The sequence below is a fragment of the Hyperoodon ampullatus genome, assembly GCF_949752795.1.
Source record: "Hyperoodon ampullatus genome assembly, chromosome: X".
NCBI lineage: Eukaryota > Metazoa > Chordata > Mammalia > Artiodactyla > Ziphiidae > Hyperoodon > Hyperoodon ampullatus.
In genome coordinates this window covers 129,056,797-129,200,975 of record NC_136913.1, presented here as the reverse complement: position 1 = coordinate 129,200,975, position 144,179 = coordinate 129,056,797, and the positions used below count along the sequence as shown (strand labels likewise).

The following is a 144,179-nucleotide window of genomic DNA, read 5'->3' as shown; positions in this document are numbered from 1 at the left end:
TCTGCATCTATAAAACTGGATGTTCATAATAGCACTAGGATCATTATGAGGCCTGAACGCAACGATTCCTATAAAGTGTCTGGCACAGAAGTGGGCCTTGACAAGTGGTAGTCCTGGGGCTGCTGGAGGGCAGGGGCTGGATCTTCTTTGCTCACCACTCCATCGAGCTCCGAAGCCTCTCAGACAGCCTGGTGCGAGTAGGCATTCCCGGGAAAGGCGCTGAGTGAGCTGGGCAGGGCTGGGCTTGCAGGCTGCTGCTGGGGAAGGGAGGGAGGCTGACCAGTGTGGGGTAGTAGTTCAAAAGTCCCCACCACCGAGACCAGTTGGGTCTCTTTTAGAGCTGGGTGTGGACAACTGCCTTCCTGGGAGCTGAACTCACAGACAGGAATCAGCGTGCTTGGCTGTCCCCCTAGTTCAGTGGCATCCACAAGATGGCTGCTTCTGGAGGGCTGGGCAGCTGGGGCTGGAGCTCAGGCAGCCTTGAAACCCCACTGCAATTTGCCTAGTGACCCAGATTTGTGGCCAGGAGCCGGTCTAACTCCCAGCTGGTTTGGCTGGAGCCAGGGTTTCCAGTTTTAGCAAATAAAAATACAGGATGCTCAGTTAAATTGAAGTGTCAGATAAACAATGCATAATTTTGTAGTATAAGTATGTTCCATACCATCTTTGGGACATACTTACACTGCAACACTATTTATTGTTTCTCTGAAGATCCCATGTAACTGGACTCCCTGCGTTTTCCCTGGCAAACCTAGCTGGAGCTTGTCCAGCCGCTGGGGATTGGAAGGGACTCAACCTTGGGGGAGTGGAGAGGGAGGGGACTGCTCCCACCCAAGGCACTTTGAATTGATGTCAGAACAATGGCATGGGTTGTTCTGTTTTTCTTTGCATAGAAAAAGAGCATTCCATGTCACTCAAAAGAAAACAGAGCGGTGGATTGCAGCTCTGCCTTGCTCGACTGATGTTGACCCGGAACATGCCTAGATTCTGAAAGGGATATTGACTCTTAGACAAGTGGCTCTTTCATCTTTCTCTGCACCACGCCTTCTCATGGTTGGTGCCCACCACCCCGTGGCCTGTTTGAAATACACTCGGGATGGGATGCGCAGTGGCCATTTGCCTCTCCAGAGGTCCCTGTTCTGCTGGGTTATTTGGATGCTCCAAGTACAAAGGCCAGTTAGTCAAGTGGCTTGAGTGGTGGACTACGGAACAGACATTGAAAAACAAAGAAGGGTAGTTCCATTTCCCGAGTACCTCTGAAGCATCGGGCCTTTTATGTCACATAACTTCTTCACAGCAACTCTGAGAGGTCATGCCATTATTCCCATTTTACAGATGGGGAAACTGAGACCCAGACAGGGAAAAGCCTTGTGTGGTGTCATACAGCAAGCACGTGGTGAGGCTGTGGTTCAGACTCCATTCTCTCCGAATCCAGTGCCTAAACTTTTCCCCCTCCAGCCCCCTGCCCTGTGACCCTTCTGCCTGCCAGCTTGCTCAATCCCTGCTCCAGGCCTCAGTTTCCCCATTTGGTAAATGAGGGGGGATAGATGAGGTGATCCCTGAGGTCTGTGCAGAGATTGTCTTTTCACTCACCATTCTCATGCATTCGCTAGTGGCAGGAAAGAGACTTCTCAGGATATTGTCCTTTGTCTCAGAGCAAAAAGACTGACCAATATTCATATTGCAAAACTTGGCCAGTAACACCCCGTCCCCCATAGCATGGGCCTGGTGGCTGTATAAAGACACTGAAGGTCAAGGGCTCACAGCACTTCGTATGCAGGCTGCAGGCCACTGCAGAAAACCCTTGGTCTTCAGGCCTGAGTAGGAATGGGGCAGTAGGATTAGCTATGTGCCCAAAATATTGTGCACATAACCCACATGTAACTCATGAAGCATGGGCCCGGCCTCTTCACCTGGACTCCACTCCCCCAAACATCATGAGGACACAGGAAAAAGCAGGTCTGAGAAGACTTGCTCTGCCCTCCCCTCCCAGACCCGCTCTGACCCAGCAAGTGGCCAGGATGCCTCATAGATGCTGCCAAAGCACCTGCCAGTTGGCGGCTGTGCAGCAGTGTGACTGGAGTTGGCTGGGGCCGGGGACAAGGAAGCGACGCTCTTTCTCAGTAGGGGCAGCGCTGTGTTCTTAGGAGTTCAAGGCTTTCCCTTCTAATAAGGAAGAGCAAGTCTGACTCCATATGAGATCTGTTCCTTTTACTTTAACCCCTTGTGCTTTGTTGCCTGTGCTTAGTCATGCTGGCTCTGCACCTTTTGTAAAAGAATGCTGCCCATAGCCTGAAATATACAGGATAGACCATTCTCAGGACTCTGACCTTTAAGAGTCCATTCATATAGAGATAAAAAGTTGCAGAACAGAGAATAACATTTGTTCTCTTGGAGGTTTACAGGAACATCGTGACCTGACCTATGTGGACAACGGTGGGAAGGAAGGATTCCAGTACCAAGAAGTCTGCTGCAACCAACCTTTCCCCTCCCTCACCTTGCCTTTAAAAATGCTTTGCCGAACCCCTTTGAGAATTGGCGGTTTGGGGAGCAGGAGCCAACTGTCTTCTTGCGTGACCCTGTAATAAACCTTTCTCTGCTCCAAACTCTGGCATTTCGGTTTGCTTGGCCTCACTGTGCATCCGGCACACGAACTTGCGTTCCGTTAACACCCCTTCTTCTTGCCCTGGCTGACTCTTGCCCCATTCTTCAAGGGCCAGCTCAGGAATCGTCTCCTTCCCTGCCCTCACCTGCTCACCCAGACAGAGTCGGCACCCTCCTGTGTGTCCCCCCAGTACTCCGTGCCTGTTGCTCTCGGAGTGATTTCACTGTCGCTTAGCACGTCTCCCCCACTGGGCTGCGAAGGTGGAGTCCACGTCTTTCTCATCTTGTTGTCCTGGAGTGGCCTTCTCCCAGCTCTTAGTGTGGCGGGCTTATTACTTTCAAGTCTTAGCTTAAATGTCATTTCCTCTGAGAGGCCTTCATTGACCTCCCTGGCTAAAACCCACCCCACCCTGGTTGTTCTTTTTTCAATGTCTACACAGCACTAATTGCTACTGAAATCAAGTCATGTATTTGGTTTTCATGGAGGTGAAATTCAAACAACCATCTTAACCTGTACAGTTCAGTGGCAGTTAGTATATTCACAGTGCTGTGCAACCATCACCTCTACCTAGTTCCAAAATATTCTCATCACCCCAAAAGGAAACCCAATCCCCATTAGCAGTCACTCTCCATTACTGCCTCCCCCAGCCCCTGGCAACCACTATCTGCTATCTGTCTCTATGGATTTGCCTCTTCTGGACATTACACATAAATGGCATCATACAATACGTGGCCTTCTGTGTCTGGCTACTTTCACTCAGCATAACGTTTCCAGGGTTCCTCCATGTTGTAGCAGGTGTTAGTACTTCATTCCTTTTCATGGCTGAATTATACTCCATTGTATGTATCTAACACATTTTGCTTTCCCAGTCACCAGTGGATGGACTTTTGGGTTGTTTTCACCTTTTGGCTATTGTGAAATATGCTGCTATGAACATTGGTGCACAGGTTTTGGTGTGAACATCTGTTTTCAATTATTTTAGGTCTATAGCTAGGAGTAGAATTGCTGGCTCAAATGATGACTCAATGTTTAACTTTTTGAACAACTGCCAAACTGTTTTCCAAAGTGGCTGCACCTTTTCACCTTCCCACCAGAAATGCACAAGGTCTGCAATTTCTCCACATCCTTGCCAACAATTGTTATTATTTGTCATTTTGATTAGAGTCATCCTGTGGGTGTGAAGTAGTATCTCATTGTGGTATTTTTTAAATATAAATTTATTTATTTTATCTATTTATTTTTGGCTGTGTTGGGTCTTCATTGCTGCGCACGGGCTTTCTCTAGTTGCGACGAGCACTGGCTACTCTTTGTTGTGGTGCGCGGGCTTCTCATTGCGGTGGCTTCTCTTTGCTGTGGAGCACTGGCTCTAGGCATGCAGGCTTCAGTAGTTGTGGCTTGAGGGCTCCGTGGCATGTGGAATCTTCCCAGACCAGGGCTCGAACCCGTGTCCCCTGCATTGGCAGGTGGATTCTTAACCACTGCGCCACCAGGGAAGCCCATTGTGGTATTTTTGAATTTCTTCTTGTCCTTTCCTCCCGAATGTGGGATTCATGAGGTCAGGGGTCATGCCTGGCCTGGCCTTTCCTATATCCAGCTCCTATCCCTGGCATGTGGAAGGTTCTCAACACATGGAGGTCAAGTCAATGCATGAGTGAAATCGTTCTTGCTGAATCCTCAGCTCACAGCCCAGGGCCTGGCACAGAGAAGGCCAGTAGTGGCTGTGTGTTTTATGTCCTGACCCAGTGGCCCCAGGATGTGGTCTGGCCCCCAGGGGAAGGGGTTCTCAAGGACCACCCAAAGGGAAGGACCCCAGCCATGTGGGTTGTGGCTCAGAGAAGTGGTCCTGCCTCCATGGGACCTGGAGTAACAAGTCAGGGACTGGAGCTGGGGCTCAGCCCATGACAAGGATCCCTGTTCCAAGTGAGGGTTTGCAAGGAGGTGAGTAAGCAAGGCCACGGCACCCCAGGAACACTGGCTCACAAGCTGACGGCTCCTTGGCAGTCCCCCTTCATAACTCCTCCTGTAGCAGCCCCTTGGGAAGTTCCTTCTAGCCTGGCCTCCCCATCTCATGTTGCCCTTTGGGATTTGGAGACCAGGCTCTGGGCTCTCAGCCTGCGGGGACTGAACCTCTTCAGATGCAACTCCTGGTAATTATCTCTCAGCTGCAACCACAGGGATGGGGGGCTCCTCTCACTGGCTGGTGGGAGAAGTGTAATAGGGAAGAACAAATCTGACTCCATATTCAATTGGTTTCCATACTTTAACCTTCTTCTTCTATTGCTTTTGCTACAAGTTAAGAATGTTGCCTCTAGCCTGAAATATACAGCACAGACCATTCTCAAGGCTCTGACCTTTTCCATTCATATAGAGATAAAAAGTTGCAGAACAGAGAATACCATTTGTCTTGTTGGAGGTTTGCAGGAACATCATGTCCTGACCTGCTTGGACAGCTGCAAGAACAAAGGGTTCCAACACCAAGAAGTTTGCAGCAACCAACCGTGCCCCCTCTCCTTTTAATATAGAAGAGGCCTGAATTCTAACTTGGGGAAGATGGTTCTTTGGGACACGAGTCCACCATCTTCTCAGTCTGCTGGCTTTTGGAATAAAGTCAATATTCTTTGCCCCAGCAACTCGTCTCTTGATTTATTGGCCTGTCATGTGGTGAGTAGTTCAAGCTTGGACTCGGTAACAGTTTCTCCAAAAGTTAAGCACATAGAGTTACCCTGTGACTCAGCAATTCTATTCCTAGGTTTATACCCAAAAGAACTGTAGATGTTCAAGCAAAAACTTGTGCACAAATGTTCATAACACCATTATTCACAATAGCCAAAAGGCAGAAACAACCCCAATGTCCATCAATGTATGAATGTATAAAATGTGGTATTTTATTAAACTATTAAAACATGAAGTATCAAATCAGTATGTTGTACACCTGAAACTAATATAATATGTCAATTATATCTAAATTTTAAAAGAAGTAATAAAGTATTGATCCATGCTACACCATGGATCAACCTTGAAAGCATTATGCTAAGTAAAAGAAATCAGATATAAAAGACCACTTAATGTATGATTCCATTTAAATGAAATGTCCAAAATAGGCAAATACACAGAGACAGAAAGTAGATTACTGGCTGCCAAGGCCTGGGGGTAGGATGGGGACTAATGGCTTAATGGGCACAGGGTTTCCTTTTGGGGTGATGGAAATGTTTTAAAAATAGGTAGAGATGTTAGTTGAACAACACTGTGAATATACTAAATGCCACTGATTTTTTTTTTTCTTTTTTGGCTGTGCCATACTGCATATACTGATAGGATCTTAGTTCCCCGACCAGGGATCGAACCAATGACCCCTGCAGTGGAAGCGCGGAGTCTTAACCGCTGGACTGCCAGGGAAGTCCCATTGATTTATTTTTATTTATTTATTTATTTGTTTGTTTGTTTGTTTATTTATTTATTTTGCAGTATGCAGGTCTCTCACTGTTGTGGCCTCTCCCATTGCGGAACGCTGGCTCCGGACGCGCAGGCTCAGCGGCCATGGCTCATGGGCCTAGCCGCTCTGCGGCATGTGGGATCTTCCCGGACCGGGGCAGGAACACATGGCCCCTGCATGGGCAGGTGGACTCTCAACCACTGCGCCACCAGGGGAGCCCCATTGATTTATTTTAAATGGTTAATTTTATGTCATATGAATTTCAGCTCTATTTATTAAAAAAAAAAAAAAAGCAGTCTTCTCTACCCAATGCCCCTTTAGCCTCAGGCTTGCAAGTCCTCATCAGGGCTCTGTTTCAGGTGAAGGCAAGAACATGGTTGGCAGCTTCATGCCAGGAATCACCGGACTTTGGCATAAGAGCCCGCTCAGGCCCTGTCACCCTGCTAACAGCTCAGGCCCATGGAGCCTCCCCGACCACGGCTTTCTGGCCTTTGTCCATCACCTCAACTTGCAACATCACTATGCCCACTTTTAAAAATTTAAACAAGAAGGAAAGTTATTAACTTATAACAGGAAGTCCAAAGGTAGGGCAGGCCCCACAATATCATCAAGCACTCAGATTTTTCTGCTCCTCTTCGCTGTCAGCCATAGCACTCATCCAAAGGGCGACTCCCCTGGGGTCCCTAATATGACAGCAGATAGCAATTCTGGCTCTGTGACTTCCTGTTCACATCCATGGATGAAAGAGCCAGTAAAGGTTTCGATGGGCCCGCTTAGTTCACAGGCTCACCCGTGGATCAGTGACTGTCATGGAAGGAAATGCCATGTGCCTTTGGCTTAAACCTAGGTTCCCACTTTTCACCCTGAACTTCGGAACTGCGTGTGTGGCCAGGCCCCACCCAGTCCCCGCCCCCTCATCCCAGGCTGAGTCAGGCCTTCCCTTCTCGGGGCTCCCCCAGCCCCTGAGCCTCCTTATCACAGCAGCGCTGCCACTGTGTGTTCATGGAGGGTTTTTTTTTTCACTATGATATCTGGGAAGATGGGGGTGGTGGGGCGGCTGTCTTGGATGCTCTGTGGCCCTAGGGACTGTCCCAGAAGAGCTGCTTTGCGTTACTTGTTGAATGAAGGAGAGGATGAGTGATCGAGTAGTTGGGGGGGTGGAATGCCAGGGATAGGAAGGCGTGGGTGTGAGGGCAGGCCATTGCTACGGGCAGGTCCTGGTGTGTAGAGGCCAGAGTTGAAGCAGGATGTGCCTGCGTGTGAGCACTTGGAGCAGCTTGAAGTCCCCAGAACTCTCCTCCCATCTGGAAGTCCTGAGCTGCAGCCACAGGGAGCCCTGGGCGACCAGAGGCCAGCCTGGTGTGGCTCCTTTAAGCAGCTGGGCCCACACCAGGTCTGACCCACCCTCCCTCCCTCATACTGGCCTTTCCTGGCCACTGACCTCACTCCTTTGCCTGCCTGTCCTGTCTCACCCTCTGGATTTGACACACACTGGTGCCCTCTGGTTATTAATAATACTCCAGGGTCATGCTAACACTGCCTGTTCCCGGAGAACGTTCTCAACGCCAGGCCCTGTGCTAGGGGCTGCACCAGGCACTGGATCTCCTTCCAGACACACAGTGACGTGGGAGTCATCACCCTGATCCCCAGAGGGCACTGGGTTGGGGGCGCAGGAAAAGGGGTGCTGCCTGGAGGGTGGAGACTCTGCGGCTGTGCCTGGAGAGAACAAAGCTCAGCTGAGGCCGAAGTCAGGGTGCAGCGCAGTGCAAAAGCTGCAGAGCCCTCTTTCCAGGGAAAACATAGGTGTGTCGCTGTAGAAAGATGGATGACAATGGACCTGCTGGGGCTGGGAGTTGGGGACAGGAGCCCTGCCTCTTCAACTCCCCATTTCGTGCTCAGTAGACCCTGAGGCTCAGCCTGTGCTCGAATCTCATCTCTGCCACTTAGTAGCTTGGTGCCCTGAGCAAGTGGCCTTAGCTCCCTAAGCCTCCAATGGGCCATCTGTAATGAGGGAGGGAGGGGGAGAGCCGGGAGAGTCTTTGCCTCTGAGGATCTTTGTGAGCATTGCTTGGTGTGCTCGGTGGGCTGCCCAGCACACCTCCCTGCATTCCGAGGACCCCTTCAGAGTGCAAGCCCGCTTTTCCTGTAGCTCTCCCCATCCTCTCCCAGCCTTCCCTGTATCGCCTGTGTTCCCTCCCCATCCCTGCATCCGCCCATCCACTTATTCACGTGACAAGTCTCTGTCGGGCATCTACTATGTGCCAGGCATCGAGCTGGGCATGGAGACCCCGCCAGGTCTCTGCCCTCACGGCACACTTGTGATCATTCAGTGTCGGGAGAGTTGGACTAGGAAGGCATCCCTCTCCAGCCTCCAGCCGTTGCCACAGGACCAATCCATTCACATCTCCCCATGGCCCCTGCGCTTGCTGCTGGGGAGGCTCTGGTGTGCGTCCTGATGGCGCTGGGAGAAGGCAAATGATGCTAGGCTAGCCTCCCGCCCCCCTCCCTTGGCCAGGCTTTCCCCAGGGTTCTGCTGGTGCCCTCAGTCATGCACATGTGCTGGACAGTCCTGAGCCCAGGAGACCCCCTCGGGGCCACTCTGGGTAAACCCTTTGGGGCTTGACTCAGGCAGCTGGAGAACCCCTCCCTCTGCTGTGAACCTAAAATCCCTTGAAATCACAGTCACTACGGAGGGGAAGTCAGCATTTGATTTACAAAAATCCTGTGCATATATGTCCAGCAGCCTTGAGTGACTTTTCTGGGCACTCTGTGGTTTGCCACTCTCCTAGTCCATTTGGGCTGCCATAACAAAGTAGCACAGACTGGGTGGCTTATAAACAACAGAAACTTATTTCTCACTGTTTCGGAGCCTGGAAGCTGAGATCAGGGTGCCAGCATGGTCGAGTTCTGGTGACAGCCTTCCTCCAGGTTGCAGACAGCTGACTTTTTGTTGTGTCCTCACAGGGACGAGAGAAGAGAGGAAGCAAGCTGTCTCGCGTGATCCTTATAAGGGCACTAATCCCATTCACGAGGCTCCACCCTCATGACCTCATCTAATCCTAATTACTTCCCAAAGGCTTCACCTCCAAATACCATCACATTGGAGGGAAGGGCTTTAATGTGTGAATTTCGGGAAGACACATTGAGTCCATAGCAGCCCCCTTCCCCTGCCATAGGCATGGGTGTGGGGAGTTAAGGGGATGCCCCTCCAATGAGACAGCCACACCCTCCCTTCCCCCCAGATCCCTGAACTGGGCCAATGGGGCCCTACTTTGGCAAGCTGGGTTGCCAGGTGGGCGCACGAGCCGCTCATGTGCTCACGGGTGCTAATCTGGTCTGCCAGCCTGGTTCTCATAGCACACACGTAGAGGCACTTGGAGATCCTTAGCTGAAAAGGGTGGTCGGTTCTCTGATTATTGAAAGGTCAGCACACCAGCAGGAGCACATGCTGTTGGCTTCACCTGGAACGCTTTTCCTTCCCTAGACTCTTAGGGGTCCTTCTTGCCTCATTGTACACATCACTTCCTCCAGGCGTGACCCCTCCCCTGGCACCCCCAGCCCTGGCCAGACCTGGCCTCCTCCCTTGCGGTTTCACAGCCCCCGGAGCTTGGCCAAGACACCTACCAACCCACCATCCTGTACTATCATGTCTTTTTCCACCATGACCCTGTGATCACTTCCTTACACCCCAGCTCCTGGCATAGAGTAAATGATCCAGAGCATGAATGAGTGAGCATTCCACTGTCGAGGATGTCTTCAAGGGCAGGAGAGATGAGCCATACGGAGCCCACCAAATGCCTCTGATCGCCCAAGCACAGCCCTGGCATCTCAAGTGATGGGATGCAGGGCCCATTGCCAGGCCTGGGGGCATGTAGGGGCCCTGGGTCGCTGCCTGGCTGAGGTATACAAGACCCTGAGCACTCACAGGGGCCAGGAGCACAGACGGCCAGCCAGGGACGGCCTGGGGCCACCAGGAGGAACGGGTGCCAGTGCTGGGAGGGTAGTGAGCAAGGTCAGGAAGACCTCTGCCCCATGGGGAAGGGGGAAGTGGTGAACACTTGTTAGTACTGAAAGGCAGCCAGGAGCAACGCCAGCTTTCTCCAACTGGGATCCCTACAGCCTGTGCCCTGTCTTCCTGGAGGGTAAATTTTGCTCCAGAACTGGGGTGAAATAGTTACTTTAACTGGTCAGTAATGTAAAGATTAGGTTTTTCTGTTTAAACAGACATGGATGTAGTATGCCTTCGAATGCAAACTCCATATGGATTTTTGAGCTATAACATAAGGTATCAAAATGGCAACTTTGGGCTATGACCCAGCCCATCCTCGGGGGCTGCATCTTACTCTGTTCAGTTGTTAGGGAGATGCAGCTGAAAAACATGAGGGGCACTGGCATGGTGGGGGGGGCCTGGGGAAGGTGGCCTTTAGCGTCAGATGGGCTTGAATTTCCATCCCCCTTCCCTCCATAGCTTGACCTCCTTCCCCAGGGATGAGACCTCTGGGAGCTTGAGCAAGCAATTCTTTTTTTTTAATTTAATTTTTATTTTATATTGGATTATAGTTGATTTACAACGTTGTGCTAGTTTCAGGTGTACAGCAAAGTGATTCAGTTATACAAATACATATGACATATGTATATGTATCATTGAGCAGGCAATTCTAATACTTGGGAATGGCGCCTACCTTTGAGATGGGCGCACGATGAGAGACTAAGGAAGGATGGCAGTCCTGAAATGCACCTACCACCAACGGGATTGCAGAGAAATGCTGACCAACCTCAAACCTGCAGCTGCTGTGCAGGAGGGGCAGCCTCCCTTCGTAAATCCTTTGAGAAGGATCCAATCAAAATCGATTTCATTTTTCACAGTGGCAGGACCTGGGGACTGGGGAGCCCACCACGCACAGCTCTCCTGAGGTCTGGGGGAGGAACCCAACCACCTCCCCCCATGGGCATCCCCATCGGAAGTGCCTGCTCTTGTTGTCTGGTGGAGGTGTGTGTGTGTTCCTGCGCTTATGGGGCGTCTGCTGTGCCAGGCACTGGGCTGAGCTTTTACCCCCATGATTCCCTGCCATCTTCCTCGCAACTATGCGTGAAGTTCGGGGGCCTCTGGGGCTTTGGGGGAGAAGGGAGAGGGGGGCCTGAGGGCCCAGGAAGGCTCTAGTTTGGACACTGAGTGTTGATTGGCTGCTCCCACCCTTGGAGAAGTGCCCTCCCTCCCTCCTCTCTGGCCACCCCAGCTTCTAGGTCAGCCTTCCCCGGTCTGGACTCTACCTGACTCCAAGCAGTAGACTGACTCAGCCTGACAGCCTATTCTGCTCGCTTGGCCATGGTGACACCTGGGCCTCCATGTGGGGCAGTGGTCTGGTTCCCGGGCCCAGGCAGGACTCTGGCAGGGGCCGCTGTCCTTCCTTAGTCTCTCGTCCTCACACCAGTCTTTGAGCAGGTGTCATCATCCCCGAGTATTAACATCACCTGCTCAAGGGCCCAACGATCTTCTCAAGGGTGAAGTCAAATTGCAGAGGGAGTTTGTATTAGTTTTCTGGGGCTATGATAACAAAGTCCCACGCACTGTAAACAATAGAAATGCATTGTCTCCCAGTTCTGGAGGCTGGAAGTCTGAGATCGAGGGGTGGGCAGGGTTGGTTTTTTCTAAGGGCTGTGAGGGAGAGTCTGTTCCAGGCCTCTCTCCCAGCATCTAGTATTTTGCTGGCCATCTTTGCTGTTCCTTGGCTTATAGAAGCATCCCCCCAATCTCTGCCTTCATCTTCACTTGGCTGTCTTCTCCCTGTGTGCTTGTGTGTGTCCAAATTTCCCCTTCTTTTAAGGGCGCCAGTTGTATTGGGTGAGGGGCCCACCCTACTCCTCTAGGACCTCATCTTACCTAATCACATCTGCAACAACCCTATTTCCAAAGAAGTTTACATTCTGAGGTCCTGGGGATTAGGATTGTAACATATGGATTTTGGGGCAGAGGGGGGTACACAATTCAACCCGTAACAGAAGTAAAGTGGAAATTTAAATTCATCTGATACCAAAGGCCGCCTTTGACCCCAATATGCTAGTGCTTCTCAAATTTTGCCACCGAGTCTCCCTAACAACTGAAGAGAAGGAACTGCGTTCCCTGGGCCTCCACTGGAGGACTTGGAGTGACCGACCCCAGTACCACCCTCCCAGGGTGCCTTTGCTCAGGGCCACCTCCTGCTGCTTCACATGCCTTGGTCTCCCATTCCCCATCCCACCCCCAGCCCAGGCCAAGTCTAGGGTAGGTTTCAGCTCCCCAGTTTGTTCTAGAGTCCTAATTTTGATATTCCAGCCTTTCTTCTACTACCCAGAGCCCCAGAGCACCCCTAGTGGCACCTGGGTCCTGTTTCTATGGGCACCCTTCCTGCATTTCATCGTCCCACCCATCTCTGGCTTTCCCTAGACTGGGAGAGACATCATTCTGGCCCAGGCTTCTATGTTTGTTGGAAGCCTTCAGACTGCGCCTTGAAGAGCAACTGCTGGAGGGGCCACGTGGAGCCCTTCCCTGGAAACATGCCTCCTCGTTTGTGCGGTCTGTGTCAGTCAGAGCCTAAGGTTTCTATGATTGCCTTTGCTGCATGCCAACCGCTCATTTATTTGAGACTCCTCTCGGGAAAGCACCTGCAATTTCATTCCTTCCAGCCACACTGTTACACTGCTCTACCCTATTTCTATTTAACAGTTTGAGCACTGAAGTGCCTTGATTAGAATAATCAATTCTGTACCAAGAAACAGCCTCCCCAGGAATGCAGAATCCAGCCAAGTGCCCAGATGCTGAGTAAACAAACCTCTCCTCCCAGCCACCTACCCCAGATTTCAGGAGAGCTGTGTGTGGTGGGCTCCCCAGTCCCCAGGTCCTGCCACTGTGAAAAATGAAATCGATTTTGATTGGATCCTTCTCAAAGGATTTACGAAGGGAGGCTGCCCCTCCTGCACAGCAGCTGCAGGTTTGAGGTTGGTCAGCATTTTTCTGCAATCCCGTTGGTGGTAGGTGCATTTCAGGACAATCAGGAGTGTGTGATAAGAAGATGCGAATCGCTCACCCTCCTGGAGCACTCCTGGGACAGCTGCTTTCCCTGCGTGAGGAATCTCACTTGATCCTTGCAAGCATTCTTCAGGGCAGGTTTCATTATGACGCCCATTTTACTGATGAGTAGACTGGGGTTTAGAGGAGGTAAGTAGCTTTGGGATAATGTAGTTAGGAAGTGGCAGCAGCCAGATTCAAACCCAGATTGTCTGGCTCCAGGGCCCCAGAATAGAATCGCCCTGTGGAGCTGAGTGTTGGTGCTAGAAAGAAGTTGAGGATTTGATCAAACCCCTTCGACTCTAGGTGAGGAAACTGATGCCCAGGGAGGGAGGGGAACCTGCCCAAGTTCATAGAGCAAGTGTGATGTCACACATCCCCACGGTGGGTGGGGGGCTGAGTCGAAGGGCACTGGTGGCGGGTTTAGTGGGAGACTCTAGTCCTTTGGTGAGGTCCACTCGCTGCTGCCCCTTCAGGGACACCTTGCAGTGGCACGGCTGCCAGAGGCGGTGGGCAGTGGCAGCAGCAGAGCAGAGGAGGAATGTGGCCTACGGCAGAGGTCAGCTTCTGGCCTGCCCTGGCAGGTGGTGACTTCCCAACAGCAGCAGGGGACCATCTGTCCCCTTCCTGCCATGGGCAAACCTTGGCTTTCCCCAAGTCCTCTTGGGTATCATTTGCAACCGGATCCTGAGCTCCTGATGCCCACAGGAAGAGTTCTTAACCATCCGGGAGGTCTGTCTGAAGGACAACAGACACTGGACCCTCTCCTCAAACTTTGTGAAGCCTGAACTAGACACCTGAGGAAGCCCCCTGAAGTCTTCATGCCAGGAGCCTTGCAGGGACCACTCAGGACCTGCTGAGCTTCTCATCTGCAGAACCTTGACTGGTGACTTTCATAAGAACTGACGTGGTGAACTGATGGCACGGGGAACCTGACTGGAGTGGACTGGGGAGACAGTGGGAATGAAGAAATGAAAGCAGGCTGTATAGATGACTGTTCTAAGAATTTATGCTGTGAAAGGAAGCGGGGAAGCGAGGCAGTTAGCTCAAGGGAGATAAGGAGTTGGGGGAGAGAGATACTGGAGAACCATGCAGAGAAGGGAGAAATTGACAGTGCAGCAGTGAAAGAGCATAACTGTAGGAGCAAAGTTCTTTCGAAGATGATGTGACTGGGATCCAGGATCCTGGGGAGGGGCACGGGGCCAGGTCTCCTGTGGTAACAGCAGGGAAGGCAGGTGAGTGGTTACAGTTATGAGTCCTTGGTAGGTATGGCGACCAGAAGATGAGACAATTCTGGTCTGATTGTTTCTACTTGTGGGTGGGAGGGAGGTGAAAATGTGAAATAGTTGTTTAGGGAAGTGGAAAAACACATGTACTTAGGGGGTGTAGTTGGATAATGGACAGTGTGGAGGGCTCAGATGGTGTGGATTGTTATTATTCTAATTAGGAAGACAGATAACACTATTTCCTGGCATCATTCCTAGGCAATGTGGTATCACGGTTAAGAGCACTGGCTTTGGGCGTCTGCATCTTGGATTGGCCCTTCCTGGCTGGGGAACCTTGACTGAGGCACTTGAGTTGCCCAGGATCACACCGCCAGAAAGGGACTGAGCTGTGACTCAAACCCAGAGCCTGCATGCAGCCTTCCCCCCCTGGGCCACGTGGCCTCTATTCACCAGAGAAAATGTCAAATACCAAGAAATAGCCAACGTGCTTCTACGGTTAAGATATTGTTTGGGAAAACATGACTTTGGGGGCCCTGCACTTTGCCTTATGTTCATTTCTGGTTCTTCCAGCCTGGGTTTGAGAGACTCAGGAATGCTCCCTGGGCTGCCCCTGCCAGGTTCCCAGGCTCTGCTTCTTTCCTCTTCCCAACCCTTGGGCAGCTTGTCCCTGGCACCTCTGAGCCCCTCTCTTGGGGCCTGGAGCCCAGCCCAGCCCGGCTCAGCTCTGTGCATCGAGAGTTTTGAAGAGAGACAGCCTTTGTCAGGCTCTGTGGGATCCTTCCCTCATTTTCCCAGAACTATGAGGGGTGAGGCCTGGGACTCTCTGATGATCAAAAAAAAAAAAAAAAACAAACCCCAAAACAAACAAACAGAAAGCTTCTCCAAGGATCTCAAAGAGACTGGCAGAGGGGCAAGCTTCCACCTCACCAGGCACCCATTAAAAACGCTCAGCCCTGTGCCGGGCGTTCACAGAGAAAACACAGCAAGCACTATGATCGGTATTGAAAAGAACTTTAGAGGCAAAGATATTTTAAGCCAAAGACAAACTCTCTTATCAGAATTTTTTGGGGAAATCTTCCATTTTTAAAAACGTTGGCAATGAACTCAAATCAGAACATGACATTGAGTACCCCGCACTCCTGTCCTTGTCATAGCTGCATCCAGCAGAACATGAGTCTCTTTGGTGGATGGGAGAATATGGCCACCATGTCTTTAAGGCATCCATGGAACCCAAAAGAATCACAGAGGTGTCCAGTTGACTTTATGGGTGAATTGAAGCTCTGCTTCATCAAGGAACATTTTTGGAGACTGCCTGGAGTCTTTTTTATTTATTTATTTATTTGTTTGTTTATTTATCTATTTATTTATTTAGGGCTGTGTTGGGTCTTCGTTTCTGTGTGAAGGCTTTCTCTAGTTGGGGCAAGCAGGGGCCACTCTTCATCACGGTGCGCGGGCCTCTCACTATCGCGGCCTCTTGTTGCGTAGCACAGGCTCTAGACACGCTGGCTCAGTAGTTGTGGCACACAGCTTAGCTGCTCCATGGCATGTGGGATCTTCCCAGACCAGGGCTCGAACCCGTGTCCCCTGCATTGGCAGGCAGACTCTCAACCACTGCGCCACCAGAGAAGCCCCCCTGGAGTCTTTTTGATGTTCTAGTGCTGCCTGCCTTTTTCGGGTTTGTAGCAGGCCATTTTGATGACAGACTTGTGTTCTGCTGATTTTTATGAGCACTTGACCCACACCGTACTGTGACTGTGTGGGTGCCTGCCAGGCACTGTCATATTTGCCTGCTAGAGTTAGAACAGGAATCCAAGAACCGTTGACACTGGCCATGCATATGGGCTTTGTTTCTGTCCAACTGGGACACCCTTCAGCAAGGGCATTTAACAAAATGCTCTCAGATGGGGAGTGGGGAGTTTTCTTAGCTTTCAGTTTCCCTGGACCACCTTCCAGTGTGGCCCCAGCCCACACATAGCCTGCACGGGACTCTAGCCCCAAGTGGGGAGGTGAAACTTGCTTGTCTACTTCTCGCTCTTTCTTCCTTTTCCCACCATCCCTTTGGCCTGAAGTAGAGTCGGGGTGGGGGGTGGGGGACGGGAGCCCTTACCGCCTCTTTTTCACTTATCTGGAGTTTCTGCACCTGTAGCACGTAAGAAAATGGGCTTGGTTCTTGATCTGATGAGGATGCGCACTGCATCAGTCAGGGTTCTACCAGAGAAACAACCAGCAGGAGGGAGAGAGAGATGGAGACACAGAAAGAGGGAGAGAGAGTGTGCATGTATTAAAAGGAATTGTGATGCTGCGGGCTGGCTAGGCCAGCCCACATTTGCCGGGCAAGTCTGCAGACTGGAAACTCAGCAGGAATTGATGCTGCGGCCTCGAGGCAAAATTTCCTTTCTCAGGGAAATCTTAGTCTTTGCTCTTAAAGCTTTTCAAGTGATTTTCAACTGGATGAAGCCCACCCAGATGATGGAGGATAATCTCCTTTACTTAAAGTCAACTGATTATAGATGTTAACCACATCTACCAAATACCTTCACAGCAACAACTGGATTAGTGTTTGATTAAATAAGTGGGGACTACAGCCTAGCCTAGGTGACATGTAAAGCTGACCATCACAGTGAGGCAGGAGATAGATGGGCCCCAGGCTGAACAGTTTCTCCTCTGTGGACAGAAACTCCATAATAGCAGAAACTCCATAAAAGCAGGATGATGGAGGAGGCTGGCCCTGCCCAGATAAGAGATAAAAGACCACATAGTCCTCATTCTCGAAGTCAAGGAGACCTCCCCGACTACACATGCTCAGAAAGGCTCCTTGGAGGTAAAAAAGGGAGGGGGCGCCACCTCAAAGTAAGTGACGTCAACTACCCATAGGCCTCTTCGCTAGAATCCATCTTGGCTAAGAGATGCACACGCACACATAGGAGGACCCTGAGTTACACCAAATACGGACTCAGAACCAGGCAAAGCAAGACGACTGGCCAAAGGAAACCCGGAAGAAATGCCCCATAAAAGTGATTCAAACTACCACGCGGGTGCGACGCTCTCTCTGAGCCTGCCCGTGTGTCTATCCACACGTACTGTATTCTTTTTCCTCCTAATAAACACTTTACTTGCTTCACTACTTTCCTTCTCTATGTGGAAATTCATTCCTACACAGCTGACGGGCCAGGGCCTTGTCACTGGCCACTGGCCCCTGGTGGTCTGGTGGTTAGGGTTCAGCTCTCTCACTACCGCTGCCTGACCTCAATCTCTGAAACCCTGCTTCAAGCCGCTGCAGGCCGAGGCCACCGGAGATCACCAGTTAAAGTCTGGTTTTCCAGGCCATTGTCTGGTCATGGACACAAAAATCCTACTTGAGGTATCAAAAGTTGTCTTTATCTTTCTTGTTATCTTTTTCCCATGATTGGAATACTGTGGGTGGAATATCTCCCACAAGGAAATATGATTGAGAAAAACATATTAATACATTTTTAGTGTGACATTTTGCCCAAGGAAGGACATTTTGTCTCTACGATTACAAATCATCTCCTTGAAGAATAAAAAGAAGCAACTAATGAAACCAGCAAGCTCCCGTTTGAAAGGAGCACATACAAAGTAGGTGGCAGAGTTTGTGCCCTGGCTGGTGTGGGGTTGTCCCGGGCACGATGGGCACAGACTGCTGGAAAAGTGCCAGGAGAGCCAAAGCTGAGGAAGAGATGAGGGCTCGGAAGATGCCAAGGGTGGAGCAAGGGGCGTGTTTTGAGCTCTGCTTGGCACTTGCTGACCCCAGAGGAGATGGGTCCCTTGCTTAGGGAGGCAGATTTAATATGAGCAGCTGCTAGAGGTAGAAGACCAACTCAATCCATTATTTATTGCTCATTCAAGAGACAATCTCACCCTGCAAAGGGTCCAGCTAACATTACCATGTGGGAACAGCCACGTGAGACAGGGCAAGGTGGCAGCCTCCAGCTCCCCTCAGGGACTTCTGTCTCCAGGGTCAGGTTGACCCCGGCTCATGATCGTGTGCTCCCAGAAGACTTGAGGTGGACGTGGGAGGGAAAGAGGTCAAGGTGGCCATCTGTGTCTGGTAAATTTCCCTACAGGTTGCTTGGTTGAGGCTCCCTGACCCACCCTACCCTTTCCTCTCGCAAGGGCCTCTGCCCTCCCCTGAACCGGAGGTCCCCTCCCGGGCAAGGCTCCGGTCTAATGCCTTGATCGTCACAGCCCAGTCAGTGCCAGGCTGGGCCCAGAGGTGGGGAATCCGGTGCTTGGGCTCTGCGTTCAAATTCCCTGCGGCGGTGAGGCTCACAGGAGAGGGAAGTGGCTGGTGTCCAGCAGTATTCTCCAGGCCTCACGTGTGTTGCTTCTTCTTTTTTTTAGAATTTAATTCAATGGGAAAGGAAAGGACAGGTTTTTGGACTGACGGTTTATTTTCAGTAACATAACATTTTTGGGTTTGTTTTTAAACCAGTTTTGTTGAGATATACTTCACATAGCATACAGTTTACCCATTTAAAGGGTACGAGTCAATGGCTTTGAGTCGATTCGCAGATCTGTGTGGCTATCACCACAGTCAATTTTAGAAGGTTTTCATCACCACCAAAAGAAACCTTATACCCTTCAGCTGTCACTCTCCTACCCCTCCGTAACCCCCAGCCCTTGGCATCCACTAATTCACTTTCTGTCTCCTTGGATTTGCCTATTCTGGACTTTCAAATGAATTAAATTATATAATATGTGAGATTTTGTGACTGTCTTCTGTCACTTACCATATTGTTAAGGTTCATCCAAGTTGTAGCATGAATCAGAATTTAATTCCTTTTAAAGGCTGAATAATATTCCACTGTATGGAGAGACCACATTTTGCTTACTGATCCATCGATGAACATTTGGGTTGTTTCCACTTTTTGGCTACTATGAGTAATGTTGCTATGAACTTTGGTGTACAACTTTTTGCATGGACATTTGTTTTCATTTCTCTTGGCTATTGCCCTAGACTCTCAAGTGGTGGAACTCTATGTTTAATTGTTTGGGGAAGGTATTGGCTCTTTTCCTCCTCATAACAGGCCTCTGGGGTGGAGATACTATTATTTTTTTAATTTATTTTAATTTTTTAAATTAAAAAAAGTTTAACAAATTTTTTGGCTGTGTTGGGTCTTTGTCGCTGCTCATGGGATTTCTCTAGTTGTGGTGAGTGGGGGCTACTCTTCACTGCAGTGTGCAGGCTTCTTGTTGCGGTGGCTTCTCTTGCTGTGGAGCATGGGCTGTAGACGCACAGGCTTCAGTAGTTGCAGCACATGGGCTCAGCAGTTGTGGCTCGCGGGCTCTAGAGCGCAGGCTCAGTAGTTGTGGCGCACGGGCTTAGTTGTTCCGCGGCACGTGGGATCTTCCCGGACCAGGGCTCGAACCCATGTTGCCTGCATTGGCAGGCGGATTCTTAACCACTGCACCACCAGGGAAGTCCGGAGATACTGTTGTTATCTTCAGATGGGGAAACTGAGGCACAGGAAGCTGAAGTGGTTTGCTGACCTGACCTGCCCCAGGCCCCACAGGTATCAGGAGGTGGAGCCTTGATTTGAACACAGGGCCTTTGGCGCCAAAGTTCCCCGGTTTCACGGCTGCCCTGTGCTGCCCCTTGGTTCACAGACTCTGTCCAAGTCTCACGAGGCCCTGGGCCAGCCAGGCGCTTGCCTTTGGCTGGAGTCCACACTTGCCAAGCCCTCCCACTTCTGCTTGCAGGCCCTAGTGGTCAGCTTGCCAAGCCTGTCCCCTTGGTCCCCAGAGGAGCTTTGTAGCCATGGCCACTTGGAAGGAGGCAGGGCTGTGGGTGGGCAGGCAGGCAGGGCAGCCGGGGCTCTGTGTGATGTCTCCTCATTTGTTGCTAACTGTGGGCCACGTTGTTGAATGCAAGCAGATCGATTTATCAAATCCAAAGGCAAAGGACTTCCTTGGTGGCGCAGTGGTTAAGAGTCCGCCTGCCAATGCAGGGGACACGGCTTCGATCCCTGGTCCAGGAAGATCCCACATGTTGTGAAGCACCTAAGCCCGTGCACCACAACTACTGAGCCTGTGTGCCACAATTACTGAAGCCCGCGTGCCTAGAGCCCGTGCTCCGCAACAAGAGAAGCCACCACAGCGACTGGGCCCGTGAGCCATGGCTGCTGAGCCTGCGCGTCCTGAGCCTATGCTCTGCAGCGGGAGAGGCCACAGCAGTGAGAGGCCCACGTACAGCAAAAAAAAAAAAAAAGAAGAGAGAAGCCACCACAATAAGCCCGTGCACCGCAATGAAGAGTAGCCCCTGCTGGCCGAAACTAGAGATGACATGTGCACAACAATGAAGATCGAACACAGCCAAAAATAAATATAAATTAATTAATTAATTTAGAAATATCCAAAGACAAAGTGACGCAAGGAGGCTGCACCTCCATGAATGCTCTGTGCCCTGGGCCTTGCTTCTCCAATGACCAGAAGATTCAATTTACAAAGGACCAGCGTTCACTGCTGCGGCGGTGGTGGGGCTCTAGATCTTCCAACAGTGAAGCCTCCAGTCAGGGGGAGGCACTACAGACATGGGGAGGGGGCTGGAAAGAGAAGGAGGAACATCCATGTCAGAAGAAAAGAGTTGGAGCTGGCCTGGGCCATGGAGGTGACCTGGGGGCTGGAGCTGAGGCCAGGCAGATGGGCCAGAGTGAGAGCCTTTTGCAGTGGGATCTGGAAAGCCCTGGGCTGAAATCAACAGCCCCAGTGCCATGTCAGCTTCGTGAAGGCCTAGCCCGAAGCCCTTTCAAAAGTGGGCCGGCTGACTCTGGGACAAATGAAATCTGCTGGAATGCAGGGCTCCATGTTTCAGAAACCACAACAGCAAAAGCAGGAGCCCCCCTTGCTCCTGCCCCAGGGATAACCTCTGGGAACAGCTCTGAGGACCTTCCTCCTGATGAGCAGACCAGGTTACTGCAGGTGGCAAGAACTCTTATGAAAATATCACTCGTGTGTGTGTGTGTGTGTTCTCTCCTTACAGGTCCCCTATGTCAATGTCAAGTGGCGAGCCTGGCCTGGCTTCTTCAGGCATCCCTGTCTCAGGGGAGGTTAGAGAAGATGGAGTAGTGCCTTGAAGCCCACTTCCTTTCCTACCATTTGAAAAGCAGATTGAAGTGATGATGCAGAGTAGTGGGTGGGCAGGGCATGGAGGGCAGGGAGAAGCAGGGCTTGCACTGCGGTGGGTCTCAGGTATGTGCATGGGGCGGGGGCGGAGGGGGGCTCCTGCCACGCCCTTTGTTTTTTAAGGCAAACTGAGTTTTTAATGGTAGCTTCCTTTAAACACATGTATTTGGTACTGAGAATGGAAAGACAATTGGTATGGAGCAGAAAACACTTATGTTGATGCGATCATGTTTACTTAAACTATACAATGTCAAATCACCAATGTCTATTTCCACATCTCTTTGCCCCAACGGTATTTTGCTTTATACTGTACCCTTGATACTGGGTCTACTCTTATCATCCCCTTTAGAATCTGAAGACACACATGTGATGTGACAAAGAAAGGCGAATCAGTACAAAGGGACTAAGCACACTAAAATCTGAAACACATTCCAACTATGTAGATAACTGCATTTATTTATTTATTTATTTGGCTGCTCCATGTGGCATGTGGGATCTCAGTTCCCCGACCAGGGATTGGACCCGCGTCCCCTGCATTGGAAGCACAGAGTCTTAACTGTTGGACCAACAGGGAAGCCCATATGAAGATAACTGTAGACTGTAGATAACATGGACGGGAGAAAGACAGACCTGGGAAGGAAAAAAGACAACTGCCATCGCAGAAACCTACCAGCTTGCCCCATCGTGATCCTAACATTACTAGTGGAAAGTTTGGGTACTGGCCCTGAAATTGAATCAAACCTGCTGCTAATAAGATTCTTTGAAACACAAGAGAAGGAAAAGACCTACAATAACAAACCCAAAACAATTAAAAAATGGTAATAGGAACATACATACCGATAACTACCTTAAATGTAAATAGATTAAATGCTTCCACCAAAAGACATAGACTGGCTGAATGGATACAAAAACAAGATGCGTATATATGCTGTATACAAGAGACCCACTTCAGACCGAGGGACACATACAGACTGAAAGTGAGGGGATGGAAAAAGATATTCCATGCAAATGGAAATCAAAAGAAAGCTGGAGTAGCAATTCTCATATCAGACAAAATAGACTTTAAAACAAAGATTATTACAGGGACAAAGAAGGATACTACATAATGATCAAGGGATCAATCCAAGAAGAAGATATAACACTTGTAAATATTTATGTACCCAACATAGGAGCACCGCAATGCATAAGGCAAATACTAACAGCCATAAAAGGGGAAACCGACAGTAAAACAATCATAGTAGGGGACTTTAACACCCCACTTTCACCAAAGGACACATCATCCAAAATGAAAATAAATAAGGAAACACAAGCTTTAATGATACATTAAACAAGATGGACTTAATTGATATTTATAGGACATTCCATCCAAAAACAACAGAACACACATTCTTCTCAAGTGCTCATGGAACATTCTTCAGGATAGATCATATCTTGGGTCACAAATCAAGCCTTGGTAAATTTAAGAAAACTGAAATCGTATCAAGTATCTTTTCCGACCACAATGCTATGGGACTAGATATCAATTACAGAAAAAAAAAACTGTAAAAAGTACAAACACATGGAGGCTAAACAATACACTACTTAGTAACCAAGAGATCACTGAAGAAATCAAAGAGGAAATCAAAAAATACCTAGAAACAAATGACAATGAAAACACGATGACCCAAAACCTATGGGATGCATAAAAGGCAGTTCTAAGAGGGAAGTTTATAGCAATACAATCCAACCTTAAGAAACAAGAAACATCTCAAACAACCTAACCTTACACCTAAAACAATTAGAGAAGGAAGAACAAAAAAAAAATCCCAAAGTTAGCAGAAGGAAAGAAATCATAAAGATCAGATCAGAAATAAATGAAAAAGAAATGAAGGAAACGGTAGGAAAGATCAATAAAACTAAAGCTGGTTCTTTGAGAAACAAAATTGATAAAACATTAGCCAGACTCATCAAGAAAAAAAAGGGAGAAAACACAAATCAATAGAATTAGAAGTGAAAAAGGAGAAGTAACAACTGACACTGCAGAATACAAAGGATCGTGAGAGATTACTACAAGCAACTATATGCCAAAAAGGACAACCTGGAAGAAATGGACAAATTCTTAGAAAAGCACAGCCTTCCGAGACTGAACCAGGAAGAAATAGAAAATATAAACAGACCAATCAGAAGCACTGAAATTGAAACTGTGATTAAAAATATTCCAACAAACAAAAGCCCAGGACCAGAGGGCTTCACAGGTGAATTCTATCAAACATTGAAAGAGCTAACACCTATCCTTCTCAAACTCTTCCAAAATATAGCAGAGGGAGGAACACTCCCAAACTCATTCTATGAGGCCACCATCACCCTGATACCAAAACCAGACAAGAAAGTCACAAAGAAAGAAAACCACAGGCCAATATCACTGATGAACATAGATGCAAAAATCCTCAACAAAATACTAGCAAACAGAATCCAACAGCACATTAAAAGGATCATACAACATGATCAAGTGGGGTTTATCCCAGGAATGCAAGGATTCTTCAATATACGCAAATCAATCAATGTGATACACCATATTAACAAATTGAAGGAGAAAAACCATATGATCGTCTCAATAGATGCAGAGAAAGCTTTTGACAAAATTCAACACCATTTATGATAAGAACCCCTCAGAAAGTAGGCACAGAGGGAACTTTCCTCAACATAATAAAGGCCATATATGACAAACCCACAGCCAACATCATCCTCAGTGGTGAAAAACTGAAACCATTTCCACTAAGATCAGGAACAAGACAAGGTTGCCCACTCTCAGCACTATTATTCAACATAGTTTTGGAAGTTTTAGCCACAGCAATCAGAGAAGAGAAAGACATAAAAGGAATCCAAATCAGAGAAGAAAAAGTAAAGCTGTCACTGTTTGCAGATGACACGATAATATACATAGAGAATCCTAAAGATGCTACTAGAAAACTACTAGAGCTAATCAATGAATTTGGTAAAGTAGCAGGATACAAAATTAATGCACAGAAATCTCTTGCATTCCCATACACTAATGATGAAAAATCTGAAAGTGAAATTAAGAAAACACTCTCATTTACCATTGCAACAAAAAGAATAAAATATCTAAGAATAAACCTACCTAAGGAGAAAAAAGGCCTGTATGCAGAAAATTATAAGACACTGATGAAAGAAATTAAAGATGATACAAATAGATGGAGAGATATACCATGTTCTTGTATTGGAAAAATCAACATTGTGAAAATGACTCTACTACCCAAAGCAATCTACAGATTCAATGCAATCCCTATCAAACTACCACTGGCAGTTTTCACAGAACTAGAACAAAAAATTTCACAATTTGTACGGAAACACAAAAGACCCCGAATAGCCAAAGCAATCTTGAGAAAGAAAAACGAAGCTGGAGGAATTAGGCTCCCTGACTTCAGACTATACTACAAAGCTACAGTAATCAAGAGAATATGGTACTGGCACAAAAACCAAAATATAGATCAGTGGATCAGGATAGAAAGTCCAGAGATAAACCCACGCACGTCTGGTCAACTTATCTTTGATAAAGGAGGCAAGAATATACAGTGCAGAAAAGACAGCCTCTTCAATAAATGGTGCTGGGAAAACTGGACAGGTACATGTAAAAGTATGAGATTAGAACACTCCTTAACACCATACACAAAAATAAGCTCAAAATGGATTAAAGACCTAAATGTAAGGCCAGACACTGTAAAACTCTTAGAGGAAAACGTAGGCAGAACACTCTATGACATAAATCACAGCAAGATCCTTTTTGACCCACCTCCTAGAGAAATGGAAATAAAAACAAGAATAAAAAATGGGACCTAATGAAACTTAAAAAAGCTTTTGCACAGCAAAGGAATCCATAAACAAGACCAAAAGACAACCCTCAGAATGGGAGAAAATATTTGCAAATGAAGCAACTGACAAAGGATTAATCTCCTTAAGTTACAAGCAGCTCATGCAGGTCAATATCAAAACAAACAAACAAATAAACAAACAACCCCATCCAAAAATGGGCAGAAGACCTAAATAGACGTTTCTCCAAAGAAGATATAGATTTCCAACAAACACATGAAAGAATGCTCAACATCATTAATCATTAGAGAAATGCAAATCAAAACTAAAATGAGATATCATCTTACACCTGTCAGAATTGCCATCATCAAAAAATGTACAAACAATAAATGCTGGAGAGGGTGTGGAGCAAAGGGAGCCCTCTTGCATGGTTGGTAGGAATGTAAATTGATACAGCCACTATGGAGAACAGTATAGAGGTTCCTTAAAAAACTAAAAATAGAACTATCATATGACCCAGCAATCCCACTACTGGGCATATACCCTGAGAAAACCATAATTCAAAAAGAGTCATGTACCAAAATGTTCTTTGCAGCTCTATTTACAATAGCCAGGAGATGGAAGCAACTTAAGTGTCCATCATCAGATGAATGGATAAAGAAGATGTGCCACATATATACAATGGAATATTACTCAGCCATAAAAAGAAACGAAATTGAGTTATTTCTAGTGAGGCGGATGGACCTAGAGTCTGTCCTACAGAGTGAGGTAAGTCAGAAAGAGAAAAACAAATACTGTATGCTAACACATATATATGGAATCTAAAAAAAAGAAAAAAAATGGTCGTGAAGAACCTAGGGGCAAGATGGGAATAAAGGCACAGACCTACTAGAGAATGGACTTTAGGATATGGGTAGGGGGAAGGGTAAGCTGTGACAAAGTGAGAGAGTGGCATGGACATATATACACTACCAAACGTAAAATAGATAGCTAGTGGGAAGCAGCCGCATAGCTCAGGGAGATCAGCTTGGTGCTTTGTGGCCACCTAGAGGGGTGGGATAGGGAGGGTGGGAGGGAGGGAGATGCAAGAGGGAAGAGATATGGGGACATATGTATATGTATAACTGATTCACTTTATTATAAAGCAGAAACTAACACACCATTGTAAAGCAATTAGACTCCAATAAAGATGTTAAAAAAAAAGATTCTTTGGCAAAATCCTGCATGTTGTTGCTACTTGTTCATTCCTCATTGCTTTCAATTCCTAGAAAGCATCTTTGCAAGGCAACATGGTCATTCACACCTGTTTCCAGTCTGATCTCTATCCTATATCCTATTCTCTATCCCAATAATTGCCAAACTGTGCCCACAAAAGTTGCATGAGTTTGTCCTCCACTCAGGAGTGGAGGAGAGAGAACACCTATGTGCCCAGGCCCCAGCTTCACCGACTATTATTTGTTGTTACGTTTGAGGCGAATCTGATAGAAAGGGCTTGACAGAGCACCATTGGTGCTATTGGCCTTCCTTTCATTACAGCGGAGGTTTAGCATCCTCTCTGTATTCACTGGCAATTTCCGTCTCTTCTGTTAACTGACTACTCGTGTCCTTTGCTCATTTCCTCCTCCTTGGGCAGTTAGTCTTTCTCTTGGTGATTTGAAAGAGCTCTATTTTAATTTTTTATGTAGTACATGCAAAAGAATAAATGCTTATCAAGGTAAATACTTTAAGGAGATGAAGATAGAAACATTTAAAAAGAACAGTGAAAAAATATTGACAGACATAGAAAACAAACTTATGGTTACCAAAGGGGAAAGGTGGGGGGCAGAATACATTAGGAAATTGGAATTGACATATACACACTACTATATATAAAATAGATAACCAGCGAGGACCTACTGTATAGCACAGGGAACTCTACTCAATATCTTGTAATAACCTATGAGGGAAAAAGAATCTGAAAAAGGATACATATATAGCATAACTGAATCACTTTGCTGTACACCTGAAACTAACACATTGTAAATCAACTATATTTCAATAAAAATAAAAAAAAATAAAACTACAGGCACCACTTGAGGTGCCTGTAGTTTTGTGCTAAGCTATGCTGGCTTCTGGAAAAGAGGCTGAAGGAAAATCAATCATTCTTCTTCCTTCTCCCAAATACAAACTTGGTCTCTATGGCCTTTTTCTTCCACCTCAAGTTGCTAGATTTGTATTTTAAAAGCACCCTTGGGCTTCGCTGGTGGTGCAGTGGTTGAGAGTGCACCTGCCGATGCAGGGGACACGGGTTCGCGCCCCGGTCCGGGAGGATCCCACATGCCGTGGAGCAGCTGGGCCCGTGAGCCATGGCCGCTGAGCCTGCGCGTCTGGAGCCTGTGCTCTGCAACGGAAGAGGCCACAGTGGTGAGAGGCCCGCGTACCGCAAAAAAAAAACCTAAAAAATACAAAACAAAACAAACAAAAAAAGCACCCTTGTACTTTTTTTTTTTTTTTTTTTTTTTTGCGGTGAGCGGGCCTCTCACTGTTGTGGCCTCTCCCGTTGCGGAGCACAGGCTCCGAATGCGCAGGCTCAGCGGCCATGGCTCACGGGCCCAGCCGCTCCGCAGCATGTGGGATCTTCCCGGACCAGGGCACGAACCTGTGTCCCCTGCATCGGCAGGAGGACTCTTAACCACTGTGCCACCAGGGAAGCCCCCCTTGTACTTTTAAAAATTATTTTCCCCCAATATTTGATTATGAAATTTTTAAGTCATCAGAAAAGTTCGAAGAAATGTATATTGATCCTTATATACCTACCTCCTAGATTCTAAGATTAACACATTTTTCTACTTGCTTGATTACTCTGTCTCTCCACCCATCCCTCTATCCATCCATCAAGCATCTTTTTTAATGTTTTTCGAAGTCAGTTGCAGACATGAGTATACTTCACCCCTAAGCACTCCAGCAGATCATTAACTAGAGTTCAATATTTAAGATTTTTCTATTTTAGGCAAAATGTACTTAACAACAAGATGTCCTGATCTTTAGTGAACCATTCTCTGAGTTTTGGCAATGCATACACACGTGTAACCCACATCCTTAGCAAGACAGAGAATTGACCATCACTCCAGAAAGTTCCCTTGTGCCCCTTTTCAGTCAACCCCCATACTTGTTCTGATTTTTTTTCACCACAGGTGACTTTTGTTTATTTTACCACTTTATATAAATGGAATCATACAGTACGCGTGTTTTTGTGTCTGGCTTCTTTCTGGCAGCATAACGCATTTGACACGTGACCGAGGAGTGTCCGTCTGTGTTGATGCTGGTATTACATTGCATGGATACACTGGAGTTGGTTTATCCCTTCTCCTATTGATAGACACCAGGGCTGTTTGCAGGTTTTGGTTACTGTGAATGAAAGTGTCATGAATTCTTGTACTTGTCTTTTTGGAGACAAGCTACTACTTTTATTTGTAAGTATTGAGTAAATCACCCTTTGTCTGTCATGTGTTCCAAATCTTTGTTTTCTAAATTTGTCATTTATCTTCTGACTTTCATGGTGTGTTTTTCTGTATGCAAGTTTCAAAATTCTATGTGGGCAATTTTATCAGTTTTTTCCTTTATGGCTTCTGGATTTCATGTCATGATAGAAGAAGGTTGATCGACCCTGATATTATAAAAATACCCACCCTTGTTTCCTTATAGTGCTTTTCTGGGTTCTTTTTTCTATTTTAATCTTTGAATCATCTGAATTTATCTTGATGTCATGAGTGAGGTAGAAGATCCAGATTTATTGTGCAGATGGCTAGTCAGTTTTCCCAGCACTGTGTATTTGAAATGCCACCTTGCTCATTGTCTTAATTCCCATATATGCTTTTTATCTATTTCCTTTCCACTGACTCATCTGTCTTTTCCTGTGTCAGGGCCACATTGTTTTAAATACAGTAGCTTCACGATACATTTTAATATCTGGTAGTGCTAGAACTCTTTCTTGATTCTTCTTTTTTAGAAGTTTCCTGGCTATTTTTGTCTTGTTGACCCACCGGATGAGTCACCTTGAATCATTTTGTCATGTTCCAGAAAGTAATCCTGCTGGGATTTTTATTGTGATCACAGAGATTTTGCAGATGGATGTGGGGGAGAAATCCCATCTTCCCAGGATACAGAGGGGTGAGAGAAAGACAAACATCAAGGATGACTCCCAGGTATGGATATGGAGACCAAGTGGATTTGGGTCCCTTAGCAGGGTATGATGACCGCTTTCCACTGAGCAGGAGGATGCCCAGGCTTGCAGGCATGATGAGTAGTTCAGCTTAGACCTCCAGCACTGGAGATGTCCAGGGGAAGTCCTCATGGAGAAGGAGGCCTTCCACACTGGCCGCCCTCATTCTTTCTGGAGTCCATCCTCCACATGGGTACAGGAGGGACCCAAGGCTTCCTTTGAGGAATCGAGACAGCCTCCAGGGCCCTGCCCTCCTCCACCCCCCTCTCCTGCCTCCCCCCCATCTTCCTCACTGGCCCCACCCACCGACTTCTTTTCCCTTCCTCCCTGCATTTGTACGTGCTTTTTCCTCTTCCCGGAATATGCCTGCCACGGCTCTTTGTGTGGCTTGCTCCCTCCCATCCTTTAATCTCAGCTCAAATTTCACTCCCTGAGAGTAGTCTTTCCCAAGTGTCCCCACCAGCGCCACCACACTGGGGTCTCTCACTCTCTGCCCCTTTTCTGTTTCCTTTGTAGACCTTAATGCAACTTGTTACTATTTTCTTTGTTAATGTGTCAATCATCTGTCCCCCGTCAACTCGGCTTGGCCATAAGGGCCAGTTATTTAATCAAATACTGATCTGCTGCTGTGAAGGTATTCTGTAGATGGGGTTAACAGCTATAGTCATGTAAGGTGAAGGAGACTACCCTGAATAATCTGGGTGGGCCTCAGCCCATCAGCTGAAAGGCCTTAAGGGCAAACCTAAGGTTTCCTCGAGGAAGAGAAAATTCTGTCTGTGGACTGCAGTGTCAACTCCTGCCTGAGTTTCCAGCCTGCTCTTCCTGATAGCTTGTCCTGTGCATTTCAGACCTCAGACTGGGATTTACACCACCGGCGCCCCTGGTTCTCCGGCCTTAGGAATGACACTCCCGGCTTTCCTGGGGCGCTGGCTTGCAGAGGGCAGATCATGTGGCTGTGGAGAACACACACCCACACACAAACCCCTCCCCCGCCCCCCATCTCCCCCTGGTTCTGTTTCTGTGCATGACATTGACAGACGCACCCCCTGGTGTACTCCACGAGGCTGGGACCATGTCTGTGTACATCCCAGTGCCTGGCACAAGCATGCTTGTTGAATCACGGAATGGCCACACACTGGAGAAGCCAACAGCATGTACTTTTTCTGAACCTTGTGTCCACTGCCAGATCCCCTGACTTTCTAGGCTGAAGGGGGACAGATGATAAACAGACCTCTAGGGGCCTGAGCCTGCTCCAAGGGAGGGTGGAGGCTCCGGGGATCTCACACACCTCCCTGGGAACTTCTGGCATTTACCCCGGGGCTGGCCTCAGAGTTGGGGAGCGGGGTGATGGGACAGGGTGCGTAGTCACCAGCCTCCCAGCTGGTGACTGCGGGTCTTTGTGGGGAGGCCTCAGGCCCCACCTGCAAGCCCCTCCCAGCCCTCCCAGTGAAGGAGCTGTGCAGGCCGGGGCCTGGGAGGGGCTCCCATCAAGGCTGCTGTCTGATGCAGGCTGAGGGTGAACCCTCTTGGTGGGGCACATCCAGCAGCCTCCAAACTCTTTCACTTTTTCTTCAAGGGGCCTAGAAGGCTTCAGCCCAACGTGCAGACTGGTCCAGCAGCGATCCCCTGGGGACTGAAACTTAGGGCCCTGCCCAGACATACGATGCTCTTTGTGGCTGGACTGTCAAGATGCTGAGATGCTGGGATGCTGGATGCGGGCAGGGACCTGCTCGTCTCCCAGGGGAAGGAACTGGAAAATAGGGAGAGAGGGAGAAGCCCTAGTTGGGTGAGAGGAAGCTGCGGAAGGAGCAACGTCTCCTTGCAGAGCGACAGGAGAGAAAGGACCTCAGAGGGGAAGAAGCGTCCCAGGGGACTGTGGCTCCCAGGAGCCCGGGGGCAGTGCTGTTCTGGAAGGAGGGAGAGTCCTATGCTGCTAAAGGGGCAAGTCCACTGAGAACTGAGAAGCTTCCATTGGGTTTAGGCCTGGAGGGAGTTGGTCCTTTGGCCAGTGTCCTCGGGGTGGAGCAGGGACAGGAGCCAGTTGGCTCTGGGCTGCGGAGTGAGTGCAGGGAGCGGTGGCAGGGCGTTAGAGCTGGAGCTGGCTGGCCTGAGGTGGTGAGGACCTTTCTCACGTAGCCCGGGTCAAAGCCCCCGGGAAGAATCCAGGAGAGGAGAGGCTGACGGTGCAGGGGATGCAGGAGAGAGGGGAACTGAACGAGGGCAGAACGGTGGGAGCTGGCATCTCTGGGCAGGAGCAGCCTGGGACGATGACCACCGGGAGGAACAGGGAGGGCAAGGCCTGCTGGGGGTAGTGGGGCCAGGCTGGGCTCAGGTAGCAGGAAGTGCTGGGCGTGGGTGCTGCCCACACTGGCTCAGCCTTGAGGTCACCACGTGATTGAGGTGGGAAGTGAACCCTCTGGGAATGGAAGGCGGGACAGCTCAGCAGGCCAAGCTCAGCTTTTATTTCGGGACTCTGAGGGCTGGCAGAGCTGAGCGGGGACAGCTGTGGCTCCTGAAGCCCTGTGGCAGGCTGAGGAGGCCCCGCTTCACGGGCTGGCTTTCAACACCCCAACTGGCTGGCTGTGAACAACAGTCTCTGGGCAGGTGGGTCCAAACCTTCCTGCCCCTGGGCCCGCTGAGAAGGGACAAGAGAAGTGGGCCCAAATGCCCCGGTGTGGCCCTGAGGGGCAGCCGGGGCCTGCCTGGGGCCTGGTACCACTGGGGCGCATCAGTCAACACTGGGGGAACGGAGGTCAAGCCGGAGACACAGAGTCGTGATTGGTGCCGAGGGACGCCCGCGGGACATATCCCTTCCCCAGACCTAAGAGGAACGCTCTGCGGGAAGCAGGAGGGGCCTTGGGAGCAGGTGGGCCAATTGCCCAGGCTTTGGGGCCATGACTGTTGCCACCACCCCTCTGGCCCACGGACTACGGAGGCCTGCTTCCCCCTGTGGAGCTTTGCCCTCAGTCACAGCCATTGAGAGTGGCGCATGGCGGCATCTTCTTAGAGCATTTCAGGCTCTGCTGGACAGGACAGGATAGGCCTGCCTCAGTGTACCTGGCTTCCTCAGCCCCCAAAGTTCCAAAATGTGTTGGAACATTTTGTACCTTGAGGATGAGGATATAAACCCTCCCTGCCAGTTAGGGGGTTAAATGTGTGTATTCAATCTGGCCCACACCTGATCCCAGCTGGTGCTTCAGCTGCACTCTTACAGCACACGGTGTGTGTGTGTGGGGGGGCAGTTCCCGACTAGCTTCCTCACTACCTTTGCGGAGATGTGGTTCCATCTGCAACGCCCCTGCCACCTACGCGCCAGATCCCGGCCACCTCGTGGGAAAGGCACAGGTCCCACCCATCTTTTTAGGGTCCCCTTCAGAATGAGGCCACATTTCGATGAAGCTCTGTTGGAAGCCACTTTCTTGCTGTGAGGGAGGGGCCCGAGTGTGAGGTGACGGTAGTCCCTGTTGTTTTCGTGCAGTTTAAATTGGAAACAGCCTGCAGCCAAGATGCTGCCTGCAACTGCTGGCGGGGAGGGAGGGGAGAGGAGGAGGCCGAGCGGGGATTGGGTAGCAGGTCGGGGCGGGGCTCCATGGGCGGGGCTCCATGGGCGGGGCTCCTGGAGATTGACGGGGTTGGGACGCCGGCACAGCCCCTGCGTCCGGTCCGCTCAGCACCCCAGGCTGCTGAGCTCTACCGGCTCCAGTGCTAAGGACGAACAGGGCTGGCCTTAGCGTAGACTTTGGGGCAGGGGCAGGGGACGAGGAGGCCGGAAGACCCTTCTCTCCGGGGACCACACCTTCACCAGGCTCTTCCTGACTCTGTGAAGTGATGGACAACTTCCAGCCGCCCTATGTGGGTCCCCCTTACGTGGGAGGAGCTGGATCTTTAGTTGGGTCTGTCACCCTCTCAGTGGAAAGAGGATGGTGGTGGGAGAGTCTAGATTCTCAGCGCAAGCCTCCCCCTGCCCTCTACCCCCAGCGCAGTCACCTTAGTGGCTCCCCTGTTTCGTCCTCTGTAGAAGGAGGCGTTCGAGTCAGAAATGATGTGCTTCTATGCTGTGATGTGAAAGGATCGCGGCACACGGTACACAAACTTCTCACCCCTCTCCCCTCGGTACCCAAGCATCCCAAGACAGGGAGTGGCCTCAGAAAGGCCCGAAGACACTAGCAGGCTTAGCTGACAGGGGTTTGTAGATACTGAATGCTCCCTGGAGAAATGAAAACATAGAGGCACTTTTCTCCTGGCTGTTTATTACAGTACGAAGAAAAAACGCACTGGTTTGAAACAGACGCCAGATTTCAAATGTAGAGGCGAAATACGAGGTGGCAATTAAAATGTGATTACACAGAGTCTGGACACTGAGAAAAGTTTACAGGACAGTGGGTGTGGGTTTTCTATAACAGACACTTAAATATACATGACGATAATTGCAGATAGAAACCATCAAAGACAAAGCCCGAATCAACAATTAATGTTTACAGACTCATTTTCCCCCAGACCACAGAGCCTTATATCAAAACAAATAGCGAAAGGCTTTAAACCAGGAACATCTCACCTCCACCCTGCAAGGTACTGCTGGAGTAGGTGCCAACCGTCTGAGGGATAAAGGGAGGATCCTCAAGATCCTCAGACACTGCCCAGATCACACATTCTCTCTTTGCTTCTCCCAAATCTACAGAGCTCTCCGGCCTCCTGGCAAATAATTCCTCTGAGGGGCACTAAACGATAAAACGGCTTGTGCTGTAATGCTCATCAGGAAAGAGGCAGCAGAGACTGAAAGGTTTGCGAAAGAGGTTAAGGACCACACAGGGCGACAGAAGTTTTAGTGGAAATGGAAATAAATGGCCAAGTGAGTTTCTATTTGGTATTTGTCAGTTTGCACAACACCTCTTGATCACATCCACCACTGCATCTAAAGCGTACATGACTCCACCACCTTGGTGATAGGGCTGGAGTGAGCAACACAGTCTGCGTATTTGCAACAATGTAGAATAAACACAGACAATGCATAACGAACACAACTCTACTGAAAGAAAAGCCGTCACTTTATTTACAAAGTCACAAAACGAAGTATAAATACTTCTGTCGTGAATGTTTAGGAAAACCATTTACAAAATTTTCAGATATGTACAGGTAGCTTGAAAAATCACCAGCTTTCCATTTTGTCACAGGTAGAGAGAGGGGTGGGCGTGGGCTGACGCCCCTCAAATTGTAATGAGGCAACAAGCGTGTGGCTACGTGGGACCAGCTGCGAATTTGCTGTGGACTCACACCACTCCCCGGAGTGATGGCCACGTGGAGGTTTCTCTGGGCGTTTAAAGCTCGCCAACATTCTGGGGGATGTGGCCAGCCTGCTCAGGGACGTGGCCGGCACTCTGGGCTGCGGCAGTCTGGGCAGCAGCGTGCTGTTCTAGAATGTCATCGATCAGCCTCAGGTTGCACACCCAGTCTTCATCTGGGCTCACGCCGGGGCCTTTCAAGAGAGCTTCGATGAAATCCACCTCAGTGCAGTCAGGGGGTGAAATGAGATCGTTCAGTGAGGCCTGGGGCAACAAGGCATAGGGTGGCAACTCAGGGGGGCTCCCCATGCTGTTGAAGGGACCAGGGGACGGGCTGGCAGCGATGGTGGAGGCGGCGGCGGCGGCGGCAGCGGTGGCAGCCACATAGCTTGGTGGCTCGATGCCCTGGATGGGACTCATGGGCCTGAAGCTGGCCATGCCTTGCTGGAGGGACTTGGTGGCGTGCAGCACAGGCACGGGACCCCGCAGCGGGCTCTGTCTGAGGCTCTGGTGGCCCAGCAGACTGAAGCTGGGGTTGGCGGGGGCAGCACCCACCTTCTGGCCGGGTCTGCCTCCCGGGGCCACCTGACTGGGGGACACAACTGCCTGTTGTGATGGAAACGCTGGGGCTCCCGGGGGGACTCTCACGGGGGCCTTGGCAAAGAGGGAGTTGCTATGGAAATGCTGCTGGATGCCATGGGCTGCTTGCCTCGGGGGTGGCCCCCTCAACACCGCGGTGCTCACAGCTGCTGCTGCTGCCACCCAGGCAGCGTTGTGGAGCACGGTGGGCACTCTTGGCACGCAGGGCTGTCTGAGCTGGTGGGGACTCAGGGGCTGGCTGCCCAGGGGGCTGGGACAGAAGCCGGGCAGGGGCACTCCCGTGGGGGCGGCCTTGGGAATCCGCGTGCGCCGGCAGGTGGACCCGAGGCTGCCCGCGGGGTTGTGGCTCAAGCGCAAGGGTGTGGGAAACTGGGGGCTGGAGCTGAAAATCCCTTGCTGCTTGCCTGGAGTTGGTGAGATCAGGCCCACGCCCTCCCGGCTCTGGTGCCTGGCGGGTGGGACCATTCCTGGACTCAGACTGCTCTGGAGGAGCGCAGCTCCGGGTGGCATCATGGGTTGGCTGGGTGGGGAGCTTGCCTTGGTCCGGCTACACTTGGAGGTGACTTGATCTTGGACGGCTACAGAAAGAGAGAAGTGGGGGTCGGTTCCAAAGGCATCTTCAACTTGGGCCGCAGCTGCTGGCAGGGAGCCTCTGGCCCAGCACTGACCTCTCACCTTCCGCCCTGGGCTTTTCCCGAGCATCCCTGGTTCCTCCACCCTCAGCCTGGACTGCAGTTCTTGGGGAAAGCCCTCCTAGACCCCCTGGGTCTGTGCTCACGGCTCCCCCTCCACCCAAGAGCAGATCATGTTGGACTGAAAATGCCAGTAGGTTGTAAGCTCCGTGAAGCCAGGGTCTGGGTCTACTTTTCTACTCAGTATCCGTACACAGGCCTGGCACCGCCCACCCCCTGAAGGATGTCCACTCCTTGACACTGGCCTTTCTGGAACTTGTCCGTCCTGTCCCTGCGGCTGAAGTGTGCCTGACATGCCACTCCAGCCTGGACAGGTGGGACATTCAGCTGGTATCAGGCCCAAAGGAACAGGGGTTTTTGCAAGAGAATGCAGGAGCAATGGGCCTTTGCTGGCCACTGGGCTACAGTGAAGCTGCTGAACACCTGTTGGAGGGCAAGCAGCTTCCCCCAAACCCCAGGCAAGAATACCCTTGGCCTGGTCCAACGTCACTACTGGCTGGGGAGGACTGCTTAACGCATGTCTCCCCTGCTAGTCTGGCAGAGACCATGTCTGGTTTTTGGCTAACAGCTGTATCTGCGGCCAATCAATGTTGATTACAGTCATAGATGCCACGGTTGAATCAATCTCTTGAATCAAACAGTGATTTCAGAGTCATTAAGACTGAGCGTTTAATTGGGACTCTACTTAAGCTTTCCATGTGACAGATCCAACCAGGCTGCTCTGGAAGTGCCTTGCAGACCTCCTCTCTTTCCCTCAATGCTTTTCAGAAACATCTCAGTAACTGTTTATGCTGGAATGAATTCTCCCGCAACCTCACACACACTGCCCCTGGCCCACCGTTTCAAGAACATTGACTTTAAGTGCTTACCTTGAAATTGACTCATCTGTTGGGCGAGATATGCACTCCGCTGTTCAGGGGTCATTGCCATAAGACCTGATTTCTGCTTCTCTTGCTAAATAGAAGATGAAAAAGAAGTATTAGATTAGGGCTACCAAGAAATACTAGCCTTGGGATCTCTGTGTGGGGACTCAGGACTTGGCTTTGGTGTAGCAGAAAGCATGAGTGAACACACCAACACACACTCGCATGCATGCCCCACCCTCCCAAGCAAAACTCCGCAGGTATAAATAAAAGTAGGATTCTGCACCTGGGTTAAAAAACCAACTGCAACAGCGTAGGATAGGGCGGGAGACACAGAGCTTAACAGCAAGAGCACTGAGAAAAAAGATTTAGGCATTCTGGACATCCTTCTGCTCAGGATGGGGCAGCAGTGAGATGTGGTCACCAAAAGAGCAAATGTGACATTAGGCTGCATTAATAGAAGCAGAGTATGTAGAGGAGGGAGGTGACAGTCCTACACTACTCTGCCTTGGCCAGACCATGTCTACGGTGCTGACAAGAGTTTGGGCATGCCAGCCTCGGGGAGACCCAGACAAACTGGCCGCACTCGGGGGACACTAAGTGATGGACGTAGGGCTTGGACTCCCAACCACGAGGGCAAAGAATGGCTGAGCGAACCGGGGATGTCAGGGCTGGCATGGGGAAGGGTCAAGGCTTGTTCCGGGTGGTCCTGGCACGGAGGGCGGGATGATCACACGATCACATGGACGCACTGTCCGACACCCGGAGTAGCCACTCAGTCCCAGCTTCCCTTCGCTTGCCTGACTGGCCGCACATGGGCGATGGGAACAGGCTCCCGGTCTCCCATCTGCAAGCTGGGTGGGCAGGGGCAGGAGCCACGCTTGAGGGCTGCAGTCCCAGCCCTGAGGCTGGGAGCCGCTCAAGGGGACAGCCGCGAGAGAGCCAGCTGAGGGCCGCGAGAAGGCACAACTGGCCCCAAGCCCCTCAGCCATTCGGTGCCAGGTTGTGACTGGGCCCCAGGTCTGCTTCCCAGTCCAGTGCTCACCCGCTGCCGCCTCTGTCCCCTTCTCAAGAAGTCTGCTTCCTCTTGCGCCACCAACCAAGGCAGCTCTGTCGGGGAGCACACCTCCCTGAGTTTACTTTCGGAACTGCGTCCCCCGCCCCCCAGATGCCAGAAGACTTGACCCGACAACACAGGCTGCCCGGGGCCTGCTTCTCTGCACTTGGAGGGCCGGCGCTTGCGAGAGTGCCCGGCGCCCAGGCCTGTCGGGCAGTTCTTGGCCTCGGTTCCTGCCAAGGCAGAGAGGACAAACACGTGGCAGTGGGCGGACCACAGCGCAAGCGATTTCAGCATCCCGCCCTCAGCCTGCTTCCTGTCCGCGCTCTTGTCTCCCTTCCCCTGGGGCTGCTGGGAGGTGGGTGTCAGGGATGCTGTTCTTCTGCCCTGGAGCTGCCATCTTCCTGCTAAAGCGTGGGGTGGGGAGACAGGACTTCAGGAGCACAGGGGTCACGTGACCACCCAGGGCCACCCCATCGGGAACTGGGGGAGCTGTGGGAGCCCTGGGCTCTGCCTGAGCTGCTCAGGCGTTTCTGAAGGCGGCCCTCTCACCTCTGTTCTTCCCAGCGAACCTCCCACCAGCCCTAGGAGGTCTGAGCAGAAGACCTATGGCCCCAGCTTACTGACATGACAACTGAGGCTCACAGAGGGTAAATGACTTGCTCAAGGCGACACAGCTGGGGAAGTGCACTGTCTCCTAACTGCAGATCCAGTGCTTCTGCCTCCTCAGCCCGCTGCTCCCAGGAACTGGCTCCTGTGCCCTGCTGTCTACACCAGCCCTAACTCCATCCCCACCAGCTGCTCCATTAGGTTCTTCAAATAACAGAAAGTTGTACAGAGTGGGGGAAGGGCAGGTGGAGGCTACAGAGTGCGACCAAAGACAAAGCAGGGGACAGGCAGAAGAGTCCAAAGGGAAGGAGGTAGAGAGGAAAGACACCCCCAGGGCCTGGGAAACCAAAGTGAAGGCGAGGCTGGGGCAGAGGTCAGAGTGGAGGAAGTGGGCAGTGTCTGCCAGATGAAAGGGAGTGCTTCTCGAACGGCCCACAGTTACAGGGACAACGGGATGTTGGCCAGTGTTCATCCAAGGAAGCACAAAAATCCAGAGCATCCAGAGTTTAAGCGAAAGTCTGGTGAGTGGCACGGCTACAGAAACTCCCAAGTCCAAAGGGCACGGCCGATGCCGGCCTGGGGGACGGGACTCTGCCATCCTGGGGTGCCGCCATCAAGCGGGGGTCTCTTCACGCTGCTGGGGCATCCGGGGGGCACCGCCAGCCCTCTGCTCCCGGCCTGTCCTGTTGTCCCTGGCAGAGCAACCAGAGCATTCTCTCCAGGCCTCCCGAGGAGGCTGCTTCCTTTGTTTTGCAGACGGAGGCCCCCATCCTTTGTTCTGAATCAATGTGCTCCACAGATAAGCCCCAAGAAAACAGTTGTTGCCTTTTGACACTGACAATTAGAATCGTTGGAAAATGGAGAAAACAGGAAATGACAAATGTTTTCAGTGACCAGGAGGAAGCAGTGGCTGAAAGTGGCTGCTTAGTGATGGACACTCTGAAGGATGGCCCAGGCAACCTGTGGCTTTTCACCAGCATGGTTATGGAGGGGCTCATCCAAGGACTGCTTTTCCTAGGGCTGCGGTCGGTTGTCATGGAGCTGGGTGCTGCTGTACCAGGTGACGCCGGCGGGGCAGCGTCAGGTGGGCCCTGTGTGAGCCTAGGTGTGCTTCCCCACGCGGTCCCTGGAAGGAAGTCTCCCCAGGAACGAGGGCCCTGGCTCCTCCTCCCACCTGCCCAAGGGGCCACCTTCACAGACAGGCCTCGGCCAGGATGGTGATCCAGGAAGTCCTGGGGCTGCCTTTCTAGGAGCTTCATGCTGATGCCCAGGAAGCTCTGGGGGCTCGCTTGAGGGCTAGTGTTCACCTGCGGGTGCTATAGGCACAGGCAGGGGAGACAGGCAAAGGGCCGGCCCGAACCCCAACACAGCAGAGCCCAACACTGGGCCCCCCGGGAGGCCAGGCCACCCTATGGGCCTCACCCTTTGGCCACTACAGGAGGATGTCTCCTGTGATCCCCAGAGCACACACCTGATGCGTCCTCTCCCCACTGCAGGCCAAGAACGGTCTCACGACTGATTCAACCACTTCATAAGACCCAGGGACGCTCTAACTGGATGGGGGATGAGGCAGAGGCAGAATATCAGCAAGCCTTCCACACGGATGCGCACACAGGGTTCCTGCGTTTCGGGCAGATTCGGCCTGAAGTTACTTGCCCCACGATCCCCAAGAGGAGAGCATTCTGACTGGGAAGGGGACTCCAAGGGAATAGCTCTGGGGGAATGCAGGGACGGATCTGAAGCCTTATTTTGTGCAGCACAGTTAAGAGAGGGAAGGGGGGGGGAGGGAGAGAGACAGGAGGACAGAGGAGGGAGAGAGGGAGGGGAGGGGGGAGAGGGAGATAGAGAGGAGGAAGAGGAGGAGAAAGGGGGAAGAGGGGGAGGGGGAGGAGGGGGAGGGGGAAAGGGGCAGAGGGAGGGGCTTTCTTTTTCCAGCACCAGGCAGCTCCTTCTCCTTTCCCAGTAGACAAGGCCCTGGGTGCCCCACGCAGAGCCAGCCTGCCACAGCAGAAGCCACTCGCCTCTGTGTTAAAGGTTCAACGGTTAGCGAGCTCTAGTGTGTGGGTTGGTTGGTTTGTTTCTTCCTCCAATAGGAAAAGCACCTTCTTTTGTGGTTTTGGGAAGCCAAATTTGGAAACAACTCACCCACTCTTGTGACTTTTCCTTTGAAATGACGGGAAGACAGCGTTCTGCATGGAGATCTGAACTCTAGGGACTCCCACACGCCCGTGGATGGGGCCTCCTCAGACCCAAAGCCCTGTTTGAGGGGGTGTGGATGCTCTTAGGCTAAAACTCTCCTCAGGTGTCCTTCAGAAACGGGCTGCCCACAGCGAATGGCAGGCCAGCTTCAGTGCTTCCTAACCCCCGCTCCTAACTCTCTGAGCCCGTGACTCAGTTTCTCCAGAGTGCCTCCACACAGGAGTGCTGAGTGGGCCATCAGGCCACCACTCTTCCCTGCGGACCTCAGAGGCCAAGGCCAGGGTGGGGAGAGGGGCGGCCGCACACCTGCCCTTTCCCCGGGCCTCTGCTCAATGCCTTTCCCTGCCCGGAGGGCAGCCTCCCTGACTCCGGGTGGGAAGATATAGGGTTTACCTGGCAGCCTGGTGAGCCCCTCTGTCAGTCAGCTGATGGACATTTCTCACGGGTCTACCATGGGCCAGGCTCTGTCCCAGGCATGGGGGTGGCACTGTGTGTCTCTGCTCTCATGAAGCTTACAATGGAGGGGGCGACTGACAAGACGCAAGCAAATCAATCAAAGAAAATCATTGCCAATGGTGGCACATCTACTAAAGAGAATACAGAGTGAAGGGATGGGGAGTGGGCGGGCACGGCAGAAACCCAGGCTCAGGCCATGGGGCCCTCAGGGTACATGGGAACCTGCCTCTCCCGGAGGCCGGGGCACCAGTGGCCTGCTGGGGTCTTTCTTTGACCCTTGGGGCCTCTGGAGCAGGAGACACGGACCACCCCCACGGTCATGATGCTGCCCTTGGGTTTGAACCGATCTGAAGCTGCCACTGGGGACTTCACAAAATCAACGCCATCGAAAATGACCAGAGCTGTAGTTCAGCTTTTTTCTTTTCCATTTTCTGCCTTTGCAGTTGACCTCCAACTATACGAACTCTCTCCTGACTCCACCTCCATCTCGGTGGTTTCAGGGCTGCCCGGTCCCGGAAGGGCTGGGTCTACATGCTGGGATTGATCTGGCCGCAAAGGAAACAAATGTCTTTGCAGCTCGCCTTTCTTCTTCCCCTGGGGTGCCTGCATCCTCCGTCTCACACTGTGTCTGGTCTTCCTGAGTCATGGCTGAGCTGGAGGTCCTGTCCCTCAAAGCCCCCCGAGGTGGGCCCAACTTCCAAAGCTTCGTAGGGAAGATCTGAGGGCCAAGCCTCCGCCCCCCACCTCCAGTGCAGGGTGGAAGGCCTGGCTTGGCTTTGAAGAGAGATAATAAGGTGGGAAATGAATTCTCTCGAGGCAAGCTAGCTTGGATCCCTCATTTTTTGCCTTTTGGGGACAGGGAAAAACAGGTCAGACCAGGGTGGAACTCAGAGACATCCTGAGTGGACGATGTCCCCATCCATTTTGTTAATTCTGTTTCCCTGGCAGCTCTGTGCTGGACAAGCCGAAGAGCACTGTGACTCTGAGAGCACACAGAGAAAAGGGGGGGGAAAAAGAGAGAGAAAAATCGATAGCCCTTGAATGGAAAGCACTGCTTGTTCTTGCGGGCCGAGGCAGGTGGGATGGGGAGAGCAAGGCCTCACGTACCGAAGCAGCATTTCCATTAAAGGCCAGAATCCCGGAGGTCCTTTCAGCTGGATGAGCATCTTCAGATCACTATCACTCAGCCAATGCTCATTTCTCTAGCTTTCTCTGCAGAGAGGTCTGACATCCCGTACACACTGATATTTCATGCACCAGAACAACAACTCCACGAGCCAAACGAAATTCTCTGCAAAGGCCCGCTCTGGCTGGCGTCCACCATCTTGCTCTCATGACCACTAACGTGACTCCTTAGGGCAAGTCAAGCCATTTCTTTTAGAATCTGCAGGATGATGCAAACTCACAGCCATCTTGGACAGGCTTGGCTCGGCTTCCTTCTGCCTGCCCTCCCCCAGGGCTACCAGTCCTCCAGTGGGGTGATCCAACTTCCCACTTCTTGGGGTGCGTGAGTCCCAGGTGGGGTCAAAGAACACCTCGGGGTGCGGTGTCCACAGCAGATCGCTGGAGGGAGAGGCAGTTCCCGAGCGCCCACCAGCTATGGAGCAGGCAGGCACGGGGTCGGGGCGGGTGGGTGGGGATTCGGAGGTGCAGAAGCGCAGCCCCTGTGCCTCACGGACTCACAGCCTGGCCGCAGGGACAGACAGGCAGGGAATGAACTGGGGTGCTGGAAGGCCAACAGCAGGGAGGGAGCAACTGTGCCCAGGGCGATCCCCACTCAATGCCCCGGAGATGAGGCTGAGGTGCCGGAAGCACTCTGCTTGCTTGGGTGGTCTCTCTGCTAGAAATCCCTCCTGGGTGAACAGAGCTTTACGGGCCGGGCTGTCACCTCCTCTGTGCCTCCCAACAACCCTGTGTGGCAGGCAGGCAGGCTGAGCAGGGGACCGTGCCCAGCTGACAGATGAGGAAAGCGAGGCTGGGGGAAGTGACTTACCGACAGCGTCGCAGCTAGGCAGTAGTGGAGCGGGCACCTGCCTCCAGGCCTTCGGATCCCAGCCGCCCCAGGGCGCTGCCTCTGAGGTGCTGTACGAGGAGGTGACTCGGGCCAGCTCCTGAGCAAAGGAGCTGCCGGGCAGGAAGGACTCACTCCCCAGGGCCTGGCAGGATGGGGGCTGTCGCCCGAGGCTGACCTGGGGGGGCCTGGCTTCCCCAAGCTTGCAGGCTTTGTCTACATGAGTCTACAACAACCATTGAAGAGTCCATCAGCGGCATGGCCACGACATGCCTCTGACTGCTCTTGTCACTGCCCTGACCGCCTAGCGGGGTCGTCTGGGTGCTTGGTTAGACACACCAACTGGTCTGGGCCAACCAAACCCAACAGCTTTGTGGTCTTAGTTGTCTTGGGTCACAGACTCCTTTGAGAATCGGTTAAAAGCTATGGTCTCTCTCCACAGAAAAAGCACTTACGCTGGTGTTTCCCCCTTCCCAGCCCACCGACATCTTACATATAATCTCAGGGGTTTTCTGGACCACTTACTACTCATCCGTGGGTCTCAGTTAAGGAGCCTCTGCCTCCATCAGTCACTGTCTTGTTGGAAGTGGGAGTCAAGCTAGGTCATCAGCAATGACCTTGACCAATCCCAATCCCTCCCCACGCCCCTCCCCCGCAACAGAGCACACCATTCTAAACTGGTTTGTAGGTACGTGTGTGTAGACACATGGTGAGGAATCTGCAAAACCAAATGGTGAGTGCAAAACCAAGCAGTCAAGTGGAAACCACACAGCAGCCCAGCCCTGAGTGGCAGCCCTCACTGCACTTCACCTTGCCGGGGCCCCCACGTTTCAGGACTTGCGTGTGAGTGGCACCTCCCCTTTCCGTCATATTTTAGAAGGCAGAGATTTCACCCGAATTGAACATCTGACCCAATTGATTCAGCCAAAGGCAATTAAAAACCCTCACACTTGATATCCACGTCACAGGAAGCCTCAAGACTCCAAGGAGCTGCCGAGACAGCTCTGACATCCTGCCGAGCGCACCGAGCGCTTGGCCACAGGGGTGCCCAAGAGGACCAGGGGGAGCCTGCCTTGAGAAGAAGGTCTTTCTACATGAAGCAGCCTCTTCACTCTCGTGCTTTTAACACCTGAGCTTTGAGTGATCACCTGTGTCTATCAAACAGCCCAGTAGAAAGGGAAATATTTATCCTCCGAATCTAAGCTAAACAGTTGGAGTCAATTCAATTCATGACAATAAACACGACTAAGCGTCTACTGTGGGCAAGCCTCTGTGATGGATGACAGGCCAGTAGGTATTTGGATGCCATATTTGAATTAACGATAAAAACTGCCACCACTGAATTTATCGAGCATTTGCTACATACCAGGCACTAACCCAAGTGCTTTCAATACTCAGTCTCACTCAATCCTTGAAACAGCTGTATAGGAGGCAGGAACGATTATTGTCCTTATTTTACAGATGAGGACACTGAGGCCCAGAGAGGTTAACGAAGTTGCCCAAAGTCACACAGCTAGTTAGTAGCAGGGGAGGATTCAAATCCAGGTTTGCCTGGTTCCCAGGTCCACATGAAGTTTGGCATGGTGTGTGCATGTGTGTGATTAGCTTGGCATATGGAAAACAAGCTTTGAAATGTAGAAACTGTTCAAGTGTGTCATTAAGAAAAGTACAGGCCAGATTTTACAAGGGAGCCCCAGGCAAAACTTTAAGAACACATTATAAATATTTAAAGATGGGATTAGGAAGAAAACCTAACTACTTGGAGAGTTTTAGAGATGACACCCCTCTCCCCAAAGAAAAACAAAACCAAAAAACCACGTGAAATATGCTTAGCAAGTGAACTCACTGCACGTGGGAAAGAAAACTTCTTTGCCATTCTGACGATAAGCCAACTACAGAGGGCCCGGCGCCCCTCCCCTTGGGCTGGTGCATTAGTGCAGAGCTGAGCTCACTGGCCACCTGAAGCTTCACTTCGTCAAGCTCCAATTTGTCCTTGGACCAAGGTCATCTGGGACATGAGCAGAAACGTCGCTCTCTACAATGGACTACTCTTTGTGCCTGCATACTTAGTGCCCTGATAATTCAAAACACTATTTTATAGCCACGTAGGAGTTTTTACAATCCCGATATGCAACTATTCCTAGAGGTCTGATTCCTTGCCCACCCCATGACGACACAGTCCAAAAGCAATGAGTGGGACTTATTTGTAGGGAACTGAAGCATTTTAAGCTTTTGCTCAGGAATCCCTGGTAGCTTCATGTGACTTGTAGGATATTAGTGACGGGTCAAGAAGCAAGAACCCCCATCAGCATGAACATACGCTCACAGTGCCTCGGTAGTTCATCAGGCAGAAAAAACCCTGCAGATGGCACATGGAAATTACCAGCAGCAGAAGATGCCCCGACGGTGTGGGCAGTTCTGTTTCGGCAGCAGTTGGGAACGGGGCTGCAGCCACCCATTCAAGTGGAGCAGAATGGGAGCAGGCACTTCGCAGACCGGTGTAATCCTTGGTTAAAAAAAGAAAAGAAATAAACTAGATGAGATTCAGTCTTGACTCTGACTGACAAGGAGCTTTGTAGCTGATGCTTGTGTGTCTTCTCCGTTTTATTTACTTTGGAAAAGAAACTGCTGTCACACGCCCTGTAAGTGGGAGGTCCAGCTTCCAAAGAAAAAGTGGTTGGGACTTTTCAACGCCTAGAGGTTTCCACACATAAGGTAAACCCACCTCTCTCTTTGGAATCACTGAAAATCTCAGAAAAGCAAGTCAATCCATACATAATTGGGGGGCGTGATTACTACCTCTCGGACTGGCTGGCTCCGCGCGATTCCAAATTTCAGAGAATCAGACCCTGGGATGGATAGTGCCTGATGCTGGTGCCCGATTTCACAGAGCTCACACCCACTGGGCTTCCCATGATTGCTAGAGAACTTGCTGGAACGAGGTTGTCCCTGGGTCCCTCTAATGGCTTGCAGCCACTTAGAGCCCCAAGCACATCCTGCTAAACTTTGCAATTAGGGCTCTTTGTCCCTTGGCCTCCTGCCTTCTTGGCAGGCAGGTTTCCTGTCCCATGGTGTCAGGTACACTACCCCGCAGTCATACCCATGTCCTTGGAGTTCCCCAGACAGGCTGCCACCCGTGTTCAGTCCCCTGTGCTCATGTTCCTTGCTTCGCCAGCCCAGACAGCCCTTTCTCCAAGTTTCCCGTCTGGAACCCTGCATGTCCTTGGAGATCCACCCTGGGAATTCTGCCTCTCCTTTGGTCCAGCTCCTCTGGCTGACTGAACATCCTTGTCGGGCCAGGTCTTAATCATCTTTAAATCCCTCTGGTGCCCAGACAGTGCCTGGCACAGGCAAAGGGTTCAGCAAATATTTGGAAAATTCAACTGACTGTATCTGTTATGAGCTTGGCATGATATCCCAGGCACGCGGGATATGACAGTCCAGTGAGCACTGTGCTGGCTTCTTTTGGGGATGAATGTTAATGATAAAAGTGAGCCTTGACCCTCATTTGAAGCACATTTACTCATCTCTTTTCAACGCTGTTGGGTTAATAAAACCCATCAGTAGAACAGAGATCATCATCACACCGTGGAAATAACATCGGCTAACATTTACTGCACTAACTGTGCACACACACATATATTTGAGACTGTCCCCAGTTTACAAGACAAGGAAGTGGAGATAGGTTTACCCAGGACGCACAGCAGGAAGGTGGGTACAGACCTGGACCTGATCTATAGAGTGACTAAAACCCAAGCAACTGCTGGGTTTGGGAGAAGAGGGCTCCTTCTCTGTACACGGAGAGAAGCAGTCGGGTGTCCTTTATCCACATTGGAGTAATTCCACGCTGTTGGCTATTCTGTGACCTCACCATAGAACAAATGGGCTCTGGTGTAAGGAGCTCAGATTATGACTAACCTCCACAGATACTCAGACGCTTTGCAAGAAGCAGATGACTGCTCTGGCTTTACCGATTATTGACTGGAATAGATCTTGGTCCAGTCTTCGCCATGGAGGTCAGAAGGAAATATATGTGCATTCACAAGGTTACAGTTGTGTACTGTAATTCCACTAACTTCTGGGAGCCTGTTGATTTCTAGACTTACTCATCCTGAAAGTTCAGGCAACAAATCCTGTTTAACTCCTCCTTTTCTTTACTAACCATGTAACAGAGGCGAGCAGAGAGAGCCCAGAAGGAGGAACTGGAGACTTGGTGCGTGTGCCAGAGACTCTCAGAGGCCAAGGTCACTCACGGCTGGGCTGACTTCAGAAGGCAGCCCCAGCTGTTCAAGTCACGAGTGAGATGAACAGCTAGGGTACTAAATGCTATCCAGAGAGCTCAAAGAGGGCAAGGCAGAGCTGCGGAAGAAGCTGGATCTCTGGGCAAATGGATGAATGTGCCGACTTGTCAAACAGAGGTGACAGGAGACAACTTTGTAAATGTGAAGTAATGCTTTGGGAAACCAGGAAAATGTAATGTGAGTCAGACTTCTTGGCCTCTTCCTTGCCATTACACTACTTGGCCAAATGCAAATGGGATTTCAATATATCACAAGTATGCATCTATTAATAACACTAGGAGAAAGCTATACAACTCAAGCCTGAGATTTTGTAAGAAACAGAATCGTAGAAGCTCAACAAAGCAGCATAGTCCCACAGAACTTTGAGATGATGCTGAATCATCCTCCCAGAAAGAACAGAATGCTCTCTACGTGCGCTGTCCAATATGGTAGCCACTGACCACACGCGACAATAGAGCACCTGAAATGTGTCTAGCGCAAATGAAGAACTGAGTTCTTAATTGTATTCACTTTTAATGAATTTAAATAGCCACCTGTGAATGCTGGTGACCGTAACGGAGAGCACAGCTCTTCACCATACTGGCTAAGAGTGCAGGCTCTGGAGAGAGAGGGTCTGGGCTTGAATCATGGATTTGCCACTTCTTAGCTATGTAATTAGGGGAAGCTACTTAACCTTTCTGTGCCTTAATATCCTCATCTGTAAAGGGGAAGTAATAGAAGTGCGTCATTCATAGAGTGGCAGAGGTTATGAAGATTCACCGAATTAACTAACACACATGTAGTGCCTGCATGCTGTATTCTCTGAAGGTTAGTCAGTGGTAGTCTTAATTAACAATAATACCTCTGCCGTGTATCAAGCACTTTTACAACGTTCCAGGCACTGTCCTGTGGGTGGAGGTGAGCTGCACGTCCTTCTATTCCACCATCTTGATCCACTCCTCCTAGAACTGAACATGCTCTAAGGCGTGGTCTGGCCAACATAGCTCAGTGGAGCTATCACTTTTCCTATCTCTTTGTAAAATAGACTAATAATAATAATAAACGACGATGATAATATTAGAAACATTTATTGAGAACTTAATCTAAGGCACTAGGTTCAGCCCTTCCCTGGAGTCATTTCAATTAATTAATTCTTAGAACAATCCGAAGAGGGAGGCACTGTTATGATCCCATTGTAAAGATAAGGAAACTGAGGCGCAAAGAGAAAGGTTAAGCAACTAGCTTGATGGAGGTCACTCGTTAGTAAGTGCCAGGGCCTAGACTAGAACCCAGACATTGTCTGACTACAAAGCCCAGGCCCCGAGTTTGGCTTGATCCAATTGCCCAACTGAAACTTTTGCTAATGTGATATATAAGCAGACCAGCAGCAAGAAGATTCTGGGGTGCTGCTAGGGTCTCATAGCTGTGCAAGGGCTGCTGGGTGGGCTACTGTGTGACCCAGGTGCTGTTTTCCTTTTATAACAACTGTATCCTAAAATGAGGATAACTCCAAGGTGAGGGATTTCTGTTCTGATACATGTGGTACAGGGAGTGGGAGGGTCATTAGAGAGATTCTGCAAAAAACCCTCTAAGGTAGCACCAATCCTATCATTTGCTGGATCTCTTCTGTAAATTTGCATTTTGTAAAAGTTTCCTTTCAGCTTTTCTGGATTTTTCCTCTATAAATGTATATAACTGAATGTTAGTATTTCCAAGTTTAAATGTCTGGAGCTGTCTTCCGTGGGGCATTTTTGCAGAGTGGCCAGGGCTGTGCCCATCGTTGGTAACGCTGGGTTATAAGAGGAGGAAGACTGCATGTCTGGTCAGGCTACGTGGGCCACTGGGAATCACCCTACGAGCAAGGTGAGGTCAAGAGCACTGCTACAAGGAGCGTCAGGGACTGGGTCAAAGGATACCAAAGCTCTCGAGAGGCCAGAGCCTCTGGAGCCAGGCTCTGACAGCTTCTGGAAGGCTCGTATCATCTCATGATGATGAGGGTGACGACGATGAACAGCTACCACGTCCAAAGCATAACGCTTCTGCTTATGCGCACCGAATCCTCCCCCCATTCCGTCCAGTATCTCCCCGCTGCGTGCAGTAAGCACTGCTGACAGGCCCCGGGGCTCCAAAGAAGCCATCCGACTAACCCATCACATTCAGACAACCGAGGAAGGGCGCGGCAGGATTTCCTTTGGCGACTTCCGGATCGAGACGGCAGACCTAATACATGCACCTAAATTCACTCCCTCGCAAAGCCCCACTAAAAGTCCCATGAGGGATTGGTCTGGTTTGGTTTTTAAAGACACAGTCCTGCAAGGATAAGGCGAATGCATTACCCCAAGCTCAAAGGCAGCTAGACCAGGGTTAACTGACTCCACGGCCCCAGGGAAGCTGAATCACAGAATGGCAGAGGGGAAAGTGGAAAGGCAGCTTGGTCTACGTGGCAGGCTCAGGAAAAGCAGCCCCAGGTGGTCTCTGGCACTGGCAGGTGAAGTGCACGTGGGTGGCCAACACAGTGAGGCAGATGCCTGGATGGCCACCCCGCCTCCACACCCCTGGGTATCTGCCTCTCCTCCACTCTGGCAGAGATCTGGCTTGACCATTTGCTGCTGAATTTCCTGCTCTGCCTTCCATATCCTGCTGCCCGGATTTGCTTCACCCCACAGAGGTGTTCTCTGTTGACCTCCACCTGGAAGCTGGAGGGCCTGGAGGCAGGCTGTGGCGAGAAAAAGCCCTCGGGCCAGATTTCTTCTGCCTGTCCGGTACCATGCCCATGACTCCGCCAGGAGTCCTGACGGCAGTGGGCTCTACACATGGCCGGATCCATCGTACCTTTAGTCACTGACTTCCCTAAGAGGGGAGCAGCTTCTCTTCTGGAAGCCTCCACTGAATAGTGGCACCGTGACCCTTTGCTGCCTAAGCACCTAGATGGCGCCTGCCACTTGGTTCTTCAAAACAAATCGATTGCTTGTTGAAGAGCTCATGAATAAGTAGTGGAAGTATATAGAAAAGCGAGAGAACGTTGGAATCAAGATAGTGGTTAATTCTACCAGAAGGGGCACATGGCAGCAGGGGTGCGGGGTCTACTCGGGGGTCGACCATGTTCTATTTCTCAACCTAACCAGTAGTGACACAGGTTTTCACTTTATACTTCTTTAAACTGTTCATATAGGCGTTGAATACTTTCCTGTATCTATGTCACGTTTCACAATAAAAGGAAAAAGCTATATACACAGCTTAATGCCAGTCATGTGAAATACATATTTTGGCACAGAAAAAAAAAATAATGTGTATTCCAGCACGTTAACAGCAGTTATCCCTGGCTAATTTATACATTGTATATTTATGTATTTCATTACCTCATGGGATTTGTGTTTTCACTACACTTTTCTGCATTTTCAAAGTTTACTACAAAGAGCATATATTATTCTTGTTAATCAGAAGATCTTAAAACATACTGAAAAAAGACAAGGTCTCCATCTAAGATTGAAACTGGTAAGGATCAACACAAAAGAGATGGGACGATCCATCTGTGGGAATCTATGCAGAAAATAACTACCTGAGGAGGCTGGTGATGCACCTAATCTAACTAGAATGAGCTCGAAGGTCACCAAGGAGCCGCGGGTGGGTTCCTAGAGTCGGCACTCAGAAGTCAGGAGAGCTGCTATCTCTCTCTGGGAAGAGGGAGGGCTTCTAAGATATTTTGAGTGTTCTATTTCTTAATCTGTCCTGGCGGGTACATGGGTGTTGGTTTTATTATTTTATGTTTTATATGCTCCTCTGTAGGTATCATATGGATTAAAAAAAAAAAAACCCAGGTCTCATGTAAGTAGAAAATATGATGGTGTGTCAAAGGAACAACTCAAGTTCATGTAAAATCATCATCATTTAGGTTTAAAAGGTCACTTTGGAATTTAGATCTTCTTTTATTTTCTGTTGCTGATCCCAGGTCTTTCTGGAGATGCTCCAGTCGCTGGGAAAGAGGGTGGGATCAAGGGTGTAAGGACCCAGCTCAGCACACTCTTCATGGGGTTTCGGGTGGCTTGGTGTTGACACTCTGAATTCTTGTCAGGAATGCCAACCATTCCAAGGCTCAGGATTTGGGGTCTGCCTTCTTCCCTGCAAGATTTTGTCCATATAGATACACAAGCAGGTATTCCAATGACAAATAAGCCTGTGCTTTCCTGCTATGCCTCTCTCACACAGCAACCTGGGTTTTCTTCCTTCCCCACTGGTATGGGAGTGGGGCATCATTCTCTGCTTTCCTTTTACTGAAGGCCTCACCTTTTGTCTTCTTCTGACCCATTCTGTCTCCCTGGGGCTAACTCCTCTCCCTACGACCCTAACATAACTCGAGGAGAAATGAGAGATCACCTACTCAAGTCATCATTCTCAAGAGAAGAAGGAGAGGGCCCATGGTTTGCTCAAGATTACCAAACAATGGCTAAGCCTCACCCTAGGAAAACCATCTTCCTGATCATGTTCTCTCCCCTGCCAGGTGAGTATTGGTGGTTGCCGGGGACTGAGGGGAGTGGATCATGGGGCGTTATTGTTTCATAGGGACAGAGTTTCAGTTGTACATGATGAAAAGAGGTCTAGGGATGGCTGATGGTGATGAAGGCACAACAGTTTGAATGTACTTAATACCGCTGAACTGTACTCTTAAAACTAGCTAAGATGGTAAATTTGACGTTATGCGTATTTTACCACAATTAAAATATTGGGGGAAAAGAGATCGCCAAGCAAGTTAAAGACAGAGAGGCCGAGAGTCAGAGAGACATAGAGAGAGCATCTATCTGCACTGTTTTGCAGGGACTCAGTCTCTGAGCGTGGAGCCCTGCAATGCCACCCTCTGAGGACCCTGGTAGGTATGGACCCTGAGGCTCATGGTAGGGAAGAGCCTTGGCCCAAATCAGAGAAGACCAGAACTCACCACTCCAGATTCCCAGTCCAAGGTGCATTCTGAGTTCTGACCCAACTGCCTCGCTCTCTCTACCTGACTCTCTGAAATCTCTGCCTTCTTTTTCTTGCTTCATCCGGAAGCAAGAGCTCTCACTGGGACGGCCTCCACCAGAGGCCAGCCAGCCTGGTCCTCAGCATGTCCAGGAGCAAAGGACAGTCTCATTCCCCTCTTCTCCGTGCTGCCCTCCACCTTCCAACCATTTGGCCCCTGGCCTCCCCAGTGCCGCTTGCTTCTTTACAGTTCTGCAGTCCTCATAAAGATGTTTGAGTCATTAACATATGTAAATGGCTGCTTAACCCAGATTACACGGATGTAGGTCAACAGCCTGGGCTCTGAGAGTTGTCACGTACTGGCATAGGAGAGGGGGCTCTATCCCCAGAGAATTTGGAGGACATTCTCATCCGCTTACAGCAAAAAACCCATCTACTTGACTTGGCAGTAGGTGAGCTGAGAACTAATGGAACAGGTCCAGCAGCACCAATCAATGAGGAGAGCAGTGAAGGGCAAGGGAAAGTTCCAGAGCAGGAGGCAGGAAACCTGAGGTCTAGGCTTAGCTCCTTCATTTGCTTGGCAGCTGGGTGGCCTCAGGTAAGTCATATTATCTCTCTAAGCCTCAGGCTCCTTATGCAGTAAGTAGGGATGACATAGTGCCCACTGCCAGGGGCTGTTGTGAGGACCGGATGGAAGGACAAGGAGCAAGTCCTCAATATGGGGCTCAGTGCAGTGTATGCAGTTGCGAGGGCCAGTTCCACCCTCCATCCCCACCCCGACTACTATTAACAGCCCTGGCCTGGAAGTCAGGTGACCTGAGTTTAGGCTGGGCTTTGCTATTCATTTTATGAGCTTAAGAAAGTCCTTTTCCCTTTTGTGTCTACTGAGATGATTATGTGGTTTTTAGTCCTTTGTTCTGTTCATATTGTTTATCACATTGATTGATTGTCATAGGTTGAACCAGCCTTGCATTCCTGGGATAAATCCCACTTGGTTATGGTGCATAATGCTTTTCATATGTTACTGGGTTCGTTTTGCTAGGGTCTTGTTGAGAATTTTTGCATCTCTGTTCATAAAATTTGTTTGTCTACATTCTCCTTTTAAGGCCTCAGTGTCACCATCTATAAAATGATGTAAGAATTCTCCACTGGCCTGGCTGAACCTTTCTTGGAGTTGCTGTCTGAGACTCCTCATACCCAATCCTCCTCTGTCCCACAGTCGTCACAGGCCACCTGCATTGTGGTTTGAGGCTCTTTCCACCTTCTCTTGCTCTCTCTCCCTTTAGCCTTCACAGGCTCTCCCTGCCCCATACATTTCTTGCATGTCTAGTGTCATACTGGTGTCTGCCTTTTGGTAGATCCAAACAGACACAAAGGAGCACTTGGTTACTTAGTTCTTCTCTCTGCCAGACATAAGAGGAAAGCCTTTTTCCTCACCCTCTGACCCTCCCACACTGCCCCAGTGAATGACCATGGCGAGCAGTGAGCAAAATGAGAAGTGCTCACCTGTCTCCTTCCTCAAGCACCTGGCTCACAGCTCAGAGGGTTAATTTTTGTGGGAGCTTTATTATAGTTTCTGTAGATTTTTTGGGCTACATATCTTTTTTGGTGACTTTCCTTCCTTGCCCCACTTATGAATTGGTTGTTTTGAAAAAGACAATGGGGAAACCCCAGACTAATCTGCTTTCCAGGGTTCCTGGCTAACTTGGGCTTTAGTTGGGCTCTAGACTGTCTCCACCTGCCCACGTCCAGCAACTCTCAGTAAACACAGCACACTTTGTCCTGTGGAGAAGGTTCTGGTCTTCACCATACTGCTGTCTCTCCTTCATCAGGGCCTTGCAATTCAGCAAATGGGTGGATTATAGGACTGTTTAAAAGGAAGAAGGGCTAGCTCTGGGAACCAAAAAGGTAAGCACAAGCATAACCTACTACTGTGCCTGGGCAGACAGATATCCTTTTTGATGTGTGCTCATTCAGTGAAAATGGATCCATCCATTAAATGTAGGCACAGTCTTCAAAGTCAACATCTGCAGGGTATACTTCTGGTCAGTTTGTAGACTTCACCTGTAATAAATAATCTGCCTTCTCTAAATAAAGAATTTTCAGGTTTGGTTGAATTTCATTATAAAATTATATTCAATAGTAGGGAATTACAGCATTGGGGATAAAAAGTGTACGAAGTTCATATCTCATTCCTATATCTGAAGCCACCTGTCTGCTTCAAGATGCAGAATTTGTGAGCCCAGAGTCTGAGCCAGGAGTCAGGAGATTCGGGCTGTTGCTTGGGGCCAGGCATTTCAGGGTCGCGCTAGACTCACACCACCCCACGGGGAAAATGCAGGCTTCGCCCAGACCAGCTCTCTAGGCCCTGTTGGGTGGGGCATGCTGTGAGCTGCGGGGGCTTCCACTGACTTCACCCAAATGCCTATCTCCAAACTATGGGTGTGGGAGGGGTGAAGCTGGGCGTTCAGGAAGCTGCTGTCTGGAGGGAGGAGGTCCAGGGTGCCTGGTAGGGAGATACCTAGTCCCCAGGTGCCAGGTTCCCAGAGAGAAGGCAGGAGGGGTATGAAAGATTTGGCTGCAGTTGCCAGGGACTCTGAGGCTCTCTATCAGTGTGTTTGTTTCTTCTGAGGGCTTGTCTGTGTCGTTCCTTTGGAGCAACCATCACTGCACATAGTAGAACGTATAGTATAGACTGTTCGATAGCTTTCCTTGTAATAAAATATGGTGGCTGGAATCTGCTCACAGCCTGCCTTTTATAGCATTCGTGCAACACATATTTACTAAGCACCCACCAGGATCCAGGCCCTGTGCTGTGATAACACTGGTGGACAAAGCAGGGATGGTGTTGCCCTTTTAGAGCAGGCACGTTCATGTAATGGAGATCGCTTAAACGGGATTTGTAACAAAGGTGGTAAGTGCTATAGGGGAACACTGCATAGAACAAACAACAGGAGAACCCAGCCTGGCTGGCGTGAGGGGTTAGTTAGAGGAGGCTTCTTGGGGGAACTGAACTTTAAGCTGTGACCTGAAGGACAAAGAGACGTTGTCCAGGTGAGGGGGTCCTGGGCAGAAAATTGGCAAAGTTCTCAAATCAACTTTAGCTACATCACAGCTTCACCCAGTGCCATTCCTATCCCAAGACCTGATGGATACGCAGATTATGTAGGGAGAAGGCTTTCAAAATGAGGCCTAAGGATCTGGGTTCTCCCTGGAAAAAGGGCTGCTTTCTGGAGTCACACAGAGTCAACCCAAAGAACATCGTGCTGCAGTGGATGGGGGCGGGGAAGACGGATGAACAATCTTCGTATTTCTATTCCTAACTAATTAAATTCAAGAAAGTTGTTGGCTTTCCTGAAGCCCTAAGCCCACTTGCTGAAAATCAGATAACAAACCAAAGCTGGGGGTCTGAGATATTTTTAGCTATTCACATGGTAGAGTAGGGTGTGTCCCATTTATAAAACAATCCGTTGTAAATCAATGTAGAACAGAAGAGATAGCTAAGAAAAAGCTGACTCCCAAAAGTCAGAATCAGCAGGGCCTGTGGGACTCAGCTACACCAGAGGTTCTCAAAGTGGGAGTGGTTGGGCCAGCAGCAGCTGTTAGAAATGCACATGTCTGGGTCCCACCCAGACCTACTGAATCAGAAACTCTGCAGGTGGAGCCCAGTACTCTGCACTTTCACAAACCCTCCAGGACACACTCCAGAGAGAACCACTGCTTTAATCCAACCTTCTTGTTATACAGAAGAGGAGACTGAGGCCCGGAGAAGCAAGGAACCCCTAAGCCCGTGGATGCTGGGCTAGTGACCACCGTGTGTTGCTTTCCAATTCCTCCTTTCCAAACGGGAGCTTCTTTTTTTTTTTTTTCCTCCTGTCCTGTACTTCTGCTTTTTCTCTGCCAAGGTAAGCGCGATGGCCAGGGGTCCCGGGAACAGGAGGGGCTATGCTCTGACCAAACTGAGGGGGTGGCACGACATCTGCAGTTTCTGGATTGGAACTGAACCCCTCTGGGGAGGGAGTACATAGGTTTTCTGGAGGAGTGAGCATTTCGGGAGGCACACGCATGGCAAAGAGGGAGGGTATGGCTGTGGGTGGCCAAAGAGGTCGATCACAGCAAAGACAGTTGGTGGCTAAGCTGGCGCCTAGCCCTCCTGCTCTCATTGCCTTCCACGGTTTCCGTTCAGGCGGCCTCACTTGCCCCATGTGCCCATGTGCTTTGGGGAAACCTGGCTCCACCTGGGCTTGCAGTGGCCGGGCACCGAGCTCCGTTTACACGAAGCAGAAGAGTAGGCATGTGATCAATTCAGGCCACTGTGCCCAAAGAGCCAGAGGCTTTCTGGGAAAGACGCTTCCTTGCTCTTCTGACAGAGCTTCTCGAAGCAACTCTCTCTTCTGCTCCCCTGGATGAGGGCAGGAGGAGGCCTGCAGCCCCTGGAGTTGCTGAGGGCTGTCATGTGTCCACAAGGGGGAGCCGGCCTGAGGATGAAGCCAGTGCTCCGGAAGGCTGGATAGACAGCAGGAAGGAAACGGCATCTTCGGTGACACTACCTGAAGTTTGCCCAAGAGCCGGACTTCCACTTACAGGACTCAGTCAGTTCCCTTTATTGCTAAAGTCAGTTCCCTTTATTATTTCCTGCTATTTGCGACTCAATACATCCTAACTGCCAAAGACTCTAGCCTGGCCCCTCAGACCTTCACGACGTCTGCGTCACACCTCCAGCCTCACGCTGGAGGACAGCTCATCTCTGACGATGAAGCCGGGGGCCCGTGGGACCCTGCTCAGCCTTGAGTCATCTTCCTCTACCCACAGACCAGTTCATCTAAAGAGAATACTAGCACGCCTAAGCTGTCTGTACAACATGATCAAGGAAACGCATCGAGTGCGGATCCCAGATTGCAATCTTGGGCTCTTCGCTCAGATCTCAAGTGTGGTACTCAAGCTCTTAAATACTCTATTTTGCATTAGTTGAATGTGATCCACGTTTTAGCAGCAATAATCTAGCTTAACAACATTATGAATTCCTGGATCAAATTCAATTCCGACGCTAACTCGAATATGTACTTTGTGGCTTTCTGTGAAGAAAATAATTGACAATCCAAACTGGAATTCATCTATAGCAAATTAGCAGTGCTAGCTCCTAAAAGCAATTACTGGCACCGAACTCCTAAATTTTTAAATCCCTTGAAAAGTCCAAGACCATACCAGAAAGTCGAGATTTGATTTCAGAGGTAATAACTGTAAACAAAAAATTAAAAGCCTGTAAGAGGTGTTGGTGACTCGGGTGCTGATGGCTCTAGGAGGGTTCATTCTCTTTCTCAAACCCTAGTCCAATATTATATCAAAACTTTATCGATTAGCAGATATACACTAAGGTATATAAAATAGATAAACAACAAGGGGCTACTGTATATCACAGGGAACTATACTCAATATCCTGTAATAACCTATAATGGAAAAGAATCTGAAAAAAAATATAAATGAGTCACTTTGCTGTACACCTGAAACTAACACAACATTGTAAATCAACTATACTACAATAAAAAAAAAGAGTGCCAAAAAAAACACCCTTTATCTACTGAAGAGTGGGAATGACCCTCCTGCTCTCCCCTGTGCAGGGCTCACGCACCTGGAGCATTTCGGTCAGTCCAGTAAAGCCTTACCCACCCAGAGGGCCTCACACCAATGCCCTGTGCCCAGTTCAGAGAGAAATAGCCAGGAAACGGGCAAAGAATTGGGGGTGGCAGGGAAGATTCAGTGGGAACATCCCAGTTGTCTTCAAACCTCTGAAGGGCTCTGAATTCTCAGGGAGCATATTGGACAACAATGTCTTTTATTTTTTTTTAATTTTTTAAATTTTATTTATTTTTCTATACAGCAAGTTCTTATTAGTAATCCATTTTTTACATATCAGTGTATATATGTCAATCTGGACTACAATGTTAATCAACCTCACGATTTTGTCATTTGTTTCCAAAAATGGGGCATATGGAGAAGGATTCTAAACTCTAAACTGGATGTCAATCTAGCTCTGACAAGTCACAAGCATATTTGTTGCTTGCAGCGGAGTCTGGTCAGTTCCTGAGGCCATGAGGTCATTCCGATAGTCGGCTGACATAGTTTCATCAAAGGATGGGTCCTCTGTTACAATCCTGCCTTTTGCAGTGAGGATGGGGTAACTACAGCCCTTGGAAGAGCAGTACTGCCCACCGGCTGCTGAGGAAAGGGCCAGGCAGAACAGATCTATATGATGCTGGAGCTCTATGAGTTCAGAGGGGATCGACAGGGTCAAGGCCATTGCCAGAGGCTGCCCTTTTCAACCCCATTCTGCTACTCTGATCTGTACCAATCTCGAACTATAACAGCTGACATAGCAATAGGGGACATCAGGAAATCTTTCTGGAGGGTGCCAGGAAGGAATCTCTGTGATGTAATTATTCTGCTAAAGAAGACACTTCCAAATGAAAAGTGAGTCAAGCAAATAGAAGAAGCTAACAATACAGCTGTCAAAATGACAAAAACAAACAAATCAAAACGAAACCCCGAAAGATCATTTCCACAAAGGATATAAAAATCTGTGCTCATGAACTAGTAAAAAAAAAAAAAAAAAACCCTTTAATTCTTTTAAACCAATGGGGAAAGCTTATTCAAATACAACCAACTGTTCTTATAAGTTAACATTTAAAGTCTGACAGGACAAGAACATACGCTGAGCAGCCTTCAAAACTGAAATTGATTGGGTTACATTAGGAATAACAGTGCCGCCCCAGAGCGGCATAAGCGAATCTGAACTGGGGAAAAAAGCAAGGGAATGAGTGGCCTGAATTTCTAAGCCAGCTGTTTTTTCTTTTCTTATATCATGTGCTGCTATCATTGTGGTATGTGAAATAGCAGCCAGAGGTCTTGTTTGTCCTTCTAAAATGCATGAAACAACCGCTACCACTGCAACAGAACAACCAGTGCTAATTACCCCGGAGGTCCAAAACTGTGTTATTTGTTAGAGTTTGAAGAAATCAAATGTATTCAGATAGTGCATTTGTAGAATTGTAGGCAAGTGCCTGTCCTCATGCTGTTGGCAGACAAGAGTCCCAACTGGACCAGAAAATGTCTCACAGTCACAGTCAGGGGGTAGGGACCCTGCGTGCAGAGGCAGAGCTCACCCTTCAGTCCAACACAAGAATCTGAGTTCATCAGCCTCCTGGGCTTCAAAGATTGGGGATTTCTACCAATAATTACTCTAAAACACTCAAAATAATCTCAGGAGCTTAATTCTCAGAGGCCAGCAGATGCAACTGATTTATAGGTTGATTCCTTCCTGCCTTCTTCCAGTCATTTGTTCAATGGCTCCTTGAGCTCACGTTTACAGACCTAGATAAGACATCGTGCGCCTGAGGAATTTGCTAGCAAATGGGGGCACAGGCAAGACACAAATGACTCTGATTAAAAAGTGGACACTGCCAGGCCCTGAAAGGCAGAAACCGAAGGTCTTGAGAGCTGGGGTGTGAGTGGGGACACAGTGACCAGGTGTGTCAACTTCCCAAAAGTCATTTGGACAATGACTAGAGGCTCTTGTTTCCTACTTTGTGTGTCAGTGTCAAGCCTGGTTCTCACTGTAGCCGAGACCCTTAACTTTCTCCAGAACTCTACCCCAGGGCCTAGCACTTGCTCCAGAGGGACACTGTGCACAGAAAGTGAGTCCCTAGCATTGTTCTTTTGGCTCTTGTATTAATCAGCAAACTGTGAGCCATCCTAGCGTTTCTAGGCTTGCAGATGCACCAGAGAATCCATGAAGCCAGTGGGCTTTCTTACCCCATTCCGGAGCAGAGACCCCATTCTGTCTATATCACTTCTTTGTTCCCCCATCCACATGTTGTCATTTCTCTAAAATGCCCAGAAAAGGACAGAAGTCGTGATCGATTTATCAGGAAAGTTCTTTCTAAGCGTTGGCTATGCCCAGGAACCCTACACCGTGCGTGTTAACACGCATGCACTAAGTGAAAAGGGGAAGTGCACGCATTCCCTAAGTGCATGCATGTCACTAAGGCATCTAAGTGCAGTTGGCCTGCACAGAAACATGGGTATGGTACCCATGCAGTCAGTACTCTCCTCTCCATGAAGGAAGACAGGCAGCTCAGCTGCTGCCACCTCGACATCACATGTTAATATTATCAAAATTAAATACTGCCTTGACTAGGAGAGGATTAGCTCATGTTTTAAAATTTGTTTTTCCTTTTCTTTTTTTCTTGCCGTTAAACTGACCGTTTTAAGTGCCTAGTTCTGTGGCATTAAGTACATTCGCAGTGTCGTGCAGCCATCACCACCATCCATCTCCAGGACGTTTTCATCTTCCCAAACTGAAACTCTGTCCCCATTAGACATTAACCCCCAGTGCCCCGGCCCCAAGCAAGGACTACTCTGCTTTCTGTCTCTATGAATCTGACTCCTAGGTCCCTGTTATAAGTAGAATAATATGGTATTTGTCCTTTTGTGACTGGCTGATTTCACTTAGCATAATGTCTTCAAAGTTCATCCATGTTGTAACAGGTATCGGAATTTCCTTCCTTTAAAGGCTCAATAATATTCCACTGTGTGGATGGATCACATTTTGTTCAACATTCTTCTCTCTGTGGACATTTTGGTTGCGTCTACCTTTTGGACATTGTGAAAATGCTGCTATGAACACTGGTGAACAGATATCTGTTCAAGAACCTGCTTTCAATTCTTTTGGGTATATAACCAAGAATGGAATTGTTAGGTCATATGGTAATTGCATGTTTAATTTTTTGAGGAACCACCCTACTGTTTTCCACGGCAGCTGTACCATTTTACATTCCTACTAACAGTGCATATGGTTTCCAGTTTCTCCACATCTCACCAACACTAGTTTTTTCTAATTTTTAAAAAATAATAGCCATCCTTAATGGGTGTCAAGATTTTGTTTTTTTGACAACATGAAACTAGAAAGCCATATTTGAGAGCTTTGCCTGTTCACATTTTCTAGAGCTCATCTTTGAAAGTGTTGCCGATAGAGGGAAAGGTCATGGAATTGTTCCCACTTACTGCCACTCAAGGGTGGTTGGAGGACTCCCACATCTTTCAAAGCTTTGTCACGTGGAAATAAATGATCATTATGCAAAATTGTAAATAAGGAGTCCACCTTCATCTACTGGCCTCCTGAGTCAGCTGACTTGGCAAATTCTTTTCACGTGCCACCCAGACATGGGCCTGTAGAAAAGTCTGGGTCTCCACAATTCTGCTCACTTCCTCTGCTCAAAAATGGCCAAACATGGTAGCATGCTGCGGGGGGTAAGGCCAGATAGAACCTCTGCATATAGCTTCAAATCCAAAGCTCCCAAAAGCAAAGCAAGAGTTGGAGTAATTTCTGATGAAGTAGGGCTATGCATCTTTCAGGCTTTGAAGGTCACATTTAGGCCAGGACTTTGTGATCATTTCCTGGACTGCCCACTTCCCCTTTTCCCATGCACCTAGCTCTCCATCACTGAGTCAAGGTCTACGGGCTCTGTGCGAGTCCATGCTGCCCAATTTCTAATCCAACCTGAAACTCGGTTCACATGGGGTGAAGGACTGAAGGATGAAAGAAATGGAGAAATGCTGCCCCTTTCTTCCACTCTCTGTCTTAGAACCTGTTATTCTGCTGGGAGTCAGGAGCCAGGGAAGGCTCAGCTCGGGGCACTGCATGGGCTCTCAGGACCGCCACGCAGGCACGCGGGCCTGGGGTGGAGGTGTGATCTCTTTGGACATTTTAGCTCTCAACAACCTCACTGATTTTGCTGGGAGAAGCTAACATGATAAGCCCTCATCCAACAACAACAAAGCGCAATCAGACAAAGCAGCGCCTGTCATTGTGGGCAAAATTCACGAGATCAAATCAAAACCTAAACTTTTTCAACTCCTTAGGAAGAAGCAGAAACTCTTTCTCTGGGGGCGGGGTGGGGTGGGCTGCTTTCATTCGCTGCCCCCTTCAAGCTCACAAGCCACCAGTTCAGAGCATACGCACACTGTTGCTTTGCCCAGCAGGCCCAGCTTGTGGGATTTGACAACCCCCAAGGGACAGAAGAGGCTGAAAGTACAAATGGGCTCAGGAGAGGTTTCCATAAATTTGTGCTATGGGACCATGAATGGATTTGAGAGAGGGAAGCTGGGGAGGGTGCAGGAAGGAGGGGCAAGGATGCAGTGGAGCCCCCTTAGGACACATCCCTTGCTCACCCCAAGGGTCACATCTCTGACCTGCATTGCTCCTCTGGCACCATCCTGCACTCAGCGACAATGCTGGCTGTAGGTGTTAGGGTCACAGCGGAACGGTGCAAATCCACTGTGACCCTCCATCTGCCCTAGACATTTTTTCTATTTTGCTAACTTTTCACTTGGGGTCACAACAGTAGCTGACCACTTCACTTTCAAACCTGTTTTACATGTGGAAGTGGACGGCCTCCCCTTGAGGTAGTCTACATTTTGGGTTTGTAGATATTCATAAGCAGTTAAGTTTAAAGGAACATAACACAATGATTTATTTCTGTCCTCTTTGACTCTTTGAAAACTGAAATCAGATTCCTTTCCTTGCTTTACAGTGACAAATATGCAGCTTGTTTCAATGACCTTAGTATAAAATAATTTACATACTTCATTTTTAAAAGTCTCATTTGGGGCACCCCAACTTCAGCAAAGTTTCGTGTTCCTTTTCAGGTATGTAAAGACAAAAGGAACAAACAAAAAACCAAACAAAAACTTCACAGGAGGTTTCTGAAAATGGTTGCCTTTCCAGCTTTCATGAGTCAATTGTCAAGCAATTAAAAATTAAAGCTAGTGATCACCATTAAGGCTTCAGTAGTTGTGGCTCACGGGCTCTAGAGTGCAGGCTCAGTAGTTGTGGAGCACGGGCTTAGTTGCTCCGTGGCATGTGGGATCTTCTCGGACCAGGGATCGAACCTGTGTCCCCTGCATTGGCAGGCGGATTTTTAAAAATTAATTAATTAATTAATTTTTGGCTGCGTTGGGTTTTCGTTGCTGCATGTGGGCTTCTTCTAGTTGTGGCGAGCAGGGGCTACTCTTCGTTGAGATGCGCAGGCTTCTCATTGCAGTGGCTTCTCTTGTGCGGAGCACGGGCTCTAGGGTGCAGGCTCAGTAGTTGTGGCACGCGGGCTTAATTGCTCCGTGGCATGTGGGATCTCCCCGGACCAGAGCTCGAACCCATATCCTCCACATCGGCAGGCGGATTCTTAACCACAAAACTACCAGGGAAGTCCTGGCAGGTGGATTCTTAACCAATGTGCCACCAGGCAAGTCCCAAGAAAACATTTTTAATCTTACAGTACAGTACGTTGAACAGTACTGTAGTACAGTACAACAGCTGGCATACAGGGGCACGTGCGCATCTTTGAAAGCTCACAACTTGGAGGTTAGTATGTAGGGGACTTATTGTAAACTTTGTCTAATTATATTTCCTCCCAAAGCAGCTAAAAAATGTTTCCCCAAACTAAATAGTTCTTTGCTGCCCAATTTAAAAAAAGAAAGGAGAAACTAAGCTTGTATGTACAATCATGCTTAAATACAAAATAAAGATGCTTAGGGACTTCCTTGGTGGTCCAGTGGTTGAGAATCCATCTTGCAATGCAGGGGACACCGGTTCGATCCCTGGTTAGGGATCCCAACGTGCCGCAGGGCAACTAAGCCCACGCGCCACAACTACTGAGCCTGAGCGCCACAACTAGAGAGAAGCCCGCGTGCCGCAACTAAGACCCAACACAGCCAAAAACGAATAAATAAATAAATTTTAAAAACAATAATAATTTTAAAACAAAATTTTAATTTTAAAACAAAAAACAAAATAAAGATGCTTATTCAGGAAAATGTCCTCATGTCTGGTAGAGAAGACGTGTACAAGGCGAGGCTGGAGCTTGGACACATGGGCTCTTTGAAATCAGACTTTCCTGCCCCGCTTCTTCCTTAGTGCAGCCCAGAGCTTCCCCCAGAGGCCTCTGCTCTTGCATTTCAGCAGTACTACCCTTTGAAATGAAATCTGTGATGCTTCTCACCAGAATTTGTAAAAGACAGAGGCGAAGAAACTTTCCTCATTACATGGGGAGCAGTGCCGCCCTGCCCTGCCTCTTAGCCTCAAAACAGCAGAAGAATTAAGGGAAGCTGGTGAAAGGACTTTCAAGTCCAAGGTCACAGGCCCTTTCTTGACAATGTGTGGTATATCTGATTCCAAGGGGGTCTAGTATTCTGGCAAGATAGTGGTCACTTGCTTTTAAAGGGTCATGAACGAGGTTGAGGCTAGGAGCAGGCTCGCACGCTGCCATTTCTCCTGACTCTCTTCCTCCAGTGGAAAATGGAGCCGGCGTAACTTCGACAAGAATAGGGAATTCTCTCGGTCTAACTAACCTGGTTTTATCATTTTGGTTTTCAATGGGAGGTCACGGTGTGAAGGGAAAGATTTTAATTTGCAGTGTTAATCAAGACAGCAGTAATTCAAGGTTCTGCTCTACTGAGCAGTCGAGTCCAACCTTGGAAGTCCAAACCAAGTGACCACGATGAACCAGTGTTCCTGGTGGCGTTGGCACCGGGTGGCCGGCAAGGCCGGCCCTCACTTGCCCTCCATCCTTTCTCTCCGCCCATCAGCAGAAGTCCCTCTGGATCTAGAAAGCCAGGCAGCCCTCGGCCAGTTGCAAGCGGCGGGGTTGGGGCCCAGCTGAACGCAGGCAGCATTTGTTACTGCCGTTTCTTACTCAGCACACACGTGGGATGGTGCAGCCCCCTGCATGGCTCCCAGCACCTCTGCCGTCTGTGCTTGGAGGGAGAATGGCCAGTATTGTTCCCTCCCCACTGGCCAGGGTGCTCGGGAAGCTGCAGCCGGGCCTGGCTGCTCTGCTCCTTTTGGGGGTCACCAGTCTGTGTCTGCCACTTGGCCTCCCTGACACCCCACGGCTGGAGGGCACTCCCCCACCCCTCCTCTGCAAGCCACCATCCAACTCTGGGAGCCGGAGACGAGCCTGGCAGTCTAAACGCATTTCACTGAGCACTGAGTTTCAAGAGCTTTCTCGAAACAGTAGAGCTAACATCGGTGCAGCATGATCGTGTGCCAGGCCCTGGGCCAGGCACTTTTACCTCATCTCGTTGAATCCTCTCAGCAGCCCCATTTGATAGGTATACTAGTATCTCCATTTTGCAGATGGAGAGACTGAGGCACAGAGAGAGGAAGGAGCGTGCCAAATGAAAAAGTGGCAGAGCCGGGATTTGGACCTCAGTGATCCAAGCCTCAAGCCCAGTCCCAGGGCCCGCACCCTGCCAGGAACCAAGGGCCAAGGCCCCGCTGCCCCTGGCTCTGTGCCGTCTCCCTCCAGGCCCTGGGTGCTGGGAGTGCTGTGCTTCAGAGGCTCAGTCCCCAGGGACAAGAGGCACCCACGGGTGAGGGTGACAAGAGGGCTTCCTCACGGTCCCACTTCAGACCGAGGTGCCCAGATCCCCCTCCTAGGCCCAGCCCTCCAGGAGGGTGGATAGCAATTTCTCCTAACGAGCCCATGCCTCCGCCATTGCTGGGTGCTCACTGCTGCCTAAGCATGGGAGACGGGCGGCTGGCATTAAAGGCAGAAAACGGGGCAGACGCAGGCGAGGGCTCATCCAGCCTTCCCAGAGGCAGGTCCCCTCTCTCGCCCCTCTCAAAATCTCTCCAAACCATATCACGCGCCTCTTTGGTCTATTTCTCTGCAGCTGCCCACCCGCCACCCACCCCCCTCCAGCCTGCCTCAAGGATCAGATTTCAGGCTTTTTTGTTCTTATTCCAACTGGCCACCATCCTCGTTCCTCCTCCCCGCCATGCTACACTCCCAGCTCTGCAATCGCACGTGCACCCAGGGCACTCGTGCTGCCTCTTGCTTCCCTGACTCTTCCAGAGCACAAGTCTCATCTCCTGGACAGAACTGCTTCTGCCTTTGAGTAAATGTCAGTTCCTCTGCCAGTGGCTGACAGTCAAATTGAAGTCCTAACCCTGATGTTCACAATACCTTAAGGTATCCTCAATGGTTTTCAGCGACCATTATGGAAACAAAATTCATTTTGCCCCACTTCGATTAAAAACAGAGAGAAGTCACCCAGCCTTGGGAGTAGGGTGGGGAATACAGTGAGGAGATTTGGGGGCCTTGAAAGTCAACACACCAGGGCTGGGTGTCACAACTCCATAGTCCCTTCCTTAATAATTCTAGGTCCACATCCCTTATCTGTAATTTCAAGGCCAAAAGCTCTGAGAGCCTATTTTATTTTTATAAATTTGGTGCCAAAATTTATTTGGGAACAAAACTCGACCTGGGCTTAGTTAAATATTCATATTTCTCTGAAAAAATAATAAAATGTGCCCCAGATTCCACCAGAGGGTTGTGTCATATTTGGTATATGCACCATATTACTTTTCTAAAGTCCCCAAAGTTCTGAATTTGGAAACGCGTCTGACCTCAGGGGTTCCAGATCCAAGTCCGGGAGCCCACGCGTGCCGTACCTGGGCATGGAGTGTGGGCCGGGCAGGGGTCTGAGCGGTATCGGTTCAGCATCTCCTGTCTTTCAAGGCCCTACGAGATGGGGCCCACCCCTTTCCCCAGGTACAGCTGAGGCTCAGGGGGCTTAAGTGACACTGCTCCTGGCACAATGCCCACTTAGAGTTGGTGTCCGGACTCGAACCCCAGTCTGTCTGCCTCCAGTGCCCTTGCCATGCTGAACTGCTGCCCTGATGCCTGATGGCATTTACCTTTTACCTTCAGTGCAAGCAAGCAGGTCACTGAAATTGGATCGCTCACGTAACTGGTAAAGTGAAATCCCCCAAGCTGAGAAAGATTAGTCTGAAAATAAGAATGAGCTCCTTGCGACACCTGGATTTGGCATTTCTGGTTTAAGATGAATGCCCAGTCCTTCTGTGGTAACCACTACCATCCACAGAGGTGCAACGAGCTAGTCAACGCCATCCAGGGGGTAACGAGTGTTTCCTGAGGCTCAGCTTGGCCATCAGTAAAACACGGCAAGTTCTCCCTGCTGGGAGCAAGAAGCATGTACTTCCTCACCACGGGGGCCTCAAACACTCGCCTCTTCCTTTCTTCCACCTTCTCCTGGCCAGGTGACCAGAGCTCGGTTCTTAGGCCTTAAACTGAATGCGGAAAGGCCATGAGAAGGAACAGTGGAGCTGCTGATGTGCCCGTTTGGAGGCCTCGTCAGTGCATTTTGGCTAAAAGAACGCCGTGCACAGAGCAGGGTGCTGGGAAGTGGGGCGGAGCCAGCGTGAAAGCACGAAGGCGGCTCCTTCCCCTCGCCCAGCGGGCCTGCGGTGGCCTAGGCAGGGCGGGGCCTAGGACAAGAAGAGCCCACGAAGCTAGTGGGCCCCACCACTGCTGTCCATCTCACTGGCAGGCATGGGGTCTGGAGAGAGCACTGCTCATATGCTGTCCCGACACAGCCCCAGGTTTGAGAACCATCTTAGCCCCCGGGAAACAGATCTGGAGACTCAGGACGAGGAGTCGGGCTTTCGTTGGCAGGTCTTGCACCAGGCTCTGTTTGGAGTGCTTCAGATGCACAGAATCGACGCTTCTAATCCTCAAACAACCTACCATCACACCCACTTCGTAGAAGAGGCAACAGTTAGGAGGTCAAGGCAGGAACAGAGGGCTCTGGAGGCAGGGCCCCGTGTGTGGGGTTACAAGTGTGAGCTCTCTAGCCAGACTCCCTGCTCTGGCCCCGACTTGCTGTGTGACTGTGGGCAACTCTGGGGACTTCTCAGCTTTAAAGAGAATGATAACAGCCCCTACCTCTGAGGACTAAGACGAGAAAAGGCAGGTGAAGTACCAGGTAGCACGCTCAGCCCCTGGGCACTGGCCAGTGCTGGCTGGGAAGGTAGCTCTTGGCAGCAAGAAGCATCCCATCGGGGAGCCCAGCCTCTTGCCTCTGTTGGCAGAGGTCACCTGAGCCCCTCCTGGCCTGGGGAGCTTGGCTGCATGCGCTTTCTCCCGGACACTTCCTCCAGCCCCACCTAGGGAATCAGTCGGATGTGATTTTCACGACCCTCATCATTAAGGATTCTCTCTGTGAGCCAGCTGGTCTGGCTCCGAGGCAACACAGTCAGGCTACACATGTTCCCCACTGAACACAAAAGAAACCAAAAAGGCTCACAGTGTTAGATGGTGACACGGCTCCAGGCTGAGGATCTTGCCTGCTAGGATAAGGGCTCCAGTGCGGATGCTGGCACTCCCCCAAGCCAGCTGCAGAAGTCCACGAAAACAGCTGGCAACAGGCCTATAACAAAATCAAACCAAAGTGCTCCTGAACTGTGGACAAGGGCTGGCCGCTCACCCTGGCCACCCCCACGGGTGCTCCCATTGAAGGACCGATCCCTTGTGTGCAGCACTCTGCTTGGTGAGGCTTCATGAGACCTGGATGAAAAAGACACGGTCTCTCTCCTCTGGGGACTGCCACAGCCATGGTCATCCAGGGCCCTCATCAAAGAGGTCAGCCCCCACCAGGAGCTTCCCTTGGGACACATTCCCAGACAAGCACTTTACGGCCACCTACTCCTTGGCTTCTCTACAGAAGAAGGAGGCAGAGTCGGAGACGGAAGTCCAGAGGACAGTTGGGGAAAAGCTTCCTGGGGGGCGGGGGGGATAGTGACTGAGACTTAGGACCTGTAAGAGTGGGACAGGAGAGCAAAGGTGGGCAGGGAAGGTCAGACACAGGCAACAGTGGGAGTCAAGGCCAAGAACACAGAGTGGGCCGGGAGTGGCAAGCACTTTGGGGCCCGATGGAGACTGAGTCTAAGGAGGTAGATGGAGCTTATGGGCCTCCAGAATCTTCCGAGCAAGTGTGAACACGATCAGGTCTGTGTTATAGCAAGGTAATTCTCAGAGAAACGAATGGTTTATTGGAGCAACCAGTTTAAGAGTCAACTGTACGAGTTTGGACGAAGAATCAAGAGGGCCTGAACTTGGGCAGGCCTGAGAGCAATGGAAAAGAGGAAGCACGAAAGACGGTATTCGGGGCAGGGAGACATCTGACGTGGTTCCCAGGGATCCCTGCCTCCTGGTACCCTCCCCAGCCTGTAATCCCCTGCTGGTATTCACAACTTCATGCTCGCGTCTAATGAACAGAATACCGCACACGTGATGCAATGTCACTTCCCAAACTAGGTTATACAGACTGTGACTTCTGACTTGCTGGCACTCCCCCTGCCTCTCTTGCTGGCACATTCTCTCTTGCTTGCTCTGAGGAAGCTGGCTGTCATGTTGTGAGAGCCTCTATGAAGAGATCCACGTGGCAAGGAACCAAGGGAGGCCTCTGGCCAACAGCTCATGAGGGACCGAGACCTCAGTCCAACAACCCACAAGGAACTGCTTCCTGCCAACAACCACAGCAGTGAGTCTGGAAGCCAGTCCTTCCCAGTTGAGCCTTAAGATGACTGCAACCTTGTGAGAGACCTGGGCCGAGAAGGCCCTGCTAAGCTGTGCCAGGATTCCCAGCCCCCAGAAACTGTGAAGTTATGTATGTATCTTGTTTTAAGCAGTAGTTACGGGCTAATTTGTTATGCGGCCATAGGTAACTAATACAGGCAGGGGTCAGAACAAATGAAAAGTGGGAACTATGATAGACACTGCCCAGGGAGAAGTAGCTGAACTGAGTGATTGACAAGACTGTAGGAGATGAGAGAGACATCATGGGGATTTTGAGAAGAGCACGGGCTCTGGAGCAAGCCCGCCTGCCTTCAAGTTGCTGCTGGGCCTCTCGCTAACTGTGTGACTCTGGGCGAGTCATTTCAACACTCTGAGCCTCAGTTACTTCGTCTGTAAAATGGGGATGGTAAGAGTAACTACCTGACACGTCTCTGACATTTTCATTTAGGACCTGCCTCAGCACCTGGTGCAGGGGTGAATGGCACGCTGCCGCTGCCCACCAGACATTTGCTGTGACACTTCTAGAAGGCTCGGTGTGCAGCCTTATGCCAGCAGGGAGAAAATTTAAATGCTTCAGTGCAATTTCCTTGTATCCTATGAAGGCTTCACTGGTCCTGGGTGAGGGAACGTGCCTCACGGCCCAGTTCTGTGTGATTCTGACTCATCTGCCCTGGTTCCTTACCCTGGCGGCACCTTGTGGGTGAACTTTTCTTCCAGGGAAGCTAAGCAACCTGCACAGGAACTGAAACCATAACCTTGACCTCGTGGATACTGCGCTTTGACTGCGCAGAATAAGTTGGCTTCAATAGACTTTTCCAGAGTGAAGTCCACTCTTAAAGAGGACTATAGCCTGGATCTGCCTCCAAAGGCGGCTCTCAATACCATGAAACATGGTTCTTATTTCCAAAACCAAGGGACTCAACCAGAGATGAGATCGGCTTACCTGTCTGGGCAGAGAAGGCATGGAATCCGAGGCCACCGACCGCTGAACACGCTGCGGCTGCTGCGTCACGTGCTGCAGAAGGAACGAAGCAGCGTCCGGCTGCTGCTGCAGCTGCAAGCTGGTTGTGGCCGTGGACGAGGCCGTGGCAGAAGAGGCCGGCGTCAGCGTCGGCTGCTGCAGGTAGTGGAGCAGGGCAGGCTGCCGAGACGCGGCGGGCACCGAGGGCATCTTCGGGGGGCCCGGCTCAGAGACGAAATGTGACAAGGGCTTGGTGTGGCCGAAAGTAAAAGGCTCCGGGGCTCCCGGGCTGGGGGCGGCCAGCCCCTGCTGCATGATCAGGCTCAGGGTTCTGGGTGAGCTGCTGGCCATGGGCTTGAGGATGGCACTGGCTGGCGGAGGCGGAGGCGGCGGCAGCTGCAGCTGCGGCTGCTGCGGGCCGAGCGGATTGCTGGTGGGAGTGAGGCTCCGGATCAGGGGGCACTGTGGGGTGAAGGACTGCTGCGGCAGGCCGGGGCTGGACAGCTTCTCTGGGCGGTAGGGAGTGGAGGGCCCCGGGTTGCTGGTGGGCAGAGTGGATATCAGGTGCCCTTGAGGCTGTTTGATGGTGGAGGACACCAGGTTGGCAAGGATGGAGGGCTGCGGGCTGAACTGCGGCTGCTGCTGGAGCGCGGGGCTGGGGAGTTTCTCGGGGGCATAGGTCATAGCCGGCCCCAGGGCAGCGCCGCTGCTGGGCGCCGCGCTGGACAATAAGGCATTGGGAGAGCCCTGCAGAGCGCTCGCCGGCAGGCTGCTCGATGACATGCAGGACACCATGAGGCCCTGAGGGCTGAACGGCTGCAGCGGCTGTGGTGAGGGCAGTGGGCGGTAAGGCGGGGAGAGGCCGGGAAGAGGCAGGCCAGACCAACTGGGAGCCGGGCCCTGCTGCTTCGTGCTAGAGCCCTGCTTGCTGGCCGCCAGCGCCTTCAGCTGGTGGGCGTGATGCCACTGAGGCACTGGGAGCGGCGGCAAGGCAGCCGCGGGGAGCGGCGCCTGGACCTGGCTCTTGGCCTGCGCTGTTGAAGAACTGGGGGAGACCATCTGCTTACTGGTGGAGGGAATGACGTAGCTGATCCCCGCGGAGGAGGGCGGGATTTGAAGCGACACCCCAGGGGCCTGGCTGCAACTGGAAGCGAAGTCCTTGCTGGAACCAAGGCTCTCCAAGTGTGGCATCTGAACCGCAGGCTTGGGAGTCACGCCTAGGGTTGCCGGGGGGTGATCTAAGACCAGCGGTTCTTCTGGCTTGCTCCCCAGGATTTTTTCCAGGTCGAGCTCACTCGGAGAAGGTTCTTGAATTTTTGTTAGCTCCTCCAGCAGATCCTGAAGTTCCTGGTCCACAGCAGGCACAGTGTTGGTCTTGTCATAGTAAGAAAGAGGGGGGCCTTTCAGTCCCATTTCCGCAGTTGGTGGCACCCCAAATGGTGAGCCCATTACGCTGCCGTTCATGGGGTTATTTTCGAGTAGTAATGAATGGCCAGCTGCTCCCATCGCTGCAGGGCTAGGGTTCATGGGTAACGCAGGAACCTGCAGCTCTGCACAGGCTGTGCTGGGATGGGCGCCGGGGCCCATCGAAAGGGTGACATCTTCAAGGCATGGTCTCTTAATTTTATTAGGGTAACCTCCTTCGGCCATGCCTGAAAGCTGGAAAGTTTCTTCTTCCTGTCTCCTCTTAATGGTTCCCTGTGGCTGGAAGAGAAAAGAGGGGTGGGGAGGAAGGAAGGGAGGGAGGGAGGGAGGGGGGAGAGAGGGAGGGAGGGAGAGGGAAGGGGGGAGGCAGAGGAATGTTTATAAAGGCTTGGCACATTAAAGCTATTGAACAGGAAACTTGCAAGATAAAACAGATCTCTCAGTTTCAAGACTTAGAAAGAGTTGTCAAAACTATACAATACAGCCTATTTTTAGAACCATGATGCTTGTTTGTTTGTTGCTGTCTTTCATTTAGACTGTCGTGTTACAGTTCAAATAAAGCATTATGCTGTCTCTACACCAAACACTACAGAAAGTCACGCGAAGGATATTCTCTGCCCACTTAAAGGAGCTTTCAGCGAAACTGTGCAGGAGGCACGGCGTGCCCTGGGCTGCGGGCAGGCATTGGAGGGCAAAGGAGAATCGCTAAGAAACTTGCAATTCCCACCTGTCTACTGGTAACCTGAGTTTTAAAAAGGAAAAGCGTGACGTAGACATTGAACTTTTAGGTTGCTTCCATGTCTTGGTTAAATGCATCAGGCTCTAGTGAGAAAATGGGATGAAGCAGAGGCTTTGGAGGAGTGAAGTAGATCTGGCGTGTTCTTTTGGGCAGCTGTCTGAGAGACACTGTTTGGGGCGTAACACAACTGCATAACAGTCACTATAGCATGGTTCCATTTATCTGTACACACACAGACACACACGTGCGCATGCACATACATACACATTGCTATGAGTGCACGAAAACGCCTTGGAAGAAAGTATATGCAACTCTTTGGAGTAGTCATCTTTTGGGGGTGACTGGAAACTCACTTTCTATTCTCTGTATTTTTCTATTGCTTGTTTTTAATGGAATGACTTACAATCCTCCACCAAAAAAGTATAAAGCTATCTAATTAAGAAATGCCTCTGTGCAGATGCATCCTCAGGTTGGGGAGATAGGAAACAACAGGAAAAGGCCCCGATCTGTGATCTGCACTTGGGGGAACTGCCCGCCATTTATAAAAGCCTAGCCTTTGGGAACAAATCAAAGAAGTTACTAATGCCGTATTTCCTACTCTTTCAAGGCTTCATACAGTCATCCGTGGCTGTCTCGTAAATGACCATGACCTGCAGTGAAGGGGAAGGGAGTGGATCAGAGGATTATGTGTGGGAAGAGACGGGCTTGGAAATCACCTAAAGGCCAACGCTCTACCAGATACATTTCCCCTGAAGCACTTTTGCACGAAGAAGCCTCTTTCCAGCTTTGAAGTCTTACTGGGACACCCAGTGCTGATCCTCTGACGTCCCCGTACGTTTGGCTCACTGGAGGGTCAAGGCGGGCGTGAGGGCCACCTACTAGCACGACAGTGGTCATGACTCTTAAAGCAGAGTGAACGTCAAAAGAGATCCCCTAGGGCTGCACATCTGGAGCCCTGGCACCCATCAGATGTGCTTAGAAACCCCCAGATTCCCAGGCTCTCCTACCACAGCTGAACTGCTTCAGTCTCCTCCGGGGCGGGGCCCGGGACCCCAAGGTTTGTTACAGCTCCCTGGCTGGCTCTCAGCGGACTGCCAGGTTGAGAGCATGGGTGGAGGTAGGATGGCCTAGGGCCCTGGTCCCAAGGCACACGCAACCACTACGTATTGGCCTCCACACAGAATCTCTTGAGTTGTATCTTCATTTGTAAAATGAGCGTCATTTTAGTTCTCATCTCATGATGCTGCTCGGACTATTATGTGAAATGGAACAGATTCCATGGCACCTAGTGGACCCTCATTAACTAGTAGCTGGCATTACGGAGGGCAGATCTGGAAGTGCTCTGGGAGTCCAACCCTGGCCTTTAAAGACAGGGAGGGACCCTGAGACCCTGGGATGGGCAAGGCTTGCCCCGAGCGGCTCAGCTAGAGGGCCCCAGGGCCCGGGGGCAGATACAGGGGCCTGCCACCATCACTCAGCTGTTCCCCGACCCGCAGCCTCCATCCTCCCCCACCGATGGCTGGACACTGACCGCCCCATCCCCGCAGAAAGGGCTCCCCCTCTCTTAGCGAGGGGACTTGCCAACTTCTCTGCCGTTCCTTTTGAGATGTCCACCACCCGGCCAAGGGCACGTTGAGGGGCAGGTCTGCCACCAGATTCATCTGAGGCCTGAGTACCACGGGGCAGGCAGGAAGGGGCTGGGGGGTGAGGCAGAGTAGGCACAGGAAGAGGCCTCTCCAGTCATCCGCTCCACTCTCCCACCCAGGAGTGCTCACTAGGTATTTGGCCCACGGCTGGTGCTCAGTAAACAGAAGCTGAATGAATCCATGGACCAATGAACACAAATGACTCAGCGCCCAGCGAGCTCCGCCCCGTGTTTTCCTGGCCGTTCAGTCAATCAATTATGGGCCACAGAGAAGTCACTGCATTTCAGGCTGAAATTCGGTCTCTTCTACATTTTCCCAAAGACTTAAAACAAATCCAATATATTGAAAACAGAAATGTCTAAACTGGATCAGTAAGGAACGACTCAGTGTGGGCTTTACATAGGATCCCCTGCTGGGAGTCTGAGCGGGCGATGGCTGTGCCCAATGCACTGTTCGTGATGTCTTGGACTCAAGGCGAGTTTAATGCCAGTGAAGTCTGCATAGGACCAGGCGGGGGAAGGATGGGCTTGGGGGATGGGAGGGAAAGGAGGGAGGGCAGGAGCTGTGAGTTGGAACGGCCTGGACTCCCTGGCAGATACCAGGGCTTTCATTTAATTGTTGGTCTGCCATTATCCTGTTGGGACTAAGGTGGCAGGAGGTGGGGAAGGTGGGACATGACCACCAGATGCTAAAGTTAATACTGGGAACCACTGGCGAAGGAAAGGGGTCTCCAGCTCTCTGAAGTGAGAGTGTGTGTGCCCTCCACTTTTCAGGCCCTCAACCCCACAGCGGACCTCAGGATGCCCCTGTTGTGCCAAACCTGCAGCCGGACGCCGCTGGTGCTAGCTTCCCTGAATGCTTTGGGAGGCTCCCTAGTCGGCGGGCAGGCTGGCCTTGCTGTCCCTGGGGGTGCAATGGGGGGCGCTGTTTGACGCCGCAGTCTCAGCGGTGGGGCAGGCAGGAGCCTCTTCCCGGCTTTCCTTTCTCAGTGGACTAAACGAGACTCCACTTTGCTAGAGGCTGCAGCTCTGCATTTCGGATTTTACGGGGAGAGCTTTCAACAGATTGCCTAAAGCACCTTGGCCGGATGGCCAGATCCCCAGCCAAGCCTAAAGAAGCCGAGGGGAGGCGGCTGTGTTGACATCTACTATGAGTTAATTTCGCCCCTAGACCCAGGCTGCTGCCACCACCGAGGTCAGCCTGTCTGGGCTGTTGGGCTTGACTGAACCCCGTGGCCACCCTTCTAGATCAAGTGCAGCAGAGAGCTTCTACGCCAGAATGACTTCCCCTCTCAGCGTCACGTTGGGGGTGGCAGGTCCCCACCAAACTTCCAGACCCTTCTAAACAGCTTTACCTATGTGCCATTTTCCAGTCTCTGTGGACTCTGTACAGCAAGCTATGGGTCCCAGCTCCCAGCCAGCCCCTACTTCCTTCAGGCCTTGTACTACACATGACCCTGCCCACTCGCTGGGAGAACTTTTTTAAAAAATTTTTTTACCATAAGTGAATCAGTAGCCGCTAGCAGGATTGCTAGACAATACATGCCAACCTTCACTTTTTACAGAAAACAGAATGGGTGGTGATTTGCTTGTGGTCCCACGGTTAGTTAGGGGCCAACACCAACACTAGACCCCAGGAGGCCCAGCCCTCACAGGTCCGGGCAGTGGTAGGGCGGGGAAGGGGAGTGAGGGACGGTGTCCTGGTGTCTTTTAGAAAGGAATGACTTTATCTCCATCCACCAGTGCCGGCGGAGTCCCATTTCATAATCGGGCAGACAAAGCCACCAATGTGATCCCCACGACCTTATAAACATTCATTAAAATGCATTTCAAAGCATGTGATGCCTTCCCCACCCCCTAAATAATGAGAAAACAAAGGCAACCCTTCTGATAGAGGCCAAGTTCAGCTCTGAAGTCAACATTATTTCTGGTTCTGTCTGAACAATGACATATGGCAATTCTTCCCTTTCTACATTTTTTTTAGTCCAGAATGGCAAAAAGGGCAAAGATTTCTTGGGAAAGGGTCTAGATTATAAGAGTACAGTCCAGGCTCAGAAAATGGGCATAAGGAGAAGAATATATATATATATATATATAATTATATATAAAATATATATTATATATATAAATATATATATATATTATACATATAATATATATACAATATATATAATATATATAAAACTCTTTCCAAAGAAGTCTGGCAGGCTGCTATAAACACTTGATTTTGAACACTCTAGCTGGAGGTTTAACACAGACATCTACAAAAGGCCAGCAAAAATATGCACAGTCCCTCCTGGGTAAGAATGCAGGAAGCCCAAGGTGTGCAGGAGAGACTGGCTCAGGGCTCCTTGTTTTTCCCTCCAGGGAGCCCCGGGCAAGATTGTCAAAAAGCTGGAAATCGCCTGTGGCGTATTTAGTCTCCCTTCCTCTGTCAGCAGCGCCTCCTGTGGTGCAGCCCCAGCCAATCTGCGCCTGCTTCTGCTTCTCTCAGTGTCTCTCACGCAAGTCCACCCCTGCTCCATCAACACCTTTCCTCAGTACTGCTACACATGTTCCCTGGGAGTTTCCAAGAACCTCACGCTGGCCAGCTAGCTTGGATCTCAAGCCCTCTGAGACAGGAGTGTTCCCCAGTAGACTTGCTCAGAAGAAAGGAGAATAGATAAGACATGAGGCAGCAGGACTGGGTTTGCAGGAAGAGAGACAAGGAGGGAAGGAGGGAGAGAGAGGGAATCTGCCTGCGTGGAGACATGGGATCAGATGAGCACCCATAACTGCCTGTACTTGAGCTGGTGTATCATTTGCATGGTTGTTTTTCAGAACGATGTCCCCACAAACTGATCTTTCTGTAGAGCAAACAGGACTTTCAGCATGTCCAGAATTGCAAGACCTGAGGCTCTGGAGAATCCCAGGGTGGATGGGAACTGCAGGGAATCCTGACTAGCTTCAAGAGGAGTCGGTTTGTCTCAGGAATGAATCTCTGCTAACAGGTGGTTTGGAGCAAGAATCTCACCCTAGAAAGAGGGGATATATTGGCGCCCTGGGCTTGCCCCGAAGTGACAGAGGCTGCACGCTCTGCAGGCAGAGGCGGGCTGGGCTGGAGGGAGGAGCATTGGAGTAGGCACCAAAAGACCTGATGGAAGTCCTAGCTCCTCCATTTGCTGTGTGACTGTGGGCAAGTCACTCCCCCTCTCTGAGCCTCAATTTTTCTTCTGTAAAATGAGTCCTCGGCCTGCCCTGGGTGCCTCACAGCATCTTTGAGGAGTGCACATCAGAAGCAGTCACTGTCACTGATGTCACTCTCCAGGCCCTGGGTCCCCAGGCTGCCCCAGGGCCCTCCAGTGTGGGCCTCGGCTTGCTCTCTGGCAAATAAGGACACATGCTCTAGAATCGAGACATGGGGTGAGAGTGGAGGGAGACGAGCAGCCTGGCACTGATGGCACCGACCTGACGGCCAGCGGTGCTGCCTGTAAAATTCCACCTTCTGCTGCTCACCATCGCCCACCGCTCTGGGCTCCACCACACTGTCTGCACCTTCAGGCTTCCCAACATGAGGGCTGTGGCTTCAACAAGCTTCAACCAGAGCGGCCCCAACAAATATAGAAATGATCAGACCTGGGGTTTTTTGAGAACTGTGTTCTCCCTTTCCGTAGTGTAGACATAGCAGCTGGAAGAACTGGCAACTCTAAGAATGGCCCCAAACAGATAGATGCGTGTGGATTTAATGGGCTCATAATTCAGCACCACCATCCCCTGAGACGCCTCCAAGTATTGCGTCATTGACCAGGCGTTTCTTGAGTGCGAGCCTTGCACTCCTAGGCTGTCAGAACTGCCAGGCCCTTAGTGACAGGCCGGTCCCTCCCATTCACATGAGGGCTCATGAGGCTGAGAGCCAGGAAGAGATGTGCCCGTGGGCCAGTTTCTCTGACTGCCAGGTTGGCCTCTTTCCACTGGAAGAAACCCTGCCCCGGTTTCCTCCAAAGACCTTCCCATGTAGCATCATTAGTGGGATAAACATGACCACTTGGGGGGAGAAGAGAAAGATGGAGTTGGTTTCAAGCACCTGGATTTGATGAGGTTGGCCTAGAGGTCAAGCAGGTACTGCCTGTGGAGCCAGACTAGAAGCTGAAGGTCAAAGGCAAGGGCATTGTCTCAGCCCAGATGGGTCTGTCTGTGCAGGACTCAGGTTAACAAGCGTCATCTGTGTTTCACCTGAATTAGGCTAATGCACCCGGAAACATGCAGGGAAGAGGAAAAGCGAAGGCAGAGCCGAGGTTGGAGACCACCAGGGCCACTGGGCAGACCTGGGTTTCTATATATGAAGAGGGCAGAAGGGCCCTCAGAGTTCATTTAAGCCCAACTTTCTCACTTCTCCCAGGGCTCTGCTTCTAAGTATTGATACCTTGTGGTGTGACCTCTCATAGGTCCCTACCCCACTCTGAGCCTCAGTTTCCCCACCCACAAAGTGAATGGGTCCCAGCTTTGGTAAGCTGATGCTATGACTTTCTTTCTGGACTGCTCCTGCAGAGAAAAGATGAATGCTCTTCTCCCCCACCTAAAAGGGCTTCTCTCCCTGGGGTGCAGATAGGCCAAGGAGAGCCTCGTGGTTCACAAGTGTCCATGCCATGTGCAGGAGGTGTACATCACCTCCAATTCCAGACCATGTTAAAGAAAGCACAACTTGCCCCAGACCAGCTGGGGTCAAATTATGATCTTCCCCAAATAGCTCTCCATGCCCTCTGCTTTGTGGGGATTGAAGCTTATACAACGCAAGGCACCAGCTTTATGAAAGGGGATATAAGGTTCAGAGAACAAAATTACGTCCCAGGCTTTGTAAGGTTCGGAGGCCAGTCCTGAAGCTTAAGCAGAAGGGGACTTTGCTTCTGCCTGTGTCCCAACAACGGGGTAAATAAAATGGCGACAGGCTTTAGACCATGGCAGAAAGTTCCCTGCATGAGAAACCCAACAGCTGTGTAGGTGGAGGAAGAATCCAGAGACACTCGGTTAGGCCGGTGTATTCTGGAGGTCACATGCTTACTGAATAAGCACATTTTAGTGGCTAGGTGCCAACTTCTGGCTCTAAAATATACTAATGGCCTGCAAATGTACACACCCTAGTTAGTAGATCTTTGAGTCAGGCTGTTTGAGCTCTGATGCGACAGAAGCAGAGGCTGGGAGGGGACATGGGCTAAGGAGCTTCAGGTCAGTGCAGAGACCCTCCCCATGGTCTAGGTCCTCTCTTTTTTCCAGCCTGACTGAGGTATGATCGACAGCTAAAAATTATACGTATTGAAGTTGTACAATGTGATTTTTTGAAAAGTGTGCAACGTGATGATTTAACATATGTATACACTGTGAAATGACTTAGGTCCTCTTTTTTTGAAATGGAGGCAAAATTCGCAGAGCATGAAATTAAGCTTTTGCAAGTGTACAATTCAGTGGCCTTTGGTACATTCACAGTGCTGTGCAACCAAGATGGGGAGAGTTGAGGCCACCTCACAAATTTGTTATCAGAATCACATGAGCTTAGAGGTGGAAAGTGAGCGTAGTGCCTGGCATGGTGTTCATACCAAATAGTCTCTCTCTTTCCACTCTTGAAAATGCAAACACATTCTTGGTGGTCCTAAAATAGCCTGTAACATAGTTACTCAGCAGCATTTGCCATTCAAGGCAGATCTGCCTTTACTCATTGGCTGCATTCCTGAACAGCTGTGTGCAAGGCTAACTTTTGTCAACCAAATCATAATAAAATGCAACAAGAATCTGCCATTGAAAGGAAATCCTCAGTAAATCCTTTTATGAAGTTAAGATCTCTCATCCAAACTTATCTGTCTTAAAGGTGTAGTACTCGGAGATATTAGCCTTTCTTGTAATGAATCCTAGTTTAATTTTGGCCACAAACACATGCTGATGTTCCATAGTCCCAAATCCCACAGCAACAAGAGTAGATTACATAATGAAAATAATGAAAACCTTAAAATATTTCTTTCTTTCACTGTGTGTGGAAGGTGTCTGTGATTACACCAGGGAGCATGTCATAGAACCTGAAAAATTTCCCGTGTGTGTGTGTCTGTGTGTGTGTGATGGTGTTGGTGGTGGTGGAGATGGTGGTGGTGTAGGAGATGGTGTTGGTGGTGGAGGTGGTGGTGGTAGAGATGGTGTTGGTGTAGGAGGTGGTGTTGGTGGTGGAGGTGGTGATGCTGGTGGTGGAGGTGGTTGGTGGTGATGGTGTTGGTGGTGGAGGTGTTGGTGGTGGAGATGGTGGTGATGGTGTTGGTGGTGGAGGTGGTGATGGTGGAGATGGTGTTGCTGTAGGAGATGGTGTTGGTGGTGGAGGTGGTGGAGATGGTGGTGGTGGAGATGGTGCTGGTGTAGGAGATGGTGTTGATGGTGGAGGTGATGATGCTGGTGGGGGAGGTGGTCGGTGGTGATGGTGTTGGTGGTGGAGATGGTGGAGATGGTGTTGCTGTAGGAGATGGTGTTGGTGGTGGAGGTGGTGGAGATGGTGGTGGTGGAGATGGTGCTGGTGTAGGAGATGGTGTTGATGGTGGAGGTGATGATGCTGGTGGGGGAGGTGGTTGGTGGTGATGGTGTTGGTGGTGGAGGTGTTGGTGGTGGAGATGGTGGTGATGGTGTTGGTGGTGGAGGTGGTGATGGTGGAGATGGTGTTGTTGTAGGAGATGGTGTTGGTGGTGGAGGTGGTGGAGGTGGTGATGGTGGAGATGATGTTGGTGTAGGAGATGGTGTTGGTGGTGGAGGTGGTGATGCTGGTGGTGGAGGTGGTTGGTGGTGGACGTGGAGGGGTAGTGATGCTGGTATTGGTAGTGGCCGGAGTGCTGACAGTCAAGGGGCTATTCCTACAGAGTGATTCCTTCTTGCTCCACCTCACTGTAGGAAGCTGCCCTGAGTGGGCCGGAGAAAGAAGCTTGCCCTGAATGTGTTATTAACAGAGACCTCAAAACTGTCTCCTTGCCATCATTCGTAATTACTTTTTTCTCACTTGGAAAATGGAAGCTGAATTACCGGTGAAAACACAGGAGATTTTTGTTTGTTAAAATGCTGCCAATAAAGTAATTTTATGTCAGATTTAACTACAGGAAAGGGCAAGGCATTTCTAAGTTCCTTGGCTGTCATGTGGCTTAAAAACATAGGATGGACAGCACTTAGCTACCGTACACTTAGCTCTTTGAAGCCATATATTCAGCAAGCAGATGTTGGATGTTGGTGTTTGGGGGCTGACTTCCTGGAGGTATTTTATATCAGCCAAGTTCATTGTTCTAAAGCCCAAAGGCTTGACTTAAAGGAGAAAAAGAGGCAAGAAAATGTTGAGATTTTCTGACAGCGTCACACAGACAGCCCTAACACTAGACAACTTTATTGCCTCAAGTTTATTTTAGAAAAAGAGGCAGCTAGCGAGTGGCACTGAGCACCTGTTCAGATGGAGGCTTCTAACTGTACAAAGCAGGGCTGTCTAGGGGGCCCAGAACAGAGATCCCCTCAGAATGAGCACATGCCGGGGGAGGAGCGGGGAACCAGAATGAGACGGAGCTGGAGTTCTAGTGGAACAGACGGTATGAAGACAGCAAGAATAAGAACAGAGTGAAGGAGCAGTGATGTGACAGAGTGGCCAGGAGAAGGACTGGGGGCAGAGCGCTCCAGGCAGGATGGCAGAAGGGAGAGGCCCTGGGGAAAAGCTCTCGGCGCGCTCCAAGGACGGGCAGGTGGCCACTGTGCTTGGTGCACAGCGAGCCAGGGGGACGGCCATGGCTCACAGAGGGACCTGCAGCCCTGGGAAGCGGGTGGACTGTCAGGTGTCTGTGGTGGGAAACCACTGGGCCGGGGGTTATACCGAGGAGTGGTCGGCTCCATCTGTTTATAAAAGGTCTGCCTGGATGCTGATGGGAGAGAGAAAGGGATAGGTCCGGAGGGGGGTCAGGCCAGCTGTGGCACAGGAGAGGAAGCAGAATGCCTGGAGAGGTGCCAGGGTATGTGATTGTCCCTTAAGTGGCACAGAGCTGAGCACCCACTTATGGGAGGAAACTACGGCCTCAGAAAATATGATAAGAAACCCAGTGACCTAGATCAGGGCCTCGTAAACTTTCTGTAAAGGCCCAAAGAGTAACTATCTTAGGCTTTGCAGACCAAGTGGTCCCTGTTGCAACTCCAGACGATATGTTAATGACTAGGTGTGGCTTGTGCTAATAAAACTTTATTTACAAGAACAGGCTGCGGGCTGGATTTAGCCCGCGGGTGGGAGTTTGCCAAGCCCTGACCTACAGCACAGGCTGAGCATCTTCCCCAAGGCACAGAGGTTACTTCCAAATTGCCCTCCTCACACTTCAGGGGGCCACGTAGGCCTACTGTTCACAAGACAGTGGCAGCCAACATTTTCGGAGCTGAAAAGCTTCAAGATTTCTACCATCGTACAAGTTAGGTGAGCATTCCTGAATGGGTGAGGCATGTAGCAGCCTCAAAGGCCACGTTTAACCTGCACTAACAATGGTTATTATTACTGCCCATCTGTTGGGTGCTCCACGGGTTCCATGAAAGAGAACACCGCCTCCTCCAGAATGCCTGGCCGTAGCCTTTGTATCCTCGTCAACAATTCGCACCTTGTCCAGCATATGAAAGCACACCCTCCTCCCTCGGGCCTTCAAGGGTCTCTAGGATAACTCGGCCTCGAGTCCCACCCCTTCCACCGCAGGCCTCCATAACGCAGCTCTCAGAAGACTGGGGCTGTTTCCTCCTCATCTCTGTACCCCCAGAGCACCTAGTGTCGTGACAGGGCTCAGCTGGCATCTGCAGATGTGAATTAAGCCCTGGAGCAGAAGGTTTCCTACAAATGATCCTGTTCTCTTCCATTCCCAGCACAAGGCCCAGAGGCAATCGCTTTTCAGAAATTGTGATGAATTCACTAACTGGCCCCATGAAGGACACGCCTTCTCCTTCGTGTGTCTGGGCCTCTTGTGGTCAACAACGGAGGTGACCTGAACGATTTCTAAGGGACCTTCTGGCCAAGAGGAAAGGCAACCACTGTCCACCGAGCATTTACTCTGGGTCACGAGAGTGCCTGTGTGCCAGGTGACAGCCTTGGAGGGGGGCGACCGGCCTGGAGAAACAGCTCTGGATGGAGTCAGAAGAGGGGCCACTCCCTGCAGCACCAGAGGGAGGCACACAAAGGGGGTTTCTGAGGAAGGACGGGGTGGGGGGGAGAGGGGTGAGGGGTGAGGGGGCAGGGAGGGAGGGGTGGCAGCAGCCACGCCTGGGCCTTGGGTCTGGGCCCTCAGGGGTCGAGTCCGGCCTGGGCTCCTGCCCGTCTTTCTAACTTTGGTACTTCGGGGCTGGAGATCTGGTGAGACAGGGGAGGTGGTAGATGAGGAGAAAGGAAAGGCCAAGGGGCAGGAGGCAGGGTTTTGACAAATTCTTCTATGTCAACTGCAGACATCAGCATCTGTAGCCTAATCTTTAGAAGTGCATGCTTCCTGTCCCCTCCCCAACCTGAGGTCTAGAACTGGGTACCCCAGGGGCAGCTTATGACCCAAATATCTGTCTGCAATCAGAGCCACGTTGAGTTCTCCAGCTGGGGATTTTCAGCAAAAGCAAGGGGCCTCAGCCTGCACAGGCCAAGCCAGAGTTTGAGGAGCCCTGGGTCTGCGCCCCAGGGCTGCCCCCCTCTGGTGTGCACACACCCTAGATGGGGGTCGTGCCTGAGTGTCAGCTCAGCCAGACTCTCCTGACACCCTGATCTGGGGTCCAAGAGTGTCCACCCTCCCCCTCCCCCGGGCAGCTCAAGCTCCAGACACCTGTCACCTCGGGCCTGATGTCAAGGAAGCTGTGGGTAGAGGCCGGGCAGGAACGCAGACACAGCTAACGTGGGCTCCTAGAAGTTCAGAAATAGGCAGTTCCGAGCGCCCAGATGCCAGTGGGCGCCAGCTGCCAAACAGACCTCCCCTCCGGCAGCACCCCCTGCAAACAGACTGCGATTTTCAGGTCACCGCTTTGCTGGATGGGGCTACCCATGTGGGACCCGGATGCAGAGCCCAGTGGTGACTGGCCAGCCGAGCAGCGTGCAGCCTTCGCAGAAGAGCCGAGCTGAAGGCAAGGCCTCTGCCTGGTGGCCCAGCCTGGCGGGGTGTCTGGAACAGGGCCGGGCCCTCACTGCAGGAGGAGGGGGCGGGAGGAAAAGGAGTGAACAGCTGCGTGCTCCGTGGGGAGGATCCCCAAATAGAAAGTCACATACGCACTGCAGGCTTTGACCCAGAATGCTCAGAGCTACACCATAAATCCAGCGCTCCTTGGGCAGCGGGGCTGTTGATGAGCCTGAGATATCCTCAGGGGCCCTGTGTCTCTACCTGAGCTCCAAGGACACTTGTCTCTCATCGCCTTTCTGAGCCAATGCCAATCTCTGATCATTAAAAAAAAAAAAAGTGCTCACAGCAGTAATACCCTGTGTGGTTTACACTGCGTTCATATCCACACCTTGTACATCATCATCTGACGTGGGCAGAGGGCACAGCCTCATGCAGGATCCCAGTAATTGCCGGGGACAGCCGCCTCCCCAGTGAGCTGATTCCTGGACCCCCCGGCTCCTGGAAGCCGGGGCCATACACCCTTCTCCCCTCTCCTGGGGACAGTGCACCCTGCCCACAGCCGGCATGAAGCAGGGGACACTGGGCTGCCTCTCCAGGCTTCCAAGAGAGCTGTTTACACAACACAGCCCAGGTCCTGGCTGGCTGTCCCTACTCCCTGTGGGGTTTTAATTAGCCTGGCTCTCGGCTCACAGGCTGGACGATGCTGGTCAGGGCACCTGGGTTTGAGATCGGAATTTCCAACCTACTGCCCGCGCAACACTGGGAAAGTCCCTCGGTCTCCTCCCCGGTGAAGTGGAAATATTAGTCCCTGTGTCATAGGAGTAGACGAGTTATTGTCTACAAAGGAACATGCACAAGAGAGCCACTTGGCCATACTCTCCTCCCAGCTTCCGAGGAGGACAGGCAGAACTACAGAGTAGGACATATCTGTTCCCAGTGCAGGAAGCCTGGGAGGAGTCTACCTACCCCTTGACTGGGAGCTGCTGTAGCCCATGGTCTAGCACAGGGCTGGGCACACAGGAGGGACCCTGGAAATGTGGCAGGAGGCCTGAGATATGCAGGCCCTCTGACCTCAGGAGCAAAGGGACTTACCCAAGGGCTCACAAAGTGCTAGTTAGAGCCCTGGGATGAAATCTGAGGTCTCCTTACTGAGTCCCCTGTGCTTTTTGCAAAGAAAAGTGTGTGCTTCCGAGGATGAGGGGCACAAACCCCCAACTTGATCAGACGCCATGGCAGCTGGTGAACGGCCCTCCTCCTACCGGGCATATGTAAGGTCACCAGTCTAAAGCAGAGGGACAGACAGGACTCCTCAGCTCCATTTGCATTTGAGGTGACAAGAAGGAGAAGAAGGGGTGAGCCGTTGGTTTAGGTTATACTGCAGGTGGAAAGCAGGCTGCACTTGGGGCCACCCAGATGGGGACCCTTGATAGAGCTCCCCACCTTCGCCATGAGCATCTTACTACAAGTCACTGGATTTCTTGGATCTTGGCGTCCTCATCCATAAAGAGGGGCAATGGCTGGGAAGGTCGGAAGGAAGACTGGGCATGCCAACTCATGGTAACTATAGAGTCAGCCATTCATTATCATCACATGACGACACACAGAAGGTGCGCCGTGAGCGCAGCATCCCGTTCCTTCTCCGACTGTACGTCTAATGCCCTCAATGCCTCCATGTTCTCTGGAGCTGCCTTATGAACGGAATAGGCGGCTGCTCAGAGCTGGGGAATCTTCGCAACTTTGGGTGCAGACTGAGAAGGAGACGACTGGGTTCCAATTTCATGTGGGCTCTGAAGCGCTCCCAGCTGGAGTGCTAGTATTTTAGAGATTCGTGCACTAGTAATCAATCCACTCACCGTTCTGGGGGAGGAGTGGAGATCTTAACTTCAAAAGGAGGAAGCAAACATTCTGCCTCCTGTTAAAACTCCATACACTCACTGCAGAGACTGGATGCCTTATTAAGCTTGGGTGGATGCCCAAGTGTTCAAAAGGTAAAACTCCAGATCACGAGTCATTAAGCAATCAGGCTGCTGAATGAATGAACAAATGCTGAGAGGGTGCTGCACTTTCTTACGACAACTACTTTTTAAAAGGGTGTTGGTGGGGCACATGGGGGGAAGGGGAAGAGGATCCTGCACCTACAACTCACCCACTCTTTTCCCCTAGGGATGGAAACAAGCGTGAAACAAAGGAGAAACTGCAAGTCCCATTGAAGCTGACCATGAACTCTGGATACATTACCAAGAGGCTTTCCTTCACTGACTTATTTCTTGACCATAAAAGAGAAGCAAGAACTAAAAAGGGTAATTAGGATGGAGGGTAGAGATTGCCATGGAAAGATGCCTGATGGGAGGGCTGGCAATTTGGAGGACAGGCCAAAGTAATTGCTCCCTCTCTGCCACCCCATCTTTCCGCCATCTCTGTGAGAGCTGGAACTCCAGTAAACAAAGTTTTGTAAATGTCTCAACTGGATACCACATTTTCAGTACATTGTTGGTGGTAGACAACCAGGGCAAAAAAGAGCAACAGGATTTCAACAATGTACCCGCACACTTGTGCACAGATCAGAATCCTCAACTAAATAGAAAACTGACTTACTGAAAGTGGATTGCCCTTGGAATTGGAGAAGCCAGGCCCTCTAGTTATGTGAAATGACATTACCTCAGAGCCCCCAGCTCCCAGTTCTCTGAACAGGAAGGAAGCAGACCCACGGGTCTAGAAGAGCCATTTCCTCTCTGCTCTATTAATTGCAGAGATTAAGTGAGCCACTCCTCTGTGGACCTAATACACTGAGATAACAGCCATTGTGTTTGCGGCACCTCCTACTAACTGAGCTAACCCTGGTAGACTGGCGAGGTTGCAGGGTTTTATTGTCAGATTCAACCAACCAATGGCTCTCTGGAATCCCTAACCCTGAGTTTCGGACCCATGGATGCCATCTGAGTTCCAAGGGAAGAAAGCAGAAATGTGTCAAATGAGTTTTTGAAAGGACATCAGGGCCAGAGGATCGAATGGGAATATCTTTCTGTGCCCTACTCACCGGCTTCCTGTTCTCAGTGGTACTAGGAAGCTAATATAATATATCTAGTGCCTGTCATTCCCACATTCCTGGTTTCTATTAAGGGAAAAAGTAGGTCTTTTTCCCTTTTCACCCTTCGTCTCTTTCCAGTTGAACGGGTGCAGTGCAGAGAGAGCTGGACTGGGAATCCACATGGAACCTTGGACTCTATTTCCTGTTCTTCCAAAAACTCACAAGGGGCAAGGTCAGCTCATCTCCTAGATCCCTTCTAGGTCAGATTTCAGTTCCTTACATTTTGGGTTGGTTGATCGCCACCAAGTTCGCACAGAGAATTTCAATAACACATCTTACGTTCAAGTTTAAGATTAGAAGCATTCAAAACCCCCCTCCCCCCCGATAGCCCATTGTCTGACCGATTCCTGGAGCTTTCTGGGCTCCTGACGATTTCCCACCATGGCGAAATGGGGAAGCATGCTCTTGATTACAAGCCGACTTTTCCAGTCATCCATTGTTTGACCTGCAATTTTATTCTTGACTCTCCAAGGCGCTTCCCAAACGACCTAGACACAGGGCTTAGGGAGACAAAAAGTACACTGTCTTTCAGATATGAAGATGAGACCATTGACCCCGTGAATCACAGACTTGCATTCTGAGGACAGGTTTAGGTGGAGTCAGCCACGTTCGTTTTCCTGTCTCTCTTCCCACCCCACCACCCTCATGGAGCCCCTCCCACCTCCAGGGAAGAAGGGCACCTCTGGGAGGCACTTGGCTGGGATGAGACCGCAGTCCCTGGCCATGGGGCAGAGTGAAGTTCACTGGAGAGCTGAGGGATGGGTGGAGAAGCAGCCCAATGTACCTTAAATAACAGCGGGCTTAAAGGCAGGGAACGGGGCTCCTGGGTCTGGCTTTGCTTGTGTGGTTCGCAGTGAGATCTGGGGAAAGGCTTTTCTGTTTTCTGACACAGGGTTTTTTTTTTTTTTTAATATGAAAACCATGGTGGTTGGATCACGTGATGGCTTATTGCCCCTTCAGCTCTACTGAAGCCTTTGGTCCATAGAAGGAGCAACTCCCCACTCTGCCCGTTAGCACCCAGCCAAGTGAGCTGACTAACAGGTCATAACCTGACAGTCAATGGAAAGAAGCAATGGATGTTGGAAGGGGCTCATGAAACCCTGGGGCACTGGTTTACAAAAAACTAACCGAGCTGGCTGCCATCACGGCTGCCCCAATTTATGCCCTCCATGACAGGTGAGCGGACACGTGCAAACACAGGTACAGAGGATTTTTTTCGTTTTGTTTTGTTTCATTTCTTTTTGTTCTCACAATGTAGACGTGGAATAAGAGCTCTGCTAAGACATTCATATGTGAGGGAAGCTCTCCTTCCCATAGATCTACTTGGCAGTACAAAACCAGGTCTAAAATTTCCATGTCCAGATGCCTGGCTCTAGAAAAATGGAGAAGTACTTTCCCCATTCTCCCACTGAGCACAGCTGAAACCTCTGGACATTACATATAAAACAAACATAAGAAGACCCTGAAAGGTGGAGAGAAGAAAACAGGCTGGATAGGGACCTTGGGACCTAAGGAACAACGCGGTGGCGAGCTCCCTGGGTTTTCATTCTGCTTCATAGATCCCAGATCAGGACCTGAAGAAGCCAACAATCCAAAGTGCCAATGAACACAGACAAAAAGCCTCCAGCAAAAGCCAAAGGACCAGGAAAGGGGCAGCCTCCCAAGACCGAAAACTTTTATACAAGAACCACTCTAATTCAGCTAATAGAAAAAAGGGTGGTCCCACCCAGCCCCATCAGTAAAGGCCAACTGGGGGCCTAGAATCCACTCCCACAGAGCAGTAATGAGTCATCTCTCCCTGTCCCTGCTAGGGTGGTGTTAGAAGAGACCTCATAGAGAGCCAGGACCTTTGCCCCTGGCACAGTGGTAATAGGTCCACATCCCATCCCGTCCAGTGTCAGGGGAGATCACATGGGGAACAGTAATGAGGCACTCCTACCTATCCCAGCCAGGGTGGCATTAGTGGAAGCCCAGTGGGGAGCTGGAACTGTCACCACTGCCCAGCAGTAATGAGAAGCCCCGACCTCCCCGGTGTCAATGAAGGCTAAGTGGGGAGCCTGGATTTCTATAGCTACCTGGCAGAAATGAGAGAGTGCTCCCCTTTCCCTGCCAGAGCATTGTCAGAGGAAGTCAGCTAAAACAGAAGATCTAAATAAGTGCTGAAAAATATGCTTCAGGTATGGAAGGGGAATCAAGACCTTCTTAGATGAAGGAAAACTAAAAAGGAAAACTAAAAGAATTTGTTAACAACAGACCTCTCCTAAGAGAATGGTTAAAGGAAGTTCTCTGAACGGAAAGGAAATGATAAAAGAAGAAATTTTGGACATCACCAAGGAAGAAAGAACAATGGAAAGAGAAAAAATATGGGTAAATAGAATAGACTTTCCTTTCCCTTTCAAGTTTTCTAAATTATATTTGGTGGTTGAAGCACCAATTATAACAGTGCATGCTGTGGTTCTAAATGTATGTGGGAGAAATATTTAATGATTACCTTATAAACAGAGGAGGGTGGTAAAGCAGTGGAAAGAGAGGTAAGGTTTCTATACTTCACTTGAACTGGTAAAATGTTGACATCAGTAGATGCTTATAAGTTATGTATATATGATGTAATACCTAGAGCCAGCAAGAAAAATGGTATATGAAAAGAAACATGCAAAACACTGTACGTGAATGATCAAATGGAATTCTAAAAAATATTCAAGTCACCCACAGGAAGACAGGAAAAAGAAAATAGAGAAACAAAAATAGAGAGCAAACAGAAATTAAAAATAAATTGGCAGAATTAAGCACTAACATCAATAAGTACATTAAGTGGAAATGATCTAAATACACCTATTAAAAGACAGAAATTGACAGAGTCAATAAAAAAACATAAGCCAACTATATGATGTCTGCAAGATGCTCACCGCAAATATAATGATATGGGCAAGTAGAAAGTAAAAGGATGAAAAACATGCAAATGTTAATTTTTTTAAAAAAGGAGCAGGGGTGGCTCTAGTAATACCAGATAAAGTAACTTCAGAACAAAGAAAATTACCAGGCACAGAGAGGGGCATTACATTATGGAAAAAGGGTCAATCTACCAAGAAGAAAAAGTAATCCTAAATGTGTATGCATCAAACCACAGAGCTACATGATATATGGAGCAAAAATTAATATAACTGAAAGGAGAAATTTACATTTATAGTGGAGACTTCAATGTCCTCTCCCAATAGTTGATAGAACAATTAGACAGAAAATCAGCAAGATATAGAAGAACTCAACACCACCACCATCTAATAGGATCTAATTGACATTTATAGACCACTCCACCAAGAAACAGGAAAATTTACATTCTTTTCAAGCATCCAAGAAATATATACCAAGATAGACATATTTTGGACTATAAAACAATCCACAAAATTTTTAAAAAGTTGAAGTAATACATGATGGCTTAGTATATTGTGAATGTACTGATGCCACTGAATTGTTACGTGAATTTCACCTTTATTTAAAAAAATCAATATCAGCAAATACTGGCAACAATGGGAGAAACTGGATTACTCATACATTGTTGGAGGGAATGAAAACTGGCACTTTCTTAAAAACTGAACATGCAACTCCTACATGACCCAGCAATTGCACTACTGGGTATTTATCCCACAGGAATGAAAACTTGGTAGTCATACAAAAATTTGTAAACAAGTGTTTATAGTAGATTTATTCATGATAGCCCCAAACTGGAAACAACCCAGAAATCTTTCAATGAACAAAGGATTAAACAAACTGGTACCTGTATACCATGGTACACTCCTCAGCAAAAGAAGGACACGACTGTTGATATATATATATATATATATATATATATATATATATATATATATATATATAAAATGACTTGGATGAATCTGCAGAGAATTATGCTGAGTGAAAAAAAAGGCAACCCTCAAACTTACATACTGTGTGATTCCATTTATATAATTCTTAAAATGACAAAACTATAGAAATGGACTGATTAGACATTGCCAAAGGGTAAGGAGGAGGTTGGTGTGGGAAGGAAGTGGATGTGTCCATAAATGGGCAAAATGAGGGATTCATGTAGAGATGGAAATGTTCTGTACCTTGACTGTACCCATGTCAGCATCCTGCTTATGATATTATACTACAGTTTTGCAAGATGCTATCATTAGGTGAAGCTGGCTAAAGGGTACATGGGATCTATTTGCATTATTTCTTTTTTTTTTAAGAATATGTTGGGGGTAGGAGTTTATTAATGTATTTATTTTTGCTGTGTTGGGTCTTCGTTTCTGTGCGAGGGCTCTCTAGTTGTGGCAAGCGGGGGCCACTCTTCATCGTGGTGCGTAGGCCTCTCACTATCACGGCCTCTCTTGTTGCAGAGCACAGGCTCCAGACGCGCAAGCTCAGTAGTTGTGGCTAACGGGCCTAGTTGCTCCGCGGCATGTGGGATCCTCCCAGACCAGGGCTCGAACCCATGCCCCCTGCATTAGCAGGCAGATTCTCAACCACTGCACCACCAGGGAAGCCCTATTTGTATTATTTCTTACACCTGCATGTGAATCTACAATTATCGCAAAACCACAAATTCAAAAAATCATATGACCGTATTATGTGCTGCAGAAAACGGACTTCACAAAATTCGACACCCATTCACGATGAAAACTCTCAGAAAACCAGAACTAGAGGGGAACTTCCTCAACCTGATAAAGAACATCTACAATATATCTACAGCTAACATCACACTTAATGATTAAAGACTGAATGCTTTCCCTCCACGACTGGTAACAAGGCAAGGATATCTGCTCTCTTCACTGCTTGCATCAAATCGGTATGTTGTACATCTTAAACTTACACCATGTTGTGTGTCAAATATATCTCAATAAAACAAAAACACAGTACTGGAAGTTCTAGCTAGTTCATTAAGGCAAGAGAACTAACAAAAGGCATACATATTAGAAGCAAAACTATATTTATAGGTGATATGATTGTCTACATGGAAATCTTACCAAATTTACAAAGTAACTCCTAGAACTAACAAGTAAGTCCAGGAAGTTCTCAGGATACAAGATCAACATATAAAAATCAATTGCGGGCTTCCCTGGTGGATCAGTGGTTGAGAGTCCGCCTGCCGATGCAGAGGACACGGGTTCATGCCCCGGTCCAGGAAGATCCCACATGCTGTGGAGCAACTAAGCCCGTGTGCCACAACTACTGAAGCCCACACACCTAGAGCCCTGCTCCACAACAACAGAAGCCACTGCAGTGGGAAGCCGTGCACTGCAACGAAGAGTAGCCCCCACTTGCTGCAACTAGAGAAAACCCGCGTGCAGCCAAAATAAATTTAAAAAATCAATTGCACTTATAAATACCAGTAACTAACGCATGGGCGCTGGAATTAAAAATACGATGCCGCTTACTATTGCTCAAAAACTTCTTAGGTGAAAACCAAGCAAAACATGCATAGAACTTGCATGCTAAAATCTATGCAACACTCATGAAAGATCAAAGATGATCTAAACGAACGGAGGGATACTCCATGTTCACAGAATGAAAGGCTCAACATTCTAAAGGTGTCAATTTTTCTCAAATTGATATAGAGCTGTAACCAATTCCTATCAAAATCCCAGCACAATTTTTTGCAGATATAGACAAAATTATTCTAAAATTTTTATGGAAGTTGCAAAGGAAGTAGAAGAGCTGAAACAATTTTGACAAAGAAGAATCGAGTGGAAGGAATCAATCTACCCGGTTTCAAGACTTATCATATGACTGCATTAGAGAAGATAGTGTGGTGTTGGCAGAGGGACAGACACATAGATTACTGGAACAGAACAGAGATTCCAGAAATAGACCCACACAAATATGCCCAACTGATTTTTGACAAAAATGCAAAAGCAATTCAGCGCAGGAATGGTAGCATTTTCAACACATGGTTCTGGAACAACTGAACATCTATAGGCAAAAAATGAACTTCAAACTCAACCTCATACCTTACACAAAAGTTAACTCTAAATGGACCATATAGTTAAATGTAAGATGTAAAATTACACAAGTTTTAGAAAAAGGTAGGAGAAAATCTTCAGGATGTAGAGCTAGGCAAAAAGTTCCTTCTTAGACTTGACAGCAAAAGTGTGACTCATAAAAGGAAATATTGATAAATTAGACCTTATCAAAAGTAAAATCTTTTGCTCTGTGAAAGACCCTGTGAATAGGATGAAAAACACGACTAGGAGAAAATATCTGCAAACCTCCTATCTGATAAAGGACTAGTATCTAGAATATATAAAGAATCTCAAAAACTCAACAGTAGGGAAACAAACTACCCAATTAGAAAATGGGAGAAAGACATGAAAAGACATTCCACTGAAGAGTTTCTACGGAAGGCAAATAAGCACATACAAAGATGTCCAATATCATTAACCATTAGAGAATTGCAAATTAAAGCCACAATGAGATACCACTACTTACCTATCAGAATGGCTAAAATAAACAGCAGTGGGAACACCAAAAGCTGGTCAGAAAGTGGAGAAACTGGACCACTCACTGCTGGTGGGAAATGTAAAACTAGCCATGCAGCTGTAGGATGACACAGCACTTGCACTCTAGGGCCTTTATTCCAGAGAAATGAAAATTTATGTCCTCAGAAAAACCTGCAGCAATATCAATTTTCTGGTTTTGATACTGTACAACTATTCTATAAGATGTAACCATCCAGGGCCTCTCTATACCCTGTTTGCAACTTCCAGTGAATCTATAATTATTTCATAAAAGAAGCTAACTTCTATTCAAAAAGGATTTCAGTGTCCAGACCCACAGGGATACATTCTTCTTATTGCTTCTGGGGCACGTCCAAGGTAGCATTTTTTTTAAAGTTACTTATGTATTTATTTTTGGCTGCCTTGGGTCTTCGTTGATGCGTGGGTTTTCCCTAGTCACGGGGAGAGGGGTGGCGGGTACTCTTCGTTGCGGTGCACGGGCTTCTTGTTGTGGTGTCTTCTTTTGTGGCAGAGCACGGGTTCTAGGTGCATGGGCTTCAGTAGTTGTGGCTCTCGGGCTCTAAAACATAGGCTCAGTAGTTGTGACGCATGGGCTTAGTTGCTCCACGGCATGTGGGATCTTCCCGGACCAGGGCTCGAACCTGTGTCCCCTGCATTGGCAGGTGGATTCTTAAGCACTGCGCCACCAGGGAAGCCCCTAAGTGGCATTCTTTTCTCAAGCAATGTACAGAAGTTTGCGCAGACCTTTTTATTCTTGAAAATACAAGCCCCACTCAAATCTTTGTTGAGTGTTTCAGGGGCCAAGCCCAAGGCCTCAGCTGTGACCACACTCAAATACTAGGGTCTAGAGACACCCTAACGAGGACAAAATGTCATATAATATACAGTGCGCCCAAATAAAAATGGAAAAAGGAGATCTCATTTACTGCTGAAGCATCACTAACTCCCTGGCCCAGCATCTCGAGCCTGTGTGAGGGATGGAGGCCCAGATCTCATTTTAGCACTGGCAACACAAAACCTACCAATACCAAACAAGCTACCCATTTAGCCCTAAGGAAAAAAAGGCAAAATTAAAAAAAGAAAACGCCGCTGTGGCTCTTAAAGACTCCACTCTACTGATTTCTTGACCCACCCCTTTGCGGTTCCCAGCAGCCAATGTAGAGAGGACAGGCAGAGGTAGCGGCCAGAGCTCCGAGGATAAAGGCCTGATGCTCTGGTCTGCAGGAGCAGCCTACTGACTCAGCACCGCATCACCGAGTTTGGGTACCGGCTGGGACCAGGGCTGGAGAGCGTGGCCAACAGAGGAAACGCAGGTGAGAGTTCCTTGCCTGGAAATTGACTTTGTTTGGTCCAAGTCAGAAGGCGTCTCCTGCCGTCGGCACGCCAGCCTCTGTGGCTATGATATCATTTCCTCTTTCCCTGGAGATGAATCTGGGCCTGGGAAACAGCCCTTGGGCAGACCTTCCTGCCACAGCAGGGGTATGCTACCTTCCCACCCCCACCCCCAGCAGCATCCACGAACACCTGTACAGGAAGCCTATGTCCCCCATAAAAAGAAACCAATCCTCAGCAATGTTTCTCCCCCAAGCACAATCCAGGACTGTGGATGAACCCCCAAATCATCTTCCATACACACTTTGGATTTCACCCTCAGAAATCCATATTAATTCAGTTGTCTATATCCGTGTCGGGTTTAATACAGAAAGAAAATGTCCCCCCCAACCCATCATCAAGTAAGTCGATGCTCCAGGAAGAGGCTTTGCTCTGGGGCTCTGGAGCCTGTTCATGTGGGTGAGGGCTGTACTCACACTTCAGGTTCGGAGCAGAGGTCTGAGGGCAGTCTCTCTTTCCCCGTCAGCCTGGGCTCTGAAGGCACCCGAGGGCCCCCAGGGTTATCACTGGCTCACCCCTCTCCATCTTAGCCAAGGCCTCTACTACTGGACCTCTTGCTGCCCAGACCTGTGGACTCTGTCAGATGCCTGATGTCCACGTCAAAGTGCCAGTCGGGGTCAGATCTACATTGTTGCCCCCTGAGTCTGGACATGACAGAGGAAGGAAACGAAGAACCAAATCAGAGGCACTTGGCAAGGAGGCAAGCCGAGCATGAGGATGGAGCAACCCTGAAGGACTGAAACCTTTCCAAGTGCAAAAGAGTCCCAGTCCACTGCCCCCCAGGAACTAAGCAGCAGAAAGAGCCTCGGGCTTCAGGCTGGAAGGTATAAAGGTGAGCTGCATTGTGAAGCCAAGTTGGGTGCACCCCACATCCCCGAGTGCATCCCCCATCTTAGTTGCTTCTTCCTCTGTGCTCCCTGGATGAGGTGACGAGACAGGTTCTGCTCAGCCACTCCCAAAGGAATCTCTGAGACCATGATGTCCCATCCTGGGTCTCTGGCTTGTTGGGCATATTTTTGGTCAGGATGGAAGACGTTGGATATTAGAGTCCTCATTTTTTCAAGGGTGAAATTTAGCTTCCAAACCAAAGAAAAAGCCAGAAGATCTCTGGACTTCAAATGGGCTTACAGAGGAATGGAAGACATCTGGTCGGGTGAAGGTAATGTCAATGGCAAAATAATTCAAATCTGTCTTCAGACGTGTACATTGGTGTTAACGTTGAATTGTGTCTCCCCCTCCCCATTCATGTGTTGACGTCATAACCTTCAGTATTTCAGAATTAGACCTTATTTGGAAATAGGGTCATTGCAGATGTGACTGGTTAAGATGAGGTCATACTGGAGTAGGGTGGGCCCCTAATTCGGTATGATGGGTGTCCTTATAAAAAGGGGAAATTTGGACACAGAGGCACGCACACAGGCAAAGGCCACGTGAAGACTGGAGTTATGCTGTCATAAGCCAAGGAACTAGCACGCACTAAAAGAAAGCTGGAATGGATCCTTCTGTGGCACCTTCAGAGGGAGTGCAGTCCTCCTGACACCTTGATCTCAGACTTTACCTTCCAAGACTGTGAGAAAATTCTTGTCTATGGTATAAGCCACCCAGTCTGTGGAACTTTCCCATGGCAGCCCTAGCAAACTCATACACTGGGGATAAAAATCTTTCTATAGCAAAGGCGTGGATGCCACTGAGGGCTGGCCTGTGCCAGCTCCTCCGGGAGCTTTGGGGCTTCTTTACTCTTCTGGTGTGAAGGATCCTCTCTTGTTTGGGTGACTAGGAGCTAGAGCGTTCTGAGCCCAGGGCTGTCTTTGGCTCTCGGCACTTAGAGAACGCCCTGTTCTGGACCCTTATAACTCTGCCTGCCCCATGAACCTGCAGCCAGGAATCATCTGATCCCAGGCAGCTCTGAAGTGGAGCCCCCAGCACAGACTGCTCATGGCAAACGCCTCACAAACTTTTGTAGACAAAACTGGGGTGCAGGGCCATGTGGAAAGCGAGAGGAAGCAATGGGAAGGAGGGACCTCTAGTGAAGGGTCACACGGCTTGATGGCAGGCTGAATACAGGCCAGGAGGCTAAGGCCACTCCTACCGTCCAGACCTCCAGCAGAGAACGCCTCGTGGGGAACAGATCCAGAAACTCACTGCTGTCAGTCATGGGCACTTTGGGCTGTAATCGCAGCACCTGACCCCCCTCGAAAGGAACTGGATGCTGCTAATTCCGATCTGCCATGAGCAATCTTGGTGTGAAGGTGTAACGAGTCAAGTGAGACGCCCCGGTCCAGCGGGAGCCAGTCCTGGGAGAGGCAGGCAGAGCCCAGGCTGGAGACAGGCGGGTTGAGAGTGAAGAAGGCCGGGCTTCTAGATGTTAGAAGAGTCAGGGCCTCGGAGCCCAAGGAGAGGCCGTGAAACAGGAAGGCTGGCTTGTAGGTCATGAGTTATGGGGCTCTGGGAAAGCTGCTTAACCTTGAAGGGTGAGTTTCTTCATGTGTAAAACACTAAGTTCTGTACAGAACTCTAACAGCTACCACTGCATGTGAACGGATTCAAGCTTGGGTGGCGGCTACCCTAGAACCATTTGAAGGAGTCTCTCAGCCTAGAGCCTTGGTGACTCGTTGGGTTGGAGCCCATGTGTCCTTAGGAAGGCACAACACATTGTTCAATATTTCTGTGCGTTTGAAAGGACTGCTTTGACAGTATTCAAGAGCCACAAGGCATATAATTAGAGCCTCGTATTAATAAATACAACAATATTCTAAAACACAGCACTTTTCATTTGTAAAAGTTGACTTGAAAAAGCCCAGAGTGATGTGGAGAAATTGGAACCGTCACATATTGCTGGTGGGAATGTAAATGGCGCAGCCATTCTGGAAAACAGTTTGGCAGTTCCAGAATAAGTTAAACATAGAATAGCCATATGGCCCAGCAATTCCACTCTTGGGTGTATATCCAAGAGAAATGAAAACATGTCTACACCAAAGCTTGTACATGACTGTTCACAGAAGCACTATTCATGATAGCCAAGAGGTGGAAACAACCCAAATGTCCATCAACTGGTGACTGGATAAGCAAAATGTGGTCTCTCCATACAGTGGAGTATTATGCAGCCATAAAAAGTCATGAAGTACTGGTACACGCTACAGCATGGATGAGCCCTGACAACATGAGGCCAAGTTAAAGATGCCAGGCACAAAAGACCACACAATGTATGCTTCCATTTATATGAAATGTCCAGAATAGACAAGTCAAAACAGTGAAACACATTGAATTGTATACTTTTAAAGAGTGAATTATATGGTATGTAAATTATATACTAATTAAACTTTTTAAATAAAGCCCATATTATTATCACTCCTTAACTTGGGGTTTTAGAAAGTTGTTCCTTTTAGAGAAACGATGAAGCCACATCTTTTAAGTTTGGGGAGAAAAAAAATGTTTGTATCCTGCACTCTTAGCAGGACTAGCTCCTTTTGAAATGGGGTGTCAACAGGCCTTTTCTTCCCTTAATGACACCGTGGTGCCACGACCTTTCCCTAGTGACCCACGTCATAGATAAACAACTTACAAAGTTGGTTTGGAAATAATACCTCAAGATCTGGTTGACTTGAATTTTGACATCGCTGCTGCCACTGCCAGGGACCTCCCAAGTCCCCCTCCTTTTGGATTTGGGATGTCATGCCACTGAGGTTACAAATGCCTGTCCACCACACACATCCCTGACCGTCCCATGCCACTCAGCGATGAATCAGCTTGGGGCCGGGGCTTCCTGGCAAGTACAAATGTTCTACGATCCCATACAGTCGGCTCGGACTGCAGAATCCTGCTTTAAGGAGACAAGACTTGCCCAAACCAACAAGTCAGCTGGGATCACTGTGTCTCCAGCTGGCCCTGCCTGGAAACGGATTCAACTCTAAGACTGAGCGGCACACAGTGTCCATCCATGACAATAAGCAGAGAACAGAGTTTTCTGGAACTTGCGGACACCCAGAAATGAGGGCAGACCGAGACAGTCTTACAGCAGGGATAACAATGCTGATCTTGTCACGTGATCGACTGCAGCAGAAACAGCCTCAAGGTGATGTGAGGCCAAGTTTCGTCAAGACCTCATTTCTCCCTGAACTTGTTCAGCATCATCTTTTTCTGTTCCGGACATCATGTGCTTTGAAAATTGAAAGAACCCTGGGATTTAAAGTGATAGTCCAGACGGCCCTTCTGGGTGCTGGCTTTCCTGTGTGCTGAATGCCCACAAGCTGAGTTCCCCTAAGCTTCCCCACAGCTGATCACCAAGGTTGCGGTTGGCCTGAGGGGGGTGGGCGTCAGGAAACTGTCCCGGTGTCCTCTGCAGGGCCATACCATGCCACTCATACGGTGGTACGCACACAGACACAGATGCACACAGTCACACAGTACACACAAACGCACATACAAATAGACACACACGTGCACACAGATATAGACATGCACACAGAGACAAAGACATACAAATACAGAGGCACACACAGCCACACACGCATGCAGACAGATACACATGGGCACACACACACAGAGACGCACAAAGACAGGCACAAACAGACAGAGACGCTCTCTCTCTCTCTGTCTCTCTCTCTCTCTCTCTGTCTCTTTCTCTCTCTCTCTCTCTGTCCTAGAAAGTACCCAAGCACTAGAGGCCCAGGGGGAAAGCCTCCCTTTCTAAGTGGGGGATGTCCCCATCAGTCCCAGTGGGTGCCTGGCCCCTCTTCCTTGCCATCCAGCTGGGCTTCTGCTCAGCAGCCCTCAGGCGGCTCCGCCACCACCAGCAAAGGGGAGAGAACCTAAGTTGTTCGCCTCCCTTCCTGCCCCTGCTCTCCCCTCAGTTGTGGCCCTGAAGGCAGATATGCAAGCAAGATTCTTTTCCCCTCGAAATGATTTTTTAAACAATGCTGTCCCTAGACTTATCGTACAATAACTGGAGATGCTGGGCTAGGGAGGAAGTGGCTTGGTTTTGTGGCAATTTTGGCACGCAATAGCTTCAGCACGTAGAAACAACTTATCAACTTGTGCCACTTGGGCCCTGATGCCAGCCGTCACAGCAGGCCGAAGCAGGCAAGTGAAGGTTTGCAAAGTGTTTGTAGCTGATGACCGAGGAGAAATTGTGGGCGGAACACCGGAGCCAGGAGATCTGGCTTGCACTTATATCTTAAACAAATGATTGACTCTCTGACCCTCAGATTCCTCATCTGCAAAGCAGGGCTGATGCCCTGCTCTTAGCCTTTCACGTGTACCGTGTGAGGGTCAGATGATAACTTGAACCTGAAAGTCCCTGTGACAGAGGCTCTGGGGAAAGGCAGCCCCTTTCTGCACCTCTGAGCAAATGAACTGAACAAAAGGGAGCAGTCCCTTTTGCCCCCCGTCCCTTTATAGTGACGCTTGGCTAGAGTCCTAGAATCTTAGCTTTGGGAGGCAAACTAGAGATTGTAAGGTAACCCTCTTCTTGAGCAGAGAGGGAAATCAAGGCAGAGACTGGAATGAGGCAGATCCTTGGATGAGGATCGCGAGGAACGATGGGCAGGGAGAGAGTTGACGCCACATGTCAGGTTCACTGACTCCCGAGATTGCGGTGCGCTGGGCTGGCCACAGACGCCCCATCTAACGCTCCCTCTGGTCCACATTCCAAAAGGTACTGCCCCAAGAAGCCTAATAAATATCCGAGGCCGCCTCCCAGGCCGTCCAGTGACCCCGCCTCTCTTCAAAGTGTCGGCAGCACTGAGGTTGCTGCCTCCCCCTGCCAAGGCTGACGAGCGCGCCGCTTCACCTCTCCGGGGTTCACTTTCCTTCAACAGACGAAAGAGTCTGGCCTGGGTGACCCTATGAGCCCTGCCAGCTGGCGCCACCTCAATGGGCATCCACCTACTATGAGTCCCCAGGCAGAGTGTACAGACTTCCCTTCAGCGGCTGTTGGAAAGACCCTCAGCTACCTTCGGATTCCTAGTGGGGCCGGGCAGAGTTTGGGGTCCCCTCTTTCCACATTCAACCAAACACTCGTGTGACCCCCGCCCCCAGATTCTAAACAAGGCCATCTGGGGATCAGAGCCCTGCCCCATGAATTAGGACATAGCTCAAGAATTCAGCAACCTCAGAGTCCAGAGCACTCTAAAGAGAAAGTGGGAGGAAACAAGGAAGGCCACAGCTACGAAATGTGGCACTTGTCACCGGGCATTGCACGGAGGTGTCCCCGAGGTCTGCACCCACGGTCCAGCCTTCTGTCTCCATCTACACTGTGACGGGTCCAACTGAGAAAATTACCTAAGAAGGCGTATCGGGGGAGGGGAGGGTACGTAACAAGTGGCCTAAGGAGCAGTGAGATAAAAGAGCATTAGGCTAGAAAAGATTTGTGAAGAGTTCATGTTTAAATTGCCTTCCTGGGAACTTCCCTGGTGGTGCAGTGGTTAAGAATCTGCCTGCCAATGCAGCGGACACGGGTTTGAGCCCTGGTCTGGGAGGATCCCGCATGCTGCGGAGCAATGAAGCCCGTGAGCCACAGCTGCTGAGCCTGCACCCTAGAGCCCGTGAGCCACAACTACTGAGCCTACGTGCCACAACTACTGAAGCCCACGTGCCTAGAGCCCGTGCTCCACAACAAGAGAAGCCACTGCAATGAGAAGCCCGCGCAGTGCAACGAAGAGTAGCCCCCGCTCGCCGCAACTAGAGAAAAGCCCGCGTGCAGCAACGAATATCCAACGCAGCCAAAAAAAATTAAAAAATTGCCTTCCTGAATACATTCCACTCTCCTGATGGATTTCCAATAATAAGAAAAACCTTACTGTTGCACTTAGAGACTTCATGTGAAATCCCATTTGATGGGAGGAAATGTGCCTTCAGTACTTACTCTGACGCAATAAATTCTCTCCATTCTTGGAAATCCTTCTCTGCAAATATCTTAGGTATTATTTCATAAATGAAAGAAAACAGTCAAGGCTGCTACCATCAGCTTTGGAGGAAACAATCTAATTTCAAAGATATTTATCTATTGCAAGTTGGCAACAATGGGTCCAGTTACTAAAGAAGGTGGGAAAATGGCTGTGCGTTTCAGTAATGGTCCCCAGACACTTCCCTTCGAGAACACAGTTAACAAAATGCATAGAAGCAGGCATTAAAGACAAATGCAATTAAATAGGCAAGAGCTATGTTGAACACACGGCCCGATTCTGGCTTCTAGAAGAGCTGGAGGGGAACACTGACGTGAACGCTTTTGGTAGGCTACTTGGGTTGAGAGCAAGAACGGATCTCCCCAGTTCAAACTACACAAGTTGATGTCTCTGGCCAGCCTTTGCAAAGTTAGCCTATTTATCAAGCAAAAACTGTTCCAACCCAGAAGCCCAAGTGCTAATACCAGGGCAAATAGGACATTTTTGCTTGATCAAAAGTGTCTTCCCTGAGTCAGAAAAAAAACGATGCCCTTGGCTGGAGCTTAAAACTGGGGGTGCGGTGGGGTGGGGGCAGGGGCCCTGTGCAGTGTGCTAGTTTACCAGGAGGAAGAAGGTTCGGGAAAACGAACCAAGTCCTGCTTCAGGCTCTGTGCACCTGAGGAGGCAGCCAGGAAACATGAAGTTCTGGTTTCTCCTTGATTTTATCCACAGTGTTCTTCTAAACTGATTTCTTCGAAACCCAAATCAGGACCACCTAATTCCATTGTGGGTCAAATACAAATGCATATTTCTGTGGTTTAAGGGTTCCAACAGCTAAAGCTTAAAAGGCATATTCCTAAGACCATTACAGACCCACAGAGCTCAAGACTCAGATGGAGTATCACCCATTCCTGATGCTCAAATGTGCACAGAGTTGATTTGGAATTCAGAAACGCTCCAAATAAACACTTCTGTGCCAAGACTTTGCAGTTCTTTCACCCCGTCAGTCATCCATTTATTCATCCAGTCAAGCTGCCTGTGTCATACTGATTCATCCTTCCTCTTTTTCCTTATACTAAGCAAGTATGAGAGAGTCGTAGAGAAGGTATAAGAAAAGAGACAAACTTTTCATTTTGTACTGCAGCGAAGTTAAGGCTCAGTAAAGCCCTGTTACCTCTATAACCTTGGTGCATCCAAAAGGTACCGTTGTAATAACGCTTTTTTTTTAATGGTTAAGAAGCCTATGGTGGTTCATGAAATTCATTTCATAGTCATATAAGAAATTGCTTTTTATGAGAGAGGATCTCTGCTGAGTTTCCCTTGGGCACTGGAAGTTAGAGGCCGAGAGGGTCTCTGCTTTCCATCAAAGTGTTTTCCAACTCTCAAAGCATTTGTCAATATACTCAGAAGAATCAGAACGAAATGAGCCCAAGGCTTGCTATTCGGTACGCGACAGACGCGGAGTTGTACTCAGACGCTCACTACAAAGCTCTGAAGTTGTAATCAGGAGCCCTGGGTTCCAGTCCCAGCTCGGGGAGGTCACTGGTTACACTGCCTGTAATTTGGAACCTGCTCATCACCCTGTCTTTCCCCTGCTTGACGACCTCTGCTTGTGTATATCGCTGGATGGGAAGTGGAGAGCACCAGGCTCCAGGGGCGGCCACGGCAGCCACTGCACCTTCACACCCAGTGGGCCATGGCAGACACTGCAGCCTGAGGCCATGGTCACCCTGACGGCAGGCCCAGCTTACTGCTGAATCACGATCATGGTCAACTAGAAGCCCCCTGTTTTGTTCTCAAACCCCGGTTCCTCCATCCTATTCTTGGGCAGATGGATGCAGGACCCAAATATAGGACCTTTTGCCACTTGTCCGTGTTCAATCTCGCATGTCAATCTTGAGCTCGTCAAGATCTCTTTGGATTCTAACTTCCCGCTACAGAGAATTCATCACCCTCTGGCACTATGTCAGGGCCAAACCTGGTAAGAGCAATGAGAAAAAGTGAAGCAGGCCAGGAGGCACTTGCCTTGAGACTTCCCTCTCTAAGGGGGGGACACGAATTCATGATCCACGGCCTTTGGATTCATTCCTTTCATTGGTTACACAATCACATAACTGGGCTGTAAATGAGGATTTCACAACCGCCGCTGCCAAATGCTTTGCTGAGGTCCAAAAACACTTGCCTGCTTTTCTCTGCCCTACCTGTCCAGGGGGCTCCTCCAACAGAAAAGAAGATTCTAACCTGACGCACTGCTCCCGTGAGCCAGCGGCGGCTCTGAGGGAGACCTGCTCCTTCTGCTTTCGTTTCAGACCCGCTTTTGGCTGGCTTCTTGTCTAACTATCCACTCCCTCGTGATTGCTCTAGGAGCATGTTCTACAGTTTTCCTGGGGAGCCACATCAAGCTAACTAGAACCACATAAGCTATCCAGTTTAAGGAATTTCTTTTCTGGAAATTCGGAAGTAGCTGCCCATCTGGTGGTTTATGGTTCTTTTTGGCAGTTCTGCATGATTCCAGAATGCTCTCCCTCCCTCTGTGCCCAGGCCTGTCATTCACCCCGGCCCTCAGTGAGCAGGCAGCCTCCCAAACCCCTTCATCCATCACCATCTTCTAGTCTAGCTGAACCATCTCACCAGCTGATCTATCACTGCCAGGTTGAAGGGCATTCTCTTCTACAAAGAAGCCTGAAGTTTTTCTCCCAAGAGCCTGGGTTCTCCTTCTGTGGGAATGAGTCTCTTCACCAGCCCGGGACTCCCTGGGTATGGGGTCTCTTTACCTTCTACTCTGTCTCAGGTCACACTCCCCCTGTGCTCCACCTCTGACTCAGATGCATCTCGGCTGCTTCTGTCTGATGCTGCTGCCTCTCCAGATGGTCTGGAGCTTTGAGCTTACAACTGGTTGTTTCTTGCTCACGGAACAGGGTTTCTTCTCGTCTTCCCTGTCTCATGCCTCTCTTCACTTTCCTGACTTTATCTTCTGTCTTCAGGACAGTGTTCTTGGGTAACCAGGGGAGGGGAGAGCCACACCTCCATAACGAACTCCGAAGTGGTCAGCGCAGCCTTATGATGACTTGCCCTGGGCTCAAAGCCGCCCAGTGAGTGTCAATCGCTGCATTTCCAAAACAGGAAGCACGTGATGCTTACACAGAAGGGAGGGAATCTGAGAAATACTGTGCAAGAGAAGCCAAGCGGGAGCAAGGGAACAAAAAGACATCTCAGATGATTTCTCAAAATCCCTGAATAAGTAGGAGAGGTGATCTGATCATCTGCAGTAACTAGAAAGAAGATGTGGTCTATATATACACTGGAATATTACTCAGCCATAAAAAAGAATGAAATAATGCCATTCACAGCAACATGGATGGACCTAGAGATGACCATACTAAGTGAAGCAAGTCAGACAGAGAAAGACAAATATCAGATGATATCACTTATATGTGGAATCTAAAATATGACACAAATAAACTTATCTATGAAACAGAAACAGACTCACAGACATAGAAAACAAACATGGTTACCAAAGGGGAAAGGTGGTGGGAGGGATAAATTAGGAGTCTGGGATTAACATACACACTACTATATATAAAATAGATAAACAACAAGGACCTACTGTATAACACAGGGAATTCTACTCAGTATATTGTAATAACGTGTAATGGAAAAGAATATGAAAAAGAATATATATATATATATATATATATGTATGTATGTATAACAGTCACTTTGCTATACACCAGAAACTAAAACAACATTGTGAATTAACTATACTTCAACAAAAGAATTTAAAAAGAAAGAAAGATAGGGACCAGCAACTGCATACCTCAAAAATTCCAAAGTTGGGTTTGTGATGCCTGAGGTAGCGAAAGGAGTATAGCAATTGGAATAAAATGAATAGTATTCAGTTCGAATAAAAACAAACTTGTCAGGCTATTTATGAGAGACAGAGAGATCAAATTAGTGGTGGAGGTTGTCACAGCTCCATATGGACCGGAGGCAAAGCCCATCCACCCAGGCCGCATCCACTGGGCTGGGCTCTAGTTGCCAACAAGATGCACAGGTGGACCAGGGGAGGGACTGGCCACAGGACACAAAGGGCTGCAGAATGGCAGGGAGCTGGCTGAGAAGGACAGGCCACCTTGAGGGATGCAGGAAGGGGAGAGGCTGAGTCTGGAGGTGGCCCTGCGAGGCGGGGAGCGGGTCCCTGTCCTGGGGGATGGTTGAGTCAGCCAGAGGCTGGAAGGGGCAGGGCACCAGCTGAGGGCACAGTGTTAGGACAGGGGAGAGCTTCACACGCTGGTCCCCAGTGAATAACAGGATTTTCTTTCCTTCACAGTCAGGATTGTTCTGAGGTGTTCTGATGTCGGGTCATGGGCCTCAGGGTCGCACAAAATAGCATCCCAGGGCTGCTGATTTGCTAATTCCTCCTCCTTATGAGTGACTATATTTCCTTCTATGAAAATCGGTATGACCACATTAACACGGTATTAGCTTTCGAACATTCTGTGTGGTCATTTTCAATCCTTGACTTTTAATATGGTTCTAGATCTTATTTTTTTTTTTTTTTTTTTTTTTTTTTTGCAGTACGCGGGCCTCTCACTGTTGTGGCCTCTCCCCGTTGCGGAGCACAGGCTCCAGACGCGCAGGCTCAACGGCCATGGCTCACGGGCCCAGCTGCTCCGCGGCATGTGAGATCTTCCCAGACCGGGGCACGAACCCGTGTCCCCTGCATCGGCAGGCGGACTCTCAACCACTGCACCACCAGGGAAGCCCTGTTTTTGTTTTTTTAATTGATTAACTTTATTTATTTATTTTTGGCTGCGTAGGGTCTTCGTTGCTGCGCACAGGCTTTCTCTAGCTGTGGCAAGCGGGGGCTACTCTTCCTTGCGGTGCGTGGGCTTCTCCTTGCGGTGGCTTCTCTTGTTGCGCAGCACGGGCTCCAGGCGCACAGGCTTCAGTAGTTGTGGTACATGGGCTCAGTAGCTGTGGCTCGTGGGCTCTAGAGCGCAGGCTCAGTAGTTGTGCCGCATGGGCTTAGTTGCTCTGCGGCATGTGGGATCTTCCTGGACCAGGGCTCGAACCTGTGTCCCCTGCATTGCCAGGTGGATTCTTTTTTTTTTTTTTTTTTGGTACGCGGGCCTCTCACTGTTGTGGCCTCTCCCATTGTGGAGCACAGGCTCTGGACGCGCAGGCTCAGCCGCCATGGCTCACGGGCCCAGCTGCTCCGCAGCATGTGGGATCTTCCCGGACTGGGGCACGAACCCGTATCCCCCGCATTGGCAGGTGGACTCTCAACCACTGCACTACCAGGGAAGCCCGGCAGGTGGATTTTTAACCACTGTGCCACCAGGGAAGCCCGATCATATGGTTTTAATGACTACATTTTGATTCCCTAAATCTGACTCGAAATAATGTGACGTGCAAAGCAAACAGGCCAGTCATACAAAGTGGACTCAGTTCACTTGTGGCCCGCCTGCTTCTCCCGTCAGGAAGTGCAGTTTCTGCTCCCAGAGCTCTGACAGCTTGTGACAGCTGGCTTCCTGGGACCCAGGAAAGAAGGAAATGGGCCAGAGAGAGCCACCTTGGCAGCAAAGGGTCCCACTGGGCAGGTCTGTAGGGCAAGCTTGAGATCAGGGCAGTGTGGGAAGTGGTGACAGCCTCCCAGACACAGTGACAAACTGCCTCTGGGCAGCCTCTGGTCCAACTTGTTGCTCACGATGCCACAGCGGCCTTGGCTAGAGCCTCCCCACCTGGCTTGGAGGCCAAACCCAAGAGGCACCGTGCACACCAAAGGCTTAAATGGCCTTGCAGCTGGCAAGACTGCTCCTTGGTACAGGCAGTGGTGGTAACCAGGTCGCCCGGCATGGCAACGGTCTCCCACTCTCTGCAAAACCTGGTGCCCCAGCTTGGAACCCAGAGTGACGGTGGAGGGTAGTCAGTGCTAATACACGTTTGGGTGGGGAGCTGGTGTGATCAGGGCTGGCGTCTCAGAGCCTCATCGTGATTCTGTGAAGCAAACAGGGCTGGGCTTCCTTCCCCGGAGGACGTGTTTGGGCTGAGAAAGGGGAATGGGGCACTGGCCAGGCCTGGTGACACCCAGCTAGCACCTGGCTGTCTCAGAGCTCCTTCCAGGGTGAAGGTACTCACCCTTAGTAGGGAGGACCTAGGGCTGGACCCTGGCCTGGGCCTTCCTTGAACGTGGTGACTTCAGATTCTGTCCCATCCTGAGAGTGTAGTAGCCGAGCAGTTAAAGCATGGACTCTGGCGCCCAACGGCCTGGGTTTGAATCTCAGCTCTGCTGCTCATTAGCTGTGTGGCTTTGGGGAAATTACTCAACCTCTCTGTGCATCTGTTTCCTTATCAGTAAAAGAGATGATAGTAATAGCATATGCCCGGTAAGGTTGTGGTGAAGATCAAAGGCACGGTATCTGTAATGTGCTTTAAACAGTCGCTGACGTGTGGTAAGCCCCACCAAACATTAGCTAGTAGCACTGTCTTCCTCTAGACCCCCCTCCAGGTCCTGGCAGAGGGGAACCTGGCCACAGTGGCCATAGCTGTTGGGTGGGGTGAAATGTTGTCATGGCGCAGACAGCCACATTGACTCTTTTTCTGTCCAGTCTCTTCTGACTAGAATACCAGCCCATGCTATCTGCCAGTCCCTAGAAGAGAGCCCGGCATGGGGCAGGTACACAGTGACCAGTGATGAGCAGGGGCCGGGAATCCCCCCTTGCAGCAGATGACCCTGAAAAGGGTCTCAACATTCAAAAATTACTCGGCTGCAAACACTTTTGGGTGACAGAGAGCAAAAGAGACCAATGTAGGCTGTAGACATTCTACTGGGACAGGACTACGAGCCGGCCTAGGAGTCAGGAGGCCGGGCTTTGAAACGTTTTGCTGCTCCCTCGCTGTGGGGCTTCGGCAGTCCCTGGCCCTTTTTGGGCCTCAGTGTCGTCTCTGGATGACAAACAATGTAAGGTGGGCCCCTGCTCTGCGCCCTCCAGGAAGTTCCTTTCCCATCAGGGCCCAGAACACACAGGGCACTAGGCAAACAAGAGGGGAAGGGACACACCCAGTTCCGAGGCTCAGGCTCACTCCTGTCAAGTTCAAGGTCAGGCTCAATTTCTGACAGCCACATCCACGCACCATTTCTATGTCAACTCTAGCAGCCAATTTCTCTGGCTTACTTTATAAAATGCTCATTTCCCTTCCCCCCGATTCCTAAATGTAAAACTTACACTTAAAAAAGACATTTTGGAAAACGGGTACACCTTCCCTTTTGGAGCACCCCATAGCATCCCCACAAGAGAGGCTGCCTGGTCTTTGCCAGGACGGGAGGGAGCTGACGACTCTATCACCCTCCTCCTCTGCCGGATTCTACGGCTCCATAGTTTTAAGTTCTCTTTCTTCCAATCCCCATCGTATTTCCTTTCTCCATCATGTGTTAGCACATTTCACAAGTGGAGAGCAGCATATACAAGTGGCTTATAGACCGTGGCAAGCTAGCAGAGAAGCATCTGAAAACAGCTCATGCTGCGCTGCCATTCGCAGACATAAACATCCACTTACGAGTTCCGAAAACACCGTCTAAGCCAACATTTGGACTCAAGAAACGCTAACAGGGCTGCATAATCAGCCAAGTCACTTTTCTGCTGTGTGCCTTTACAAAACTCTCTGGGAAGGACGCACTGGAATCTTACAGATAAGAGTTGACCAGTACCTGGAAATACTGGATTGTAAGTTTAAAAAAAAATTGCACTCTGCAGATAAAGAGAACAGAGATTTCTTTTTTCCTCATCTGAGAACAGATCCTTTTACAGAATTGCTGAAATGGAAGTAATTATCAAGAACTGAGAACATTCGTTGAGAAAAACCTGTTCTTTCCTTGATCTAAAACTGTGTAGATGGAAGAAGCAATAGACTGAAAATGAAATTAGCTTGGACCACAAGAAACATTTAGTTTTCTCCCCCCAAACCCAGCTGATGTTTTACGGTTTTCCCAGACACAGTAGAGGTTGTCCCACCATCACTGTGATAAGAGTGGCCTCCCATCGCCCCCCCCCCCCCACCAAGCGGTGTGCGGGTAAATGTTGAACAAGCAGCTTTCCAGGGGAAAAAAAGCTCTGATTAAAAGCTCTGTCACACATATATACACTAATATGTATAAAATAGATAACTAGTAAGAATCTGCTGTATAGCACAGGGAACTCCACTTCGCTGTACATAGAAACTAACACAACATTGTAAAACAAGGATACCCCAATTTAAAAAAAAAAACAAAGAAAAACCAGAGCTCTGTCACAGCACTTGATGACTTCTATTGAAACTATTCTCATATTCTTACTGTGGCTGATTTCGAGCTACCAACATGATATCAACCAGCTGGTAAATTTCCTGAAAACAATTGGCTTTGGGGAGCCAGTAGGAGCCAACTCCACTGCACCACTGCTCCCTCCGCTGTCTGTGTATCCTATGCGTTCTATTCTGGGATCATGGAGACAGCAGACATAAATCACCAAAGAATAAGGCAGATTGCTATAATGGTCCACACGTGCTGCCTTTTGGTTGATAAATTCTTTCCATAAAAATAATTATTATAGCTGACCTTTATGAAGGACCAATGCAGTGCCAGGACGTTTGACAAGTATTATCTCATTTAATTCTTGTGTCAACACTAGGAGATAGGTCCTGTTATCATCCCTGTTTTGCAGAGGAGAAGACTGATGTTCAGAGAGGTTCAGCAATCCACCCAAAGTCACACAGCTCATAAGTGGGGGAGCTAGGACTGGAATCTAAGTTCCCTGCTTGTGCTTTGGCAGTTAAGAGGAAAGGGCAGTACAAGAGAAAGGTGTAAGGTCGACAGTTTCACTCAGCTGAGGAATCAGGGGAAAAAAAATCCCACCTAATTAAAGAGGTTTCAGTGTTGCCTTAGCAGGGGACTCTTAACCTAGGGCTCATGAACAGAATCCAGCAAGTCTCTAACTCGAATGAGGAAAAAAATTACATTTCTATTTTCATTAACCTCTAACAGAAATTTAGCATTTCCTTCCATTATGAATGCTGGCAACAAACCACAGTAATATTTACAGAACCTGTGACTGTGTCGCCAAGAGAAATCACAGATATTTTTATTTCACATTACAGTCATAGCAGGGATCTCCAAATATCACAATTTGAAGTCACAGTAATTATGAGACCTACTGCTAGATCTTATTTACTGTGTTAAGAAACACGTCTATAAATGTCACAAATTTGTTTTGTTAATAACTATTTTGATACTATTTTGACCTGACTGCTATCCTTTGTGACAGCATTGTTTTCTTTCGTGCATTTAAAAACATTTATTTATTTATTTTTGACAAAGGTCCATAAGTTTCACCGGAAAGCCAAGGGCAACCGTAGCACAAAAAGAGTTAAGAATCCCAGCCTTTGAGAGGAATTTCAGCAGCACCCAGTACTAAGCATCTTCCCTTCCAGGTTTGAGAACCAGCTTGGCCCCAGTGAGCTCAGAAACCACCCATCACAATTCCTGTAAGGATCCTATGACCTACAGCCCTCCATGCCCCATGCCCAGGTATAATGAGCCTTTTGATGGCTAGTTAGAGGTTCTCCTGAGAGCTCCATGTCTGGTTTCCAGAAACAGGCCTACTTGTTTATTTAGAATGGCTGGGCCCATTCGGACACAGGCTGTGCCCATGGCCTGGGATCATCGACGGGCACTCCAACATTCTTCCCGAGTGAGACAGCTTGGGATCATGAGTCAGTCCTTCCTGGGAAATAGCTGAGAAGCAGCTTTCCGAGATGAAAAGGAGTGGAGAGGGCGCTGAGGGAGAGGCAGGGGAGAGGCTGAGGCAAGCCCTGCTCCTCTGCCTGCATCCCCTTGGTGGGGGCCCAAACCCAGCCAATGTCGGCCACAGAGAAATTCTAGAACGAGTGTGTTACTATTTTAGTGGAAAAATATGAACAGGGTGGGTCATCCCGGCAATAATGGGACACAGCTCCTCTTGGCTGAGGATCAAGGGATCCCATCGGCACCCAGAGGACCCCGGGGCACCTGTATTTTAACAGACTAAGGAAGCAAAGCTGCAGTTTGGGATTTTTGGAGCAGTTCAGTTTGGGCGGCGCTTGTTTTTGCTCATTTTTCCCCAGGCTCTGCGAGGTAATGGAGGTCCGAGGGCAGCGTGCCTTTCCTTCCTGACTTGCATGTTTGGATTTCATCTTGCTGGAAAAGGAGGTCCTTGCACGAATTCTTTTTCTTCTGAACAGCTCTGCCACTCCCTGGCCATGTGACAGGGATCAAAGACTTGACCCTTTCCGTGCCTCAGCGCCCTCCTTTGTAAATGGCAATAATAATAGAATCTACCCATCAGGTGCTCTTTTAAAGCCACCCTAGGAGCAGGTCTGCTCCAGAGGATCAACTGCTGTCATTGCTCTTCTTAGCATGATGGGAAAGGCACCCAGCACACATGCTTGGCTAAAGGGCAGGCCCAGTACATGTTCAGACCTTTCTCTTCCTCCTCATCCCATCACTTTCAACCCGAGGGTGGCCAGAGGAGACGGTACTGCGCCAGGGTGGGAAAGACTCCGGTAGGTGCTGGTCGTGTAAATTTCAGAGATGCAGAGATGCGAGCTTTGATATGAAATGTCTGCAACACACTCCTTTCTGCAAGTCAAGGGCTAGGATGGGGCCCTGGAACTGGACTCAAGTTCTACTCCTTGGAGTCAAGTACCGAATGCAACCCCTGAGAGCCACAGAGCAATGCCTGGCACAAAGGTCTCTGTCCCTCCGGAAGGGGACTTCTAGGAGAAGGCGTGGGGTCACCCAAGCCCCCTTTCCACCTTGCCTCTCTCCAGTCAGCCTTTAAAGAGATAACAGGAAAAAGAAGGGTTTACAAAACAGTCAACGCTCCAAGGGTGGAAAACAGGTAACGGCACAACTGCCCTCTTTCTAAGGAACTCATTCCAAGTTAGAGGGCAAGTGTATGCCGCCCCGTTGCAACGGGTTCCCAAAAGCAGGCAATAACATGGCCATACAGATGGGCTCCAGGGCCTAGAAGTGGGCGCCCAGAAAAACTGTCCATTCATTCTCCAGAAACTTTCCGTTTCTTCAGCAGGCAGCTAGAGCAAGGCTCTGAGCACTTCGTGGGCCCCTCCATTCCCGAAACCTCTGACTCCCTCATCCAGTTTTCCCTTTGCCACTTGCCCCTCCTTCCCATCTTGTTTCATAATATAGACCAAAGGTTATTTCTGGATCAAGCCCAATGTCTAATTTGCTGCAGAACCTGTGAAAAGCCACGGACTTCTGCCAACCCCACAGAAAGCCATGGATTTAAAAAATCACACCAGCATGGAATGTGGTATGGTACAACTACTTCAAAAAAACCTGGGAATGTCCTCAAAAGTTAAGAAATACACCTTATGACCCAAGCATCCTACTGCTGGGTATTTAACCTAAGAGAAACGAAAGAGTATGTCCATGCAAACACTTGTATGCTTATGTTGACAGCCACTGTATTGATGGTCGCCCCAAACTGGAAAAAACCCAAATACCCATCAACAGGTGAATGGATAAATAAACCGTGGCACAATCCATACAACAGAATAATCCTCAGCAAAAAAAAAAAAAAAAAAAAAAAAAAAAAAAAGAATGAACAGTGGATACACACAACATCACAACATGAGTTAGATCTCAGCCATTAAGCTGAATGAAAGACGCCAGACCCCAAAAAAGAATCCCTATTCTCTGATTCCATTTATACAAAACTCCAGAAAATGCAGCCTACTCAGGATTGACAGAAAACAGATCACTGGTTGCCTGGAGGTGGTGGAGAGGCGCAAGAGGGAGGGCTTACCAACGGGCATAAGGAAACCGTGGGAGGTGATGAGTATCTTCATTATCGACTGTGGTGATGTATACATGTGACAGAACTAATCCAATGGTGCTTCAAATATGTATAGTAATTGTCTGTCAATTACACCTCAACAAAGCACTGACACCATCCCACCGGCAGCTCAATTTCCAGAGCCTCAGAGTATGGGAGTGTGCGCGATGTCTGGCCTTTCATAGGGTGTGTCAATGCACTTTGCTCAGCCTGTGCTTCCCCAGCTTTCTGGGTGAGTCTCCCGTAGAATTTCACTTGGACTTTGTGGAGGGCTCCCAGCAAGCGATCGCACGAATGCGTTGGGCCTGGCCTCTTTCCACTGCCATTCTAACCCCTGTCCACCACAGGGGGCACTCTATCCACCCAGAAGTGATGCCCAGGAGGCTCGGGCGACCTTGCCCTTCATTCCAAATGAGAGCCAGTGTCCGCTGACTCGGGCCCTCTGGGCTGCCCGGCCCTCCTCAGGGCCACAGACAGGATTACTGATCTCCAAATTTTCAGAAACCAAATAATAAAATATGGTTGGTTTCAAGACTGCAATAATTTTGTTTATTGGGGTAAAAATCACATAACCAAGTTGGCCATTTTATTTATTTATTTTTTAACATCTTTATTGGAGTATAGCTGCTTTACAATGGTGTATTAGTTTCTGCTGTATGACAAAGTGAATCAGTTATACATATACATATATCCCCATATCCCCTCCCTCTTGCATCTCCCTCCCTCCCACCCTCCCTATCTCACCCCTCTAGGTGGTCACAAAGCACAGAGCTGATCTCCCTGTCAAGTTAGCCATTTTAAAGTGTACAATTCAGTGGCATTCACAATGCTGCACAGCCATCACGTCTATCTGGTCCCCAGGTATCTTCCTGAGCCCAAAAGGAAACCCTGTACCCATGAGCTGTTGCTCCCCATCCCCCAGTCCTCACCCCTGGCAGCCATTAATTTGCTTTCTGGCTCTCTTGGACATTTCCTATAATGGGGTCATACAATATGTGATCATCAGTGTCTGGCTTCTGGTCCTTGGCATCATGTTGTGGAGGTCCATCCACGTAGCATGGCTCAGTATGTCACTCCTTTTCTGAGTTATGTTCCAGTGTATGGACTGTGATTACTAACCTTCTCAGGGAACTTCCGGTCTGTGCCCAGGAGGTTACCACTTAAGCCACAGGGCAGAAGGAATTTGTAGATCTCTTAGGTTACCATCCTGTGTCTCTGACAATAGCACTGGACAAGTTCTAAGCAACACCCAGTATTTTTTTGTTCTAATGAGCATCTCTTTAGAGAGCAATGGGGAAAGCTGGGTTACAAATATAAGACGATCTCCTCCCAAGCCGCCAATATAATCGCTGCCAGATTTCTACACCATGAATATCTCCTCCTAAACCCCCTCAAGAGTCCCTGAGAGCCCATTCAATTGTTCTTTCATACCATTCATATTAGTTTTCTGTGGCTGCCATAACAAATCACCACAAACCAGGTGGCTTGAAAACAACAGAAATTGATCCTTTCACAGTTTGGGAAGCCAGAAGTCAGAAATCAGTGTGTCAACAGGGTTGGTTCCTTCTGGAGGTGATGAGGGAGAGTCTGGTCCAGGTCTCTCTTCCAGCTTCTGGTGCTGCCAGCAGCCTTTGGTGTTCCTTGGCTTCTAGATACATCACTGTATGTCTGTCTCCGTCTTCACGGGGCCGCCTTCTCTCTGTGTGTCCGTGTCCAACTTTCCCTCTTCTTAGAAGGACACCAGTCATACTGGCTTAGGGCCCATTCTAATGACCTTATCTTGACTTGATTACATCTTCAAAGACCTTATTTCCCATGCTTAGGTTGTGGAGGTTAGGACTTCAGAACATATCTTTTGGGGGGAACACAATTCAACCCATGACACCATTCAAGTCTCTGAGTTGTTGACAATGGTAGTTCTATCACAGATTCTAGCCCACATCTCTGTACGGGTGAAACATCCGTGAAGCCTGTCTTTGGAGCGATAGCCATCTGTTGATTGTCCCTCTTAAGCGTCTGTCTGGTCTCTCTGCTTCCACTGTCCTGGGTTAGCCTCATCATCTTTCCCCTGGAACCCTGCCACACTCCTCCCAGGGAATCTCTCCTGCCTCCAGTCTCTGCTTCCCGCTTTGTCGTCTACGCTGCAGTCAGAGCAATCTTTCCCAAACACTGATCTGACCACCTTCCCGGCTCAAAAATCTGGGTGGCTCCACACCCCCTCTGGGGAAAATTCCAAAGCACGGCCCCTCCCTGGCCTGCCTTCGGGCCTCTGGACCCCCTGCTGGTCCCGAATTTGCCACCTGAGAGTCTAAGCAAAGGCCAACCTGCTTGAGGGATGCCTTCTGCCCGGCATGACCTGCTACTCATTGCGCATGGCCTCTGAGCCGTATGTCCCCCTCCTTTCCCTGAATGTGAATACTTGGTTTGGGCCTTTCTAGCATCCATCCATCTGACCCCCTGAGAGCTTACTCTGGGCTGGGCATTGGGCTCAGTGGGAGAGGTTGACCTATGACACACATCAGATGGTGCTGGAAACCAAAATTGAAGGCCGTGAGGGTGACAAAACCCGGCCTGATGGTAAGCTCCTGCACGGCAGAAAGCATCCATCCCCAGCATCTCATATTCAGTGCTTGGCCTGGTCCAGAGCACATGCTCAGGAGATGCTGTGGAATGAATTCTGACAAAGGAGATGACAGAGAGCTTTCCAGAAGAAGTGACGTATGAGTGAGACCCTAACGAGTGAATGGGATTCTGCTGGAGAAAGAGACAGTGGAAGATCCAGAGGTGGAGCCAAGACAGTCCCTGCCCTAAAGGAACTAACCTTCTAGAAATAATTCCACTACAAGCCTGCAAATAACCAATGCCTTCCGAAGAAAGAACTATGCTATTGGGGTCCACAGAGGAGGCCAACTTCTATAGTTTGGTTTGTACTATGGCAACTGATACATTTATTTATTGGCCTGTCTCTTCCACTAGCCTGGAAGCTTCCTGATGGCAGCATATGTGTGTCACACACTCCAACTGTGTCAAGGGAGTAGGAAATGGCTGCTGAACATCCATTATTGAGTCCACGTCGAAAATGCCCCAGTGTATTTGCAGCAACGTGGATGCAACTAGAGATCATCATACTAAGAAGTGAAGTAAGCCAGGCAGAGAAAGACAAATACCATATGATGTCACTTATATGTGGAACCTAAAATATGACACAAATGAACTTACCTATGAAACAGAAACAGACTCACAGACACAGAGAACAGACTTGTGGTCACCAAAGGGGAGGGGGTGGGGAGGGAGGGAGTGGGAGTTTGGGATTAGCAGATTCAAACTATTACATATAGAGGATGGATAAACAACAAGGTCCTACTGTACAGCGCAGGGAACTCTATTCAGTATCCTGGGATAAACCATCATGGAAAAGAATACGAAAAAGAATGTATGTATATGTATAACCGAATCACTTTGCTGTACAGCAGAAACTAACACAACCTTGTAAATCAACTATACATCAATAAAATGAATGCCGCGGCGTAACTATCACTGACTGTCTTGCTACTAAAGAGGCCGATGCTGCCCATTCTCTCCAGCTCCACGGATAGAGGAAGAAACAAGGAATATCCACAACCACTGTCGATAAGGGCCTTTGGAAGGCTAATGTTTTCTCGATCCTTCCTCCTTCTCCTCTTTCTTCTCTTCCTCTCCCTCTCCGTTCCCGCAACCTCAGAGTAGTTGGAGATGATGTGGGAGAGGAAGGCTGGGGTCAGAAAGCGGTCTGGATGATAGCTAAGGAAATTCGCCCTTCAGTCTGTGTGTCCTGGGGCCTGGCAGAGCCATGGCCAGAACCATTTGGTAGGAGAACCACTGTGTGCCAGAGCAGCAGGTCAGGCAAGGGGCATGGGCATGGGGAGGGTGCTGAACAAGCACACGGGGGATGATTTTAGAAAGAAGGTGATGAATTTGAAATATATATGTATGTGGAGTCAGACACGGCCAGAAATAAAATGGACTGCCACATAAAGGAGTGACATTCCTGCCCCTTGAAATGTATGTTCAAACGTATGCCAGGAAAGCACTGAATGGAGACAGTGAATAGAGAATTTAGGCATCAGAAGTGTGGTTAGGCTAGAAAACTTTATGATCCTGTCTGGCTCGGAGATTACATGATCACAGCTTCTAAAATGCTAGAGAATCAGGACTTCGTGACCAATTAGCTAGTGAGGGGGCGTAAAACGATGAGTTGGAAGTAACGCCCCAGTTTCTGGTGAGTGTTTACTATTACTGGAGTGAGGGTGAGGGTGAGCAGGGAGGAAGAGAAGTTGATCCTTGCACACAGGGAGCTGAGGGTGTAACAGAGCCACCAGGTAAGCAAGTGGAATGGACTGTGACAAATCTGGGTCTTGAGCTCACACGACAGGCTGAAGATCCAGACGTGAGAGTTACAGGCTTACTTCCTATACCCAACTAACCTTAGGGAGGAGACACACATGATAGGAAAGGAAACCCCATTTACAAAAACAACAAAGAAAATGGCACCCTCAGGAAGAAACATAAGAAGCATGTACAAAACCTCTCTGAAGGAAATGCTAAAACACTCCGGAAAGACTTGAAAGGAGACCTGAACAAATGGAAAGACACTTTTTGCTTTTGAATAGGGTGACTCAACATCATAAAGATGTCAGTTCTCACTTACTTAGTTTATAAATATCAAATGCAATCCCAATAAAAATACCAACACGCTTTTTAACGCTGCTAGACAAGTTGATACTAAATTTCATACGAAAAAAGCAAACATACAAGAATAGCCAGGAAACATACTATAGGACTCTTCTGGTTCTGACCAAGATGGAGTAGCCCTGTTCCTCCCAGGTCCTCCCTCTATAATTAAAAAAAAAAACCTTGCACATTGTCTAACAACATGAATATACTTAATAATATTGAACTGTACACTTGCAAATGGTTAAGATGATAAATTTCATGTTATGTGTATTTTACCACAATTAGAAATGTTTTCAAAAGCAAATTGCAGAGACAAACAAGCAAAACCTGGACATAATATAACAAACAAGCATAGGCAGATTCCAGGAGGTAAAAAGAAAAGGCAGTCAACCGAAGGACCTAGAGACTTGAGGAACAGGACAGCAGGGAGTTTCCTGGGTTGCCTCGTTGACTGTCACACATCCTGGACAAATTGCTGCAGAAGCCTCCAACGTGGAACCACCAACGGGTACAGGCACACGTGCACGCGGGTGCGTGCGCGCGCGCGCACACACACACACACACACTCTAGTAAAAGCCTTTCCCCTCAGTCAAAGGACTGTGAAGAAGGTAGCCTACATGACAGAAAACTTTCTTGAACATACTCACCCTGCTCTAGCCAACACCAACAGAAAAGCCATCCCCATCCTGTGGTTTCCGCCAGGCAAAGTGGGTTCCACCACACCCCAGCCCCACCCTCATGTAAGCAGGTTGTGCCACTCTGATTCCTCCACCCAGAGGTGTCAGGGGTCTAAGCATGCTCCCAATCCCTCACCCGGGTAGTGTCAGCAAGGTCCAGAGGGGAGCTGAGCCTCCACATCCACCTGGCAGGCTGAAGGAGGTGTTGTGAGTTGCAGCTCATCAGCACTAGACTTGACCAAGTCCTCCCCTCCCCAGGTGTCAGTGAGATCATATGGGAAGCTTAACGTCCACCCCCAGCATTGATGAAACTAAACAAGGTCTTGCAAGTCGGGGCTGGACAGGACTCCACTTTCCACCTGACCACTGGTGTGAGCTAAAAAGGACCAGTGAGGAACTGAACCTCCACACCCTCACCTGCAACAACAAGACTGAATGAAGCAGAGTGAGGCAGGCCGACACTGCCCTCTTGTCCCCTGTCCTGGCCTGATGTCAGCTGGACCCAGCAGGGATCTGAGATTCTGCTCTCACCTTGCAGCAAAATGACAATGTGGGTCAGGCCTCCACGTCCCCCCTCCGCAGCAGGAACTAGTGGGGAGCTGAGCTTACACCCCACTCAGAGGCTAGGTGAGGCAAGGCAAGGCAAGTCCACGCTCCACTTTGCCAAGAAAGGTATCGGCACAGCCCAGGGGTAGCTAAACATCTACTCCAGCCATCGGCAATAAGGCTTTGTCAGTTCAGCTCTCTACTTTTGCCAGGGTGGTGTTAGCGGGGCCCAGCAAGAAATTAAACATACATACCCAGTAAGCCCTCACATTACACCTCAACAGGGGGACTGCCTGCCTAAAAGTGACCATCCAAGGTCTCATAATATAGTATGCAAAATGTCTAGGATATGATTTTTTTTTAAATCACTCATCATAACAAGAACCAGAACAATCACAGTGTGAATGAGAAATGATGATCAACAAATGCCAACACCAACATTATTCAAATTTTGGAATTATTCACCAAGAATTTTAAAGCAATTATCATAAAAATGCTCAACAAGAAATTACAAATACTCTTGAGTCAAATTAACAAAATAGAAAATCTCAGCAAATAAATAAAAGTTATAAAAAAGAACCAAGTGGAAATTATAGAACTGAAAAATAAAATAAAAAAATAAAGTAACCCACTGAATGGACTTAGAGTGGAGATGAGAGAAGACAGAACTGGTGAATTTGAGGACATAGCAATAGAATTTGGCCAATCTGAACGACAGAGAGAAAATAAACTAAAAAGGGAGGAGGAGGAGGAGGTAGCCCTCAGGGAAATGGGGTGACAAAAGTTCAAACATTTGCATCATTGGAGGCCCAGAAGAAGAGGAGAAAGACTGAAAAATTAGTCAAAGAAATAATGGCTGAAAACTTTCAAAATTTGGCAAAACCATAAACCCACAGACTCCAGAATCCAAGATAATCCCAAACAGGAAAAATCCAAAGAAATCCATGCCAAAACACTTCAGAATGAAACTTCTGAAAACTAAAAGACAAAGAAAAAAATCTGGAGAACGACCAGCCAGTAATGACACATTATGTATGGAGAGCTATCAAGTCAAATGACAGGGGATTTCTTTTCAGGAACCATGGGGTGTAGAAGGAAGTAGCATAACATTTAGTAACTAACCTAAATCAATAATCTAAGCTTACACCTCAAGAACCTTGGAAAAGAAGTGCAAAGTAAACCCAAAGCAGCAGAAGGTAAGAAATAAAGATAGGATAAAAAAAAACAAACAATGAAACTGGAAACAGAAAAACAATAGAGAAAAATCCATGTACAAAAAGCCAGTTCTTTGAAAAGATCAGTAAAATTGACCTCTAGCAAGACTGAAAATAAAGAAGAGAAAAATGACCAGTATCAGAAATGAAGGGGATAACATTTACAAGACCTGGCAGACATCAAAAGGATAATAAGGGAATATTACAAAAAACTCTATACACATAAATTTCACAACTTAGATGAAATGGACCAATTCCTTGCAAACCACAAACTACCAAACTAGATTATTTGAATAGCCCCATCACTATCACTCTTAAGGAAAATGAATTCATAGTTTAAAAACTTTCCCCCAAGACACCAGATCCAGATGGTTTCATTATAGAATTCTACCAAACATTAAAGATAAATTAATACCAGTTCTATACATTCTCTTCCAGAAACTAAAGGGAAGACTTTCCAATTCATTTCATGAGATTAGTATTACCCTGATATAAAAACCAGATAAAGACAGTACAAAAAAAAGAAAACTAGAGGCCAAGGCCCATTATGAACATAGATGCAAAAATCCTCAAGAAATTATTAGCAAACTACCACAACTCACACAATATGAATTATAGAACCCAAGTCACCCTATAACTATTAAGGAGATTAATTTGTAGTTTAAAAATCCTCAGAAAGGAAATCTCCAAACCTAGGTGGTTTCATGGGAGAATTTTACCAGATGTTTAAAGAAGAATCAGTACTGCTTTTACACAATCTCTTTCAGAAAATAGAAAAGGCAGGAAAACTCCCCATTTCATTTTATGACTCTGATACCAAAACCAGTCAATCACAGCACAGAAAAAGAAAATTACAAGCCAATTTAAAAGACTTGAATTTAAAAAAATTAGCAAATCAAATCCAGGAATATATAAAAGGAATAATACACAGTGACAAAGTGAGGTCTATCCCAGGATTCCAAGGCTGTTTCACTTTAAAAAAACTAATCCAGAGAAAGACAAATATGTGATATCACTTGTATGTGGAATCTAAAAAAATAGTACAAATGAACTTATTTACAATACAGAAACAGACTCACAGACATAGAAAAGACTTATGGTTACCACCAGGGAAAGGGGAAGGGATAAATTAGGAGTATGAGATTAACAGATACACACTACTATATATAAGTTAGATAAACAACAAGGATTTACTGTATAGCACAGGGAACTATATTCAATATCTTATAAGAACCTATAATGGAAAAGAACTGAAAAAAAGAATATATAAATATACATCAAGTCACTTTGCTGTACATCTGAAACTAACACAATATTGTAAATCAACTATACTTTAGTTTAAAAAAACAATGAAATAAGAAAAAAATTAATCCATGTTATCCACAATATCAACAGGCTAAAAAAGAAAAACCACATGATTATATCAATGATGTGGAAAAAGTATTTGACAAATTCAACGCCCAGTCACAATAAAAAAAGAACCCTCATAAAAGTAAGACTAAATAAAGAAGAACCTTCGTCAACTTGATGTAAAGCATCTACAAACTCTACAGCTAACATTATACTTAATGGAGACAGACCGGATGCTTTATCCCCACAATCAGAAACAAGGCAAGGATGTCTGCTCTCACCACTGCTATTCAACAAAGTACCTGTAGTTCTAGCTAGTAATAAGCTACGAGAATGAAGTAAAAGCCATACAAATCAGAAAGGAGGAACTACATCTGTCTCTATCTGCAGATGACATGATTGTCCATATGGAAAATTCCGAAGACTTGACAAAATAACTCCTAGAACTAATACGTGAGTTCAGCAAGGTTGCAGGATATAAGATCCACAAACAAAAACCAATCACATTTTTAATTTTTTTTGTGTGGTACATGGGCCTCTCACTGTTGTGGCCTCTCCCGTTGTGGAGCATAGGCTCCAGACGCGCAGGCTCAGCGGCCATGGCTTACGGGCCCAGCCGCTCCGTGGCATGTGGGATCTTCCCGTACCAGGGCACGAACCCGTGTCCCCTGCATCGGTAGGCGGACTCTCAACCACTGCGCCACCAGGGGAGCCCCAATCACATGTTTATATTCTAACAACAAACATTTGGAAATGTTTGATTCCAAATTAAAAATTTTTTAATTAAAAACACAATACTCTACTGGCATAAGGATAGATGTATATAGATCAATGACATAGAAATGAGGGCCAAGACCTAATCAAATTTATAAGCTTCTGCACAGCAAAGGAAACCATAAACAAAATGAAGAGGCTATCTACAGACTGGGAGAAAATATTTTGCAAATGATGCAACCAACAAGGGGTTAATTTCCAAAATATACAGAAAGCTCATACAACTCAGTATCAAAAAAACAACCTAATCAAAAAATGGGCAGAAGACCTTAATAGACATTTCTCCAAAGAAGACATACAGATGGCCAATGGGCACATGAAAAGATGCGCAACATCACTAATTATTAGAGAAATGCAAATCAAAACTACAATGAGGTTATCACCTCATACCTGTCAGAATGGCCATCATCAAAAAGTCTACAAGTAATAAATGCTGGAGAGGGTGTGAAGAAAATGGAACCCTCCTACACTGTTGGTGGGAATGTAATTGGTGCAGCCTCTATGGAAAACAGAATGAAGGTTCCTTGAAAAACTAAAAACAGAGTTACCATATGATCTAGCAATCCCACTTGTGGGCATGTATTCAGAGAAAACTCTTAGTTCAAAAAGATACATGCAACCCAATGTTCACATCAGCACTATTCACAATAGCCAAGACATGGAAGCTACCTAAGTGTCCACCTACAGATGGATAGATGTGGTATGCGTGTGTGTTCATATATATATATATATATATATATATACATATATATATATATATGATGGAATATTACTCAGCCATAAAAAAGAATGAAATATTGCCATTTGCAGCAACATGGACGGACCTAGAGATTATCTTCCTAAGTCAGGCAGAGAAAGACAAATATTCTGTGATATCATTTACATGTAGAATCTAAAAATTATGACACAAATCAACTTATTTACAAACCGGAAACAGAGTCACAAACATAGAAAACGAACTTATGGTTACCAAAGGGGAAAGGGGAGGGGGGGATAAATTAGGAGTTTGGGATTAACAGACTCAAACCACTTTATATAAAATAGATAGACAACAAAGATTTACTGTATAGCACAGGGAGCTATATTCATTATCTTGTAATAACCTATAACCTGAAATAACACAATATTGTAAATCAACTATAGTTAAATTTAAAAAATAGATAAAAGAAATGAGGGTCAAGAAACAAATCTTACATTTATGTTCAATTGATTTTTGACAGGAGTGCAGAGACAAAATAATAGTCTTTGCAATAAATGGTGCTGTGACAACTCAATATCCACACGCAAAAGAATGATGTTAGACCCTTTTTTCACTATACACAAATATTAACTCAAAATGGAAGACAGACCTAAATGTAATAACTAAAACTATCAAAGTCATAGAAGAAACATAGGAGTAAATCTTTGTGATCTTGAATTAGGCAATGGTTTTTTTGGATATTGGCATCAAAAGCACAAGTGATAAAAGAAAAAATAGATAAATTAGACTATGTCAAAATTAAAACTTTTGTGCTACAAATAATGCCATCAAGAAAGTGGAAAAATGACTCAGAGAGTGGAAGAGAAGATTTGCAATTCATATAACGTATAATAGTTATAGGTTTAGTATTTGGGATATATAAAGAACCCTTAAAAATCAACAATAGAAAGACAAACACTCCAATTTTAAAATGAGCAAAGGATCTGAACAAATATTTCTCCAAAGAAGGTATACAAATGGTCAAGAAAACACATGAACAGTGGATTGACATCAGTGGCTATAATGAAAAAGACAGGAAATTACAACTGTTGGTGAGAATGTGGAAAAATTGAAACCCTTATATATTGTTGGTGAGATTGTAAAATGGTACAACTACTTTGCAAAACAGTCTGGCAGTTCCTCAAAATGTTAAACATAGTACCACCATATGATCCAGAAATTCCACTCCTAGGTATCTACACAAGAGAAATGAAAGCTATCCCTACACAAAAAATTGTACACAGATGTTCACAGCACCTTTATTCATAGTAGTCAAAAAGTGGTAACAATCCACACTTCAATCAACTGGCGAATGATACAATGGATTATTTGGCAATGAAAAAGAACGAAGTAGTAATCCATGCTAAAACATGAGTGAAACTTGAAAATATTATGCTAAGGGAAAGGAATCAGTCACAAAAGGCTGCCTATTGTATGGCTCCATTTATAGGAATGTACAGAAAAGTCAGACCCATAGACATCTAAAACAGATTACTGGTTGCTAAGGGCTGAGGGTGAGGAGAAATGGGGAATGGCTGCTAATGGGGATGTGGTTTCTTTTGGGGGTAACTAAAATGTTCTGAAATTAGGTGGTGGTGATGGTTGCACAACTCTGTGAATATACTACAAAGCACTGAATTGAACACTTTAAATGAATTTTGTGGTATGTGAACTATATCAATAAAGCTGTGTTCAAAAAACACAATACCATTTACAATTGCTCCAAAGAAAATGCAAAGTAAATCTAAGAAAATGTGCACAGAATCTGTATCCAGAATATTACCAACTGCTTATGAAAGAAATGAAGATCTAAATAATGAAGAGACACACTGTGTTTATTGATTAGAAGACGCAACATAGTAAATATTTCAATTGTCCTCAAATTGATCTACGATTTTAATGCAATTCCCATAAAAATCTCAGCAAGATTTTTTTTTTTTTGTAGCCAAGACAAGCTTATTCTAAAACTTATACAGAAGGGTTCAGGTCCCAGAATAAAACAATTTTGAAAAACAAGAATAAAATAGGAGTCACTGTACCTGACATCAATGTTTATGATATAAAAAACATTAATCAAGAGTTTGTGATATTGGCAGAAGAATAGGCACATAGATTAATGGAGCAGAAATAGACCCGCGCAGATGTGCCCCATTAATTTTTGACAAAGATGCAAAAGTAATTCAATAGAGGGACAGCCTTTTCTACAAATGGTGTTGGAACAACTGGCCATCCATGGGCAAAAAAAAAAAATGAACCTCAATCTAAATCTCACACCTTATACAAAAATTAACTTGAAATAGATCACAATCTTAAATGTAAAATGTACGGCTATAAAACTTTTTCAAAAATGAGAAAATCTTGGTGATGTAGGGCTTTATGAAGAATTCTGAGACTCAACAACAAAAGTATGGTCCATAAAACAAGTTCCCTGTGAAAGAACCTGTTAAAAGAATGAAAGGACAAGCTACGGACCGGAAGAAAATATTTTCAAATAACATATCAGACAATGGACAAGTATGTAAAAAAAATAAAAAGATGTTCCAAGTCACTCATAATTAGAAAAATGCTAATTAAAATTACTGAGATACCATTTCTCACCTATCAGATTTACAAAAAATTAAAAAGTATAGCAAACATTTTGTTGGCGAAGCTTTAGGGGAAAAGGCACTCTCATGCATTGCTGATAGGAATACAAACTGATACAACCTTTCAGAAGGGGAATTAGGCAATACCTAAGAAAACTACCTACGTGTTTACTTTTTGACACACAAATTTCACGTCTAGGAATCTACCCTGAAGATGCACCTCCAACAAAATGAAAAATACATCTGCATGCGGTTGCCTTACGGCATGTAATCACTAAATACTGGAAACAACATACATGCTCAAACAACATACATGCTCAAACATGGTCAAATTAGCTATAGTCCATCAACACAATGCCACACTATGCAGCTGTAATAAATGCATGAGGAAGATCTCTATGAATTGATACGGAGTGATTGCTAGGACATACTGTCACATTAAGCAAAGCCCAAAAGAGTATCTATAGTACACTACCTTCATGTAAGAATGAAAGGGGTATAGGAAAATACACAGATACCTGCTCATTTGTGCAAAAAGAAACCCAGGAAAAAGAACGAGGTTGGTTATTTAGAGGGCACGAATGGAAGGCACGGTTTTAACCTTTGGAATTATGTTATTTCACATGCTAAAAAAAATTAAAATGAACAAAGATGGGGAAATAAAAATCCTCAGAGGAATCACAACAGAAACAGGTGAACTGAATCATATTCAAATGAGCAACATGGGGGCAAGGGGGATGAAGAAGTAGCCCAGGTGATTTTGGTAACAGTCTTCGGGCGACACACCCTTAAGCTAAACACAAAAAGAATTCTAAACAAGTATTTTACTCTAGTTAGTAGGCTTCTTTTCATAGACTTATGGATTAGCAATTCTGAAACTCCTTTCTGTGTATTCTAGAATTCAGTAAGTAAGTAAATCTATGAGGGATAATAGCTGAGAGATTTCTGTCATGGAAGGGTTTACAAATATGGAAAGGGGAAAGACAGAATGAACTCTGGTGTTGGACTGGAATTTTGAGGTAACGGTGTGAACTCATGGTTTATAGATAGGTAGGTAAGTGATAGATTACCACAATAATAAAAATGAATAAAATAATAAAATAAAATGAAATGTTGATGGAGATAATTAATTACTTAATTTCCTAGCTTTGTGGACTGAGAGGGTCTACTAGCAATAGCACTCCTGTAGAAGTGAGCACACATTTAGTTCCCACACTTTGATTTCTAAATACTATTCTCCACCAAAAGAAACTAAGGCTCCTTGGAAAAATGGCTGATTTTTAGGGCTGGAGCAGAAAATGTACAGACGAGCCTGGAGCATCTTGTTGTGCCAGAAATTAACGCCATGCTCAGAGAATGATTAGGGACATGTCAAAAAGACCTAAGAGTCAACATAAAGGGGCTCCCACTGGCCAAACCTGGGACAATTTGAACATCAAAATAAATAACAATAGTCAAGGATTATAACTCACTGAATAAAATCATAATCCATGAGTTCACCTGATATAAATAAAGACATAAGTAAATAAATGATGGCGGAAAGAACACTCTCTTCCAGTAGAAAGCCAAATATAGAAGGGATAATGGAATTAGAAATTCATTATTTGGCAACCAGAATGATAAACTTGCCTCAGGCAAGGATCATTGATGGATGCTAAGCTAGGGAGTGAAACTTTGCAGAGTAACAATTTATCGACATATTTTCAAAATATATTCCCATAAGATCCTTATTAATTCCCAAGGAAAAAATAGTAATATGATTGTGGAGAAACATGGTCGACGACCACATTAAGCAAGTGCAGAACCTGAATGTCATCATGAGAAAACATCAGACAAACCCCAAATAAGGGACATTCTGCAAAATGACTGGCCTGTACTCTTCACAAATATCAATGATACAAAGATAAACTGAAGAACTGTCCCAGTTTAAAGAAGACGTAAGAGACATAATGACCGAATGCACCATATGATCCTGAATTTTCTTTTGTGATAAAGGACATTATTGTGACAATCACTAAAATCCGAAGGTCTTTAGAATAGATTGGTACCAATGTTAGCTTCCTGATTTTGATCAATGTTCTGTACTTATGCAAGAGAATGTCTTATTCTTAGGAAATATACATTCAAGTGTTTTGAGATAAAAGTGCATTGTGGGGCCTTCCCTGGTGGCGCAGTGGTTGAGAGTCCACCTGCCAATGCAGGGGATGCGGGTTCGTGCCCTGGTCTGGGATGATCCCACATGCCGCGGAGCGGCGGGCCCATGAGCCATGGCTGCTGAGCCTGCGCGTCCGGAGCCTGTGCTCCGCAACGGGAGAGGCCACAACAGTGAGAGGCCCGCGTACCACAAAAAAAAAAAAAAAAAAAAAAGTGCATTGTGTCTGCAATGTATTATCACACAATTTAGAAAAAGAAATGTATGTGCGTGTGTGTGTGTGTGTGTGCATGCGTGTGTGTATGTGTAGAGGGGGGAGTAGATAAACAGAGAAAATGTGGTAAAATGTTAATATTTGTGGAATTGAGTAGAAAGATATTCAGAAATTATTTGAACTCATCTAGAAAAATGGTACAGATCAACCGGTATGCAAGGCAGAAATAGAGACACAGATGTAGAGAACAAATGTATGGACACCAAGGGGGGGAAAGCAGGGGTGTGGGTGGTGGTGGTGGGATGAATTGGGAGATTGGGGTTGACATATATACACTAATATGTATAAAGTAGATAACTAATAAGAACCTGCTGTATAAAAAAATAAAATTCAAAAAATAAGAAAAAAAGAAATTATTTGTATTATTCTTACAGCTTTTCTTTTTTGTTGTTGTTTTTTTAAATTTATTTATTTATTTATTTATTTTTGTCTGCATTGGGTCTTCGCTGCTCTGTGCAGGCTTTCTCTAGTTGCGGTGAGCGGGGGCTACTCTTCGTTGCAGTGCACGGGCTTCTCATTGAGGTGGCTTCTCTTGTTGCGGAGCACGGGCTCTAGGTGCATGGGCTTCAGTAGTTGTGGCACGTGGGCTTCTGTAGTTGTGGCATGCGGGCTTAGTTGCTCTGCGGCATGTGGGATCTTCCCAGACCAGGGCTCGAACCCGTGTCCCCTGCATTGGCAGGTGGATTCTTAACCACTGCACCACCAGGGAAGTCCCAACTTTTCTTGAAGACTGAATTTATGTCAAGCTAAAACTTAAATTTAAAAAGCTTATAAGTGATCAATTAACCCACCAGAGAGATGGTGTAGACTAGAGGCCTGAGGGCCAACCGTTAGAAAACATTCACAGTTGATGCATGGGTTTACAAGAGGCAATGGGACAGGAGTCTCAGGTACACACAGACATTCCGGGAACGCTAACTGATCTTTTGATAAATTTCAGGTCAAAACTGGAGCCTCTTCCCAACAAACGACCTGTCTCCAATGACCCTCAAACCCGGCTTAGTGTGGCGGGCACCAGCTGGTCAACCGAACTCCCTCTAGGTCCGCATTCAGAACCCAGACCATGAGGCAGAGAAACTGAGAATCGGAGGGCTCCTTTCCGGTAGAGCCAATTTGGAGAATGGATGGATGGATGCATGGGTGGATGGATGGATGGACAGTAGACATATGAGACTTAAGATATAAAAGGCTACTAAATACCCATGGTGAAAAAACTTATGTAAGTTAATGATGATTAGCAGTATTAGTTGTTTTAAATAATTTCAGCCCAGTCAGCAAAGAAAGCACTCTATAAAGTACAGTTCATCAGTGACCTGCTAAAATGAGAACGTTTAACTTGAATAGTCTAGTTGTGTACTTACCAATATGGTAGCCACTAACCACATGTGGCTGCTGAGCACTTGCAATGTGGTTAGTCTGAACTGAGATGTGCCGTAAGTGCAAACTATACACTGGAATGTGAGGACTTAGCATCATAAAACAAAAACTGTGTACAATATCTCAGTAATTTTTGGACTGATTACATGCTGAAATCATAATTTTAGATAGATTGGGTTAAATAAAACATATTATTCAAGTTAATTTCATGTTTCTTTTTTACTTTTTTAATGTGGCCACTAGAAAATTTAAAATTGTATATGTGTGGCTCGTATTTATGGCTTGCATTATATTTCTAGTGGGCAGAACTGGCCTAGTTGATAAATGGTTTTGCAAGTTTTTTCTCAGATCTTACCTTCTCTTCAAGGTCCTTGCTGGCCACCCTATTTTTTAAAAGTGTACGCTTGAGGTAAAAGACTTATACTCTGAGAACTATAGAACATTGATAAATGAAATTGAAGATGATTCAAAGAAATTGAAAGATATCCTGTGTTCCTGGATTAGAAGAATTAACATTGTTAAAATGGCCATACTACCCAAAGCAATCTACAGACTTAATGCCATCCCTATCAAATTACCCATGACATTTCTCACAGAACTGGAACACACAATCCTAAAATTTATATGGAACTGCAAGAGACCCAGAATTGACAAAGCAATCATGAGGAAAAAGAACAAAGCTGGAGGCATAACCCTCCCAGACTTCAGACAATACTACAAAGCTACAGTAATCAAAACAGTGTGGTATTGGCACAAAAACAAACACATAGATCGATGGAACAGAATAGAGCCCAGAAATAAACCCACACACCTATGGTCAATTAATTTTAGACAAAGGAGGCAAGACTATGCAATGGAGAAAAGACAGTCTTTTCAGCAAGTGGTGTTGGGCAAGCTGGATAGCTGCATGTAAATCAATGAAGTTAGAACACACCCTCACACCATACACAAAAAGAAACTCTCAAAATAGCTTAAAAACTTAAATATAAGACATGACACTATAAAACTCCTAGAAGAGAACATAGGCAGAACACTCTCTGACATAAATCGCAACAATATTTTTTTGGATCTGTCTCCTAGAGTAATGGAAATAAAAGCAAAAATAAACAAATGGGACTTAATTAAACTTAGAAGCTTTTGCACAGCAAACTACAAACAAAATGAATTGGAATGGGAGAAAATATTTGCAAGCAATGTGACCAACAAGGGATTAATCTCCAAAATATACAAACAGCTCATACAGCTCAGTATCAAAAAAAAACCCAATCAAAAAATGGACAGAAGACCTAAATAGACATCTCTCCAAAGAAGATACACAGATGGCAAACAGGCACATGAAAAGATGCTCACTATTGCTAATTACTGGAGAAATGCAAATCAAGAGTACAATGGGGTATCACCTCACACCGGCTAGAATAGCCATGATCAAAAAATCTACAAATAATAAATGTTGGAGAAGGTGTGGAGAAAAGGGAACCCTCCTACACTGTTGGTGGGAATGTAAATTGTTGTAGCCACTATGGAGAACACTATGGAGGTTCATTAAGAAACTAAAAATAGAGTTGCCATAGGATCCAGCAATCCCACTCCTGGGCATATATCCGGAAAAGACAAGAACTCTAACTTGAAAAGATACATGCACCCCAATGTTCACAGCAGCACTGTTTACAATAGTCAAGACATGGAAAGAACCTAAGTGCCCACTGACAGATGAATAAATAAAGATGTGGTATATATACACAATGGAATATTACTCAGCCATTGAAAAAAGAATGAAATATTGCCATTTGTAGCAACATGCGTGGACCTAGAGCTTATCATACTAAATAAGTCAGACAGAAAGACAAATATCATGTGATATCACTTATATGTGGAATCTAGAAAAATGATACAGATGAACTTATTTGCAAAGCAGAAACAGACTCACAGACATAGAAAACAAACTTATGGTTACCAAATGGGAAAAGGGTGGGGGAAGAATAAATTAGGAGTATGGGATTAGCAGATAAACTAACATATATAAAATAGACAAGCAACAAGGTTCTACTGTATAGCGCAGAGAACTATCTTCAATATCTTGTAATAAACTACAGTGGAAAAGACTCTGAAAAAGAATAGTTGCTGTACACCAGAAACTAACACAACATTGTAAATCAACTATACTTTAATAGAAAAAAAATAAAGTACCTTCTAAGGAGAAAAAAAAAATGTGCGCCCTTACATGACATTCCCCAACTCCCTTCCCTGATTTATTCTGCTTCAAGACACATCACCTCAAACATACTATAGTCTTTACTTATTAATCTTGCCTATTGTTGGTCTCCCCCACTAGACTATCATCCATGAGGGTTTTTTCTGTTTTGTTCACTTTTGTATCCATGACACATCATTAATTGGCATAAGTTCTTTCACCTTGGGTATTTTTTTTTCAACTTATTTATTTATTTGTTTTTATTTTTGGCTGTGTTGGGTCTTCGCTGCTGTGCACAGGCCTTCTCTAGTTGCAGCAAGCAGTGCGCGGGCTTCTCATTGTCGTGGCCTCTCCTGCCGCAGAGCACGGGCTCCAGGTGCACAGGCTTCAGCTGTTGTGGCTCACGGGCTCTAGAGCGCAGGCTCAGTAGCTGTGGCGCACGGGCTTAGCTGCTCCGCAGCATGTGGGATCTTCCCGGGCCAGGGATCGAACCCGTGTCCCCTGCGTCGGCAGGCGGACTCCCAACCACTGTGCCACCAGGGAAGCCCCACCTTGGGTATTTAGTAGCCTTTTACATCTTAACTCTCATGTATCTGCTTATTCTTTCTTCCATCCATCTGTCCACCCATCTATCCCCATCCATCCATTTTCCAACAGTGCCTGGCACATAGTAGACACACACACACAATCTTTGCTGAATCAATTTTTCAGAATGACTTCTGACCAGTTCCTGAATTGACCAGCATCCAAGTTCCAGTTTCATCCTGACCCCAGCTTTCCTGCTGTTCAAGTGGCAGAGGAGAGGCAGCCCCATACGCCCTCCCCCCCGCCCACCTGAGAAGGTCCACAGGAGAGAGAAGGGTCTTGGGTACTGCCCTCCTTTCCGACCTCCCTTTTTGCTTTGATTTCAAGGCCAAAACTCTTTAATCTGTGTGAGGGGGAGGGAATAGATACATTTTTTCCAAAAGGCAGACAGCCATCAGGAACTATGTGGGCAGAAAAGCACATATACTTAAAAGTGCCAGAGCATTTCCTTTTTTTTTGGACTTGTCTCCCTTCCTCTTTCAGACAATCACTGAATTTTACCACTAGAAAAGATTTAAAGGTCATATACTCCACTGGTCAAATCACATTCTCCAAATAGAACAATCCAATCCAATAAGAGGAAAATCTCAGGGAGCCCACCATCCCTCTAGCCAGCCCCTCATTGTAGCCAAGGGAACCACGGGGCCCAGAGAGGGAAAGGGACTCATCCAAGGCCACACAGTGAGGCAGCAGAGCTGAGCCTCCCTCCCAGACCAGGGTCTCCCGGACTCTGCATTCCCACACTGGTCCTATTCCAGGACAGAGGGGGTGGTGGCCTGGCCCAGACAAGAGGTGGTTGGGCCGGGACCAAGAGGAACACTCCCAGAGCTGGTGGCCGCGTGGGGTTGAGCTGGGCAGCTTTTGTAATAAGCACCCCATGAACCACAGGTGGCCAACACATTTCTGTGATTTGAAAACAAACAAATACGCAAACTTGGCGAGTACTATGGTGCAAAAACTTTTTCTAGACAAGACAAACTGTTACTCATTACAAAAATCAGGGTGGGGTGGCTTGTTTTTTCAGAGTGAAAATTGGCGAATATGAAGTCAAAAGGAAAACATCCTATATGTTTAAATTAAAATCATTTCAAATAATAAGCCGCCAATGACCACCCCTCCAATTATTAAAAAAAAATCTGGTTTATTTAAAATTAAGGGCAACAAAGGTATTTACTTTAGCTGAGACCAACTCGGATGCTGGGGACAGAAATGGGGACAAAAATCCCTTTTTTCTAAGCTACTATCTGATTGCTAGAAATGAAAATCTCAGTCCTTTATTCTGCTGACTGCAGGCCCATCCCAGCTGGAAGACTGTATGCTTCTTCTTCTGTAAGAGTCTGTGACCTACGGGGTGGGGCAAACAGCCCCCAGGTGGGCTGACAGCAGGGGTGCCTGAGTCCTGGGCCAGCATCCTCATGTGCAAAACCAGGGATCTCTAAGGGAACTTGTGGTTTCCCCATTCTTTGGCCCTACATAAATGCATATCCACTTTTTGTCTTTACCCAAACTTCTGGAAGTGTTCTTGTCCCTGTAACAGTCATAGCCACGACCTACCAAAGTGAAATGAAACCCCGTGCTTTCAAGTCTCAGTTCACTTCAAAGAGAACAAATTATGATTTATGCTTTTCAAATACTGTAATTAACTTAGAGTTTGATTTGCAACTCAGAGAATCATGACATGACAGAGGGGGAGGAGCCTTCAGACGTCCCTAGTCAATTCCTTCACTGCACAGATGGGGAAACTGAGGGTCCCAGCTGGACCTGGAGCACATGTCGGCCAACCCCCAGGTGAACAGTCTTCCCACTGTGGCACTAGGGACCCTCCCAGACTCAGAAATTTGGATGTAAACAGGGAATCTTCCAAAGGGCAAGGACCAACTGCCATACTTTCCAATTTAAGAAGCACTGCTGTTTCGGCTGACTATGTGACGATGCCTGAAATTGCTGGGTGGCATCTGCTTTCCAGTGACCTGCATGATTCCTTCCCCTCCAGGTTAACAGTGAAGCTAAGGCCGAGACGCTCCAGCAAAGGACAGGAATGGGCACCACGTCACGTGATGAGCCGGTACCAAACATCCATGTTCATTATCATCTCCACTGACCCAGCCCTGGCAAATCTGGCTGCTTTAACGAAAGAAAGAAAGGGTGGGGGGAACACCTCAATCTGTCTGCAAGCCAGTTCAAAGCCAACCAGCACTCCTCTTTACAAAGGAGAGGGGAAGCCCAAGCTCCTAGCAACACACTCTCTTCCAAAAGGTTCCTAACCTGGGGCTGTGGGGAGGGGATAAACAGCTCTACAGAGCCGCCGAGTGGCCAGGATCATCCTCTGAGGGTTCCAAAGGGCTTTCCAAACCTGCTACTGACTCTTGAGCTGACCCTGATGACTGGAGCATTCCCAGGTGAATCCGATGACGGGGTTGTATTTTTAAGAGGGGAAAGACACTATTGTGAGGACCCAGAGAGCCTGGAGGGAGCACGGACCCCACAGGGGCCAACGACATGTCTTCTTGGCTGGCCCCTGACTTGTCATGTGACCTTGGGCAAGCACTGAGCCCTCCCAGGGCCTCAGTTTCGCCATCTGTGATTTACGGGCCCTCCTGGCCTTGCGAGGCAGATCCTGCTTAAGAGCCTGCAGGCTCCTCCTGAGGCTTCTCTCCAAGGAGAACACGATGCTCTTCTCCCTCGGGACATGGCCCTGGACAGATCCCAGGCAGGCCCACTACCTAGCTTTCACCAGGAGCTGGCCAGACTTTTTTGGTGATTTGGCGGGGAGAGTCAAGGATCCACTTTGGCCTCCAGGTGTGACAGTACTGGACTGTGGAAGACTGAACCCAACCATTTGCCTTCTCAGATCCCACTTGCTAACTTCCGTGGCAGGCAGACGCAGAGCTTCTCCAGGGCGCCGGGCCGGGGACACACCCCCTAGCCCCACTCCAGAGCCAAGGAGGGCTGGGCAAGCAGGACCCCTAACCAGGTGTGGCCTCCGTAATGGTCTAGATCCCAAGACACACATGCCCTTGCAGGGCCCTCCCAAGCCAGAAGCTCTTTTATACTAGTTTGCTTGGGTGTAACTTACGTAAGGTCAAAGAAGGGACAAAAGGACTGTTCACGTCAAAAGACACCTGCCTTTCTTTTGTTTAATTTCTCAGGCCAAGTGGCAAGTCAGCAACCCAAGAGTGTGGCCGAGCTTGCCATTTGCAAGACGGTCTCTCCAACACCATCTAGTTGGAATCTCCCATGATGCCATTGCACTGGGCGGGGCCAGCCTCCTCATATTCCCATCCGACAAGTGAGGACACTGAGGGCAGGTTCATGGACTTGATTAAAATCCCGCAGCTGGTCAACGTCAGGCACCAATGGCAAGGCGCACTGTTCTTCCCACCACAGCACAGCGTTTCTGCCCGTGTGGTAACCAGCGGTGACCCCGCAATCTGGCACAGCCCAAGCCACCATGCTGAGGTGTTCTTAACCTGTCTCAAAGGATCCCTGAGGGAACCATGAATGGGCTTCTAGAAGGGTCTATGAGCCCCTGCAATTAGACACAACATTGCATATAATTCGCAAAGAAGTCCGTGACCCACAAAAGGCAAAGAGCTGCCCCTGCTCCAGAGAGACAGGAATCAGTTTTGTTATGATCTGGGGCTCAGGAGACCAGCTAAGGTCGGCTTCCCCGAAATCAAGCTCACAAGAGGCTTGGCAGCCAGGTGATCCTGGCCGTGTTCCAATCTCATGGACAGAACCAGCTTGACGTGGGCATGATGCCACTTGGGGGGGGGGGAGAGGCCCTCCCTAACCCTTGAATCCCTCCTACCTGAGCACTGAAGAGTATATGCTCTCCAAGGCATGGCAACCCTTACATACCATAATTCAAGTCAGAGGTTCCAGATTCTCCCAAGTAATGGAGTCACATTAAGGCACACAGGGCTGAGGATGGTGCCTTTGTAGCTAAGGGCGAGGGGACAGGTCTAGGACCCAGGAAGGGAAAAATGGGGGGACTGAACCCAAACGAGTTTGCTCACAATTTTGCAAAGGGCCAACCCCGAGGCATGACTGAAAAGGCCAGGCAGCCTGTCCTCAGCCATGGGGGGAACAAGGGCTGCAGACCTAGCCCTTTCTATCTGGGTCCCGCCTTCCAGAAAGGATGGGCTGAGGATACTAAGAGAAACAATGTCAGCATCTTGTTCTCCACTCCTGGGACAAAACGCGCTCTAAAAGGCAAAGTGCCTCTCCTTTCTGGGAGGAAATGAAGAGCGATCATGCTTCTCGGCTCCTGAGATAGGGGGGTGTGTGTGAGAGTGTACGAGTCTGGCTCTCCACGACTGCCGGGCCGGGAGGCAAAGCCCCACAACTGGCTCACCCGCTCGGCACTCTCATCCCACAAGTCTATTTCCGTGCACTTGGAAAGAGGAAGCAAAGGATGCGCGAAGGCCTCCTGCCCCGGGTCTGAGAAGCCAGACTTTCCAGCCACCCCGGGGTGGGGAATGGGCCTCTGACTGCCACAGTCACTGCCGCTGTTTGGGGAGGGCTGCTGCTCCGGCGGGGGTGGGGCGCAGGGAGGAGGAGGGAGAGCAGCCTGCTTGGAGAATCCCTGTAGCTTAATCTTGCAAGTTCACTGTCGCTGCGCTCTGAACGGGTTCTGCCTCGGGAGCAGGCCCTTGGGAGGCTCCAATTTGATAATGGCCTCACCTCTACCGAGGGTCCAGACCTCGCCACCTTGCCCTATTAGCGGGCAGGAAGCGCTTCCAGGCTGCCCTCCCGTGCAGGGCATTAGTCACGCTCCAAAGGCAACACACGGGCCACGTGTCGGGAGCACTGGCCGCCCCAGGGGGATTGATGTGGTGACACTCTCCCATATTTTCAGGGCTCATGTTGAGGGCTGCGAGGACCACGATAATAATATACAATCATAGCATATAACCATAATACTCTGTACCCCATCGCTGGGGGATCACTAGAAATAACCAGATTGTTCACTTTCATTTGAATGTCAGCACCATTATTTTAACACCAAGTGTGTCCGATTTGACTCCGTATCCCCCCAGACGAATCTGAGAGCGGCGGCGAAACGAAATGGCATACTTCTTTGAGCTTTTGTTACAACATGTTTGTGCAGCAAACTGCGAAGAAAATGTAGTAATTAGAGGTTAAATTAATCCTTGACAGACAAGCGGCTTAGAAACTCCCTCCGCCCCAAACCCAGCAGAACGCACGCCAGTCTTTGAGAATTAGACACGCAAAGCATGTGACGCTGGCAACTGCACCGAAACTACTCTCCCACTTAAAATTCCGAGGTCGGCGCTGCAACTTCCAGAGACAGATCTTGACACTGAGATCTCATTAAGAGCAAAACCCAAACAACCGCCGCCACTGCCAACAGAGCCCACCCAGCCAAGCCCTCCAAGGGGCTGGCGGCCCAACTCTCTGTCAGCAACTTGAAAACAAGACATGACACACGCCTTTCGGAGGCACCAAAGCCTGGGCCCCAGTCTGATCCTTCATTTACAACCTCCGATTTCGACTGGTTCTAAGCTTTGGCTTCTGATGCCAGCACGCCCCTCCGCCATCCTAACAATGCGAAGCAAAGCACACACTGATCCAGGGCAAATCACGTTACCCCACAATTAAACATGGTCCTTCTCCACGCGCTGCATCTCCTGTCATATCTGCTCTTCCTCAAAAAGGGAAGCCCGTGTGCCCACAGCATGGGTGCCAAGTGGGCATTCCGGACCCAAGTACTTGACTGAGGGCAGGAGACTGGAGTTCTATCTCCTTAGGGCTCCCCTCACTGTGTCTCCTCAGGGAAGGCGGGCCCCCTCTCTGGGCCCTACTTTTTCTCTTGTAAAGTCACAGGGCTTTACTCCTGCAGCTTGAAAATTCTTTCAGCATCTGATATGTAGGTGCCGTGGTTCATCTGTGCCCACTATGTGCAGGAACTCGGGTCTGCTGGCTACTGGGCCCGCAAAAAGGAAGGCAAAGCTGGATCCTCTCCCCCTCGCCTTCCATGTCACATGGGGGTTTCAGGTTCAAACGCTGGGCAAAACAGAAAAGCACTGTTAAGGATGGGGGAGGGGGACTCGGGACAACTGGACAGAGGACCTGAGATTGTCCGAAGCATTCAGGGTGACTTGACTTGGTTTTTGTCCTGTCTTCAATTCCCAGAGGCCCACACTTCCCCTCCAAAGAGGGAAGGCACCAGCCAGGGCCACCAGGCCCTTCTGACACAGATGCCATTCACTGTCTCAGGCCCCGCGGCGTCCAGTGGCTTCTTCTAGAATCAGCAGAAATGTGTCCCTGTGGCCTCGAGTCCAGGTACTTCCACAGGTGGAGGAAAGGGGGAAGCATGTGATGAAATCCCACGATCGGCCCCATCCTCCTCTGGGCCTCGTGGAACAATTCTCAGCCTTAAGAAAGTGGCATTTCCCAAACCGCACTTAATGGTTATTTACTGGGCAGAGCCAGCAGCAGGGCACACCGGGAGGGGAAGGTGGCTGGGACCCCACTTCGAGGCTGGGACTGGGCTGTATGTAAAGGGGCACTGTGTGCGCCAGGGCCAGAGGGCAGCTGGGGCAGGACTTAAGCCCTGTCTCTGGAAGGCTTCACTCTGCAGAGCCCACAGTCAGCAAAGCCCCTTGCTATGCCTCACTCCGGGGGAGTTTTCTGGGCTGTGACAAATCTGATTGCTTTGGAAATTATGAAGAGGTCAGATTTTAGGTGGGGGGACTTGAGGCCCTAAGGAAACTGGAGAGGTTCTGTGAATGGGGAGAAAAAAGAAAGCAATGCGGTGGGGGAGGGAGGGAACCCAACTCTTTTTGCTTCCATCCTCTCTCCCTGCAGAAAATGCTCCTGCGGCTTCAGTTGCCCAGGCTGGTCATTTGTGAGCAGGACCCCACTGGGACTGTGCATCGAAATCCTCCCAGGTAAACAGTGTTAACACAAGCCACGCCCCTCATCCCCACAGGGACCCGCCCCACTGGGACTGTGCATCAAAATCCTCCCAGGTAAACAGTATTAACACAAGCCACGCCCCTCATCCCCACAGGGACCCGCCCCAGACTCGCTGCCCGAGGGCTCTCCGCTGTTCCTCCTTTGCTACATTTGCAGATGAAATGATGACACAGTGATGACAGAAACAAGTAATAAGCACTGTCATAAAACCCCATCAGGTTCATACAGATTTATGAAGTTTGTCTCCTCAAAGTCTGGAAGATGTTTCAGGACTCAGTGTCTGAAAAATCAGACTGTTCCAACTGAGCTTCGTGACGCTGCTTTCCTGCCGTACAGTTGACTGCTGCTGCCTAGGTTACCTCGGTGGCTGGCGTTGTGAGAGGTGTATGATGGGAATTGGTTTATTGTGCTGATCCATAGTAACTGACTCCTGTTCCCCCATCATTTATCTCCCTCCCCAGCACATCTGGGTCGGTCTATTCACACTCTCAGCATTCTATCTGCTCCAACAAACACTTCAGCCTTTTCTGCTTGGATAAGGAGATTTTTTAGTTACATCCATTATATGTGTATCAACATTTATGGCAGCAAGATAATTGCTAAAGAGCTCAGAGGATAAAAGGTCCTCCTTCATAATGTCTACCCCCCCATCCGTTAAAAAAAATCAATATTAACATCAAGCAGGACAGTGGCAGATTCTTGCATGGCTGCTGCGTCCTCCAAGTTGGTAATGTGATTTTTAAAAAATACGCAGGTGGACTAGGAAGGTTCAGCAGTGAGTTCAGAGCCCATATACTCCAGTGGGGCACATGTGTGGAGAGGGAAGGCCTTTTTGTCCTTGAAACCTTTGCTGAATAACTGCAAAGCAGCAAATCTGTTCTATATTAGATGAGTCCTTTGGAAACATGCCAGTCTAATTTCAGAGAGTTTGGATCCCGTTATCTGGAAACCAACCCAATGACGAGAAGGCCTGCCGTCAGTAGGTCCTGAGACCACAGGATTAAGGGTACCGGACAGGAAGCCCTCAGGGTTGCTTCCCAGCCTCCACCATCCAGGCTTCTGGGTTAGATGTTCACATGGGTGAAAGATACAGAGAGGGAACAATTCCGACTTCTATGTTGTCTGGATTTGGGCCTTCTGTCCTTTTGTCCTCCTCCCTCTTCTCGCTGCCCCTCAAAATCTCAGTCCCATTTCTTTATCTATCTAGCTGCTTTCCCCGACAGCATTTCAGTTTCCCAGAAAATGACTATTTCATTCACAAATCACAGTATATGTTAGAGCTGGAAGGGACTCGGACTCCGAGGTCGCGGTGGTAGGGGGACAAGGAGGGAGGACTGACTTGCCCAAGACCACTGTGCTAATTAGTTGGGAGACTGTTCTAGAACACAAGTTTCCCAGCTCGTAGGCTAATTATCTCTCCGATGCAGCGCTGCAGAAAGAAAACATCAGAATCGTAAAAAAGTCTACTGCAGGTAGGAAGCCCCCTTAAAGGAGGAGAGTGGTTCTACTGTCAGAAGGACCACTTGCCTAAGATCAGTTTCTGCCCATTTGAGAAACCGAAACGGCAACTGAGTTTCCTAGGGATGATCTATTAACAGGTGCATTTTAAGCCTTTAGGTGATCCACTTAAAGGGGAAAAAAATGATATTAAATGTGCTGGCCAAGCTTGACAAAATCCCTTTCCTTAGTGAAAAGAATCAACAACAGTAAATCTCCTACCTTAAGATGCAGTGAATGTATGGCCCCGCTCCCACCCAAGCAACAGGCTATTTTCTGGTTGAGTTTAAAAATTCAATGACGTTCCTGTTTCAACCCACACATCTGTGTCACTGTCAGCGTCAGTGGCAGGAAAACAGACGAAGTCACCCTTTGCTAATGATTTCCTAACATGGAATTTCCTCGTATCTCCTCAAGCCTTTCTTCTTCCAATGCCAAACTGTTTTTTTTTTCCCCCTTCTCAAACACACTGTACTGAAGGAAAACTGAAAATGGTCACAGCCGGAAGAGGATGATTTTTAAGGAGATCTTATAAGGAAGAGCTGCAGCTCTTTGTGATATTTTTAAGGGGTGGGGAGAGAACTGCTAGTTTTTCTAAAGCCAGTACCAACAAAACAGAGACTTCCTCCTGGGCATCTGGGAATCTCTCAGCCTGGCTCTCTTTCCCTTTTCCCGCCTCCTTCCCAAGTTCCACTTTGGGCAACGTTCGTACATCAGTGTGGAAGGAAACACACTCAAACGCGGGAGGCACGAGTGGGGTGAGGCCAAGGCAGCCCTCAGGGCAGGGGACCAGCTTTGGAGAACTACCAAAGCACAAAGCAATATAGGAGCCCATCACGTTTCTCCTCTGGAGAATATCCTATTTAATATGCAAACTGGTCATCAAGAGAAGAGAGGGCTGTTACTTTAAGGGGAAGACGCTGATTAGCTGCTCTGGCTGGCAGCAAACAGCTGGTCTGTCCGGCAGGTTCAAGGCCATTTCAGCTTCTCTCTTATGGAGGCACCATATGTTCCATCTCGCACATCAGCAGCTTTATTTTCCAATGATCTTGTTCCAGAAGGGAAGCACAAAGGGGGAGGAGAAGGTAGAGCCCACAGTTTACCCTTTGAGTACTTTCTTGTGGTTTTAGATGCAGTTGGGATGTGTGTGTTTCGAGGGTGGGGGGGAGTTAACGCTTCCCCTTCTGTTCCAAAGACCAGAGAACAAATGTTCGACCAGCGCTTACGAATACCCTCCAGAGATCGGAGGAGAGCGGAGCAGGGGAAAGATATGTGAAAAGGCACACACACTGCCTCGCCGGGAGATTAAATGGGAAGAGGGGGTGGAGCTGGCGAGAGATCGGGAGGAATTTGACTTCGCTCAGGAGACCTACCAGTCGAGTTTGGGCCCCGCCCACTCCTCCTTATTTGTCAATTTTTCTTATTGTCAGTATTCCCCTTCCGAACAAACTTTACAAGTAGAGAGGCGGACCGGTCCGGGGGTCGGGGGCGGGGCCGGCCAGGCCGACAGGCTGGCTAAAGGTTACTCCAAACACTATGTTTAACATTCCTCCGCGCAAGTCCGAGTTCCCGCAAGTTTGGGGGGCAGGGCAGGTGTAAGGGATAGGGGCCGACTGAATCCTCACTCCAGCTAATGCCGGGAACCCGTGGGTCCTGGACACCCCTAAGTGCAGGGCCTTGGCTCCGTCAGAGGCGGTAGGCTGACGCACGTTCCGGAGGTGCATCCTCGTCCCTACCGCCTGCCCGAGCTACACGAACCTCGGAGGTGGCAGTTCCAACGCCCTCCCTCCGTGCAAACAAAGAGGCCCCGCGGAGCGTTTGAGCTCCTGTGTAGGGGGCTGGGGGTGGCAGGAGGGCGCGGGAGGAGGGAGGAGCGCGGGCGCGGGAGGAGGGAGGAGCGCGGGCGCGGGAGGAGGGAGGAACGCAGCCGCGGGGTGGCGTTAGCCTCAGAGTCGCCGTCGTCGTCTTAGCCGTCGTCTTGGCCACCGGCAGGTGCGACAGCCGCCCAGAGTCTAGGCGGCGAGGGGCGCGGGCTGCAAAGCGAAACCGAGGAAAGAGCGCCCCCTATGCCCGCGC

The 144,179-nt window shown here is 48.6% G+C and overlaps 1 protein-coding gene across 5 annotated transcripts; it reads right to left on the bottom strand.

Annotated features, from left to right (window-relative positions):
• Positions 1–36,944: 36,944 nt before the first annotated feature.
• Positions 36,945–88,280, bottom strand: MAMLD1 (mastermind like domain containing 1; the record flags this gene model as incomplete). 5 transcript variants are annotated; one of them, XM_079727311.1, is made up of 5 exons in its annotated part: positions 36,945–36,985; positions 43,209–43,452; positions 68,624–68,746; positions 70,838–72,559; positions 88,185–88,280. In XM_079727311.1, 5 exons carry the CDS (start codon positions 88,278–88,280, stop codon positions 36,945–36,947), a joined length of 2,226 nt encoding a protein of 741 aa, XP_079583437.1. The 5 variants fall into 5 exon arrangements, with proteins under 5 accessions (XP_079583437.1, XP_079583438.1, XP_079583439.1 ...); XM_079727312.1 differs by having other exon boundaries at positions 70,838–72,553; XM_079727313.1 differs by lacking the exon at positions 68,624–68,746.
• Between the last annotated feature and the right edge of the window lie 55,899 nt (positions 88,281–144,179).